The sequence below is a fragment of the Dipodomys merriami genome, unplaced genomic scaffold, assembly GCF_024711535.1.
Source record: "Dipodomys merriami isolate MVZ:Mamm:240054 unplaced genomic scaffold, mDipMer1.0.p SCAF_14, whole genome shotgun sequence".
Taxonomy (NCBI): Eukaryota; Metazoa; Chordata; class Mammalia; order Rodentia; family Heteromyidae; genus Dipodomys; species Dipodomys merriami.
In genome coordinates, this window is record NW_027202715.1 from 33,801,385 (window position 1) to 33,923,280 (window position 121,896).

At 40.9% G+C, this 121,896-nt stretch overlaps 5 protein-coding genes and 1 long non-coding RNA gene across 12 annotated transcripts in view; 3 read left to right on the top strand and 3 right to left on the bottom strand.

Annotated features, from left to right (window-relative positions):
- Window positions 1–1,262, top strand: part of Ifit3 (interferon induced protein with tetratricopeptide repeats 3) — a 12,675-nt gene extending 11,413 nt beyond the window's left edge. For both annotated transcript variants that reach the window (XM_070021154.1, XM_070021155.1), the window contains one exon: window positions 1–1,262. This exon is cut by the window's left edge and continues 642 nt beyond it. In XM_070021154.1, coding sequence (XP_069877255.1) covers window positions 1–793 — 793 coding nt within the window. In that variant the 3' untranslated portion in view covers window positions 794–1,262.
- A 6,398-nt stretch (window positions 1,263–7,660) lies between these two features.
- Window positions 7,661–20,802, bottom strand: LOC138826110 (interferon-induced protein with tetratricopeptide repeats 1B-like). Of its 2 annotated transcripts, none has more exons than XM_070021156.1 (2): window positions 20,446–20,802; window positions 7,661–10,221 (listed from the first exon to the last, which is right to left on the bottom strand). In XM_070021156.1, exons 1-2 carry the CDS (start codon window positions 20,448–20,450, stop codon window positions 8,817–8,819), a joined length of 1,410 nt encoding a protein of 469 aa, XP_069877257.1. In that variant the 5' UTR covers window positions 20,451–20,802; the 3' UTR covers window positions 7,661–8,816. The 2 variants fall into 2 exon arrangements, with proteins under 2 accessions (XP_069877257.1, XP_069877259.1); XM_070021158.1 differs by lacking the exon at window positions 20,446–20,802 and adding an exon at window positions 19,062–19,145.
- Window positions 20,803–28,139: 7,337 nt separating this feature from the next.
- Window positions 28,140–38,867, bottom strand: LOC138826113 (uncharacterized). Its single transcript, XR_011371564.1, has 2 exons — window positions 38,537–38,867; window positions 28,140–28,450 (listed from the first exon to the last, which is right to left on the bottom strand). It is a non-coding gene; the product is annotated as an uncharacterized lncRNA (long non-coding RNA).
- Window positions 28,441–34,388, top strand: LOC138826112 (interferon-induced protein with tetratricopeptide repeats 1-like). Its single transcript, XM_070021160.1, has 2 exons — window positions 28,441–28,545; window positions 32,139–34,388. The coding sequence occupies exons 1-2, from the start codon at window positions 28,541–28,543 to the stop codon at window positions 33,526–33,528; spliced, it is 1,395 nt and encodes a 464-aa protein (XP_069877261.1). The 5' UTR covers window positions 28,441–28,540; the 3' UTR covers window positions 33,529–34,388.
- Window positions 37,866–44,616, top strand: Ifit5 (interferon induced protein with tetratricopeptide repeats 5). Its single transcript, XM_070021159.1, has 2 exons — window positions 37,866–37,948; window positions 41,663–44,616. Exons 1-2 carry the CDS (start codon window positions 37,944–37,946, stop codon window positions 43,104–43,106), a joined length of 1,449 nt encoding a protein of 482 aa, XP_069877260.1. The 5' UTR covers window positions 37,866–37,943; the 3' UTR covers window positions 43,107–44,616.
- Window positions 44,617–46,275: 1,659 nt separating this feature from the next.
- Window positions 46,276–120,938, bottom strand: Slc16a12 (solute carrier family 16 member 12). 5 transcript variants are annotated; one of them, XM_070021164.1, is made up of 7 exons: window positions 120,698–120,938; window positions 67,035–67,280; window positions 59,108–59,211; window positions 56,526–56,669; window positions 54,132–54,711; window positions 51,718–51,977; window positions 46,276–49,825 (listed from the first exon to the last, which is right to left on the bottom strand). In XM_070021164.1, exons 2-7 carry the CDS (start codon window positions 67,142–67,144, stop codon window positions 49,563–49,565), a joined length of 1,461 nt encoding a protein of 486 aa, XP_069877265.1. In that variant the 5' UTR covers window positions 67,145–67,280; window positions 120,698–120,938; the 3' UTR covers window positions 46,276–49,562. The 5 variants fall into 5 exon arrangements, with proteins under 5 accessions (XP_069877265.1, XP_069877262.1, XP_069877267.1 ...); XM_070021161.1 differs by lacking the exon at window positions 120,698–120,938 and adding an exon at window positions 119,338–119,415; XM_070021166.1 differs by lacking the exon at window positions 120,698–120,938 and adding an exon at window positions 119,156–119,228.
- Between the last annotated feature and the right edge of the window lie 958 nt (window positions 120,939–121,896).

Sequence of the window (121,896 nt, forward strand, 5' to 3'; positions counted from 1 at the left end):
ACTACAAAAGAGAAATGCAGAGGCCGAAGGAGAACGATTAGTGGAAGAAGCCTTGGGGAAGGACCCTTGCCCAACAAATGTCCTTCTAAAAGCGGTCACATTTTACAGAAAAAAGGGGGACCTAGACAAAGTTATTAATCTGATTGTCAGGACAACAAAATGCCCACCAAATAACAGCCACCTCTATTACCATACTTTGCGCAGCTTCATGGACCTAGTCAAACAAATGCAGGCCCCAGGAGAAGCCAGTGGAAATCAAGAGAAGATGGAGCAACTGGAGGAACTGCTCAGAGACTACATGAAGGAAGCTCTTGAAAAGAGAGCAAGTCTTCTCAATGCACACTTGGGGCTCAATGAGTTCCTAGAAACAGAAGAATGCTGTCAGAATGGATTTAGTAAAGAGCTCCCCAAGGCTGAGACCCTACATTTCCATCTGAGGGATTGCAGCCTTCAAGAGAATCCTGGACAGGCAGGAGACACTGCTGTTCAAAATGGTTTTGAGGGTTTTTCTAGAAGGAAAGACAAACCTGAGAAGGAAGAAAAGAAAAGCCAAGAGCAAAACACAGATACAAACCTACTTCAGCAAGATGCAGGGAGTTCTTGGTATCTGCAAGGATTAGTTCATGAACTGAATGGAGATCTGTTGCAAGCCCTGGCATGTTATGAGAAAGAACTAGGTTATTTGCTTAGGGAGTCCCCCTCAGGCATAGGCAACTTCTTGACAGCATCACAGACTAAAGGTGGCAATGATGATAAGGACCAAGGCCTGGAAGCTTCTCAGGTCCTGGATTGATTCACAGAGGAAGAAGGGAAATGCTGAGAGTAGAAGTGTAGGGTTATGGAGAAGACTTAGAAACCTAGTGTCCCCCCAGTTTGGAATTGTTCATTGTTTTAAAGTACATTTTGCATCATTATTTCATGTTCTTTCTCCCCTGTCCACATAGTCCTATAGTTATCTGGTTAGCTTTAGTTATCAATAATCACTAGTGGAAAGTGCTTTAGGCTTACATGATACTAATTTGTTTTCAGTGTGCATTCACTCACGTAATCTGCATCCCTGCTCCTCTTACCAACAATACTTGGTGACTGTTTACCAACAGTATCTTCAAACTTACTTCCTTAACTCCATTTCCTTCCAGCCTTCTCGGCCAGGATGATTCATGTTTGACCAAACTTGGAATATTTCTTCCATCCTATTCTTGGTTTAACCACGTCATTTATGTGTTTTTTATACTGATTTAACAATAAATGTGTACATGACAGTTATGCTATAATGTAAAATTTTCAACACATAATATAGGTAATGTGTGGCTTGTGTGAATGACTTAAAGCAGTGATATTAATTCTTCATGTTTCCTGTGCTAGGGATGATGGGTAATTACCAAATTATACCATACTTTTGTTTGTTCATTGTTATAGAGCTTGAATTCAGGACCTGGGCACTGTCCCTGAGCTCTTCAGCTCAAAGCTAGTGTTATATTTAGGCCACAGCACCACTTCAGGTTTTCTAGTGGTTACTTAGGAGTACTTATGACTTCTGAAGAGGGAGATAATCCATCGAGGCATGACTAAAGATAACAAATTTATTTACATTATTTACACCAAAAAGGGGTCCTGTGACTACCTTGTCCTGGGCTAGATACTCAGAACCAAGGACAGCCTCAACCACCAAACCTCCAAGCCTCCAATAGGCAGACCTGACCTTTATTAGTTGGTCTGCAAACCACCTATTAGTCAGTCTGCAAACCTCCAAAGGGGAAGGCTTTTCCTTTTCTTCCCTTCCTCCTTCTCTGCAGGCCTCTCCACTCTCCACAGGCCTGCCCTGCTCTGTTCCTGCAGGCGCCTCTCCACAGGCCTCTCTAGAGGAAGGCCCCAAATGGCCTCTCAAGGAGGCTTGCCCTCCTCAGGCCTGCCCTTAGGACTCCCGCTCTCTCCCCTACTCTCTCCAGGACTTGGAACAAGAAAACTATATACCCAAATAGGCTGCGCCCCTCCCCCACTAATGGTTTTAAAACCCACTGGTTTTCCTGTCCAATCATTGACTTTTACATCCTTTTGGACCAAATCTTAACCTCTCCCTTCTCTCCCTGCATTGAACAGGCTTAAAATGCAAATTTAACAGATAACAAGGAGGAAACCATAGCAACACACTAGTTAACACTTGGTAAGTCTTATCCTTAAGGGATCATCTGAGTGTCTCTGAGCAGTCCATCTTACAGCCTTCTCTGGATATTGTTCCACTGCCTGTTTCACTTGAGAGGGATGGATCCAGTGCTGTTTTCCTTCAGCTTTAATAGTCGACAGTGTAGTTAGCACTACTGAGTAAGGTCCTTGCCACTTGGGTTCCAATTCAGGAGCGTGATGCCTTTTTACCCACACCAGCTGTCCAGTCAGGAAAGAATGGGTGCAGTTTTTCTCAGGAGGCCAGTGAGCCTCAGCTACCAAAGGATAGGCACACCAAAGAACATGTTGCAAAGCCTGCAGGGACTGTACAAGATTGTGGTTAGACATTCTGCTAATATAGCTTCCCCAATTTAGGAACCAAAGGGGCTGGTCTACCACAAATTATTTCAAAAGTGATGAATCCTCTAACATAAGGGGTACATCTTGCTCAAAGGAGAGCAAAGGGGAGGAAGCTTACCCAGTCATGGCCAGTCTCTGTAATTTATTTAGTTAAAGTTTCCTTTAAGATGCTGTCATTCTTTCCATCTGCCCTGAACTCTGTGGTCTATAAATACAATGTAACTTCCAATTTATTTCTAGGGCCTTAGCTAATAATTGAGTAACTTGGACCGCAAAGGCCAGGCCATTGTCAGACCCAACTACTAAGGGTAAGCCAAATCAAGGAATTATTTCATAGAATAATTTTTTAACTGTTACCAGAGCGGTTTCAGTTTTTGTCAGAAATGCCCAGCCCAGCCTGACAAAGCGTCCACTTGTATTAACAGACACAGGTACCCATACTTTCCAGGCTTTACCTTCGTGAAGTCCACTTCCCAAAATTCACCAGGTGGGGTTCCTCGCATATGCACCCTCTCCATGTGTTCCAGTTTTCTAGCATTTTGGCAACTTTCTATATTAGGCTTGTCAGGCTGAGGCCCCATTGGTTTTCAAGACAGTTTTAGGCAATGGCCCGGGGCAATTTACCAGGGTGACAAATAACCGGATATAATTGAGCCTGTAACCATTTTTCACAAGTGCAGTCTCTATATTTGCACACTTGTGACCGCTGTTTTTGCTTCTTCCTTTAATCTTAATGACTAGTAGCTCTAGAGGCCCCACTGGTTTTAGGGTGACCTCCCGAGCTACCTGATCACCTTGATTGTTTCCCTGAACCTCAGGTATCTCTAGTTAACTTTAACTCCTGTTTAGTACTCTTAACCTCAGTCTGGAGACTTCTTCCTTTGCATCCTCTTCCTTTTCTCTCAAGCTCGCTTTCATGATCTCCTGCTCAAAGTCCTCCTTAAACTGCAAGTATTCTACCGTCCAACTGCTGCTCCTTCTCACAGCACCTTTGCTTGTCTTCAGCTCCTCTTTTAAGTTCTCAATGGTGCTATTGTCTGCTCCACTAACTGCTTTTTTAGTTCTCTGATGCTTTGAATTTCCACTCACACTTTCCAAAGCTTGTAATTGGCATGTACTTCAGCCTCAAACATTCTTGTATCATGTCTAGATCCTTTTTCTGGGCCTTGATTTCTGCATGCAGCATTAGAATCTCCTCTTGGCTTTACTTGTAGTCAGCAAGGATGGTAGCATTGGCATCCTGTGCTTCCTTCAGCCTCTGACCTGTAGCCACCAGCTTTGCCTCATGCTCACCTAGGCTGATGCACTTGGATTTCATTTGATTCTGAGTGTTTTCCAGGTTCATTCTGAGGATTTTGTTCTCATCTTTGATTCTTACAAGTTCCTGATTTATGCCTTCAAATGTTTTCTTCACATCCTATAATTCTTAGTTTTCTCCAGTGTGCTGTTCAATGCACTTTTAACCTCTTTGTGAGTTTTTACTGTTTCCAGATGGCTAACGTGCTTACTTAACCTATCATTTTCCATCTTTCTCCTCCTTGGACATTCCTTTTTCCAATGTCCATTTTGCTTGCAATAAGCACACTGGTCAAATCTTAGAGGCTCCCTACTTGCATGTGCAAATGAATTGTACTGTCTTTGCCAAGGGTTTCTTGATCCCTGTCCTGGCTGCTACCAAAACTTGAAACTCCTTCTTTGACTGTTTTTCTTCCAGGGATTATCTGTTATCAAATACCTGCTGGGCAACCACAGATAACACTTTTCCCTCAAAACCTTCTAACTTTTGAAGCTTTCTTCTAATATCTGGGGCTGACTGGGTGACAATGATCATAGTTAGGGCTCCTCGATTCTCTAGGGCTTCAGGATCTATAGGCGTATAGGTCCTATAGGCCTCCAAGAGACATTCTAGAAAAACAGCAGAGGACTCACTGGGGAGCTGCTGTACAGTCTCACCTTAGATAAATTAGTTGGCTTCCTAGCTGCTGCCTGTATCCCTGCTAACAGAGTCTGGCAATAATTGGTAAATGCCTCCTTACCTCGATCGCTGTTGTAATCCCAGCTTGGGTGAGTCAGGGGAAAGACTCACTCTAAACAGACTGGGTCATCAGTGGGTAAACTATCTGGTCCACACCCATCTTTAAGGCACTATAACAGATTTGCTCCTTTCCTCCCAAGTGAAAAGCACCTGTAAAAGTTGCTGACAATCATCCCAGGTGAGCTGGTATGTAAAAAATACTGTCTCTAATAAGGAGGTGAGCCCTGGGGTTTTTCAGAAAAGGATGGATTTTGCTGTTTCCATTTATACAGTCACTAGTTGTAAAGGGAACATACACGAGAAAGGGGGCTTGCCTACCATCTCCCCCATGCACCTGTCTCAAGGGTAATAAGGGGACTGCACCACCTTCTGCCACCTCAGACTGGTACAAGGAACCACATCTGGTATAGGGGGGACTTAACATCAGAGGTGCTGATGGCACAAAATAAGAGGGAGAGTACACCAGTGGTTCTTCCTCTGTGGGATCCGCTGACACTGGGGGAGAAGATTTTTTCATTACAAGAGCTTTAGGACATTGTTCTACTATCCTAGAAAAAAGAAGTAAGCACAGGTGTGTACAAGACACAGAATTATCAACACATACACACAAATAGCCACAGACTCAACCCACAAGTCCCACATCTCTCAAAGATAACCCCTCAAGGAGGTCCCAGATGGCTCAAGGAAGCCCCAGATGACTTTGAAGCAGGTCGCAGATGTCCTCTCAAGGACAGCCCCAGAAACAGGCTGGCAAGCTTGCCCAGACTCACCACTAGAGATTCCCTAATGACTCTTGTCAACGTTGGTCCATCCAGAACCACCCGAAGGAGGCTCTCACCCCTGAGGGCTGAGATGCTTACCTACAAGGGAGGTTCCCAGGGGCCAAGGGCTGATGCTGTCCCGATGGATTATCTCACTGGGGCCTCCAAAACTTATGACCTCTAAAGAGCAAGACAATCCATCAAGGAACAGCTGAAGATAACAAATTTATTTACACTATTTACACCAGAAAGGGGTACTGTGACTAACTTGGCCTGGGCTAGATACCCAGAATCAGGATCAGCCTCAACCACTTTAGAGGTCTGGGGCAAGAGGTTTGCAGACTGACTAATTGGTGGTTTGCAGACCAACTAATAAAGATCTGGGTGTCAAGACTGCCTATGGGAGGCTTGGAGGTTTGTGGTTGAGGCTGCTCCTGGTTCTGGGTATCTAGCCCAGGACAAGATAGTTGCAGGACCCTTTTCTGGTGTGAATAGTGTAAATAAATGTTATCTTTAACTGTGCCTCAGTGGATTGTCTCACTCTTCAGAGGTCTTACATCCACCAAACCTCCAAGCCTCCAATGGGCAGCCTGACCTTCATTACTTGGTCTGCAAACCTCCAGAGCTCCAAACCTCCAAGGGGGAAGGCTTTTCCCTTTCTTTCTCCTCCTCTGCAGGCCTCTCCACTCTGCACAGGCCTGCCCTGCCCTGCTCCGGGAGGAGCATCTCCACAGGCCTCTCTAGAGGAAGGTCCCAAATGGCCTCCAGAGGAGGCCCTGAATGACCTCTGGAGGAGGTCCCAAATGGCCTCTTGAGGCTTGCCCTGTCCTCCACGGGCCTGCCCTGCTCTGCTCCAGCAGGTTTCCCCTCCTGCCATCTTTCCCTCCACTCCTAACTATTCTGTTGGTCGCTGACCCTCCTGCTCAGGACTAACGGTTTTCCAACTGCCATTCATGCTCCTCCCCCAAGCTGCCCCTGTCCAATCCCCATAGGCGGCCCAGCATGTGGGGCTCAACGCCCCACCCCCTCTAGTAGCACGCCCTACCCCTGCTGGCAGCATGCCCCGCCCCCCCAGGGGCACGCCCCGTGGGGCAGTGACGACCCCTTCCTGTGGCCCAGTTTGTGGAGCCCTGAGGCTTGCGTCTTGATGCCCTGTCCCCTCTAGTGGGCCGGGCCATGAGGCCACGCTGATGATCAGGGCCCCACTGATTACCGGGGCCCCACTGGTTACTACAGAATCTTGTGCACTATTGGGGCTGGCTTTGAACCTCAGTCCTCAGATCTCAGCCTCCTGAGAAGCTAAGATTACAGGGGTGAGCCACCAATACCCAGCCAACTCTATATGTGACCACTGTCCAATTTGTAGCTCTGTCCACAAAACCTACCCTATGTTTAAAATGCCCCAATACCCCGTAAGAGTTGGGTGAGTCTTGTGAGCAGAGCTACAAATTGGACAGTGGCTCTGGTCTTGTTGCCTTAGCAACCAGGAAAACCCTATGCTTGGTGCATACCTGTCTTCTCTATACCCTGAAGACAGCTGAAAATAGGTTGAAATGCTGTCTTCCCCTAGTGCACCTGTGCCATATAGTAAACTCCGTCCTTTGCCCTTGTCTCTTTATTTGACATGTAGGAGCAAGAGGCTGGACCTGAAATGTAGAACTTCTGGAGTTGATGCCTGGTGCCAAAAACTGCTTACACTTGGACCATTTCCAAATCCTATATCCTGGGCTTTACTAGGGATTTGCAGTGTGGGCCAAAGAAAATATTAAAAAGGTATACTAGAGGTTGTCTTGGCCAGTGTTTCTTAGCGTGTGGTTTTGGGACCAACAGTATTGGCATCAGGAACCTGGCAGCAATGAAAATTCTAAGAACCTTCTATTTTACCTCTGAATCAGAAACTCTGAGGATGGTGTCTAGGAATTATTGTCTTAACAAACCTTATAGGTGATGTATACATGAGGAGTTTCAAAACCAGAGCACTAACAGTTTTCAAAGTCCATTACACATTAAAATCATCTGAAAAGCCTTAGGAAAATATGAATGACTCCAACCGCACTTTGAAGATCGTGAGGAAATTGATCTGCAGTGAGGCCCAGCAACTTGTCTAACTAATGAAGAATCTAGGAGCTGAGAAGATAAAATAACTTTTCAAGGTCACATACCTAGTGAGTCAGACTGTCCTAGAAGTGTTTGTTCTAGCAGACTGTTTTGAACGTTTATTTTCAGGGACCCCTTTCATTTAGGCCTTCTGGTTCTGCCAGAGTTGTTTTGTCAGTTTTCTATTTCCACACACATATAGAACACACACCTTTTTAATGCCACCAACAAAATGCACTGAAAATTTTGCATTCTTAACAAATTTTACTGAATAGTATCAAGTCAAAATCAGGAGATTATAATCAAACACTTTCCAATTAAACACGTAGGCACTATTGGAAGTTGTCTGTGCCAATTTCAGCATGCACATCCCAAACTGGTTATGCCTTTACTTTGACTTTTCCGAATACATCAACAAGCATCTTAGCTGTGAACAAATGTCCAGTAATGTGGCTGTATCATGTAGATCTCTTGGGATAGACAACACCTGGATACACATAAATAAGAAGCAGAATTGAACCCAGCCATAGCCTGGGTTCACCAATCAGCAGGTGCTGGCGACAGTAGTGCCAGTAATGCTACAGCAAACTTCTGAATTCTTCACCCAAATTGTTTTATCTTATCATTGTTGATTTGGTTTGCTTTTAGATGGTTGAAGGCTGAAGGCCCCTTTCCAAATAAAAAACAAAAGTTTTGATGTTGTAGTCTTCTTTATTCCATGACAACAGTCTAAAGCTATTCATACCAAAAGAAAATTATAAGGAAAATGGTTGAAGCTGGTCCAGGTCCAGTTGGCTCAAGTTGATTCAAATTGTTTCCAGGGTGGGTTCTTGGGTCCAGAATCTTTAGGAATAAACCTGGAACCGGAACTGGAAATATATAGGAAAGGGTTTATGAGATCATCTACTTGAACTCAATTGGAGATATAGCTTCAACCAGGAGCAATTTACCATATATGTTCTGGCAGCCTTCCTCAAACAAAGGGAAAGAAGCAGTAAATAAAAGAAGAGTTCCCACCAAAAGTTCTCACTCAGATTCTTTATGCAAACAATGGATTCAAATGCTCAGAGAATGTTTGATCCTGACTGGTCTGTATCATATTCTTTATGTAAAAAAAGAAAAATAAAGTGGATCCTTAATTCCACAATTGCAGTGTCTGTCTTGATCAGTTATTGTTTGACCTCATTTGTATGCAGTTAACTTCAGCTTTTGCCTCCTAGATTGAGGAAGTTTTTTCCAGAGTCTGACCCTGGATTGTATCTATGTGAGGAAAATGTGTTTGTAGCTGCTGAATTTTTAACATTGAGACTAAATGTGAGTCCTGGTTCCCCTTTATGGCTTTGTTGTGAGGGATCGAAACAATACATAGGAGTTGTATTAAGTTAGAAATGAGCTGTTCTTTAGAAGCCAGAGTTCAGAAAAGTGGTGTGCCTCAGAGCCTCCTCATAAAACTCTAGGGCCTTGTTCATGTCCCCTTGCAATTTGTGAATGAGTCCAAGGAGGCTGAGGCTTTCCACAATCTGTATGTTCTGGTGAAGATGTTTTTCAGCCAGTTGTTTCAAAGCCTTGAGGAGCCTTCCCCTGGCATAGGAAATTTCCTTGATTTTTAGTCCTTTTAAATAATGAGTGATGGCTTTATCTTCAGAATTCTGGTGAAATCGTTGGAAGTGGCCATAGCGAAGATGAATCTCTTGCTGCATGCCTTCAGCACAGTTGTTCATGTTTAATGCTCTTTGAAAATTGTCCTCTGCCTCTCTGTATTGACCTATTTCTGCATGCATTTCAGCCAAGTCAACATAAGCCAACTCATATGTAGGCTTCAGTGCTAATGTCCTTTGAAACTTATGTATAGCCAGCTGAACTAAGCTATTTATATTTTCTGTATTTTGCCCTCTAGGCTGTCTGCTTGTTTGATTCTTTATTTGTAACACTTGTGCCTTGTAGCAGAGCCCAATCTGATGGTGTAGGAAGGCAGAGGAAGGAGTTTCCCGCAAGGCCCTTTGAAGGAGCTCAAGAGCCCTCTCCACACAGCCTTTCCTTCTATAAAATTTGGCTGCATATCGAAGGATGTACATCAGGGAGGTTGTGCTGCCAAGAGCTTCTTCAATATACATTTCCCCTTCATCTTCTTGTTTTACATCCTGGAGCTTCAGGGCAAGGAGGACCTTAATGTATGTATCTGCTGGATTGAGCCTAACTGCCTGCCTTAGGGGGTTTAGAGAAATAACATTGTTGTGATCAGAATCCAGGCGATAGAGAGTGATGGCATATCCAGTGCTGAACTCAGGGTTTTCAGGCTCCACTTGCAGAGCTTTTTCAAAGCAAGCCCTGGCCCGCACATAGTTCTGTCTTCCGCACTTGAGCAAGGCCCAGCCTTCTGCACAGTCCATCTCAGGACACTCCATGCTATAGCGAAACTGGCTTGCAAACTTCCGGCAAGTGTCCTCCACCTTGTCCAGGTAAGTCTGGGCTTCTTCTAGCCTGCCCATGTGGTAATACAGCCAGGCATAGTTGCCCCAGGTCACCAGGCTGCCTATGTCTGACAGGTCAGCATGCTCTCTGTGGATCAGGTCCTCAGCTTCATTCAAGCTCTGCAGGGCATCCTCATCCTGGCCTTGCAAATGTTTCACGTAGGCCAGGAGGTTGTGTATTCCTACGTTGTATTTGGTGTCTAGGAACTCAATCTCCTCCCAGATTCTGTTCTCTAAGTCAGGTACTGCAGAGTCTTCGACCACCAGCTCCCATGTGAAGTGACATCTCAGCTGATTGCAGTTTTCTTCTATCATAGTTCTGTGATGTTCCTGACTGCAAAAATTGACCTCAGTTATTTCTACTTTTTTACGTTATATGTACTAGAAATCAGTCCAGTACTTTAAACCACTAAATACACCCCCCCTGCAGTATCCTTGTCTCCCAATATTTGTTCTCTCTCTGCCTTTGATATTCTTATCATATGAAACAAAGCAGGTTGACATAAAAACCTAGAAGAAATGCTATGCTTCCAATGGTGTTGGTTGTCTTAAGTCTAAAATTTAGCTGAAAAAATTCCATTAATATCAATGTAATCTTAGCTCCATCTTTTTCACTGGAAAACTTTTTCTACTCCTGCTTCCTTCCAAGACCAGTATACCAATAATGCTTAAAGAAGAAGTAGAAAATCAAAATTAACCATTGAGCAAGTTCCTTACTCTTCTTTCTCATGCATCCAACATGTAAAAATGGTTTTCTTTCTCCACTCCCAAGAAGATTTCTTTGTTAACTATGGGGCCTGCATCTGCAAAGGATGACATCTTTAACTGAGACTGTTCTTGCTTTCAGGCAGCCTGCTTTGTAGGATGTTTGGGTGAGGAAAGAAGGAAACCAACTGTGACCTGGAAATATTACCCAATACAACCTAGTGTGTGTGTGTGTGTGTGTGTGTGTGTGTGTGTGTGTGTATGTGTGTGTATTGGGATGAGGAGGAGTGAGATCAGAAGTAAGTAAAATTATTGTACCTAAAAATTGCTAACCCAAAGAGTCACCAGTTCTACAAGATATGTCATTGGGAAGAGCTTTTGACTCAAATGCTTCTCTTCTGCTCACTGTAGTCCATAGTATGATGAGGAGAGTGCTATCCAAAGAAAATCACTTGCACAGACAGCCATTATTCTAGAGCTGCTAAAATATTGGGAGACATACCTGTCTAAACCTTATAGACATGTCTCTCCCAATCTTAGGAACCTCAGCTTCTGGCCCAGCTAGCACATTTGTGAGATGTAAAAAAAAAAAATCCTTCTTCCACATGTCTAATCAAGATCATTGCTAAGTGGAAAGTGTACCAGCTGTCTACCCTAATGGAGGCTAGACTATTAAGAGGTCAACTTCAACAACCTTCCCACTTGGTAGAAGAGAATTATTCTTTCCCATAGATAATTGTTTATCAACATTTATCTTCTTTTTGGTTTGTGTCCTAAGAAAAGTGTGGGATAGATTGCCATGCAGAAGTCCACAGTCTAAAATAGCAATATTGAAGACTGATAGTCCTCCTTCGGCTGTTAGTGGAAGGTAAATTATTAGAATTATGAGTATTACAATCCTGTATGCAAAAGGGTACTTGTTACAGGTCCTCAGATATTTCCTTAGATCCCCTCCCCTCAGTGGTTGTGCTCAGTAAGCATGCATGGAGGGAGGAGCTCATTCTCTCTCTCTCCCCACCTCTCTTTCTCTGTCTCTGTCTCTCTGTCTGTCTCTGTCTGTCTGTCTGTCTCTGTCTGTCTGTCTGTCTCTGTCTGTCTGTCTGTCTCTCTGTCTGTCTCTGTCTCTCTGTCTCTCTGTCTCTCTGTCTCTCTCTGTCTCTCTGTCTCTCTGTCTCTGTCTCTGTCTCTGTCTCTGTCTCTGTCTCTGTCTCTGTCTCTCTCTCTCTCTCTCTCTCTCTCTCTCTCTCTCTCTCTCTCTCTCTCTCTCTCTCTCTGTCTCTCTCTCTCTCTCTCCTGCACCAATAGGACCAAAACTATTTTGACATAGGCTTCCTTTAATCTGCTTTAGGTCAGGGGCTGGGGGGGGAGGGGGAGGTTATAGAAACCTGTACGATTTATTATGTCTTAGTATTTTTTCTCTTACCATCCAGTGTGTTAACTTGTAGATCCAGCTATACATCATATCTAAAATATAATTTAATATATATTTAAACTGCCCAAAAATAAACCATGAAAGAAATAATAACCCAATTAATAAATGGGCTAAAGACTTAGAGATACTTCTGAGATACTTCTCAGAAGAAGTAAGAATGGCCAATAGACACATGAAGAAATATTCACTATCTCTGGCCAGAAAAGAAATGCAAATCAAAACTACATTGAGATTCCACCTTACCCCAGCAAGAATGGCCATTATCAAGAAAACTAATAACAGATGTTGGTGGAGATGTGGCTAAAAGGGGACTCAACTACCCTGTTGGTGGGAATGTAGACTTGTTCAGCCACTCTAGAAAGCAATATGGGGGTTCCTCAAAAAACTAAACATAAAGCTTCCCTATGACCCAGAAATTCCACTCGTGGGCATTTATCCAAGAGACCACAAACAAGGTCACATTGAAGCTACCTACACAACCATGTCTATTGCAGCATTGTTTACCATGGCTAAGATATGGAATAAACCCAGATGCTCCTCAGTGGATGAATGGATCAAGAAATGTGGTATTTGTAAAAGGCAAAAGATTTATGCGATCTGAAGAGAAACCAGAGTATAGAAATGTGGTATTTGTACACAATGGAATTCTATGATTCCATCAGAAAGAATGGCATTGCCTCATTTTTAAGGAAATGGAAACACTTTGGAAAAAATCATATTAAATAAAGAAAGCCAGACTCAAAGAAATATACGCTCATGGAGTCCTTCATTTGTCATGGTGAATTCTTTTGCAGTCCCTGGCTTGCAATTCTTCTCAAAATAGTACAGACATTGGTTAATAAATGCATCTTTGTGGAAGAGTCTCTTTTACATTTTTTCTTTTCTATGAACTGCCACATCAGATTGGGGCAGAGAGCAAGCCAGATTTTTTTTTTTTTTTTGGTCAGTCGTGGGGCTTGAACTCTGAGCCTGGGTGCTACCCCTCAACTCTTTCAGTTCAAGGCGAGTGCTCTACCACTTGAGCCACAGCACCACTTCCGGTTTTCTAGTGGTTTATTGGAGATAAGAGTCTCCCGGTATTTCCTGCCCAAGCTGGCTTTGAATTCTGATCCTCAGATCTCAGCCTCCTGTGTAGCTAGGATTGCAGGTGTGAGCAACCGGAGCCCAACTCCAGAATGTTTCTGAACAGAAAATATTTTCTTCAGTTTAGTCATTGGAAACAAACCAGGCAAGAGATATTTATTTTGTAAAACAAGCATATTTCAAACTCAATGTTCAAATGACTAGCCTCATGCTCTTTCAGATGTTAGCATAAAGCTAACTTAGGAGGCCAGGTCTGGCCGGCGCCATATTGACCACATGGTGGATAGTAGGGTCTGGCATCTTGCCTTCATGCTGGGGGAAGGACCTCCCCCCCCCTCCCCCCGCATTATCTGTCTCCAGGTAATGGGCATGCCCAGACCCCTGGAGGCAGGGACAGGCACTTGGCTCATAGGTTACTGAATCTGTCGGTCCAGTGCCTGGGACTGGGAATTTCCTGAGGATCTGCCCCTTGCATGGACCTATTTAGGCCCAGACCAGCCTAGCCACCAGACACCATGCCACATGTGTCTCTGTGATCGTGTCCTGTGTCCTGTGTCCTGGCTCCTCTCCAGTCATCATGACATCGCAAATCAGCTCTCCATTGGAGCTGAACTGACTTGTTGGTATTATTATTTCTTTTCTCTTTAGCCTGTTTCCTAGCTGTGTTATGTGTATTTGTGTGCTGCAGGCCTTTGTGGGGTTTGAACTCTGGGCTTGGGTGCTGTCCCTGCGCTCTTCAGCTCAAGGCAAGTGCTCTACTGCTTGAGCCACAGTGCCACTTCCAGTTTTCTGGTGGTTAATCGGAGATAAGAGTCTCATGGACTTTCCTGCCTTGGCTGGCTTTGAACCTCGATCCTCAGATCTCAGCCTCCTGAGTAGCTAGGTTTACAGGCATGAGCCACCAGTGCCAGGCAGTGATTGTAATTCTTGCATTAAGAAAAACTGCTGGTTTCCTAACAGTGACTCAGACTAGGGGGAAAAAAAAGTATCCAGCTTAAAAAAAAAAAAAAAAAAAACTTTGGCTGAGAGGTAATGGGTGTGCCCAGTGTTCTAACAGGGCATTTAAATGCAAATTAAAGTCACTTTAAGTAAAAGGATTAAAAATGGGGTCCCCATTGTAAAAATTGGGAAGTCCTATGAGAGTGGCTGGCCTCCCTGACAAAGTTTAAAATTAAAATTGTCCTAAAAGTTTTTTAAAAAATCCAAAATGAGGGGCTGGAAAGGTGGCTCAGTGGTAGAGCGCTTGCCTTGCATGCATGAGGCCCTGGGTTCGATTCCTCAGCACCACATAAGCAAAAAGAAAAAAGCCGGAAGTGGCTCTGTGGCTCAAGTGGTAGAGCTCTAGCCTTGAGCTGAAGAGCTGAGGGACAGCGCCCAGGCCCAGAGTTCAGGCCCCACGACCGGACCCCCCCCCAAAAAAAATCCAAAATGGTAGGGGCTGGGAAGGTGGCTCAGTGGTAGAGTGCTTGCCTAGCATGCATGAGGCTCTGGGTTTGATTCCTCAGCACCACATAAATAGAAAAAGTTGGAAGTGACACTGTACCTCAAGTGGTAGAGTGCTAGCCTTGAGCTGAAGTGCTAAGGGACAGCATTCAGGCCCAGAGTTCAAACCTCATGACCAACAAAAAGGCTCCAGGTTAGCCCATGCTTATAGACCTACTTCCAAGGACCATCTTTGTGGCTGTATGGGTGACTCATTGATCTGGAAACTGGTTCGAAGCCAGCCCAGGCAGTGAAAGATCCCTGAGAGATTGTCATCACTAATCCACCAGCAAAGTGCTGGAAAAGCAGAGTTGCTTTGGAGCTCAAAGTGCCAGAGTGCTAGCTGAAAAACCTGAGCAACTCCATTTTACTTAAGACCCCATCTCAGTTCTGAGACTTAACTCGTGACCCACTTCAGCCCCAATGTCAGGAATTTATAACAGAAAGCCATGCACAATTCTTGGAGCCATAGATGGCCTTCGCTTAAGGCAGGGGTTAGCCTCCAAGTGACTTTGCCCCTGAGTGACCATGAGCTAAGAGTTTCAGTTAAAACCATATAATGTTCTGACCAACTGGTTCTTCAGAGCCCAGGGCGAGACATGCCATGCATACTGTTGGTCCAGGTGTGACTCATAACTGTTTGTGGTCAAGCTATGGACCAAGGATATTTTTCTGTAAAGGTCAACCAATCATATTTGCCCACCTTAGCTTTCTTTAAATGTTAACCAATCATGTAATTTCTTATGTAAAAGTTCCTTAAAGTTGTTTGTTCAATACTACAAAAACTGCTGATTATGCTTGGAGCCTCTTAGCGTCTCTGGTTGCCGAGTGCATGGAGGACCAGGCTTGAGCTTGCAATAAACAACTCTTTGCTGTTTGCATTGATCGTGGTTTCTGGTGGTCTGTGAGGGGGCATCCGAAAACAGGGTACTTAACTAGCCTTGAGCTGAAGAGCTGAGGGACAGCACTCAAACCCTGCATTCAAGTCCAGCAACTGACCAAGGAAAATGCCAAGGGTCATTTATTCCAGCATAGAGAAAGGCACTCCTGGGACCGTGGCAAATGATGGAGCATCCTGAGGCAGTAAGCCACTGCTTGGATTGCAGAAGTGGTGTCAAATCCTGGAGTCATTTGTGCACGGCCCTTCAAAAATTGGTCAGAGCCAGGAGGACATGGGAAGATAGTTTGTAAGCATGACTAATGTCCATGACTATCTACCTTGTAAAGGGACAGGAACTTGCTAGTCATCTGTGATAGTAGTAAAAAGCTAAGGGTATAAAATGTGGGGGATAGTTTAAAATCTCAACTCCCCCCGTATTTGCTCAAAGCTCTAATTGGCAGTAACTTTTGGGCTGGCAACAGCCACCTAAATTAATCTATTCAGGAAAGAAGTTTGTGGACCTGAGATTGTATCCCTATTGAGATCTGTCTAAAGGCCTACACAAGTAACTTAAGCATGGTTAGGGTCACTAGAGATCATGTTCCTAAGCCAGCCAGAAGATGCTTTTGCAAACTAGAGTGCTAAACAAGCTACACTGCTATAGCTGGAGAAAAGGTCTGTGCATTTGTTAAAAGTTAAATGTTGTATATAATTTTCAGTTTGGAGTAAAATAGTGCTCCTGATAACATCTCCTCCTGGCAACCCGTTGGTAAAATGGGCTAAGCTATAGGTACCTGACTAGGTTGTTTCAATGCCCCTGAGTCAGCTTGAAGAAGTTACAGAAGATGGGTCTTCACCCCTCAACCCCTTTAAGATCAAAGGAACAGAGTCACTTTAAAATGAGGAAGGATAAATTAAAGGAGGCATGGAAAAAATAGTGATAGCTGAAGTACCCAGTTTCAGATGCTCCCTCACAGACCACCAGAGACCACAATCAATGCAAACAGCAAAGAGTCGTTTATTGCAAGCTCGAGCTTGGTCCTCCACACTCGGTAACCTGTGACGCTATGAGGCCTCGAGCCCAAGTTACAGCACTTTCTATACATTTTTTAGGGAAGGCAGGGGCTATGCATACATTATAGTATCTTGCAACAAATCACTACACACCGAGGGAAAATCATAAAACAACTCTATAGTATAATTGGCGCATTACAAAATGGGAAAGGACCAGAAACAGGTTGTTGGTCAGATCAAGGGGGCCAATGTACTTTAAACTGGTTGGCTTGCCCCCCAGGGGAGGTCTCGAGGATTCGTGCTAAACTGCAGGGTTTCTGGTTTAGATAATGATCACCAGACCCTAGGAGGGGCTGTTCTGGAATTTCAGATATCTCGACATCCTGCCTTAAGCAAACACCACCTATGGCTCCAAGAATTGTTTGTGCATGGCTTTCTGTCATAAATTCCTGGCATTGGGGCTAAAGTGGGTCACGAGTTAAGCCACAGAGCTAAGATGGGGTCTTAAGGAAAATAGAGTTGCTTAGGTTCCTCAATAACAAATGGACAAGTGTAGAGACTACACTTAAAAATGGTTACAAGTCCAAGCCTCTGTGTCTGGCTAGAAAAACCTAGCTTTATTTAATAAAATCTCTGGTTATTAAAAAGGTGTCACCTTGGTAAATTACCCAGGAGATGCTACTGTCTACACTGCCTTAAAAACCAGTGGGGCTCCAGCCTGCAAGAGCCAGTGTACAACCAGGAAGGTAGTGGGAAATTTTACTAAAGTCAGACCTTAGGTTAAGCTTTTGTAACCAGTTTGTGCAGAAATGGCAGTACCTCAGCAGGAGGTGTGACAATCTACCCGAGCTGCTGGGAGACATTGCTGCTGCTGTCAAGCCCATCTCTTTGTAGTAGGAAGACCCCTACTCAGGCAGGCAAGCCCACCTAGTCGTCTGGAGTGACAAGAGCCCACCGCAACAAAGTTGTTAAAAAGGAAGCAACTATTGAGAAGATTCCTTCACTGACCAGGTAGGGCCGCAGCACAGGCTCGGGAGCTGATACTGTGACTCCCAGAGGCCCACGTACTTTGGTTTTTAAAGGCAAAATTCACGAGGTCAAGCCTGGTCATGTGCAGGTGACCAATGAGATTGTCACACACCCAAAAGATTGCACAGTCATACTAGACCACACGCAGGTGGCCAATGAGGTTATAGTTTCGCACAATGGCTGTTTAAACCAGCCTATCACTTTTGGTTTAAATGACTCACAAATTCAATGGTAAGGCGGAGCTTATGGTAGGCATATACAAGGAGGAGTTTAGTGGAGTTTACCATAAGCATGTGAAAAAGGCAGAGGTAAACTCTTGATGTTTCCAGTATGAGCCAGATTACTTACTACCTGTCCTTACCAGAACAATCAAGGTGGGTTAGGTTGTTAAGGGGAGGGGGACCTAGAGGCATTCTTTCCATTCTAAGAACTGGGCTGGTTGGAGACAAGGTCTAGTTAACCTTGTTTAGAGGGTTTTCCCCCTAAAATCCCTAAAACAAAGGCAAAGCCTGGAAAGAAGCTGGACCAGCTCTAGTTTCTCCTCAGGGCCTACTTCACCCTTCTAATCTGGAGATTCCTGTTTGAGTAAAGTCCAAAAATGGCCTGGCAGCATCTGGAGGAGACTACATCATCATCCTGACCACCTCCACTGTGGTCAACGTGGACTGGACTCCTTTTTGCCTGACTCCATCACCTGCAACTAACATCTGGTGAAAGACTGCTTTGGATCTGCCTAACGTAAGACTTTGGTTCCAGGACATTCTTTTGTGGGACATAGATTTGTAAATCAGAACCTGCCTGACATGGGAAAGCAGGGCAAATTCCCCTGACTGAAGGGGTACCAAGCATATGGAGCCAACTTTTAACTGCTGGAGACTCCATAAATTACAGGAGTAAATGGCCTAGGCAAAAATTCAGTCCTTTTACAGAGAAATCAATTATTTGATTTCATGTACATAAGAAAAAAAGGAGGGAATGAAGTAAGAAGGCCAGATCTGGCCAGCATCATATTGGTCACATGGTGAATGGTAGGGTCTGGCATCTTGTCTTCATGCTGGGGGAAGGACCCTCCCCCCATCATAATGGGCATGTCTAGACCCCTGAGGCAGGGGCAGGCACTTGGCTGATAAGTTACTGAATCTGTCAGTCCAGTGCCTGGGACTGGGAATTTCCTGGCGACCTGCCCCCTTGCATGGACCTATTTAGGCCCAGACCAGCCTAGCCGCCAAGACTCCATGTCTCAGTGATCGTGTCCTGTGTCCTGTCTCCTGGCTTGTCTCCAGTCATCATGGAGTCCCAATTCAGCTCTCCCTTGGAGCTGAATTGGTTTGTTTGTATTGTTTTGTTGTTTCTTTCCTCTTTAGCATGTTTCCTAGTTGTGTTGTGTGTATTTGCATGCTATGCAGGCCTTTGTAACAACTGGTAGCCTGCAGCCTGTTAACTGTATAATAAAATTTCCAATATTCTGTATTTTAAAATGTGGCATGAGTCTCAAAAGACTCATAATATGCAGATTGCTAGGCTCACTGCCCACCAGGTTCTGACTCACCAAATGGGGGAGAAGGGACTGGAATTTGCATACCAGTAGGTTCCCAGGTGAATCTTGATGCTGCCTCTTTGAGGATCACCTTAGAACAGTTGCTCTAGTGAAAAGCAATGTCATGGCAATCATAAGTTGAGTTTTACAGTAATCACAAAACTGTGACTTGGTATTGACAAGGTCAAAGGAATAAATATCTTTGAAAATAACTTCTTCCCTCCTGGATTCCATCAAATTATCAAACAAAATATCGCTTCCTCTCCTTTCCCACCTGGATGTCTCCACACCTGGATGTCTGAAAGTATCAATAATTGTTGCTCTGACCTCACCACATGTCAGTGTCCCTTCTTCTGTTCTTTGATCCCAAGGGACATTGTCACATTAGGGTTGTACTACCCAAATACCATCTCCTATGGGATAAAGAAGGTGTTCTTGTCCATTCCTGGAAAGGGCTGAGCTCATTAAACAAGTTCTGAAAAAGGGAAGTTAGGAATCTTGCCTTTGAGCTTGAGTGCAGCCTCTTTCTCTCACTCTTTATTTGTCTTGTGGGTAAGGCGGCTAAAGGTGCCATTCAAAAACTATTAACTCAGGAAAAGGTGAAGTTCCTAGTATTCATTGCTAAACTCTCACTGTGCTGGGCTTTGGGCAATCAGTAATTTAGTCTTTCACAAAAGGCCTCTCCAAGTCTGACTGCTCCTTCTTCTTACCTCTGTAGGCCTAGTGGTGTCATGTTGTCTTTGTTGTTAGTCCCCACTCCACCCCACTGTCTATCACCATCCCCTATTGATTTCCTTGAACTTTGCCCAAACTGTTAAATGGGAATTTGATCAGTAAGAGACAGAGAAGCCATACTTTAAGAGGTTGAATTGGGAGTCCTTATTAAAATGCTGGCATTTGCAAGTGGACTCCTGTCCCAAAGAACTTGCAGCCTCTAATGCAGCTAGTGTGCTAGCTATACAGACCAAAAACCACATGTAGTGTGAGGAATTAAACCTAACAAAGAGTGTTACATAAGTAAACCAAACCATCTAAGGGAACAATCAGGGGTGATCAAGGGTCAAATTATCTAGGGGAAGCAAGACTCTCCAGGAGCTTAACAACTCCTGACACAGCTGTAAAACAAAGAATGTCCTCTATCCTCTCCAGAGTTCTCAGAAAGCCCCCATCATCCACCAAGATGCCAAGATGGAGCCAGTTAGACCCAGTATCCATATTTCAATACCACCTTAAACAATCCTTTATTAAATGAGATTGATGGGTCCCTGTCAGCATTACAACCGTGAGTAAGAAGGCTCTTTTATAAGGAGATTTGTCTAGGAACTGTTTGGTAAGAAATGTTCTGGAATTGCCAAGTGCACAGAAGCAAAGTCAGTAAAACAAAGAAAGCTTTTACCTCATTGTCTGGGAGACAGCAGGTGCTTCTTAGTCTTTTGGGTTGCCAGAAGGAGACTGCCACTCACGTGAGGTAGAAGCACCAAACCACCGGGCTAGGGTAGGTGTAGCAGCTCGAACTCACGGTGGAGATTAGAAAGCAAGATCCAGAAGGAAGTGTGACTGCAGCAGATGGGGAAGTGATCACAGACCCTGGGACCTTTTACTGGCTCACAGTCAGGTGACTGACAGTTTCCTGTTTCAGGCAAGGGAATTCTGGCAAGCCTACCTCGCCCTTCCCATCCTTCCGAGAGAAGAAGGGTGCCGGCGGTGGTAAGGCTGTTCTCCTCAGTGGACCTCACATGAGGTACTTATATAGGGGAAGAATCTCAGGCAGTTTTTCACACCCTGAAGATCGAATGAAATTGGCATGTTTCTATCTTGGTTAAAATGAACATACACAGAAGGCTGTCTCTACTTTGATTACAGACTTGTTTACTTGCAGCAGCTAGAGAGGATGTTTGTGAGATGCTGTTTTCATACGCAAATTCCCTGTTAGTGTACATGTGGTCTTGGAGATAGCAGATAATTAGATCCTGTGACGACAGACATCAACCAGTGGTAAGTAGGACCAGACCAGCAGAGCACATGAATAGTTTCATGGAAAGAGTCAGACTGCTGTCATTGGTAACTATCACATTATACCCAGCCAGGCAATTCCAGGACATTCAGGGTCAGTGGTTTAGGGATAGAGGGAAGGCTATAGAAATCGATTTTCAGTGTGTGGCAGAATGAACTCTCAGATGTTTATAACTTTTGTAAGGCTGTTCCCTCTAAGTTTGAGATATTTGTCTCTACAAAAAGATCTATGTTATATTCATTTTTCAGCAAAACCTCTATTACTGCTCAGTCAGATGTTATCCTTAACCTGAAAACAACCTTGTTTGGTCTGGTTAGTAGAAGAGTATGAGCACATACTCAGAGAATGCAGTGGGTTACTATACATAGTACTCTATGAAGTGTGGATTTATAAAAGTATCTCAATCTTAAGTCCCCAAAACTCTTTTTGACGGCCCTCAGGTTTCATCTATTTCTACTATGATTTTTTTTTAAAGATCATCTGTTGCAAAAAGTAGCAACCACCACAGAGGTTATTTAACAATATCTACATGTTGGCTTAAAATTTTCTGAGACCAAGGCTAGTGTAATTGCCTATGGAATTAGCAGAGGGGAAAAAAAGAAAAAAATTGAAAAACTGCTACTGTGACATCTTGTGAATTATTATTGGGTCATCTGTAAGTTCCCACATCTTGGTTGTGCAATGGGCAGATAAGCAAATGAGTAAAGACCAAGAACCATTTCTCTGAGCTTTTCAAGATAGGGTTATTGACTTCATTATAATCTACACATCATTATGGTGTGAAACTAGACCAGCTACGCTCATTGTCTCATTGTCTTGGTTCTTTACAAGGGTTTCTAAGGTCTTGGAAGTCAGATTCTGAAAAGTCCTCACCTTGTGTCCCTCCCTGGTTACAAAAATCTAGTAAGTTTCTATTTCCCTGATACTGTACTGTTTCCCTGATATGATGTACAAATTCCTACCCCAGTTGCATCATGTTACACTCCTCAGAACTTGACTCACTCAATTCCTCAATTCCATGACCTCCCCCGAAACTTTGCTTACATTTCATTCACACCTGTCCACTGCTGCTGCCTCCATCCCCATTTGGAGTAACCCAGCAAGTCTGTCACTCAATAAGGCTTTAAGCTTGTGTAAGTCATTTTAACGGATACATCCCATCCATCCCAGGGGACCACGCAGAGGCAGGCAGGCACAGGAGAAAGATTATTACAAGGTTTATTAGAGGAGCCATATTTCCCTCAGAGAGAGAGCACACAGCAACCTTCACTATCTCAGTAGCAGCAGGGTCAGGGGGAGCAGGAAGTGAAGTAAATGGGAGCTCCTATGGGTCTGGGTGGAGAGAGGGAGGGGCCAGCTGTATGACCAGAACTCCAGGGCAGAGAGGAGCTCAGGTCTGGGTGGAGCTGAGGACCAAAGGTGGGCATAATGCTTACACATTTGCCTCTCATTTCTTACAGGGTTACATTTCCCAGGTTCCCTTGCAGCAAAATGTGGTCATGAACCTGACCTGACAATTTTCATGCATTAATGTTCTTTTTATAATTTAATTGTATTGTCAAGGTGGTGTACAGAGGGGTTACAGTTACATTCATAAGATAGTGAGTATATTTCTTGTCCCACTTGTTACCCCTCCTTCATTTTTCTCCCACTTTCCCTCCCTCCCAATCCCCCCACCAAGTTTTATAGTTCATTTCTAACGTTTTGTCTTGTGAGTATCACTGTTGCACTGGTTCACTCTGAGATGCTTTTTGATATATTCTGTGTGTGTGTGTGTGTGTGTGTATGCATAACACACATACCAGTATTGGGGTTTGACCTTTTTTGCACAAGACTAGCACTCTACCACTTGCACCATTACTCTGCTTCCAGGGTTTTTTTGTTTTTTTTTTCTGGTCGGTTGTGGCGCTTGAACTCTGGGCCTGGGCGCTGTCCCTCAGCTCAAGGCTAGCGCTCTACCACTTGAGCTATAGCGCCGCTTCCAGTTTTCTGGTGGTTTATTGGAGATAAGAGTTTCATGGACTTTCCTGCCCGGGCTGGCTTTGAACCGTGATCCTCAGATCTCAGCCTCCTGAGTAGCTAGGATTACAGTCATGAGCCACCAACACCCAGCTTGCTTCCAGTTTTTTGATGGTTAACTGGAGATAAGAGTCTCATGGCCTTTTCTGCTCTGGCTTGACCATGCACTAATTTTTATGCCATTTCCAGACCTAGCTTGTTAAATGTCCACATGTGTGTTTTTTATGAAGAACACTAGTAAACAATATTTAAAATGGTGGAGTTGAAATATGGGAGGAAAGTTAATCCCTGAAACACAGACTGGCATCTATCAATCAGGAACAGAGGCTGGGGATTTTGACAACATTGCCCAAGTCAAATTTCAGGGTTTTTTCTGGGATAATATCTTCCACTGACAAAATAAGCAGAGATAAACTAGGACAAATTCAATTTGTAATATTCTTTCCCAAGTTTTAATTATCATTGTTAGGTCTGCTCAAGAGAAAACCCTCTCCCCTCTTCCTCTTCATGAAATATAGCAAAAGCCTTACCAGAAATTACCTGCCCCAAACCAATAATCACCTGACTGCCAACCACTTGACTGTGAGTCAGCAAAGGACCCTAGACCCAAGTCACTTCCTCATCCACTGAGATTACTTCCTGAATGTCTCTGATCACTCTTCCTTCCAATAGTAAGAGGTTCCCCGGGCTCTGAGATCACTTCCATATCCACAGACATGCTGTCGTTCATGAAGAGGAAGGGGGTAGAGGGCTGTTCTCCCAGGCAAACCAAATAATCATGATCTATTCAAATTCAGTGTACTTATTTAATTAAGATAGAGAGCACCATAATGATCTAATTGGACAAAGAAAATTGCTAAGTACTAAGAGAAAAAGATTTGTAATTTAAACATTCCCTTTACTCTTCCAATGTTCTTTTTGGTGGTAGTATTTTATCCAATCTGTTTTGGAACTCTAGTGGGTCTTACTTCACTGCAATGGGTAGTGAAAGATGAAAGGACCACTCTAGTTGGAGATGAGCATCTTTACCGTAAATCCCCTTCTCCAAAGACCACCTGAGAGGCTGAGTCTGTTGATACATGCTGTAATCTCAGTAATAATGTGGAGCATAGGAGGAGGATCTGGGTCTGAGGCTGGCCCCAGGCAAAAATTCATCATTCTACATGAAAAAAAAAACAACTAATGTAAGAAAAGGTCTGGGAGTATGGCTCAATTGTTAGAGCTCCTGTCTAGCAAGCATTGTGGCACTGAGTTTAGTACCACAAGAATAGAGAAGGAGAATCACACTTATGGTTGCACAAGATCGGTAGCAATTACTAGTTGCTATTCAAGAAGACATATACCAAGGCGAACGGTGGAGTATCATCACAAGAGGATTTGTTAGATTTTGAACATGTGTTAGGGGATTGTAGAATGTTTTCAAGCAATCAGGAGTTTGCTTGAGAATGATTGCTATATGGAAGCAAGAACTGAAAGCATATCTAGAAAGGGAAAAGAAAAGATTAGACCAAAGCTAAAGGTATAATCTGACCAAAGTACTGTCATTCTTATTAGCTGGGTTGGGGCTGTTTGGTTGGTTTTGGACCCAGTAGAATAACATATCTATTTTGATCTATGCTCAGACATGTTTACACCAGTAGCCCTGAATTTTGTCTTCATCTACTATCATCACAATGTGGTTTTATCTGACACTAATGGTCTTTGGAATTGTTTATGTGCTGCAGGAGCCCAAGCCAGCTTGAGAAGGTTCTTGCCAGAGAAAGTCTTTGGGACTGTTCAGTAGACAGAGGGGTATATCTATGTCTAAAGATGAATACATATATGAAGGCTTAAGCAGAAAAGGAATGTTGTTTTTCGGTTCAAAGTTACAGACCATATGGGAAAAGGGTATGCCTGAAAAAGAGTATAGAAGAAAATCTCTGTACAAATTAAAAATCTCTTATGTCCTGTATGCAGTTATTTCTATTTTCTTTCTTTCTGTTTTAGTTTTCTGTACTCTTTGTCTTGTATATAAGCTTATCTGATCTGTGGATGGGAAAAGGAATCACAGAAGCAGCAGGACAAAGGATGAACTAATGCAACAATGATATTCACTAGACACTATGTTGGAAGTGAACTTGACAACTTGGGGAGCAGGAAGTAGGGGGTAAGTGGGAGGATATGAGGGAGGAGGTAACAGTGTTTAAAAAGAAATGTTCTCATTACCTTACTTACGTAACTGTAAACTCCCTGCTCATCACCTTTACAATAATTTTTTTAAAAAAGAAAAATAAGCATCTCTTTCCACACTTTATTCAAAGGAAGGTTTAGGTAACTTGAGATAGAGTACCTCTACCTGTAAGAAAGAAACAAGTTTCTAGAGCCTAGAGGATGTTCTGGCACTCCTGATACCTTAAAATTATTTAGATCCATGACCTCAACAATGATAATTCTGGTTCTACTTCCTATATATATTTGACTTACAGAAACAAAAGGTACAATTCTCCAATTGTAATAAAAGCAAGCCAGGAACTGGAAATGGAACCACCCAGGGGAACAAAGGAAAGGAAACAGCCTAGGCCATCCTGCCTGAAGTCGGCTTCCTTAAAGGGAAGATTGGAAGCCTGTTTGCTTCCAAGGGAGAATGACTTTTGGACAAACATCTGCAAAAAGAACAAACATGAGCCATTGGAAAGAACTCACAACAACCTTCCAGGTGTCAGATCACCAGCTGACAGGGCTTTCTCCCAGCCATCCCTCAGCTCACTTCTGTGTGCTCTGAGTACAAGATGATAAAGCCCCTTTAAACAACAACTTGCATCCAATGGAACATCTTTTCTTAAGAATCCCATCTCTCTTCCCTATTTAGGGCACAATGATAAATACTAAAGTTGTTGTTGTTGTTTGTTTGTTTTTATCTCCTCTTGCCTTTGTGTACACAAAGATGGCATTACCCAGTGGTGAAGGCCACTTGGAGTCAGCCCTTCTGGGGTCCTTACTTGATTTTGTTGCTTATTTGGTAAGTGTTCTTGACCCATCTGATTCACAAATTTTAAAGTTACATGTACTTATTTGTGAATCAGAAGAGCAATAGAACTTCCCTTGTGGGATTGTAATGAGATGAAATAGGTTATTACTCAAAAAGCAGGTCACATTTTAAAGCATTTGATTGCTAGTACTGGTAACTCATACCTAGAATCCTAGCTGTTCAGGAGGCTGAGATCTGAGGATCAAAGTTAGAAATTATTCTCAGGCAGAAAAGTCTGTGAAACTCATCTTCTATTAGCAATAATAGAGTGCAAGTAGGAGAGCCCCAGCTATGAGCAAAAAAGCTGAGCAAGAGTATAAGACCCTAAGTTCAAGCCTCAATACATATAAGCACAAAAGTAAAGACAGACACAAATAAGTAAATAAATGTGTTTAGTCATCATGAGATCTGCTCTCACAGTGAGGGAGAGGGTTCAAGGCCTTCTACCTGTGTAGTCTGTGCTAATTATCCCCTAGAGGCCTTTACACTGCAATTTTCCCAGTGGGCATGGGGTAGCTGCCTATATTATGTTTAGCTGTTGAGATACAGGTATTTGATCCTGAGTTTTAGGCCAAGACAATGTAGATGTTCTCACTGTAAGGCTCCGGAGAACTGGATACACTCAAGCACAGAGTCTGGTAGTGGCTCTCCAGTAGCTGGTATCTAGTTCCTTGCAGGGACAGAGCTGGATAGGGAGAGAATAGATTTGGGGAGGGAGACCATTTTCAACTCTCTTCCTCTGTATCAGGTGGTTTCCAACTGGCCATTTGAGAGTTTGGGTGTAAATACTTTCTGCCAAAGTACTACCCTTAATCCAATTTTGATTTTTTGTTTTTTTCTTTTTTGGGGTCCGGTCGTGGGGCCTGAACTCTGGGCCTGGGCACTGTCCCTCAGCTCTTCAGCTCAAGGCTAGCGCTCTACCACTTGAGCCACAGCGCCACTTCCAGCTTTTTTCTTTTTGCTTATGTGGTGCTGAGGAATGGAACCCAGGGCATCAGGCATGCAAGGCAAGCGCTCTACCACTGAGCCACCTTCCCAGCCCCTTAATCCAATTTTGAAAGGAAAGGAGAGAATCATAAGTAAATACTGAAATGCATATTGGAAGAGTGACTTACACTGAGAGTAGTATAACTCAAATTTTTTTGTGTATGAAATTATTGCTTAGTAACAGGATGACATGAAACACAGGAGTGTTTAATCACATGGCTACTGGATTTGGCAGCAGATCTAGTCCCAAGGGGCTCTGACTCAGCTAATTGGGTATTCACAATCTTGTCCAGTATTCCTTTCCCTAAATAAACCCATGAATTACACAGAATATAGCAATGTTAATGAGAGAAAGCAGCCAACAGTGTGTAACTCTGTATAATATTTATATTATTAAAAACAATAACTTTCCTATCTCCCCATTGATCTAATCTACCTCAAGAACACATTTCTGTGTTTTATAATAATAAACAGCATCCATCTTGATCACCTAGAATCATTGTCTAATAATCTGGGTTTGCTAGGCATCTCCATGTATATTTCCCAGACTCAAAACCAAACCCCATATTGAATCTTTGTTTCCATTTTTTTTTTGCCTGGGGAATAGAAAGTGTTTCTCTTTCTCTCTCTCTTTCACTGTGTGTGTCTCTGTCTCTCTGTATGCATCTCTTCTCTCATATCTCTGTCTCTCTAACTCTGTCTCTTTCTCCTCCCTTCTCTCCTGCTATACTAAAGTTAAACCTCAAAAAAAAGTCATTACTAAACTGTTCTTATTGTGAGACAACTAGAAATTGTTTACACATGTGAGTTTCAAGTTCTTATGAGGAAAGGGAACCCTTCTGCTGACAAAGATGTATGTTTTCTCTGTTCCAAGACCAGTTTTGTTATTGACCATTCTACAGAATATCATTAAAAATACAAAACAAGCAGTAATACACTGTCAGAGAATGGCCTCCACTTTGGGTTAATAAGCCCACATCCAGAGATTCACTGGGTTTTATGCCATAAACTGATGTCAGACAATCCAATACCAACATTGGAGGAGATACTTTGCAGAAGCTCATTTATCAGGGTACACAGGTCTGCCTGGAGCCAGACTCGGTGGAATGAGCACAAACTCTCATCACTAGTGTCTGGACCTGCAGACCAGGAGACAGTATTTTGCACAGCAACACATCTGCATCCGCGTTCCATCAGCCGTCCAATGACCGAGCCAGGAGGCCATCTCAGTTAAGTTTTCGTTTCTCTGAGCAAATTCTCAGCTTTACTTTCACTTTCCAGTTTCAGTTTCCACAGCCAGTTGTTTTTTGGGTTTTTTTTTTTTTTTTTGGTCGAGTTGTATAAATAGCACTGTCTTGGGTTAGCAAGTTTGTTCTGTGAAAAAAAGAACAGAAAGGATCAGGTTCTACAAGGAGCCCACGCAGCTGAGAACACTGCAGACGTCTGCCTCATCCACAAGCAACCATGGGGTAAGGCTTCTCTGCCTCTTTAGTGTCATATCTAAAGCTTTTGAAAGCATGTTGATCTTAGGATCTCAATAGTTTTGTTCTCAGTGAGATCAGGTTTTCCAGCCCTTCAGTTTGAGTATCTGCTCATAGACTAGAATGTGTATATATGTATGTAACTATGCAGGTGCATTCTCATTCATGCACAGACACAAGCTGCTTTATTAATTCAGGTTTAAAAACAAGTTCTGTTTTTTTAATCAACATCAGCCTATGAATGCTTGTACCTCATTAAAACAAAGGAAAGGAAGGAAATTGGAAAAGAGCTTTGTAGGAAGGAATTATAGAATTCCAATTTTGGAGATTGTTTTTCTACCAAATTCCCATTGCCTCATCTAGGGAAGAAAGAGATCACTTGTTTGGGTAGAGACATTGCTTTCTGCTCTCTCCTCGTTGTGGAGGAAAAGCAGGCCCACCATAGTGATGAGAGTCAGATGGTCAGATATCTTGGTGTGGAATATGGGAATGTGGTAGGAGAAGCTCATGGCCTTCCTTGACAGGCTTCTGTTCTCACTTTTGGGCAGCTGCCTACAAGAGAGTCTGCTGGATTGGAAGATGAGCAGTTCCCTCTTCCAGAGGAAGCCAGGGCACCTAAAAAATCCTTGATATCCTCATTTTCTTAGGTTTTGTCTTGCGTTCTTTACTTAGGAACATCTACAACTTCCTTACCTAAGAGGCATAATGTTTGGTCCCAACTGAATCTTGAGTCAAATGTCTCCTAATGTCAGAAGACTGAAAAATACATTTGACTTTCAGATATCTCATTCGGTTCTGATAGGCAGAATTAGGAGATGCAAAACTCACAGAAGGTACAGAAAGGCATTGCTATGATCACACGAATAATGACAAAAAATAAGAACAGAAATAATGACAGAAATAGTGTTACAAAAGTAGCTATCACATTCTCTATGTTTATTAACTGCTAGCCTGGATTCTAAAAGTATTATGTAAATTCTCATTTAATTGCTAACAGAAGCCCATGAAACCTGCTACTTACATTCATGTAATTTTTCTAATAAGTAATAGCAAGATTTCTGAGATAACAATTCATAAAAGTCAGATCTGAGTAACACAGTTTATTAAACTGTTCATGTAATTATTCCTAATGGGTGCTACTGGCGTTATTAGGTCATTTTAAATACTGATGAGGGGCTGGGAAGGTGGCTCAGTGGTAGAGGGCTTGCCTTGCATGAATGAGGCCCTGGGTTCAATTCCTCAGCACCTCATAAGCAAAAAGAAAAAAGCCGGAAGTGGTGCTGTGGCTCAAGTGGTAGAGCACTAGCCTTGAGCTGAAGAACTGAGGGACAGCGCCCAGGCCCAGAGTTCAGGCCCCACAACTGGACCCAAATAAATAAATAAATAAATAAATAAATAAATACTGATGAATGTGTTTTAGATTTTTACTATTTTGCTTGTTTCTACATGGACTAAGAATCCATGTATATACAATCCATAAAACTTTTCATATCAGATAAAAGTCACTATTTTAAATTTTAATGTACATATTTAGTGGCATTTAGTACATTCACTATGTTCTTCAATCATCATTTATTCAAAAACATACTAAAAGGACAAACTCCAGACTTATTTCATTGCTTACCCTGCCCTCCAATCCCAATGACTGCTCTTTTGTGTTGACTTCTTTCATTCTATGGAATGATTGAAAGCTTTATCCCTGTCATAGCTTGTGCTTATTATTTTTTTCATTACTGAAGAATATCCATTTTGGTTATGCATTCCTCAGCTGTAAACCATTTGTGGTGTTTTTATTTTTGGCCTGTTATGAATAGTGCTGCAGTGAACATTTATGTCATTTATGTGCAAGGTTTTTTTTTTGAATTCCTCATGTCAATTATTTTGAGCATATATTAAGTTGCTGAATATACCCTGGAATATATTCTCATGAGAGTCATTCTGTGTATTTCTCAATAAGGGGTCACCAAACAGCTTCCTCAGCATTCTGCATTCTACCATTTTGTATTCTCACCATCAATAATGATTCCAGTTCATCCACAGTATGACCCAACTAACTGATGTATTTGTCACTTTTGCCTAATGACCAATGTTATCAAGCATATTTTCATATGTGGCTAGTTGTGACTCCTCTTTAGAGAATGTCTGCTTGGCTTTTCTTCATCTATTGTTATAAAAGGGATCTTTTCATTCTGTTAATGGCATTGATTGATTTCTGAATTCAATTATCCTTTTGAACAACATTCTCTAAGTTACATTCATTAAATGGTAACTTCAGTGATGATGCACAAATGTGTAGGTACAAGGGCCATGGTTTCCTGGGGCTTTTAGGGATAGAGAGAAAGGTTTCCATACTGTGGAGGTGATGGTGATGGAGTTCTGAAACTTGTGATAAGTATTGGTTACAGAAGTTTGTTTTTTTTTTTTTTTTTTTTTTTTTGTCGGTCGTGGGGCTTGAACTCTGGGCCTGAGCGCTGTCCCTCAGCTCTTCAGCTCAAGGCGAGCGCTCTACCACTTGAGCTACAGCGCCACTTCCGGTTTTCTGGTGGTTTATTGGAGATAGGAGTCTCACGGTCTCTCCTGCCCGGGCTGGCTTTGAACCGCGATCCTCAGATCTCAGCCTCCTGAGTAGCTAGGATTACAGGCGTGAGCCACCAGCGCCCGGCTGGTTACAGAAGTTTTTGCATGTGAAAAAATATGAGCTATGTACAGTTTTTTGTTTTACATATGTAAAGCCCCAATACTTTGATGTTGTTCTAGATATTTGTGTAAGTTACAGTAATTTTGAGAAACTGGTTAATGGATACCTGGATCTCTGATCTCTTCAATACTCCAAGTAAAAATATCAAAAAAATATTGATAGCCAGGCACTGGTGGCTCATGCTTATAATTCTAGCTACTCAGGGTGCTGAGATCTGAGGATTGCAGTTTGAAGCCAAGCCATGCAAGAAAGTCCATGAAACTCTTATCTCCACCAGAAAAACAGAAGTTGATCTGTGGCTTAATGTGGCAGAGCACTATCCTTGAGTGAAAAAGCTCAGGGACAGTGCCCAGGCGCTGAATTGAAGGCCCATGACTGACAAAAGGAAAAAGAATATTGATATACTTGTGGAATATTTTCTCAGCAGAGTGATCTTCATTTCTAATATTCCATGAACACAATTTTCCTGACTTTAATAAAGATTGCTTAAGTTCTACATTCATGAGTGGTCTCTGTCAATCTTACTCAGAGTAAAAAAGACACTTTTGTATAGCAGATTACACAATGAAAGTGCTCATCAACTTCGCCAAAGCCCACTGAGGCTAGTTTTAATAATATTCCCATTTCACAAAGGATACTATCAAATATAGAGTGGTTACATGCTTAAAAAATACAGGAGCTTCCATAAGGGGAGCAAAGAAAATGCATTTACTCTTCTTGCATACATTAAAACCCAGAGATAAAAGGAATGAGAGTAACAAACTTTTTACTTATTTTTTTTAACTGAAACTTTTTAGAATAAACCCTAAACTCATACAAGGAGTCTCCGTTCCTATTTGTCTGCTCCTTGGATAACAAATAAAATCCTTCTTTTGTTTTGTAGAGAAAATATTGATGCACACCAGCTCAAGGAGAACCTGGTTCAGCTGAGATGTCACTTCACATGGGGGCTGGTGGTCGAAGACTCCGAAGTACCTGACTTAGAGAACAGAATCTGGGAGGAGATTGAGTTCCTAGACACCAAATACAACGTAGGAATACACAACCTCCTGGCCTACGTGAAACACTTGCAAGGCCAGGATGAGGACGCCCTGCAGAGCTTGAATGAAGCCGAGGACCTGATCCACAGAGAGCATGCTGACCTGTCAGACATAGGCAGCCTGGTGACCTGGGGCAACTATGCCTGGCTGTATTACCACATGGGCAGGCTAGAAGAAGCCCAGACTTACCTGGACAAGGTGGAGGACACTTGCCGGAAGTTTGCAAGCCAGTTTCGCTATAGCATGGAGTGTCCTGAGATGGACTGTGCAGAAGGCTGGGCCTTGCTCAAGTGCGGAAGACAGAACTATGTGCAGGCCAGGGCTTGCTTTGAAAAAGCTCTGCAAGTGGAGCCTGAAAGCCCTGAGTTCAGCACTGGATATGCCATCACTCTCTATCGCCTGGATTCTGATCACAACAATGTTATTTCTCTAAACCCCCTAAGGCAGGCAGTTAGGCTCAATCCAGCAGATACATACATTAAGGTCCTCCTTGCCCTGAAGCTCCAGGATGTAAAACAAGAAGATGAAGGGGAAATGTATATTGAAGAAGCTCTTGGCAGCACAACCTCCCTGATGTACATCCTTCGATATGCAGCCAAATTTTACAGAAGGAAAGGCTGTGTGGAGAGAGCTCTTGAGCTCCTTCAAAGGGCCTTGCGGGAAACTCCTTCCTCTGCCTTCCTACACCATCAGATCGGGCTCTGCTACAGGGCACAAGTGTTCCAAATTAATGAAGCTTCACATATGCAGCCTATAGGGGAGGACAAAGAAAAGTTGGACAATATGGTCAGATTAGCCATATTTCATTTCGAGTCTGCTCTTGAACAAAGGCCCACATTTGATGTTGCTTTATTACACCTGGCACATATGTATGTTACAGCAAAAAATTACAGAAAAGCTGAAGACACTTTTCAAAAAGTTTTATTAGTAAAACCACAGGAGCAAAAAATACTACAAGAGGGGCATTTTTACTACGGTAGATTTTTGGAATTTCAGAAGAAATCTGAAGTGGATGCAATCAGGCACTACTTAAAAGCAATAGAAGTAAAATTCGCATCGCCTGCGAGAGAGAAAAGTATTCGTTCTTTGGAGAAATTGGCTTTAAGGAAACTTCAGAGAGATGAGAGTGATCTGGAAGGTTTGAGTCTTCTTGGGTTAGTTTACAAATTGAAAGGAGAAATCCATAAAGCACTAGAGTACTATGAGCGAGCACTGAGCCTGACAAGGCTGTGAAACATGGCCCTCAAGTGATATAGCATTAGCCATTTCTATATTTCAGTTGCATTTATTTTAACATGTACTAACTCCTCTGTTCTGCTTTTGGATAGTTTCAGACGCATGTAATTCACTTAATATAAATCGCTACACAACTCAACTCTGATTTTAAATAACACTGAATACACTCATAAAGTACAGAGAGAGAGTGAGTTCAAAGAAAGAAAGAAAGAAAGGTAGGAAGAAAGGAAGGAAGGAAGAAAAGCTGAGGGAGGGAGACAGTATAATTGCATAAAGATTACATAGTAGAAAAAAGTTTGTTGAGTAGATTTGTTGCACATAAAACCAACAGTATCTTATATAGAGAAAATTTTAAGTTAACACATTTTTTTATCAAAAAAGTTTGCAGTATTGGATATTCAAAACATCAAGCTGACATCTTTCATAAAACTCTCATAGCTTAGAATCTAATGAGAGAAACAGTTAAGTGGGCAAAGAATCAAAGATCAGCTTCTTGATTTTCTAAGTGCGTTATCCCCCAGCCTGTTCCAAGGAGTTTCTTTTGTTTTATATTATTTTTATATCATTGTTCCAGTCACTTGCTGATATTGATCTAATTAAAAGGTATGAAAAAAATGTGAAATAATCTGAAAGCAAAATCCAATAGTACAAAATACTAGGTTGTGTGAGGTATGACTTACAAACTTCAGGGAGCACACTTATATGTAGGATGTCTTATTAACGTAACAGCACCTCTCTGTCCCATACTTGCTAACCTTGAAAGATATTTCTGTACTTCTCAGTAATAGATGTGTGGCTCAATGATTAGCATGTGGTATAGTTTGGATGTTTGCAGACAAAAATAAAAATATTGCAAATCCTGGAGGATAAATGCGTTTTTCACTGACAAGATTGTTGACAACCTTTGATCACATGACCGTTTCAAAGTATTACCAAGAAGTGTCTTTAAACCGGCAGCTGGGTTTCAAGAATGTGTTCCTTCCATGTAAATGACAAAAAGCTGAGTTGGTGTCCTTATTTAGATTGACTCCTAAATCAAGCCAAACTATAGCTCCCCTCATGCACTACTACCATTAATTGCTATCTGTATATCAGTATGGGCTCTACCCCCTTGTGGCCCACTCTAACTACCACTGTCTCCACCCTCATTATGCTGCTAGAGCTGCAGCTGTGTTGTGATCGGTGGTTGCACTGATCACTGTAGCCAGCTCTAAATTAGACAACTTAATCCATCTTTTGTCACCATGGCAAACTAGGTTAACTTATAAAGGAAAGGACTTTATTTAGCTCTTTTGAAGTTAGTTCCAAATAGCATGGCACAAGCTCTGACAAGGGCCCCCTGAGTACATCATATAATGGTGGGGTAGGTAGGGGGTTGGAGGGAGACACCATGTGACAAAAGAGAAAGCCAGAAAGCAAGGAAGGACCAGTTTTCTAATCTCCCACTAGGTTTCTTCTCTTAAATGTTTTACCACCTAAGGACCACTTGTCCACATAGGAACAGTTGAGGGACATACTTAAATCATAACCACATCACAGCACCCACTATTCGCCTCTGCCAACATCTGTGTGTCTTATCCCCAATCAGATCAAATGTGATTACCAACCATTTCCACTCTGAAAATCCATGCTGAAGGGATTAAGCCTTCTCTGGCTTTTTCTTGTTCTCTACCCTTTTACACAATTCCTCTACTTCCTGAATTGCAATACACGTTCAACTTGCGTTCTGCCTTCGTTTTCTCTTCTCCTATGTGAAGTTGAACTAGGAACGTAAAATGAAGGTATTATTTGCAGCAGTGATTCTCAGCAGACATGGGGGGGACTGTCAGAGGAGGGGGGAGGTATTGTGCCACTCAATGGCCCTTTGGCAGCATCAGCAGCCATTTCTCATTACAATTGTGGGATACTACTGACATCTGGTGGAAATGCTCACCGGTGCCTCTTCAATATCCTAAAATGTCCATATTCTCTCACTCTATTGCTCTTCCACCTCCTTTGTCCTTTTCTCTTCTTCCACCCCCTCCCCCCACATAGTTCTTTTACTTTCTTGACTTTGGGGTATTGTTTTGTTTTTTTTCCCAGCTTCCAGAAAAGAAAGACAACGAGCTACATTGTGGGACTTGTGCCAGGCTCTTGATTTGTGTTTTCCTGAACTCAAATTGATAATATTGAAAGGAGTTCGCCAAAATGTTTTCCCTTTGGTTTTTATCACTGATTGATTGCTTCATTACTATCCACTTCCGTATTCATTGTAAACAAAGTCTATTTTTGGGGGAGAGGGGGGGAGTCTGGTCGTGGGGCCTGAACTCTGGGCCTAGGCCCTGTCCCTCAGCTCTTCAGCTCAAGGCTAGAGCTCTACCACTTGAGCCACAGCACCACTTCCAGCTTTTTTCTTTTTGCTTATGTGGTGCTGAGGAATCAAAACCAAGGCCTCATGCATGCAAGGCAAGCTCTCTACCACTGAGCCAACTTCCCAGCCCCCAAAGTCTATTTCTTGACCCAGACACTGCTAAAAGAATGGGAGACAACAAAGTAGGAATACAGAAAAGGACAATCTATCAACATGCTGGAAAACTTCTCAAATATTAGCGCTCTATTAAACTTTTCTATGTTGTTGGTAAGAGGGAAACTTGTGGTTAATGTATTTAATGCAACGTAAATCTTCCAATGCCTTTCCTAAAATCTGGTTCCTACTTGAGGTAAGTATTACACTGTCCGTGGAGCCCACCCACATCCTCCTTTCCTTTCTGATCTCATTTTTTTTGTATTTTTTTTCCTTCATTCGCTCCACTGTCATCATATCATCCATACATGCCAGGTACAATGCCTCCCTGCCCTTGGAATCTACCTTTTTTTTTTTTTTTGTCGGTCGTGGGGCTTGAACTCTGGGCCTGGGCGCTGTCCCTCAGCTCTTCAGCTCAAGGCCAGCGCTCTACCACTTGAGCTATAGCGCCACTTCCGGTTTTCTGGTGGTTTATTGGAGATAGGAGTCTCACGGTCTCTCCTGCCCGGGCTGGCTTTGAACCGCGATCCTCAGATCTCAGCCTCCTGAGTAGCTAGGATTACAGGCGTGAGCCACCAGCGCCCGGCTTGGAATCTACCTTTATCCCCCCCCCCCACCATCTTCCCACTGTGCAGTGCACAGCCCATATCCACAGCACAGGCCCCTTCTCTCCTTTCAGATATTTGCTTAATTGTCACTTTCCCCATGAAACCTTTCCTCCCTGTCGTCCTTACAATAGTAAAACATCCTGCACTCCAACTCTCTCTATAGTGTTATCTCATATTTCATGTGTTTGTTGATACTTTTAATCCAATAAAAATTAATTCCATGAGAATAAGGGTCTTGTCTGTTTTGTTCATGGGTACGTGGACAATATACAAAAATCTGGCTCTTGGTCGTTGTTCGATAAAAATTAGTGGAATGAATAAGTGGCTGAATTTAGAAAGCAGAACATTCTGAATGGAGGAGACTTTCTGATCTTTGGTTTAGGTTCACAATCGCTCTCCAGCCCTGTCTTCATAGAGACTGTATGAGACAAAGGACTAGCTAGCCAGGGCTGGCAGGAAAACCGTGTGGTACAATGTGGCTGGGAATGGGGCCACCGCTTGGCAAAGCTATTCAACTGTGTCTGTCAGCCAAACCTAAAATGCATGTCCATTTTGGGAGCAAAATTTCTCTACTTCAAATAGATCTAACAAAATGATGACCAGGAGGCCGAAATATGTTTATTTGTGGGGAAGCGGTAGGCAAAGGGGGAAAGAAGGAGAGAGGAAAAGGGCTGGCAAACCCAGTCATCATTTTCCATGCACCTGCGTGTCAAGGGAACCAGGGAACTTGAAGGTGTGGACCGGATTGGGAAAGATGAGGGAGAGTGATGGCTGGGAGTGACATGGCTCAAGATGCACTGTACTCATCAAGTGACTTGTTCAATGGAAACCCCTTTGCACAACTACATCAAGTAACATGAAAATAAACACCAACACAGAAATAATAGCATCGAATGCCTGGGATGGAAGCCGGCATTTCCGTTTCCCTTGAGGACGTGGAAAGCTGGGAAGACTTGGACATCCTTACAAGCGTTGTGTTTTTCAATTTTGCTTTTAGAAATAACAAGTTGATCCCGCGGTCCCACCCAAGGCTCAAGAGCCAAGGGCACAAAGGGCGGAGGCCCGGCTGCGCTTAGATTCGGTTTCTAGTTTTCGTTTCCCGCTGGGGTCGGGACTGAAACAAAGGCGAGCGGCCGGCGGCCAGGCTGAGGCGCGCGCCTGCGCACGCGCGGCCGCCACCCCTCCCCCCCGCCCCCACCTCTCCCCCCCCAGGCGCTATTCCCCGCCCACCTCGCGCCTGCCAGGGTCTCAGGTCCCCCGGACACCGCGCGGGAGAGGGGAAGCCCTGGGGCTCAGCCACCATGAGGTAAGGCTTTCCTCCGCCCCGGGTCCCCAGCCCCGTGCCACCTTTGTTTCACACTCGCTGGTTCTAACGTTCATTCCCGCCTCCCCGCCCCCCACCTCGGAAACCGCGCCCCTTGCCCCGGGGAGCGGGGTCGGGGGTGGGGGTGGGGGTGGAGTGCGCTTCCCGCGGGATCTCAGGACCCGTGGGTCCCGGAGGAGGGCTGCGCCCTGTCCCCTCGGGAACCCGCCTCTTCCCGGGCGTCTGGGTGCGTGGCCGGGCGACACCCCAACCCCCACGGCAAGCCCGTCCCCTCCCGACGGCTCGCCAGCCGCCGCCCGGGCAGGGTGCCGGACTCGAGGCACCCGCAGAGAGCCCCTCGCCGGCCCGGGACCCCCCACCCCGCCGAGACCCCCGTCTCAGGGCCATTCCGGACACCTGTCGCCCGCCTCTCCCCCCCCCCCCCCTTCCAACGGCTCCCCGGGCGGCGCACGCAGCTCCGCCGCCGCCGGGCGCCGCAGGGGGCGCCTGGCCTTGGGGAGCTCTTCCTGGCGGCCGCCTCCGGGGAGACCCCCCGGGTAACTCGCACCGCTCGTTTGCGCCGCACCTCACCGTTGCGGGGTGGGGGATCTAGGCGTCCGTGTCCGGGGAAGCCGGCCAGCACGCCTCCCCGCTAGCCGGCGGGGAACCGTCCATCCTCACTGCGCGCAGCGGGGACAGGCTGTCGGGAAGGTGAACGGCATCCATCTCCTGGTACTACGGGAAGGACTGATCGTATATATGATACCGTAGGATATCGGGCGGTATTCCCGGCTCCTGCATCCCGACTTACTGCCTAGACAGGCAGGGCTCCTCCCGTCATCTCAACCGAAATGATCCAGTGTTCTCTGGGGGGACGAGGCGATGGTTTAGACTGTGCTGGTGAGCGCCTCCTTGCCACACTGAGACCTTACTTCGATCGCCCCTTTCTACAAAGGCTACAGAGCCCTGGATCACCGATTTGGATTTCTGATTCGTTGTTGTTTGTCCGTTGTTGTGTGTGTGTGTGTGTGTGTGTGTGTGTGTGTGTGTGTGTGTGTGTGTGTGTGTGTGTGTGTGTGTGTGTGTGTGTGTGTGTGTGTGTGTGTGTGTGTGTGTGTGTGTGTGTATCTGTCTGTCTGTCTGTCTGTCTGTCTTATTTTAATTCTTAGCATTTCTTCCTGTCTGGGATTATATTTTCTACTTTTTGCATGTTTATTTATATTTTTAAATCGTTCCCCTTAGAAAGGAATCTTCCTAGAATGATTCCTCCTAGAATGAAGGAAGTTCTTTCTAGGAAAGACCTTTCTTCCATCTTGTTTGCTGCTATATTAACTGTAATAGAATAGTGCTTGGTGTTCACGACATGGAGTCAGATAAGTGCTTATTAATAAACACAATTACCCTAATTGTGCATATGTAATGATCCATACTGTGAATACATATGTTGTACATACAAGGGGAATGGAGGGGGATTTCTTTAAGGATTACAAAGGGAAACAGACACATCAGCAAGTATAAGAAGGCTTTCCATCCTACAATTAGATAGAGCACTTGTCTATATAGAGAGAGGCCTTAAACAAGATTTTTTTTTTTGGTCTGTACCTTTCTTATGACCCTTCATTAGGGCCAGTGCCAATTTTAGAAAGTCTTTCCCAGCTAACTCACCACTACCATTGGCAAGACAGACAAACAAAACTAAGTATAGCCATCATTACTTGGTCAGTTGCAGACAGTAGAAACTCAACTCAAACTTGCCTAAGCAGAGTAATAGGGGGGGGGGATAAATTTTATTATTCTGCTTCTCTGCCTATCAAGGTTCTGCTTTCTTTTATGTTAGATTCTTCCCAAGGGTTTGGAAACATGGCAATCAGAAACCACAAAGTTTTTATGATTCTACCATCTCAAAGTTTTTGGAGGGAAGAGAGAGAGAGGAGAGAGAGAGGGAGAGAGAGAGAAAGAGGTTTCATTAAGTGCCATTTCACCAAAATTAACTATTAATTGGGCCATCCGAACAAATTGTTAGGTCTGAGGAATGGCCAGGATATCTGTGCCTTTCCACTTCTTAGACTTGGGGCTGGCTAGCCCCTCTCACCTCAGATGAACACAGACAACTAAGGAGTTCTTTTGAAACCTCTTAAGAGGGATCCTGTCTGCAGCTGATGAGTAGAAGCCACAGGTGTTCATAGCACTGAACTATGTAGCTTTCCTTAAGTCACTTCCATGGGACTTCATTGGAAGGAACTGTTGCATCTGGCTGTTTGATTGAGAGCTTCATGTAACTGTCCTTATGAGCTAGCCCTACATTAAAAAGGCTGTGTCTTTCACAATTGCATTCCCACTGTTATTCAGAAAATCTTGTGCATAATAGGCTGTCCCTAATCAGTGAATGTTTCCCATCTCTGCCTTCCCTCCCATCTTCCTAGTTTCAGAAACAGGCTCTCCACTGGAATTTGCACAAGTAACACTGTGCCTGGAACCAGGATGTTTCAATAAAAATAGAACAATAGGCATTAGTCTTTATTATTGGCTTGCAACCCAGGCGTTGGAACAGGGTGGCACTCACATCAAAACCACTTTAGCTTCCTTTCCCATCTGTCTCTAAATACTTGTTACTTTACTTTTGTCTGACTCAAACTTATGCTTCTCTTTTTCTCAGTATACCTATTCCTGACTAGTTTCTCTCTGCAGTGCTTGCTTTCTTCTGTTCTCCCTCCCTCTGTAAAAAACATTTTATTGGTTTCACTTCTCTGTTCCCTTCGATGTTTTTTTTTCTTATTCCTTCTCCATCTCCCCCCTTTTTAACTCAGCAGTATAATAGTTTGACCTTAGGTGTTTGTTCTTGCTTTCTAAGCACTCTATATTGAGCCATACCATGTCAGTCCTATTTACTTTAGTTTATTTTTCAAGCAGGGGCTCCCTAACTTTTTGACTAAATTGTGATCCTCCCATCTCCACCTTACAGCATGTAGTACCACACCCAACCCCCAAAGCTTTGCTGCTGTTGTTGTTGTTTTAATCTTTTTTTTTTATCATTAACCCAAGGATTGAACCCAAGGCTTTGTGCTTGCTAGGCAAGTTCTCTCCCATTTGAGCTATATCCCTGCTCTCTTATCCTCTCTCTTTTCGACTCAAAATGTAGAAATGGAATTTGTTTTATAAAATGAAATTCACACATAACACAGGCACTCATTCCTAACTTTCATGGGTTAGTGACCACTAGAAGAAAATAGGCATCCTATACAACAGGAAGCTCTGCCATCTGGTAAGAGCTGGTTTAACAATAAATAGACTATTAAAGAAATATAACTGACATAAAGGAAATGTAAATTACATATAATTGTCATACTGTAAAAGCTATTGAAACCCAGGGCTTTAATTTTGGATTAAATAGGACCTAAAATTGGTTTTTATGCAATGAGCAAATCCATTTAAAGTTTAGAAGATCATCTATTTCCTACATTTCTTCAAAAATTAAAAAGAGGGGCTAGGAAGGTGGCTCAGTGGTAGAACACTTGCCTTGCATGCATGCGGCCCTGGGTTCGATTCCTCAGCACCACATAAGCAAAAAGAAAAAAGCCGGAAGTGGCGCTGTGGCTCAAGTGGTAGAGCGCTAGCCTTGAGCTGAAGAGCTGAGGGACAGTGCCCAGGCCCAGAGTTCAGGCCCCACGACTGGACCCAAAAAAAAAAAAAAATTAAAAAGAACTTTGTGTTTTCTAGTGAATCTTCTGAAGACTCCTTGAAGCCCATTCTGCTAGAGCTGGAATGCCACTTTACCTGGAACTTACTTAAAGAAGACATTGACCTGTTTGATGTGGAAGATACCATTGGGCAACAGCTTGAATTTCTTACCACAAAATCGAGACTTGCTCTTTATAATTTGCTAGCCTATGTGAAACATCTAAAGGGTCAAAATCAAGATGCACTAGCGTGCTTGGAACAAGCAGAAGAAATCATCCAGAGAGAACACTCAGAGGAAGAAGATGTGCGCAGTGTGGTCACGTGGGGCAATTATGCCTGGGTGTCTTACCACATGGAACGGTTTGAAGAAGTGCAGAAGTACATAGACAAGGTTGGGGGCGTCTGCAAGAAGCTCTCCAGCTCTTCTTCACACAAGGTGGACCGTCCTGAGATTGACTGTGAGAAAGGATGGGCCCTCTTGAAATTTGGAGGAAAGTATTATCAAAAGGCTAAAGCAGCTTTTGAGAAAGCTTTGGAGGTAGAACCTGACAATCCAGAATTCAACATTGGCTATGCCATCACGGTGTATCGACTGGATGATTCTGATCGAGAAGGATTTGTCAAGAGCTTTTCATTGGGACCTCTCAGAAAGGCTGTAACCCTTAACCCAGATAACAGCTATATTAAGGTTTTTCTGGCCCTGAAACTTCAAGATGTACATGCAGAAGCAGAAGGAGAGAGGTATATTGAAGAGATTCTAGACCAAATATCGTCCCAGCCTTATGTCCTTCGTTATGCAGCTAAATTCTACAGGAGGAAAAATGCCTGGGACAAAGCCCTTGAACTTTTAAAAAAGGCCTTAGAGGTGACACCAACCTCTTCTTTCCTGCATCACCAGATGGGACTTTGCTACCGGGCACAAATGATCCAGATCAAGAAAGCAACTCGCAATAGACCTAAAGGAAAGGATAAACTAAAGGTGGATGAGCTGATTGCATCTGCTATCTTCCATTTCAAAGCAGCTGTGGACCGAGATTCGATGTTTGCATTTGCCTACACGGACCTGGCCAACATGTACTCAGAGGGAGGCCAGTACAGCAATGCTGAAGATGTTTTCCGGAAAGCCCTCGCTCTGGAGAACATAACCGATGACCACAAACATCAGATCCACTACCACTATGGCCGCTTTCAGGAATTCCACCGTAAATCAGAAAGTACTGCCATCCATCATTATTTAGAAGCCTTAAAGGTCAAAGAGAGGTCTTCCTTGCGCACAAAACTGACAGGTGCTCTGAAGAAACTGGCTATGAAGAGACTTTGTTGCAATGCTTTGGATGTGCAGAGCTTAGGTGCCTTGGGTTTTGTTTACAGGCTTGAGGGGGAGAAGAGGCAAGCTGCTGAGTACTATGAGAGGGCACAAAAGATAGATCCAGAAAATACAGAATTTCTCACTGCTCTCTGTGAACTTCAACTTTCCATTTAAGTACATACTGTAGGAAATTACTTCCATTTGTGATTCCCATATGTTCATTGTTTTAACTCACTGTTCCATATAGAACCCAGCATCTTTCTTTTTCTTTCTTTCTTTCTTTCTTTCTTTCTTTCTTTCTTTCTTTCTTTCTTTCTTTCTTTCTTTTTCTTTCTTTTCTTTCTTTCCTTCTTTCCTTCATTCTTGTGTGTGTGTGTGTGTGTGTGTGTGTGTGTGTGTGTGTGTGTGTGTGTGTGTGGAGGAGGGAGGGTCCTGGGGCTTGAATTCTGGGCCTGGGAATTCCTATCCCTGAGCTTTTTTTGCTCAAGGCTAACACTCTTCCACTTGAACCACAGCTCCACTTCTAGCTTTTGGGTGGTTCATTGGAGATATGAATCTCATGGACTTTTCTGGTTAGCTTCCATCTGTGACCCTCAGATCTATCTCAGCCTCCTGTGTAGCTAGCATTACAGGTGTGAGCCACTTGCTAAATTACTATTGTCTATTAAGAAATAGTAACAATTCACCTGTAATCATTTTTGAAAATGGTATAATTTTACACTTTGTTACTTATGTTTTCATTACATTTTGTGTAACACCCCATATTGCCTACCAATTGGCCACACTTGTGCAGAAGTGCTTGCTAACTAGATCAAAACACTCAGGACTGCAAAAGTACGTTAGCTAAACTTATAACCACATAGCTTACAAACTATAGAACTTTTCAATTACAGTTGTTTTGACTTTTAACTATCAACCTGATAGTCACCTAAAAGAATCCTCTTTTTGGGGGAAAAAATCATAGTAAAAGTTTATCATCTCTGGTGACCTCAATAAAAGAAAAATTAGAACAGGAGAAAATAGATTTTGTCAGATTTTAAATACTATAGTAGTATATTCATGGGAAGCCAGAATTATTGTTTTCCAAAATGTTCATTACAGGTAGGTCTAAAATTTGTGACAAATAAATATTGGAACATCATGAATCTCCAGTTTTTCTGGCATTTTTGAACTTAGAACAACATTATCTACACTGAATCTATAATAGTACTTTATTCCTTACAATTAGTATTGCTATATTTTTAAGTTAAAATCATTGAGATAAAGAGGTTAATTGAGAAATTAAGAGCAATGATAAGCATATGGAGAAAGAAGGAGTCACTAACCTCTACTTCCAGACTATCAAGATTTCACCATATTACTTTTGGGTTAAGTTTGCATATCTACAATTATACCCTTTGGTTAACTATATTTGTATTCCATATTGACTTCTATGAAGCTTTTTCTTTTGTCTTAAGATTTTCAGATGGTTATTTTTTCTTCTGTAGAGCCTCCAGGAATACTTTAAGATTTGTATATTGTAATCTGCCTGTTCTAATTGTTTCTTTGATAATGGACTTTACTATTATTCACCACTGTATTAGTAGAAAAAAGAATGATATGTTATTTAATTATCCACATTTCCAGTGTTGCTCTTTAAATTATTATGTGTATATTACCCTTCTTGGTATTTCTATTTAAATAGTTCCTATTGTGGCTTTGGTTTTTTAAATAAAAGAATGTTCATTGAAAAAATTTTAATGCTGAAATATATTCATTTACCATGAGCACACTTCTCACCCTACCCCAATCCTACACTCAGGGTTAACAATTTGAGAAATTTTTCCAGGTTCTCTTTCCATATATATTCAAGCATATATAAAGACGAAAAATTGAAATGATAAGGCATTAAAAGTGTTTTTTGCCCAAAAATATATTATGCATCTCATGAATTACATTTTTCTTAATATTTTGTTTTGCTTAAATCATTGCTTGTTTTTTTTTCTGTTCAAGAAGGAAGAGCACCAGGAAGCAAGAATTTCAAAATTCAGGTCTGAATTCTGATTCTGCAGAAACATATATTTCAAATATTCTATTGCCTATGAAAGTAGGATGACATTTCTCTTACTAGGAATGACATAGTTCATGTTATGTTCCGAAGTAGTGATGTCATATAGAATAAAATACAGTCAAAATATCAAAATACAGATGCTACTATAAGCTTCTAATTTTTTTTTTTTAAAAAAGGGCCAGGAGCATGAGAGTACACTTCTATAATTCCAGCTCTCAGGAAGATTCCAAATTCTGGCCTAGTCTGGAGTACATAGCAAGATTCTGTTTGTAAATAAATAAGAAAAAAATACCAAAAAATTAACAGCTTAAGGTCTATTCAGCAACTAAATTCACTAACATTGAAGTAGACAAGATATACTAAGTGTGGAATCAGTACACAAAGCTACTACTTTAAACATTGAGCAAAAAATGTCTATTGGTTTTAAATTTGTCAGTGATTCTGCTTATCTATCCAAAGTCTACAGCTATTTAGAGATGACTTCCAGAACACTTGGGATTGAAAATGATTTTATTAATGATACAGAATTTGGAGCTAGAACTATCTGTCTAAATAGATAGTTCTGTTTTTTAGACATGGTATATTCTTAGAATTTGTTCCTTCTATTTAACTGAAGACTTTTGGTTTATTATGTACCCGTGTTGGTCCTTCTGTCTTTAGAGACTTCAAGAGTCTAACTGGCAGTCTGTATCCGCCAAAAGTCATTTCTTCAAATGGCAAAAAAAAATGGCATAAGCAAAAAATGAGAATTTAATGCTGATACAGTTTAGTAGTCTAAGGACAATATTAATTTCAGATTAATTTGAACAAATAGGTAGGTTGGATTGCCAGTCACTATTAAATGAGCAGTTAAATGAGCAGTCAAATCCTAGTATCTGCTGCTATAACTTGACATATTAGAAGACAGAAGTGTCCTCTGCTCCTTGAGGCTCTTCAGGTTAAAGCAGCCTCATAAGAAAGTCATTTCTTCTCCCCATCACAGGCAGTATGAGGTTTATCCAAATTACCTTTATCCTTTATTAATGGTACATGTTCAGAGTTTAAATAGACAAATAGAGGTTTCTGTGAACTACTGTTAATGTAGCCAGAGTCAAAATACCCACTTGTTAGTTATTCTTCGGTGTAGCTTTTTCCACGGGTGCCATTTGAAGGCTCATCTTTCTTATCCTGTACCATAATGCTTTGTTCTCTGATGACATTCCAACTTCTCAATTCAAATGCTCTATACATCATTAAAAAAACTGTAGGAAATGTTTGTTTATAAGCTATTTATTGAAAAAAAGTGAAGAAAAAAAGATAACAAACCCCAACTTAAAAGGCCAGCCTTGCTGAGTTGAACCATTTGGAGGCTCCAACAGTTTCCAAAGAGTGTTGTCACTTGTTCCAGCAGATGGCAGTGCTGCATAACGTCTCACTTTTAAAATACTCTTCCATGCCTCTGAAGAACTGGATTCCCTACACGTATTTGTAAGTGATTCCCCTTTACAATTGAGAAGTGAGTATTGAAGTATAACCCTATGCTGTAAAAGTTTCTCCTTTCAACTCAGGCCTATTGTAGCATTCCAAATCCCAGAGTCCTGTCAGACAACAGAAGGAACTCAGGCTGCAGTATGTGCGCTTCTTAGTTTCACAAGATTTCATAGTCCAGGCACTAGAGTGGAGTAGCTATTGAACTATAGGACCTGACGCCTTGTGTTTCACACCTAAAAATACTGATAACATGTTACCAGTAAGAGTTGAATGAGGTAATGAATAGAAAGGATCTAGCACAGCAGCTACCATTCTCAAAACTTAACAAAGGCTTTGGAATGTTGTAAAAATCTTAGCTACATCCAAACTGGCTCATTCACTATTCGATCTACAACCTTTGTCTAAGGGAAAAAAATTGCTCCAACCATGATTATAGACTTCTTTTATTTTGCTTTAGAAACAGGAAAATTTTAGCATACATATCTGACCCAGTAAAATTATAATCTGAACAAAAAGTCCAATGATACTCTGTATCTATAAAAGATAATTTATTCTGTTTTCTATTCGGTCAATTCCAAAGTAGAAATTAAAGTGTTATAAACAGATCTACAGATATGTAGAATCATTTCATTAAAATTTTATTCTTGATTCTATAAAATACACCATTCTCATAAATTCTCTTAGTTTTGAAACAAATAAACACTTAGAAGATCATTGAAAGTAAAATTCTGTGCATATACTAAAATTGTAGACTCTTAAGAGCTACATTTTTTCTTACTAGTTTCTAAAAGTGCTTCAAGAGATGAAGTAAGATAAAGATTACAGATTCATGCATGTAATTTCTACATATATAAACAAAAACTGTAACATGTTTTTATACAAATTTTAAAATCTGATCATTATACTTATTTTCATAAATACTTTTAACAGTTTAGATAAATTACATGGTGGAATCACATAAGCAAAACTTTACTGTGTTCATAGTATAAAAAGTATAGATAAGAATATTTAGAATCCAAAACATCTCTATGTATTGATTTAAAAACAGACATTTAAGATAAAGTGCTACTCCAAATATGTTTAATTTCATTTTAACTTTACTTTTTATAAATATTTTCCAATTGTTTTTAAATAACAACAAATGGATTTGAAACACAATTCTCAAGAGGTAACAATATTTGAAGTTCTCTTGCAAGAACAACTATGTAATGTTGCCATTTTCTTCCATAAAATTGAACCAGTATCTCATTCTGAAAGCAATCTATTAACATGTGATTTTTGTGAAATAACCTAGCTGTAAGCAAAGACTTACTAGGCAACCTAAGATTCTTCTCATCTCTTCATTTTCTTCTCTGCCTGGCACTTGTGAAGCTTCTTTGGGGACAATGGATTAATGGCCTTTGAGCCCAAAAATTTTCCCTGGATTTTAAACTCGTAAATAAATTTAAATCCCTTGTTTTAATTACATAACCTGCCCTTATTTTTAGGTGTGGTATGGTTTGGGATTTAAGGTGATAATTTGGTGGATTGAAACCTTTGGAAACAAGCTGGACCAACCTGACTTAGCTCTTTTCTCTGAAAACACAGAATGATTCCAGGTCACAGAAAAGTGAAGGATTGAGAATGAATAAATTAATATAATGTTAGGTTTCTAACTGTTATCCATAAAGAGATAAAGGAAACAAAAGATATAACACAGATATGGAAACAAAAAGAAGTAACACAAGGAGAAATGGGAACACGGGGAAATATGGAACCAGATATCCTGAGGGGATGGGTTGGGTTGGGACAAATAGGGAAGAAATAAAGAAGGGGTAACACTGATCAGGATGCATGGTACTCATACACTGATGTGTTGAATTCAAGCATCCTTGTCTTCAAAGAAGACATTGCCAGAGACCTGATGATCTAAAAATTCAATTCCTTCCCAGTTGGAATACTTCCAGCATTTTTCTGCTCCTAGCAGGAATATATCTACATTCAAATTAGACCTTTTAATTTTTTTCCGCCAAAGAAGCAGAAATAGGAAGATTTTGTGTTATTAACATTTTCAGGAAAAATAGTGAGATGCCCTGTGACTTGGGTTCTGCTCATTTAGAGTAAGTATGCTCTAGTGACAGAGTGAGTACCTGGGCACCATCCTAGGAAAAAAGCTTGCCGTGTCAAGGGGGAAATTTCACATAGAAGATTTTATGACTGGGCTGGGAAGGTGGCTCAGTGGTAGAGTGCTTGCCTTGCATGCATGAGGCCCTGGGTTCGATTCCTCAGCACCACATAAACAGAAAAAACAAAAACCAGAAGTGGTGCTATGGCTCAAGCGGTAGAGTGCTAGCCTTGAGCTGAAGAGCTGAGGGACAGCGCCCGGGCCCAGAGTTCAGGCCCCATGACCAGACCCCCTCTCCCCCCCAAAAAAAAAGATCTTATGAGTCACTCCTTTCCAACCATGCCATTTCAGGGTTTTGGTTTTTGTTGTTTGCTTGTTTGTTTTATTCTCAAAGTGATATCTACTTCTTGGCAAAGGCAAAGTCTGGCTGGAAGATTAAGAGAGAAATAAAAGTCTCTATGTCTGTATTACTCATAGTCTTTAGAAGAATTTCAAGTATTCTTTGGCCACTCAATTTAAACCTTTAATGAGAAACTCTGCCATGAAAAGGCTTGGCATCTCTACTGCCACACCTGAGTGAACTCTGTCCCCACCTTCTCAAACAGTACAATGTCAGCGTTTCTGTTTGCCTTCGGAGGAGGGAAGACAGAGAGGCAGAGACTTTCAGCTGAAATGCTTCTGCCCAGTGTTCTCTGCTTTGGTTACGTCTAAGAGTCTTTCCTAATCACAGCTAATAATATCTGCTGTGTTCTTATATGGAGCAATGCTCCATTGCCTAAAGATCCCATTTAGATTTTGAATCCAACTCCCAAATGAGGAAACTCTAGGCAAGTTCAGTTGTTGTTGTTGTTGTTGTTATATTATTTGCTACTTTTCCTTATAAATATGTTAACAAAAGCAGGATAATAATGTTTCTCAGAAGACAATACTTTGTTGAAATAAAATGCTTCAGAAAAGTGAACGGTCTTGTGGCCCCAACTCCATTGGGCGCCAGGCCATTTGTTGGTCATGTGAGGTCATAGCCAGGCACTGCAGTAGCCAGGGCTTCCTCATCTTTCTTATCTAATTCTCTTGCTACAGAATAAGCCACTGATCCATTGGTCCATAGCTGAAGCTTGGGTTCTGATTCTTTGGCAAGAAACTGCAGCTGGGTTCTTTTCATCTTCTTTACAAGCCTTGCAAGGCCAAGCAATACAGAACTAAAGACCATGGAAAATCCACAGAGAAGGAATGACGCAGTGTAGCTGCCAGTTTTATCCATCAGCCACCCTATAACAAACAAACAACAACAAAATTACATTGTGGAGCTGAAGATTCAATTACTGTGCTTACCCACTCTCTCACAATCTCATTATTTGTAAGGATAATAACAGTTGATTGTCAGACCATCATTAAAATTTTGAGACAGAAAACAGCTTGCTTAAAAATATTATACTGAGAAATACTATTTTAGGGCAACTGCTAAGATAAATTTATAGTTGTTACTAATTCTTAAAGCACTCATCACAGTGCTATGTACTTAATAATCATACAATAGATATTAACTATTATTAATCTCATGGAATCTAGTAAATACAAAAATTCAAAATTTTGTTGTGTGTCCTCTGTCAATATCATTTGAGTGATTGAAGTTTGGGATAATTCATGCAGGGTGTTAAGAGAATGTGATCATGAAAAATGCATCCATGCTCTCTCTAAAGTAATATAACAAGCTTCAAAAGATTTTGATTTAGACTGGTAAAAATCTGGACCTTCAGACTCCAGTGTGCTTATGGATCACAAGGAAGATGGTTGAGACTTTCAGCCACTTCCCTGGGACCTGCCCCTAACAAATCAGGTCCTAAATGGGAGAGTCAAGGAGTCTGTATTTTAACAAGGCCACTATGAAAATCAAGGGTCCCAACATCTCATTTCCAGAGACATTGGTCTAGACAACACACTCCAGTAAGGAGAAACAGGTTCTGACCTATCTGCTGTTGGGTCACTAAGTGCCCCAGGCACTGGATTATGAAAGTAATAAGACAGTCATTGGTGGCTTACACCTGTAATACTAGCTATTCAGAAGGCTGAGATCTGAGGATTGTGATTCAAAGCCAGCCTGGGCAAGAAAGTCTGTAAGACTCTTACCTCCAATAAACTACCAAAAAAAAAAACCCAAACAGAAGTGAATCTGGGGTTCAAGTGGTGGAGCGCTAGCTTTGAGCAAAAATAATACACAGGGAGCATTGCCCAGGCCCTGAGTTCAAGCCCTAGGACTGGCAAACACACACAAAACAGTGATAAACATTTGCTTAAATACTTAATGTATGCAATAAATATTGGTTAAGTTAATTGCATAATCCTGCTCTAAGTTTTTATAACATTTCACAGTTTATAAAACATTCTGGGTATTTTCCATGAAGGCTCCCAAGTTTGTATATTCAAATATGCTCTTTCTCTGAAGATTTCCTTACAAAGCTCCATTGAGAATTATTACCTTCTTACTTCAGATATATCAACATATCTAAATTTAAAGTCCTTCAACTCACATACAAGACCACTGTCTCTTATTTCTGTGTTTGTTTCAGCAGCCATCTTTCACTTCTTTTTCTCCTTCCTCTCCATATGATGAACTTGATATGTTTTTCAAAATTTCCTCCTTATCTGTAGCACTACTCTATATTATTATCAGTTTGATCCTAATCTATTAAAATAAAACCTTAATTTACCTTTGACCCTAATCACTAAATTAATTTTCATATCATATTCCCTAAAATTGCACTTTCCACCATTTCCCTTTTGCACAAAAGCATTAACAGTGCCCACATTTGGTGTAAATGGGAAATGAAGAATCAAGAGTCCAGTTCCTATGCCTGGCACTCAAGACATTCTATATGCTCCCATCATTAGCATGGAATGGATCCAAGATTGCAGCTGGGGATTTTTTCTTTTGAGGTATTAAGCCCCCCCCCCCATTCCCCGCTTAGTGTAAGAAAATTATAGACCAAAGTGATAGGGAGATCATGTTTAGGGATGGCTCTGGTAAACCTGCTCTCTTTCATTCTGAATTCTCTTGCCAATTATGTGTGTGTGTGTGTGATATGTGTGTGTACACATGTGTATATTCATCCTTTTTATAGCAATATGATAAAAGTGGTTGGGACATCTCTCCCAAAACCTACCTGCAATGGGTGGGCTCACCAAGTATGGCACGGCATGAAGGAAGTATATCACACCGAGTGCTGAGGACAAAGAGGTGGTTCCCACTATTTCCGCAGTTACTACTGGGATCAAGGTCACATAGGCTCCATCAAAGTAGCCAAAGATACAAGAGAAAGGCACAAGGAGGGCAAGGCTTTGAAGCATTGGGAGGCAGAGATAGCATAGCCCGTCTAGTCCCAGAGCAAAGAGGTAGCAAATATACCGGTAATTCTTCAGAAACCTGTGGATTTGAAGAACAAGCATCGGTTCTATAAAAGGACTTCATAACCATGCCATGCAGCAGTAAGCATCACAAGTATTTATACAGCTTGCTTCCTCTCAGATGTTATCTGTGCTACCTATCTTTTGGTATACATAAATGCAAGGTTTTATCTCCCTAGGACACATGTCTGGTAGAGCGAAAATGAGGTCTAAAATTAGAAATGTAGATGGTTTCAATCCTGCTACCTACCTCTGACCTCAAATTATTTCACTATTAGATGAGAATGTTAAATATTTCATAAGATGACTCTAGAGATGGTTATGAAATAATATGTAACATGTCAGAAGGCTGATATTTTCTGGTAATCTACTATATTGAATGCTTTCAGAGACATTATGCAGTACATCATAGATGATCAACAACCCAAGTGCTTAAACAAAGGGGAAACTGAAAGATATTAAAATGAACTTCCAGAGGTGGTGATGGCCTTGTACTAGGACTAAGTCTTATTTCAAGACTTTTCAAGTGACACTACTATTAGTTTCCTTCTGTAATTCCAAATTCATCCATAAGTTCAGTTATTTCAAAGATTCTGAATAATGACAGCTATAATGGTTTATTCTTTATAAATGTTTGTCTACACAAAATATCATGTGAGCCTCAAAAAAATGGTGAGGTTGACAGGCAAATATTGCACTGAACCATCTGACAGATGAAGATGCTTGATGATCTGAGAATGAGGTGATTCTTCCCTGTGTCACAGGGCAGAGCTGGCTCCCAAACCTAGGTCTTACGGATCTTAAACCAGTTGTTATAGGCCCTCAGGTCTACAACAGGCCACTTCTTGTTAAATTAGTTGATTGAATTTGATTTCCCTTGCTCCTCTCCTTTTTTTTTGTCAGTCATGGGGTCTGAACTTGGCCTGGGTGCTGTCCTCAGCTCTTCAGCTCAAGGCTAGCACTGTACCACTTGAACCAAGCATCACTTCTGCTTTTTCTGTTTATGTGGTGCTGAGGAATCAAACCCAGGGCCTCATGCATGCAAGGCAAGCACTCTACCACTGAGCCACCTTCCCAGCCCTCTTTTTTCTTTTTTCTTTTTTTTCTTTTGTTTTTTTTTCCTGTTTTTCTTAATTAACAGTATGAAGGGGCTAGAAATGTAGTTTAGTTATATAGTCCTTACATAGCCTGCACAAGATCCTCAGTTCTGTCTCTATCACCACACCAAAAACAATGTGGAATTAAACCTCAGTGTTACAATATTGGATCATGATTCATTACCAAAGACACAATTTATGAGAAGCTATATGATTGAGGCTTTCCCAAGTCATAATTCAAGAAGAGAGAGCCTTTCATTTAGGAGACGATGAATAGCTTATACTCTTCATTCAAACAGATGGGCATTGGTAGATTTCCTATTATTTTGGTTTCTAAGCTTACAACCTAATGAATGTAAATACTATCTCACTATCAAAATAAACATGTGGCTACAGATAATGTGTACCTGGTTCTCCTTCCTGGACTGGATTCTTCTCCAATTTCCATTCCTAGCCAGTCTCTGTAGCAATTCACAAACAACTAAAACCACAAAACCTAGCCAGAAGCTGTTTTTTATCAGAGACTGAATTGACTTGAGATGATATTAAATGTACAATCAGAACTTGTAGTTATCCTTGGCTTTGGCAGTTTAAGCAGATTTGCTATCTTAAAACATCTAGAACAAAGGTGGACAATTTATGACCAAATCTAGCCCACTATCTGCCTTTGTGACTTACCTGTCAATAAAGAATGAGTTTGCATTTTAAAACATTCAGAGAAATTGTTTTTAAATAATATTTTGTGACATAAAAGTTTGCAGGAGAAATTCTAATTTCAACACATATGAAGTCTCATTAGAACACAACTACTTTCATTTGTTAGCATCTAGTTTAGGACTGACAACACAGGGTATTTATGACAAAGATTGAAGACAAAGCCAAAACACATTTTCTCTATGTCCATTGACAAAAATCATTTGCCAGACTCTAAGCAGAGAAGTTGCCTTCAGATACTGAATACTCGAGAACCTTTGAAAGATGTAGGTACTTGATATGGTAAAAGGTGAGGGATGTTCAAAGTTTAAACTCCCGGAGGTGGCCAAAGAGGTGACCAATTGAGTTTTCACAAATCTTACCTTCTGTCAGTTAGCCATCCAAATGTGATGTTGCCAACAATATCAATCACTCCAAGTATGGACATAAGAAAAGCAGCTTGCTGGTAACTTACTCCAACACTCAAAGCATAAGGCACCAAATAAACAAAGAGTGGGCTGCAGCCATAAGCCATAAACAGAACAGAGATGGCCAACACCACAAAGTCTGTCATCAGTAAAAAGCTGTATTCCTGCTGTAAAGAGCCACAAAGGCAAGTCTGCACCCATTCTTTGGTGAAAGGTGAATAGGGAGATGTCCGCTTGGAGTCTTCTTTCTCATTTAGACAGGTATGGTTCTGCTCAGGACTGGAATGGTCCTCTTTAACAGCGAGTGGCCGCATCAAGGCACCACAAACACAGAGATTCAAAACAAATCCCCCAAGAATGAGTAATGCTCCCTGCCAGGAAAACCGTTCAATGAGGAGCTGAACCACAGGAGCCAGGATGAAGGTGCCAATGCCACTCCCCGACATGGCAAGCCCATAAGCAAGGGCTTTCCGTCTGCTGAAATACTTGCCCACCATGGCAATAGCTGGAGAGTAACAGAGTGCAAATCCAAGACCTGGGAGAGAGAAACCTCTGTGAGTACTGGTATATCATGAGCAGCCGGTGGGAGAAGCAATCTCAGACTGAGATGGTTTTGATGGAAGAGAATCTGACCTATGTGGAACTCCTTAAAGCACAGAAAGATGGCGGGAACACCCCACTCCAGCTATCCACAATTCGAAAAACATAGAAGGTGTGTGACTTTCTTAATAGGAAGAACATACTTGAAAACATGGCTTCTTAAAATCAGAGGAAATACTTAAAAAATCATTATTCAGTGTAAGCTAAAATTTATTAGAAAATCTAGATAATACTAATCAAAGGAAACTGATCTTTCCCTTCCTTCTCATAAGTTATCTGGCGAGTCATCTCAACTCCTCACTGCCTGTGAACACACAACACTAGTAATCTGTACCCCTCTGGAATCTGAGCTGGATAGCGAAAATGACTCCATGGAAGTATCAGAGGCAGGTGGAGCTGGTGTCTCACACCTGTAATCCTAGCTACCCAGGAAGTGGAGATCTGAGGATCATGGTTTGAAGCCAGCCCAGGTAGAAAAGTCCATGAGACTCTTATCTCCAGTTAATCATGGAAAAAGCCACAAGTGGAGCTGTGGCTCAAGGGGTAGAGTGCTAGTCTTGAGCAAAAGGAGCTCAAGGACAGTTCCCAGGCCCAGAGTCAAGCCCTAAGACCAGGGAAAAAAAAGTATCCGAATCATTTCAAACAGTTGGGAAATACCAAACAACCTGAAACTATCACTAAGGTCCCTGGAGAAAAAAATGTTGATAGTGAAGAATGTTTTCTAAAAAGTTTTTAGCTTCTTTTGCCTCTAGTGTTTAGAAAAATCCCATGGGCTTTAAGCCTGAATTTCACAGCATCTAGAATATCAGAGATGGGAAAGGAAAATCACCTTCTGTTCCTGCTTCTATCTACAGTGCAGGTGCTTAGCAATCTACAGTTGCCAGGACTGAGGGTTTTCTGGATGCAGCACTGGAAACTATGGATGTTTTTAGTATACAAAATCAGAAATAGTACATGGGGACTGCTCATAACCTTAGCAGTCAGGTTTTTCAGTTACAGGGGTGGATATGTCTTCTTAAGCTGCAAGAGCCATATTACATCTTCGCTATGAGGTTATATCCTTTTCTGGGCTGATTCATTCAACTTCTGTGGCCCAGTGCACAGACATTTTTAAAATTGAGAATCCTAACTTATTGGGTAATAATATTTATTATAAAGCAAGGATAATTCAAGTTGAAAACAGATATTTTGTGTCTTTGTAATTAGGGTATGGTAGCACATGTCTGTCACCCCAAATTCTTGGAAAACAGAGGCTTGGGGATTATAAATTCAATGCTAGCCAGGACTAAATTAGCAACACCCTATCTCAAAAATAATTTTTTAAGAAGGGAGATGAAGATAAAGCTTAAATGATAAAGCACTTATCTAGTAAGCACAAGACCCAGGGTTTAATACATAGTCCATAAGTAACAACAATAGTAATAGTCTTAGTAATGATACTTGGGGGTAATAATCACTACTGACAATTCGTACTGAGCTGAGTAATGCTTTATTTCTTCAGTACAAAATCACACCCATACACTAAAGCCAAAGGGAAGAGCAGCAGTTGCTTTTTATCACATGGCTAAATTCATTGAGGGCATACAATCTCATTATCATCTCCATTTAACTGCAAGGTAGGCAAACATAAGCTATGTCAACTAAAGTATGCATTTAACAAAATAAATATTTTATGAATCACTGATCTGTTGATGTACTTGGCAACACCTGAAGAGAGTGGGTGAGATCGGTAGTACAAAGTGCCCTTACCTGTAAGAACTCCCAGAGTGAGGTAGAGATGCTTCAGGCTGGTGGCAAATGAGCTCAAGATGAAACCAGTAGATGCAAGCAAGCCACCCAGTATAATTCCCACTTGGCAGGATAAATGGTTACTGACAACACTCCCAAGTGGAGCTTCAAAAACAATAATAAATAAGGTCAACAAAAGCCTTTGAGAGGCCTGACAAAAGGCTAAATGGGTACACTGGAAGAACAGAGAACAACTGAGCTTTAAAGCATCAAGCGCACCCCAGTAATTTTATAACCTTGGAAAAGGGGGCCCAGAGAGAAGTGATTCATCCAAACTCACACAGAATAAAGACCAGAGCTAGAATAAAACTCAAGTGGCCTGGTTTGCACTAAAATGTACTTATTCTTATCTTCACCCTATTACTCAGACTTTTGGGTGTTTTTCAAACAGGAAATCAACTCTGCTTAACTGCATGTTTGATGGGGTATTGATCATACATCATTGGCAATCATGATAACAGATACTTGACGGAGAAAGGAAATGTGATGAGTGGAGAAAACAACATGTGCTAACACCACTCCTCCTTGGAACAAGGTCAAAAGATCTGATTCACTGGTTTCTGCATAATATGACCATTGTTTGCATTGGTCGCCTTGAAATTGTGGACTTGCTCAAATGTATGTGGCAGACTCGGTTATCAGCATTTCCTCTCAATTTTCACTGACCTCCTACCTAGGTAAAATGGTGACTGGTAAGAATAAACAAATCTCCTGGAAGTATTGAATCTTCATGGATTCACCTCATATGAGCACTGGAAAGTGGCAGAATTCACATTCAAATCTGCAATGAACTCAACAAGTTTCATTTCTCTGTTTATGATAAGAAAAATTTTCTCACTGCATGTCCAATATCCAACTCTGTAGTATTTCACTCTAAATTTTATACTCTACATCTTCCTGGTTCAATACGTTACATGGGGATACTGTATGTGTATGGGAAGTGGGGTAAAAGGTCTCACTGTCTTGCATAGACTTTAAATACACTGCTACTGGCATGGAATGCTCAGAGTCTACCTAATCATCCATATTAGTCATTTAAAACCATTTGCTTCTCTATAGGGATTATAAATATTCTCCAAGATATAACAGCGAGGAAAATACTACACCCACATTCTCTGAGAAAGACAAATACTGTGACTCAAAGCATGACCCTGAAAATCCAGTCTGATGAAGGAACAAGAAAAGGTAGGGCTACAAAAAAAAATGTAGGGTCTTTCAATTCCTGGCAACCTTCATATTAGTTAAGAGTATAAGAAACCCTGCTTTCATAACACTTACTTTAATTTTAGAATTGCTCTCAAGTTCCTTGTAATCAAAAATACATTTTAGAATAATCCAGCGATTCCTGCCTATGTTTGATTTTTTTGTTTTTTAAAATATTTTTATTATCTCTAGTTGTGCAAAGAAGTTGCCATTCCACAAAGCAGTTTATGAATACAAAGTGTCTTGATCAATGTCACCCCTTTCAACATTCTCACCCAACCCTCCCAACACACACCTTCCTTCACTTTTCTTACTTTGTAGGATATGCACTGGATTCATGATTTCATTGTACTCACTTCTCTTCATTTATCTACATGTATGCTTTTTTTTCTTTAAAAAAAAAAGAGTCAGTACCTAGAATGGCCTCAGATGAAGAAAGTATTATGCCTGGAAACATGACCCAAAGGCACAAAAGTTTTCTAAAATACTTGAGAGTCATCTAAATAAAAGAATTAGTTGAATTAAGGCTGTAAACAAATTACCACAATTTTTAACGCAGTCTTAGAAACTCAATAAAAAGCCAATTTCAGAAATCTGGCTTGAAATATATATTAAAAAATCTTTCAATGTTTGTTATCTTCTACTAGGTAGATGCAATGTTGGGTTCCATGAACTTCTAGGACTTTCTACATGTGCAAAAGAGCACCTTTAACTGTTCTTGAATGAAACTTACACATGGTAGAACTGTTTAACTCCTGATTATTCAAGCCTGTATTTTCCCACTTCATGCATGAAGATTTATGCATGAAAAGATGTTATACATGAATCCAATTTGGAAACCTCTAGGAATGCAGCAGGATACAAACCAAGACAGGAGATGTGGTGCAACATTGTTGACACTTGTTTAAGAAAATGATACAGAAATGGCTCATGAGCCTATCCACTGATTGCTTATGTGCCTGGAGAATGGGAAGGACATAGCATTTGAAGTAATTATTCATGCATACACTACATGAAAGCCACTGCTGAAATTAGTACAAATTCTAAAATGCTCACCCTATCTCCAAATAGAATAACCATATAGTACAGGTAATTTTTAGCATATTACCAACATCTTCCAGCATTAATCAAGACCATTAATTACAAGAGCACATTTGGGTAGGTTCAGTTGATGGTAGGATTGATAAGATTCATATTTTCTTTTTATACTAACTTGGTCAATTTTTAACTACTTAGAAACATTGGCAATCCAATTTAGTGTTATTGGACATGTTAAAGCTCACTGTCATGCGCAGTTCAAGGGTAGCCTATGGTTATCTATGCTAGTAAGTGACACTTACCACAGAGCATTGTCATACAATCTACAATGGAATGGATCCATGCTGTTTGTGAATAATCCTGAGAAAAGTATGTCTGGAACTCCACAAAAAATATTGAGATACATCTGAAAAATACAATGCAGACATGAAAGGTAAATGAATGTGGAATTGAGCCAGAACTTAAAGGTTTCAGATCCAGTCTCCAACAGCTTCAATCACTGGACCAAAAACAAGTGGGAAATCAAAAGCTGGTCATTTTAGCCACTTCGAAGAACCAAAACCAAAAACGCCAGAGGAGTTGCTATAGACATGTAGCTGCAAAGACCACTGCTCCAAGGAAAATTATTTTTTGATAAGACAACAGGTCAAGAACCTGGTTTTTAGTCACCTTGATATTTTGTTAACATCTGTTAACTTCTAAACATGGCTATAGGATATAGCTTTCTCCTTCTTTTCCATGAATGAAGTCAGAATCTCCTAAAATGTAGCCCAAGCACCTATAACCCAAGCAATTGGAGAAGCTGCAGAACCAGTGAGAGTTTAAGGAGCCATTTTGAGCAATGGAGAAAACATGTATACTGCATGGTAACAAACGACCCAAACACCGAGTTTCCCAGGGCTTTGTGTTTGTCACTTGTGTCACTGTGAAGGAGACAGATGCATCCATGAATACAGAGCCACACAGTGGGGTTGAAAGAATTGTTCAACCAAACACAGCTGTCCCAAGAGAAGATTGCAATGTCCAGGTGCCCACTTAACTGAAAAGAGAGTTCTGGTGAAGCAATGCTTAGCCTAATGCTTAGTCTAGCCAAAGAGGCCCAAGTGATTCTGGAAACTTCAGTGGCAGTCTTTGGATTGGGTTTTGACAATTTTGGTCTTGAAGGAAACTTCAGTGATGGCTTTGGTGGTAGCTGTGGCAGTGGTACATATGGTAGTAATGGGGATGGCAACAGACTTGGTAACGATGGAAATAGTTTTAGAGGTGGTGGGAGCTACAATGATTTGGGCAATTATAACATCCAGCCTTCAAATTTTGGACTCAGAAAGGGAAGAAAATGGGGGGCTGGGAAGGTGGCTCAATGGTAGAACACTTGCCTTGCATGCATGAGGCTCTGGGTTCGATTCCTCAGCACCATATAAGCAAAAAGAAAAAAAAGCCAGAAGTGGCGCTGTGGCTCAAGTGGTAGAGCACCAGCCTTGAGCTGAAGAGCTGAGGGACAGTGCCCAGGCCCAGAGTTCAGGCCCCATGACTGGACCCCCCCCCCAAAAAAAAAGAAAAAGAAAGAAAAGAAAGGGAAGAAAATGGTTGTAAGCTCTGGCCGCTGTGGTAGTGTGGGACAATACTTTTCCACATCATCAACCAAAGTGGTTCCAGAAGCAGTAGGAGCTTTGGCAGTGGCAGAGGTTTGAATTACTCCCAAAAAGCAAAGCTTAGCAGGAGAGGTGAGCCAGAGAAATGTTAAGAAAGCTATAGGTTACCTCAGATTTATGAATGTGGCCAAGTGCTACAGATGTGGCAGGGTCTAATTGTTATAGAGAAAGCATTTGAGGCAGTATTCATCTGTATGAGGAAAAAACCAAGCCCCAGAAGACTGTATTGATGACTAATTATATTCCCATTTGGAGAACTATTTATGTAGCCAAATATTATAACTTAAGTCTTCATCAATAAATAAAACAAAGTATGGTTTATTAATAAAAATTAAATGCTATATTACTAAATATTAAAATGCTGATGTTGTTCTGCATCTAAAGATTTGGAAATAAATTCATCATATGTTACAAATTGTTATGAAATACTTCCTATAAAAAGTCACATTTTTTGAGTTTAGGTAAATTGAAAAAGTCTGAAAACAAATACATCATAATCTACTAAATGAGACATGAGCGTTGAAACACAAATGATTGTTTTTGTCTGATTCTGCATTTTGAATTACTTGAGAATCGAGATTGTTTCTTTACATAGTCAGAGGTAGGTGTGTGTAAGTGTGTGTGTGTGTGTGTGTGTGTGTGTCTATGTCTGTGCATGCATGTGTATGTGCTCACAGGCAGAAATGTTTGCATCAAAAAATGTTAATTACCTAGTGAATGAAAGACACAAATAAGGCAGAAGATACAGTGTGCATGACCACACCCATTATGAGGAGCCTCCTATGGTGTCCTGATTCAGGGCCAGATGCTTTCAGATGTAGGTGATAACAGGAAGAACCCAGGCCTTGCAGCCTTGGGCTAGGTCTGAATTCCAGCTCATGGTGCTTCAGTAACCCACAGTCACTACTTGTTTGTGCTCTCTTTCTCCCTTCCTGTTGCTGTGAAGATGGGGGCATTGAGTTTGGAGGTGGCATCAGGACAGCTGCATTAGGTAGGGCCAGCCTCAGGGCAGAACATCCTACATAATCCAACCAAGTCTGGCACTCAAGAGCATGACACTTGAGTCTGTTAAAATAGCTAAAAATGAGCAATTTTATCTTTGAATGTGGGTTTTCTAAAGGAAGTCCAATGGGACTTCAGCGGCTGCATGAGAGTGGAGGAGATGTTTGCATGTGTCCACTCTTCTTCGCTTCCCCAATTGCATATAGTTTTGGAAATGTCCTATGAGTTGCTGAGTGCCAGCGGCTCATGCCTGTAATCCCATCTACTCAAGAGGCCGAGATCTGAGTATCCCAGGTCAAAGCCAGCCTGGGCAAAAATGTTAAGTGAGACTCTTACCTCTACCAGCAAAAAGCTGGCAATGGAGGCGAGGCTCAAGTGGTAAATTGCCAGCCTTAAGTAAAAAAGCTGAGAGAGAACAAGGCCCCAAGTTCAAGCCTCAGTCTCAACCATACACGTACACACGCACACACACACACACACACACACACACACACACACACACACACACACACACAGAGAGAGAGAGTCCTATGAGTACAGAATTCCAGTACACCCACAATCCAAGGAAATTCATTCAAATGCAAAGACAGACTGGATTATAAATCACAAAAGACCAAGAATTCCTGTTACTACCTGTACTACAGGTAACCACTTAGATTGAGTGTGGTGACTTGGAAGAAAGAAGGTAGATGCAGGTGTCAGAAAAGCAAATGAAAAACCGATGAAGTTGCTTTATGCAGGATTTCCACTGTCCTGAAAAAATGAAATACAAACACATGTACAAAATGTGAGCTGTATTTTTTTATTGTGAAAATACCATACAGAGGGGTTACAATTACATGGGCAAGATAGTGAGTATATTTCTTATCAAGCATTGTTGCCTCCTCCTTTGTTTCCCCTTCCCATCCCTTCCCATCTCCACTCCCACCCCCACACACCCCCTAGTGAGTTGTATTCTTTCAGTTATTCAACATACATGTTCTATACTCATGTTTGCAGTTAAAATTGCCATTATGATTGGGCATGGTTGCTCACATCTACTTGGGAGTCAGAGAAAACCACACAGCCCAGGTAAAATGTTAGTAAGATCTTAACAAAACAAGCAGGTCAGGCTGTTGCTTGCCTATAATCCCAGCTACACAGGAGACAGAAGGAGGAGGATTTCAGTTTGAGATCAGCTTTAGATAAAGAAAGAAGACTCCACCTGAAAAATAACCTACTGTTAAAGGTTCTGACAGAGTGGTAGAGTGCCTGCCTAGCAATCAGGAAATCCCGAGTTCCAACCTCAGTAAAACAAAAAAAGTAAAAACTAAAGCTGGGTTGTATAACATAAAGATAAATAGCAAATCTGTGCACGCATAGTTTAAGAAACTCACTATTCTTGGCTTACAACATTAAACATCAAGTAAAACAAAAAAACACCAGGAGAAGTTGAGAAAGCAGAACAAGAAAATGTTCTGGAAGCATAGTTTGGAAGGACCACAGTTCAAGGACAGACCACAAAAAATAAGCAAGATCCCATCTCAACAATCAACCAGAGAATAGTGATAGCAGCCACAAGCTCAGTAACATGAGAGACACAAGTAGGAGGATCATGGTTCAAGGCTGGCTCTGAGCAAAGCCATGAGAGCATGTGAAATAGTAACAACTGGAACAATAAGGGCTGGAGCCATGGTTCAAGGTCCTGAGTTCAACCCCCAGTATGATATAAGTATACTTGTAGAGAAAGGAAGGAAGGAAGGAAGGAGAAGGGAGGGAGGAAGGGAGGGAGGGAGGAAGGAAGGAAGGAAGGAAGGAAGGAAGGAAGGAAGGAAGGAAGGAAGGAAGGAAGAGAGGGAGGGAGGGAGGAAGGAAGGAAGGAAGGAAGGAAGGAAGGAAGGAAGGAACGAAGGAAGGAACGAAGGAAGGAACGAAGGAAGGAACGAAGGAAGGAGGGAGGGAGGGAGTCTTGGTATTAGTTAAGAGAAAGGAGATTTGTATGGGAAGCTAATTTCTAAATCTTAGCAAGCACTGGCATAGAATCCAGTCTGGAGGTTATAGACTGTAGATTTCTTCCTGATAGAAGGAATAAGAAAAAGGCAGGATTAGGCAGAGAGAAAGGTAAACGTGTGAGATAGGTCTGATAAACGTTCAGATGGGTTCCAAGCAAGTAGCGCAGCCTGTTAGACGTGGTGCCCCCTGCAGGACCCATGAGGAGAGGCAGCTTCCTGCCTCTGAGGAGCTACTGAGAACTGGCAGCTACAAGGCCAGGTGCCAGGCATGTGCTGACTGGGAGGGTTCCCTGCAGCTGAGGCCATCTGTGGGGAACATCTCAGATCCACTGAAGTCCCTCTTCACTGTCTCCACACCGAACGTTCACACAAATCCCATTGTCAAAGAACACAAAAGAAGCCGTCCTCCACCAAGTGATTGGACAGACCAGTAGGTCTGAGGCCAGCTTAGCAATTACGTCAGAGCCTGGAGTATGGACTGCATCCCAAAGGGCTTCTCACTGATCTTTCCAGTGCCACACATGGCTGCCTTCAGTACATTCTACACACAATGGTCACAGTGACCTTTCTAGAATACGCATTGGGTCCACATGCTTCAAGCCTTCTCCCCTTTTTTTATGAGATGGCATGAGTTAGCCCTGTTTTTGTCTCTCCTTTCAGCACACCTGTTGGGCTCTTCACTGCAGTCAGGCTCAACTCCTCCCTGCTTCTTACCACACATGGCCAAGGTTTTGCATACTTCTAAAGCTTCATGTCTTTTTTTTCTTTGCTAGGATGTTCTCCTTGCCTCTCTCATTGTATTAGATGCAGAGTAACCATACACTCCTCCAAGAAGTCTTCCCTGTCTACACCCTTAATGCCTAAGACTTGGATCACTGCCTCTCGTGAAATTCTGCCACAGGACGGACAATTTCCTTTGCATCTGTTTGTATTCTCTATTCAACTGTGCTCCTTGACAGCAAAAGCCTGTCTGTCATATCCCACACTGAGTCCCTAACATCTAGTTTACTACCTGTTATGGACTGGGTTCTCATCAGTGTTTTCCAAGGGAAGAAAAGAAAGAAGAAGGGAACAAACAAATGAATGAAGACATATTCAGGAAGAAGGAAAGAAGAAAGGATTCCACTTGGTAGAGGAAATGACTATAATATAAGAAAATGAAAATCAACAACAACTTCAAGAATTATGAGTGAAAAGGGGAAGAGAAAACTGGCTGATGTCTAGGGTATAGGAACCCAGAGCTAGGTGAAGGGAGAGGAGGAGTGTGAGGAATCTGAGTGTGACAGAGGTTGAACCAATCAGCCGACTCCTTCTCCCCTTGGCTAAGTCTCTGAGAGTCTACCGCGCCTTCCCAGGGCGGGCCTTTCAGAACTTTGCTTTATTTTCTTTTCTGCTTGTCAGTTTTCTTCAGTAACCTATCCAGTCATAGGAGGGAAGCTAGATATGTAAGAAAGGAAGGTATATGAGATGCTTGTTTAACCTTTTCAGACCTTTAGCTAGAGGTAAAATTTAAGAAGGCACAAACATGCTTCTGAATAGCATATGATTTGTTATGAACTATAGAAAGACTATTACATCACTTCCTATCTGTTCTCAAAGGAAAACAGATCATCAGACTTTCCCAATGATGAAGCTTCATGGTTTCCACCTTTGAAATGCAGGCATGATCCTAATCTCCCTGTATTGCGAACACATGTACATCTGATGCTGCATATCTAGTAAATTGTTGTTGGTTTGGTTATTGTTGCCTTCTTTGGAGTATTTGTTCAAATATGGATATCATGAAGATAGGATTTTTAGTCCCAGATTTCCATAATGGATAGCAGAGTTTTTGATACAGCTTTCCATCTCTCAGGGTCTCAGCTTTCTCATGTATAAAACAAACTGTTTTGGTGACTTTATCATTCAAAATGTGCCAGGTCATGTTGCAGGAACAAACATCTCCTCACATCTTTAATAGGTTCTGTTCATAACAAAATGTTAAGCCTATCAGCATTTATGAAGTTTCTTTTTCTCTCAAAGACACTTGTTCTTAAGGGGTCCGGAGATCCATTCATCTTAACACTGCTATAACATCTCACTGCTTTGAAGTCATTTACTAAGTCAGCTCAGGAGTTGATTAACTGTGCAGCTTAACTTTCATTTCATATCCATGGGGCCTTGGCTTTTCAGGAGTAGAGACTGCTAATTGTGACCACCCAGAGAGACAGATTCAGCTCATGGCATGAACTCGGCTACAGGCATATTTCTCTTTCATTTCTCCCAGGACAAATACTTTCCATTCTTTAAGATCTCACTCCAGGTAGAAGTCTAGAAAGGCTGCCATGACTTTCCAGGACACAGTTTGTCTCTTTCTCAGTCTATATTTATCAATTATGTTTAGCACACTTTGATTTTCAGTAATTTATGCTTGCGCAAAACTAATTTGAATTCTAGGTTCAAAGTTTCCAATGGCTTAGCACCTGGTGAACTACGAGATTTTCAAGGATTATTTTAAAAATCGTATTTTCTTCTTCTAAGATAAATATAGCACATATGTCCATAAAAATGAATTTCATGTGATATGTTCACAAATCTCTAAATTTGTAATCATACTTTTGTCACTTAATGTAATTTTCTTCATCTTTAGGCTTAAAAACATATGTTACAAATTATGATCTATTATCTCAGTTTTTTTAATTTGTGAGTTTTGAATCATATAGTCCATTAGCTCTGTTTCCACTGTAAAATCTTTTTTTTTTTTTTTTTTTTTTTTGTGGGTCATGGGGCTTGAGCGCTGTCCCTGCACTCTTCAGCTCAAGGCTAGCGCTCTACCACTTAAGCTACAACACCACTTCTGGTTTTCTCATGGTTTATTGGAGATAAGAGTTTCACGGACTTTCCTGCCCAGGCTGGCTTTGATCCTCAGATCTTAGCCTCCTGAGTAGCTAGGATTAGAGGCGTGAGCCACCAGCACCCAGATCTTCCACTGTAAAATCTTAATGGTTAAGATTTACCCTAATTAATAATTAACATCTGGAAAATGAATTTGCAGAAATTAACATCCCTGGAGTCACATCAACTTATGCCAACTTACTGTCATTTAGTAAATCTTTAAAACCTTGACAATGGATTAATTATGAAAATATGGTGTAACAAACTCTTCTTCTAATGAGCAAATCAGGACAACTGCTATATTGTTTATATTCTCTCATATTTAAAATTAATAATAATAAGTGAAAGATGAAGATTCAAAAAGGTATATTTATTTATCATACATTTTCACATCTTCTAGAGCTATTTATGGGGAGAAATGACTGGAACAGCCATTAGATTTGGTCCAAAAATACCTAACACTCCCCAAAAAAGTACTATCACACACCAGATTCTATAGAAGAGACACTATCTAGGACTCCTGAGAATCAGAACTTCCAGAGAAAAAGATACCTGAGCAGTCGATGGGAACACACACACACACAGACACAGACACACACACACACATACCCAGAGATTTTCATAGTAATGACTTCAGATAGAGAATAAAGTATATTTAGAAGGAAAGACAATCCAGGTCATTGTAAAATATTAACAAGAAAATCACCTACCGGGTGACTGCCCTGGTACAGATGGTAACTAGGAAACAGCCAGCCACAATCATCCAGCCCCAGCCTCCATCGGGAGGGGTGGCAGACCCAGATCGATTCATCTTTGCCATAGTGCTCTTTTCTTCTTCTTTTTTGACTTATTCCAACAGCAAGATATGATCTTAGAATAAATGTTCTGTCCAGTGACTTCCTGTTGGTATTTAAGGTTGGCATAAAATGCTAGCTGGCATGAAAGTTGCTGGCCATCTAAAACCAAAAACAGGAACATATTTTTATTTTATTGCATGTCCAAAGGTACATTTTTTTTAAACTGGAAAAATGATTATAGTTTTCCTATTGATATAACTATTTATAACTATGAACACTGTATTGGAACAAAGACTATTTGTTATTTTTTGCCACCTACATTCCTTATTTATTTTTTAATTTCCCAATTATAAAGCCTCTCAAATTTTAGCCAAGCTCTATTCATGGTATCCAAATTTGATACCATTTTTCTTAGCTTTTCTTGAGGGTAGGGATAGCAACCACTTAAGTGGTAGTAGTATGTGCCATTTTATAGGCAAAAGTACTTTTTCCCAGGTCTTCTGGAACCTTCTTTGCAACAGACTGAAACATATACATAGAGATGAGACAGCTCCAAGTATGTGATCCCAGACATCACTTGGGGATGACAGAAATATAAAACAGAAGAAACCAGGATTCTCAATAACTCTTAAGAGTTGCCCTTCTTGCACTGGACATTCACAGGTCTACCCTGACACACAAGATATAAAGATGTTTTGGTTATATTTGAGCCTCTGTATTTTAGAGTCTCTGTCCCAATACCTTTGATTATACCTAAAATACCACTACAGCTTCAGAGTAGCTTAGGGTGAATCTGTTAAGCATTTTTAAGTAACCTTAAGTAAACCAAAGAACTAAGAAAGAATTTAACCATAATATTGTGAGTTTAGCCACTTAACTCACTCGTTACCACTTATATAAAGTAATTTCCTTGTACAGAAGAGACTGACAAATTTACAGCTCTTAAGTAGAATGTGGTCTGTCTCTTTGGGTAAAAAACAATTTACTACTTTTTTTTCTCAACTCTTTCTTTCTCTTCTCTTTCCCAGCTCTCTTCTCTTTCCTAGCTTGCTCTTTCCCACCTCTTTCCCAAATGCTCTCTTTTCTAGCTCTTTTCTAGCTCTTTTCTCTCTCTTTCCCAGCTCTCTCTCTTTCCCAGGCCTTTCCCCACCGCATGGAGGACCAAGATGGCCTGGTGCCAGCCAGAACGATGAATAAACCTACTCCTTACCTGAATAAAAAAAAAAAAACAATTTACTAGAACATGACCAGGCCTATTATTTCTGTTTGTTTTTGGTGATTTGAACAGTTAGAATAGAAAAGCTGTGTCTTACAAACTCTAACATATTTACTATTCGACACTTCACAGAGAAAGGCTGGGTAGACTTCTGTCCTAAGGTGTTAAATTGTTTTGAAATGATTCAGAGGTTTAAAATGATTGCATAGTTTGTTCCATGACACTTTTGTTTGGGAGTTTACATCTTTATTTTTGATGTTTTATCTCTGAGTACCACATTCTTTCAGATCCCATGTGTGATAGATAACACACAGTATATTCTCCCTCCCCGTGGGGATGTTACAGAAACCTTATCAGACCCCAGTATATGAGTCACTGAGCTGTATTAGCCATTATTCCAGATACTTGAGACAGTCAGCTTATAAACAGAAAAGGCTTATTTTTGGCTCAGAGATTGAGAGTTTGAGTCCATGGAAGGTGAATATTCTGCTTCTTAGGCCTCTGGTTGTTGAGGAGCAACCCATCATGGCAGGAGTGCCTGGAAAAGCAAAACTGTTCTGTGAAAGAAAGAGACCAGAGTTTCATTGTCCTGCTCAAGGACATGCCTCCAATCACGTGAAGATCTCCTACTAAGCCCTGTCTCCTAAGAGGGCCACTGGCTAGGGATCAAGCATTTAGCACATGGAACTTGTTGGGGAGGCACTCAATATCTAAACCACATATAAACGCAAGGATTCAAGACCAGGCTGTTAGCTGATTCTCCAAAGTCTATGAGCTCAGGATGTGACAGGGTGATATCCTTTTGGCCTTGGAACTTTGAAGACTTGCCTACCACTACCAGAACTGTTCTGCATGTGCCATTACAGATCTGTGCTGCAGCAGTCAAGCCAGCTTCTCTAAAGAAACCCATGTGTAAAGGTGTATTTCAGACTTCAATTACATGTAACTTTCTACAAAGGTTTGTTTTCATCCTGGGTAAGTGGACTTGTATAATTTTGAATGTAACTCACTTGCTTTGTTGTTAGGATATGTCACCTCTCAGGTGTACTCCCTGTGAAGTTTAGTCCTATTATCTCCCTCCTTAAACACTGTGACCCTAAGCAAAGTTTCTTTCCTATGACACCAAGTCATGTGACTCATAAAAATCATACTTTAATCACTTGTGTGCAACCTAGGAAGCAGTGCTGCTTAAAGTACTATAGTTATTATATTTTAGTTAAGTTATAAGCAGGGAAGAAAATGAACAATGGCTCTGTATTCATTGGGACAGGCTGCCAAATTATTGAACAATGATTTCTGAGCCTCAGTGTCCTTGTTTATACAAAAAAAACGTTCTCACTGCCTAACTCACAGGGTTGTAAGTACAGTCAAGTGGAAGTAGTCACAAACTGGCAGCAGAGAGAAAATCAAGCTTTGGGACATTTCATTCTGACTGCAACAGTATTTACTAATTAGTAAATAAGTTTATATTAATAACTGCCACATTTATTCAGATTATCTATATCACATTTAGATTTAATTAAATCATAAAAATCTAAATTTCCAAATTCTTTTACACAATAGAGAGTTCAAAGGATTCTGGGATATGTTCCCAGCGACAACCATCAGCCAAGGCCTAGAATCCCCACTTAGGTAACACCTGTACTTCCACTTCACCCTGTCCCTGACGGCCTGGACATTTACAACTTCTGCCTCCATCATGTTGCCAGAAAACTAAGCTTTGTGAACATCTATATGTAAGTCACATTTATATTGTGCTTTATATCTACAATGCTCTCTTTCTCACTTCCGATAGACCTAACATTCAAAATTCTACCTAGACCCAATAGAAACACACACAAAACAATAGCTCATCAGCTGAACATAATGAGCTATCTAATGTCATGAAATAAGAGAATTGACTGTTCAAGTGAAAAATGTCAAGGTCTGGAAACCTCAGCTATGGCATAGCCCTAGTCTCTTTTTAAAAAAATATTTTCATTGTAAAGATACTGTACAGAGTGGTTACAGTTACATGAGCAAGGTAATGAATCCATTTGCTATAGATCATTGTTAGCCTCTCCTTTGTCTTTCCCCTACCATCCCTTTCCTCCCTACCTCCCTACCTCCTCCCTCCCCCAGCAAAGTTGTAAAGTTCATTTTCAACATAGTGTCTTGTACATCCCATTGTTACAATGGGTTATCCTATATCCTTATTTCAGCATTTTGTTATTTCCCTTCCCCTCCCCAATTAAAAAAATGTATATACAAGATGCAGGATACTGGAATCAAAAATCAAAAATCAAAAAATCTTTCTCTTTGTTCCTTTTAGTGTACTTATAATGTACTGCGTGATTTTTTTTGTTTCTTTGTATGTTCTTCCCCCATGGTACAACCCCTCTTGTCACTGTATTTGATAGCCCTAGTCTCTTATTAAGTTTTTCCATTTAACAATCCTCAAAGATAAGCTCTTTCCAAGTGTAAGACTATGAATCAACCTACCCACACACACCCAATACAAGGAGCATCCTCAGGTAGTGTTAGTGGTGGTTGTGAAAGAACACTGAAACAGGAAGTGCTGTATAACAGTCCTTTTAGAAAGCAATATAATATAATGGTTCAAGATTGAGGAAGTTATGCACACTTGTTGAGTAGCAAGCCCATATCTGGAAAATCAAGAAAACAACTCGAGAAGCCCAACACCAGGAGCAAAATGAAATAGCTGCATTACACGCAATATATAATGCAGAAACAATTTAAAGGATCAAAAATGGGAAGTTTGGGTCCTGAAGGTCCCACAAAGGCCCATGTGATGAAATCTTGGTCCTCGTCTCAGTACTAGAAGAAAGTGATGGAGAAGGGGCCTGAAAGAAGGAAGTTAGATCTTTGATCACATGTCCTCAAAGGACATTTCTGGCCTCTAGCCCTTCTTTTTTTTTTTTTTGTCTCCTCGTGCTTCTCACTTACCCAGAGGTAAACCAGTTTCCTCCAGTACAACTCCTGTCATGACATATTGTACCACCACATGCCCAAACAACAGATCCAAGCGGCTATGGACTGGAACCTCTGAAACTATGAACCAAAATAAACCTAGCCTCCTTAGAAGCTGTCTTCTTCTGGTATTTTGTTACAGTGAGAGAAATATAACACAGACATGTTTCAGAAATCATGATGCATGTAATTGGATAGTATATACTTCTTTATAACTATGCCAGGCATTGATGGCTCATGCCTATGATCTTAGCTACTCAGGAAGCTGAGATCTGAGGATCTAGGTTGGAAGCTAGCTCAGGCTGGCTAAAAGACTCTTTCCCCCCGCCCCCCAGGAAAAAGCCAGAAATGGAAGCATGTGTGAAATTGTAGAACACTACCCTTGAGCAAAAAAGTTAAATCAGAGAGCAAGGCCCTGAGTTCAAGCCCCAATACTGGGACACACACACACACACACACACACACACACACACACACACACACACAATTATAAATAGAAAGATAACATTAAGTATGGAAACATTTATGGTAATTTATGGTACAATGTTAAAGTAAGAAGATTTTTATGCATCTTGAGAGGGAAGCTAAAGAAACCCCATGTAAAAGTTGTATGCTTGTAATTACCACAAAGAATATGGAGAGTATGCCAAAAGCAATACAGTTGGACTGGTGTGATTGCTATTACTCACCTCCCAAATTGTATTAAATATATATAATTTTCCTGAGTAGGTATTTTAGTTCTACCCCTGTAGGAAAAATGTAAATGCAAAAATAAACCTCTTTTATATTGTTTCTCAGGACTAAAAGTAGCCCTATCATTTATTGATACTGCATATTAAAAATGAAGTGATTATCCAGGACAGGACACACTGTAAGCAACAAATCCCTGGCAAAATAAAATGCTCCATTGTTGTACAAAAATATTGAACATTGCTCATTTTTATTTTGCCTCTGCTAAAACCAGGTAATTACCTTTTAAATTGTGTTAGTTGAGTATGCACTCTCCGGCATTTCCACATTTTATAAATAAAAACCAATTTGTGAGGACATATTAAAAAATTCAGTTGAATAAATCCAAATAAAAAATTAAGTAATAATCTCGGCATTGCTGTAGTGACAGCATGATGGACCGAGGTCTGTTGTAAGTCAGAAACATGCTGGGTAACATCACAGAACAAGGACTATCCCCAGGGTAGGAAAAGTGACTGATCCAAAAGCATTTGTATGCAATGCTATTATTCACAATTCCTCATGTCTTGCTTTGACCCTCAGAGATAAACATTATTTCCAAACTGACAGAGCGTGTGGGGAGGGAGAGAGGGAAAGAGGGAAGGAGGGAGAGAGGGAGAGCAGAGTTGGGTTTGGTGAGATGTGACTGTAGTTCCAGTTCACGGTGAAGCCTGGAGCAGGGAGGAGTTTGAGGAGAGCCTATCCTACATAGCTAGACCATGTCTCAAAAAAATAAACAAACAACAAACAAAAGAAATAAATACCATTTTCTTTACCTTTTTTCCGCAGTGGTGAAGTCAAAGGTGAGAGAAGCGAAGACTCTGGTGGCAAAGCTGTCATTATGCAAATAGTGACACCACTTTGGCTGACATGGGGCAGTCTCAATGTTCATCTGCCCTGGAGATTTCAAGTTTGCGATTGGCATTCTTGGCAGCATTGTGCCCATGCAATACTAATGCTTAAGTGAATACAACAAATGGCAGGGGAGGGAAGTTGCAAAAGCATACAGTGCTGCTCACTACATGAGCAAAAACAATGCATGCAAACTTATCTCAAACCATTTAATAGATGATTCATATGTATGCAGAAAAAAATGCACAGGTAATATAAGGTGAATCTACTTTCCTAGAGACTTTAAAATAGCCTGTAGTTCTCCTACAACATTAACCTGAGCCTTCTTGTCAATTATTAACTCACCTGATATTAAACAAATATATGGAAAAATCTTTCATTGAGTCAGTGGTATACCTAAAATTATAAACAATAGAAGTGCCAAAATCAAGCAATTCTTCACTTCAGTAATAAGATTCTTATTCACTGTGATCAACTGCTAAAATGCCATTCTGAATCTTATTTTGGCTACAGAAAGAGTTTTATGGAACAAAAGAAACTATAATAAGGAGTTATATTAATATTATTATTTACAACACAAATTGGGATATAGTCTCAATTCACTTTACTGTCCTAGTTTAAAAAAAAAAAAGCTAATCATGAAAGGCACTGGTGGTTCACGTCTCAAATTCGAGCTACTCAGGAGTCTGAGATCTGAGAATCACAACTGAAAGCCAGACAAGGCAGGAAAGTCCATGGAACTCTTATCTCTAATTAACCAGAAAAAAGTTGCAAGTGGAGATGTGGCTCAAGTGACAGAGCACCAGTCTTGAGTGGGAAAAAGCTAAGGGACCATGTTTAGTCCCTGAATTCAAGTCTAGTACTGATACAAAAAAGTGCTCATCATTTGCAAACAATTCCTTCTAACACTTAATAACCTTCTTATAAAGTATTCTATTAGTGGAGCAACTCTTTCTGTTGCCTTTAGCGATGTTTTCTGGAGTGAATTATTTCATCAGTAGAATACCTGCCAATTTCTTATATGAGAAAGTATTCAGCTAGCTAACAGGAAACAGGAGTTCAGTAACCACTTGCTTTGGAAGGTTCCCAACTTTGGCTTTCCATGGTTATTTCCTTCCTCAATCCCTTCTTCCTCTTTCCAGGGCCGTAACCTGTAGCAGTACTCTGACTTTATAAATTGGCTCATAGCTGCAGAAGAGGTAAACAGATGCCATCGAAAGTAACTCAGAGTGAACTGAATGACAATGTCCAAGTTTACTACTTAATGTCATGAGCCTGTGTGAATCACTTCCTCTCTGTGGTGTTTCCTCCTCCACAAAGCCAGAGTGCTGAATTACTGTTGCTTATTCTCCAAATGAAGTAACTTATTGTGTTGTTGACTTTTGACAGCTGAGAAAAACAACTTACTATCAGCCCCAATATATCCATCATGAACAATCCCATCTACCTCTGATCTTATACATTTTTGTAAGTCACTAGTAAGTCAGGCTTTATATCTTTTTCATGATACTGTTTTTCTTTTCAAATTCCAGCTGGGTGCCAGTGGCTCATGCCTGTAATCCTAACTACTCAGGAAGCTGAAATCTAGAAGATCACAATTTGAAGCTGTGTCAGGTAAAGAAGTACTTGAAATTCCATCTCCAAAATAACTAGAAACAAACAAACAAAACAACAAAACAAACAAAATAACAGTGCTAGAGGTATGACTCAAGTGGTAGAGCACAATCTGGGCATCAGAAAACTGCAAGTCCAAGACCCTGAGTTCAGGCCCCTATATGGAAAAAATAAAGCTTATTTTTCTACTTTTTCATATGACTTATCTATCACTTTTGCTTTAAACTGACTCCAAGTGGGCATTCTTCTCAAGAGATTTTTCTAATAATTTCTGTGTACATCTCTCCTGATATTTGCCAGGTACATGGTTGTTATCTACTTGCCAGTTTCTCTGCTACCAAGCTGTTAATTCCAAAATACAGAAACTATCTGTGGACATTATTTCCCTGAGTTATCCTCAGCATTCCCAAATTACAACACACACACCGCCTGGTGAAAAGTAAAAGTCTAATCAATGCCTAATAAATGAATGAAGTAAGTTCTGCTTTCTCCAAGGAGAGCTTTGTCAAGTTATAAGAAATATGATACACTATACAGGATTCTAGATACCCACACTCAGTGAGACCAAAAGAGGATACTCTTAGGAGAGAAACATAAAGGCACAATGCCGACATGCCTCTTTATATTTATATAAAATTACACACACACACACACACACACACACACACACATATTAAAACAAACTCCAAGATATAGAAATAAGAGATCTCTCTTTTAAAACGTTATTTTTTTTAGTAATTTGGTTTTTTGTTTTTGTTTTTTTTTGTTCCAGTTGTGGGGCTTGAACTCTGGGCCCGGGCGCTGTCCCTCAGCTCTTCAGCTCAAGGCTAGCGCTCTACCACTTGAGCCACAGTGCCACTTCTGGCTTTTTTTCTTTTTGCTTTATGTGGTGTTGAGGAATCGAACCCAGGGCCTCAGGCATGCAAGGCAAGTGCTCTACCACTGAGCCACCTTCCCAGCCCTTAAAACGTTATTTTTGATGATTCTGTTTTCTTTTCTTTATGTATGGTATATTTACATGTATATCTTGAGTAAGGTGGGGGGAGGGCACAGAATTTGAGGGGAAAGGCATGAGAAAATGTAGCAGTGGAGTTCACTGGGTACTGACGAAAGTGAACCATACAACTCATGGGTGGAGATGGGAGGGAGAGACTGGGAGTGAAGGAATGGAAGACACTGTACGAAAGGAAATGTACTCATTACCTGACTCATGTTAACTATGATTCCTCAGTACAACACTGTTATAATAACAATAATGTAAATTAATATTCAAAAAGGAAATAAATCAAAAGCTTTAGTAAGAGTCACTAACTTTAGAATGGCAATTAAGTTGAAAGAAACAATTATCATCAAAGAAGTCTACTGTTTAGACACAGGGCAAGAAAATCAACCAATGTAACTACAAGTTCTTAGTGACACACATATTCTCATCACATAGATACCAGGCAGCTCTTAAACTTTCAGTCAGAGACTGAAAGAAAGAGAGAAAAACCACAAAATATTAATAGCACTGGCATTTACTACTTAGGGGTGTGTTTTAGCTTATGTCTCAATGACAAAATAGCTGAGGAAAACAATTAAAAGGGAGGAAGTGTTTATTTTGGCTCACGATTTTACAAGTATTAATCCATGATTACTGGGTCACATTTTTCTGAGCCTGTGATAAGATGGAACATCATGGTGGAGACCATGAGTGGAACAAACCTGTTCACCTCCCAATGACCAGAAACAGAAAGAAAGAACAAGCAAGAGAAGACTCAGAGACAAAATATACACTGTGAGGATATGGCCCTCAGTCACTTACTAAGTAAGCCCCACCTCCTACCATTTCCACCATTTCCTAAACTGTTCACTCAGCTACAAACTGACCAATGAATTCATCCACTGATGATGCAGGGCCCTCATGATCCAGTTGCCTCCTCAGGCCCACAGCTGCATTAGGAGTCAACCTTCACCCCATGGGCTTTAGGAGACATTACAGATGCAAACAATAAGAAGGTACTGAATCCACCTGTCTCCAAGTTCACAGCTGCACAGGTAACCCCATCTTATCTTCATTCCAGCTCCAGCAGGACAATCTTCGCATTATAGACCAAGTAAGCAATGTTCTTACTACCTAAGATTAAGTTTCATGTCTGACTTCAAGGTTTGTGGGTTGTTGTTTTTTTTTTGTCGGTCGTGGGGCTTGAACTCTGGGCCTGGGTGCTGTCCTTTGGCTGTTCAGCTCAAGACTACCGCTCTACCACTTGAGCCAAGCACTACTTCTGGCTTTTTTTGCTTATGTGGTGCCAAGGAATCGAACCCAGGGCCTCATGCATGCAAGGCAAGCCACTGAGACACCTTCCCAGCCCCAACATTTGTGTTCTTAACCTCTCTACTGGCCTCTGGTGGAAGTCATGACTGTTATGCTTTTAATACCTTCAGCATGTAGAATAGTGCCTGGCTATATTTGCTAAAAGTGGCTAATTGTAAGCTTCTTCTTATATAATATAATTAGATATATCGATATATAATATAACCCACCTCTCAATCACTTGATATTTTGTACTCTCTCTTATGAAGAATGAAATGTCTGATTCTAGCCAACCTGCAATTCCAGGCCCCATTTACAGAGGGACCAGGTATATTAACGGATATTAAAAGGCAATTTTCCAAATATGCCTTGAGAGACTTTTGACTTTTTTCTTTCTTCTTCTTCTTCTTCTTCTTCTTCTTTACAAAGCCTTTACAGCACAGGAGTAAAGTGTTCCAGCTGGTAAATTTACAGACTTCTATTGTGGGGGCAAACTCAAGTTCTGAAAAGGGCTAAATTTAGTGCAAGGAAGTTATTAAAAACAAAACTAAAACCTCTCTCTGCTCAGGGATCTTCCTTAGATCTCTGGGTCTTCGGAATGTTTTTGGCATATACATAGATTTATTTATGTTGTTCAATGACATTTCAGATGAGTCATGAAAAAATATGCTATTTTTAAGTGAAGAAAAATGAATGATCTGCATTTTTCATTTCTCCTGTTCTCTGCAGATCTTGGTGGTAACAAGGGAATTAATAATTACTGACTTCAACTAGAAAGTTTTGGATGTCTGTCAGAGGACCTTTGGGCACTAATCTGAAACAGTGGCCTTTGCTGAAGAAGCTGCCAACGTTTCTACATCGTGTATAATACTTTCAGGGTAGAAATACTTTACATAAGACCTAGAGTAAACATCAGAGTGATTTATATGGTACTTAGTCTACAGAAAACAAAGGGAAAGGTGCAACTCGTGATTCACATAGAGGAACAGAGTAGAAAGCAAAATTCTTTCCCACCCATTCAGCTCCTAATTCACAGAGCCACTGATTCTAGGCAACATTAGAAAAAATGCTTACTTCTGAGTTCTTGGCAGTGCAGCTCCTAACCAAGAACTTGTCCCCGGTTACCATTTCTGCAGCAATGGAGTTCTTTTCTCACTTAATTGGAATTTCATGTAAAATACATAGCAATCCTAAACTGCAGCCCTTTGTGCTGTGTGTGATGTGTGTGTGTGTGTGTGTGTGTGTGTGTGTGTGTATGAGAGAGAGAGAGAGAGAGAGAGAGAGAGAGAGAGAGAGAGAGAGAGAGAGAGAGAGAGAGAGAGAGAGAGAGAGAGAAAATATCCCAGCATAGGTGTCTGACATAAAGTTAGTGCTTGTTATTTACATGGATCAATGAATACACTTACTCAAATTTTGTGCTCTTAGAGAGTATGGGATTCTTAAGTCAGATTGTGTTATGCCCAGGGCTTTCGGCTGCAGAGGAGAATCTGGAGTTTGAGATGCATTTCACGGTCTTTCTGGTAATCAACACCAAGCCTATTATTGAAGAGAGGTGCAGCCTGTCTACACCACAGATTTTCCTCATTCTGTAATCACTGTGCTCCACTATACCGTGTTGTTGACATGGAAGGGACAATAAGTCAAGTATGTCAGGTGGCTGGAAGTTAACCCATCACACTGTGAAGTATTGTGGGGCACTAGTGTTTCAAAGAGAGTGCAGGCAGAAAAGCCCAGGGCTGTACTTGAGAGTCAGGACTCTCAAAGAGTAGGGAATCCCTGTTCACTGTTATCTCTCCAGTGCTCAGGACAGTGCCTGGAAAAAAGTAGACAGAACTATTTTGAGTACAAACATTCCCAATTGTCTAATTCTGAATTTTCCTCCCAAATCACTGAGGCAGGTAGTACAGGGAGTTTGAAGAATTGGGACAAGAAACTACCCATCCTTTCTCTGTTCTCCCTTGTAAACCAGCCTTGCCATCATTTGCATCATAGAACCCTGTGTGATTACATCTCACTGGAACACAGGAGTCAGCCTGGGCCCTGACTCCACACCAGGCCCAAGCTGGAAGCAGAACTTAACCACCTGATTTTCCTCCATCTCCTTGCTTTAGCAGAGTGGCTAAAAGCCAGTGTGTGTTGCAGGCATGCTCACCTACTGAGCCTGGCACATGTCCCACTGTCTACCCCGTATTACACAGGCCATCAAATTCCACAGGCCCTCAGAGATGTTTATTTTTGCTTTCTGTCCTCTCTGCTCGCTGCTTGAGCCACAGCAGGTCACTCAAAGGACAAGGTGTTGCCAAGCTAGAGAATGTGGGGTGCTTGTGTGTTGTTTTTTTTTTTTTAAATTAAGACTGAGTACTTCAATTTCTTTCTTGAAATGATTTTATAAAAGATCTTTTAAGTTGTGGATGATCTGGCCTTGTTTCTTTTCTGATTTAGCCAAATCAATCTAACTGTTTCTGGATTGCAATTAAAAAAAAAAAAAGATTTGTGATCTTTTAATAGTGGAGATCTTGGAACTAGTTCCCAACTTTTTTTTTTTTAAGATGAATACTATGTATACATTCAAAAAAAACATACCTGACAATAGTCATGTTGTTTAAATAAGTTATCTGTTGGGAATATACATAAAGACAACAGATAAAATGAGTTTCAGATCTTTCAAATAAGTCATGGTTTATATACTCATCAAGGCGCTTGAATACATTTGAAAAATTGTGAAAATTGTGAAGTATATCAGTTAACCTGCTGATAATAATGAATGAACTATGACTTGAAGGTTGAAGGTTCCTGTACAGATTCCATTGTTTCCCAGGTCTGAGGCCCACAGGGTAGATGCCCCCATTTGTTTATTAAGTTAGATCAAAAGCCTTGGAAAACATGAGTTTCAGAATGCATTAGTCAAGTTCAGAAGTAACCAAGAAATGGAAGAGACTTGAACAAAAGCATTAGGAAGATATATAAGGGTGGTGTTAATAAAATCCAACCAATAAAGGCATTTCCCCTGGTAATAGTCACTTTCTTACCCCTACAAAGCTGGAAAGCAAAAAGAGAGAGAGAGCAGTTACTGGGGGATCGAAGTGATGCAGTAGAAGGTAGTCCTGGGTAAAGGCCTATGCCATTCATACGCATTGATAGTAAGCCAAGGAAATGAATGCAATAATGTCATACTCCTCCTGCCTTAAAATCCTACAGGCTGGGGTGTTCAATGAACTCCATAGAAACTCAGTTTATACTATCCATAATGCCAGCCTTCCAGGACAGAAAACAGGGTGGAAATGGAGTAAACAGCGAACCTGGAGGGACAAATGGAAATGGCTATACACTTGTGTCACCTGGAGACTTGTTCTACAGTACACTGGGGTCTTTACCAGGTATTGAACTAATGTCAGGGCTTGACTTTAATTGAGGTCAAATCTCACAGTTTTTGACTCATAGCTTTGGGAATTTCATATACAACATGTATCTGTGAAATTGAGTTTCTCTTTCTCTGTCAGCCAGCTATCACCTTCAAATGGATCACTCTACAATATCTCCATCTTTGCTTTGGATCTTTCTCCCACATTGCAAATTCAAAATTCCAGTACCTTCTAAAATGTACATTGAACTCACATGTCCAAAAAAGAGCTGGTTATTCATTCCTGGAAAAGATTATTAAATGCTTTCATTATATTTTTTGTGGGGGCTTGAACTCAGGGTATAGGCACTGTTCCTGAGCTTTTTGCTCAAGGCTAGCACTCTGCCATTTGAGCCACAGCTCCAATTCAGCTTTTTTGGATAGTTAATTGGAGATAAGATTCTTGTATGCTTTTCTGCCTGGGCTGACTTCAAATTGCAATCATCAACTCTCAGCCTCCTGAGTAGCTAGGATTACAGATGTGAGCCAATGGTGCCTGGTCTTTCATTATTTTTTTTAATTTTATGATGGACAGAGGGGTTACAGTCACATAAGTAAAGAGTGATTACATTCCTTTTCTAACATGTTACACTTTCCCCAATTTTCTCCTTTCCTTCCTCCCTCCCCTTCAATCCCACCCCAAGACATACAGATCATTTCCAACATACTGTCTTGTGAGTATCACTATTACATAGGTTCCCCCTTTGTCCTTTGTCTCACCATTTTGTTGTTCCCCTTCCCTTCCCTAGTTCACATAAACTATATACAATACCCAGGGTACCAGAATCAAATACAGTGACAACAGGGGATAAACCGTAGGGGAAAAACATAAAGGAAAAAAGAAATCACATTGAAAACAACACCAACAAAGAAAAACCTCTTGTGTCCATGTCTTAGAGTTCATTTTGCTTAACATCATCTTATATAGTTATATGTACCTAACTATTGAGCTATTCTGCTCACCTGCTAAGATTATACTAGATGTATACTAATTATTACAAATAAGGGAGACCATGGAACCTATGTTTCTTTGGGTCTGGCTTACTTCATTATTTTTTTTTAAACTCAGATTGCTGGAAAACTGAGTCATGTTGACTATTCTCCAACTCTTATAAGCAGCGAGTCCAACTCACACTACTTGTTTGTTTAACCTCACTCTAATCTCTCCTCCTCTTTTCCATTTCCCATTGCCTTATACCAATACTAGGCCTGAACCTGTCCTGACCTGCCTTATTCAATCCTAAGTCTACATCTCACTTACCCGATGACCTTATTTGACTTCTCTTCCACTTACTCACTCATCGCTTAGAGTCTGTGAGCCTGTTTCCTTTTCTGTTGTACAGCTCATGAACAGTACCTTTTGTAAGAGAGATCCATACACAGTGTTGACCATAGGATAGCTAGATCTATGAATAGTACCTACTGATGGAAACAAAGACCTCTTTGCTCTTGTAACAAGGACTACAGTGAGGTGAACACTCCAGGATCTTCACCATCTTCTCCCTTTCTCCACTAAGAGGTGTCACGTATCTGACTCACTTAGAGAAAGAGTTGTGCATGATCATCACCGCAGCCCTTCCCTTTCTTTTCTACATGGGATCTGCCTTTTCAATTTTTGGGGGGGGGCCAGGAGACCTGTGGTGGTTTAAGGACTGTTAGAGATTGAACATGGACAAGTCTATGTCTTTCACAAAGAAGGTATTGCAACTGTATTTGGCAGGTAGCTATAAGTTTCATTGTTCAATTAGCCAAAATTTTAGCCTTCTAGATATCATTTTTTTATCCTCGTCTGTTTGATGCCTGTTGCTACCTCCAAATAGTTTGGAACATAGGTAAAAGACAAATGTTTTATTATTGAGCTTTCTGAATCCTAATTCCTACCTCACAGAGTTTTAAAAATTGACTGGAGATAACACAAATTATACCAGGAAATGCCCATAGCAAGTATTCAGACAAATATTAGCTTTTAATACTATTATTATTGCTGTTATTATAGACTGTTGGCCTGAAATTGACATAAAGGAATTATAATCTCAGTAGCTTATGATTATCACAATTGCTTTATATCAGGATAAAAGTTGGAGAATAATAGTTATATGAAGTAGAACTTCATAAATTACAAAAGAATCACATTCCCAATACAAAGACTTCATGTGAAGTCATTGACATGTGTTCTCAAGCTGGATATAAAAGATACACTGAGAAGGGCTGAGAAGAGGCTCTTGGACCACAATGCAGCTGTAAATAGTCACATTGCGTGGTTCCTGGCTCAGAAAGATTTTTTGGAAAGAAAAATAAACCCACATTTTTCTTACAGAATATCCCCCTCTAATTCTAAGATTTCTACTTAGAATTAGCGTAATAAAAACTGCTCTTTAAGGCCTTTACAATTGTGCTACAAATATAAATATTCCATTACATTTTAATGCACATTTTCCTCAGCATGAGGTCAGACATGTCTGCCTTTGGAACCTAAGTCAATTATTAACTATGTGGCCATGACATGCAATTGAGCTTTAATTACCATTCAATGTTAAAATACAAGAAAAGCATCTGAAAACTATTAAAATATTCACATATGAACAAATATTAATTTCCTTCCCTATAACACCAACAGAGATGTTTTTCGTCTTCATTTATTCCCTTTAGTTACTTTCTAAATTAAAAAGTAAGACATTGCACATTCTGGTAGTCATATAATAGGTACTCAAAAAAAAATCCTGAGTAGAGGCTGGGGATGTAGCTCAGAGGCAGAGCTTAGCACAGTATTTAACCCTATAAAAATTAAGAACTTAATCAAGTTAAACATGTACCTGTCACTACGTTAAACAGTGACATGGTTAGAAAATTACTAGTAAATAAGTTTAGTACTAATTTGGTAATATTTATTAGAAAATAAAAATAAATAAAAGTGCACATACTTTTTTAATACTTTTCTAATATGTTCAAATATTTTTCTTAGACTATTAAAAGGAAACATGGTCAACAAGAGATGCAGACACTTCATCTTCCACTGGGAAATATAGTAACAAGATAAAAACAGCCAAATATTGAGTGAAAACAAAGATAGCATAAGAAGAAAACTGTAAGTCTCAGAAATACCATTTAAACTAAGTTTCACTTCACAGTTATAGCTAAGTATTTACTTGCTTCTCCATTTTGAACTGCACACTGAGATTCTTTACAAGCAACTTTTGTCAGATACATGTTTCTCTAGTCTCTTCCCTTTTCAATGACTTCCTTTGACTTTCACACAGATTCGTCCAATCTGTCAACTACAAGAAAGCCTTGTGAATGGTAGTTATGAAGACTAGAACAGCAAAGAAAAGTGCATATGATGGGCATTTAACTCACATCAGAGCAGAAAATGTTCTATGACCATAATCATATACGTGTATTTACACGTATATACACAAGGGCAAAGAGATGAATGAACAAAAATAGAAAGTGAGACATGAATGAGCTGTTTCTATGTTTTCTGAATTTCTTAGAACACTTGCTCTCTTTCCAGAAAAGGTAATATAATTCTTTTTTTTTTTTTTTTTTTTGCCAGTCATGGGGCTTGAACTCTGAGCCTGGGTGCTATCCCTGAGCTTTTGTGATCAAGGCTAGCACTCCACCTCTTGAGCCACCACTCCATTTCCAGCATTTCTGTAGTTTATTTGAGATCAGCGTCTCCTGCCTGGGCTGGCTTCAAACCATGATCAGTAGATCTCAGCCTCCTGAGCTGCTAGTATTACAGGAGGGATCCATTGGCACCTGACTTTAAAATTATTTTTTAATAGCTGTGACTAAGTGCATACATTATTCATTCTTCTCCTGTAATTCACATGTTTTCTATATACTTGGCGTGATTGATATTTGTCACTTTATATAGTTATGGTGTTTGTGTGTGCCTTCTTATTCACACTTAACCTCCCATTAGTACTTGAGAGGATTTCACTTTGTGTCTATGTTTTTATAGGTAAAATAAAGGTGTTTCCCTCACTTCATGTCTTCCTAACAAGTTGAAAACAAGAATCTTTATGGACTAGGGTTTTCTGTCATATTTTTTATCTTATTTCAAGGTTTACTACAATCTAATTGATAAAGAACATTTTTCAAGTGTTTGAATGTGCGTGGATGTGTAAAACAAAAACCTTATTCCAGCATGGCGTTTCACTGTAATGTTCAAAATTGTTTTCCTCTTTCAAAGTGATGCAATATTTGATGAGTAAATACCATGAAAGAACAGTCTACTTCAGGACAACTGCACTGGACTAGGAATACAATGTTCTTTCCTGTGGCATTTTGGGTTCACATGAGGAAATCATTTTCCTTTCTTTGATAAAGGTCCTGAGTAAAATGCTGACAAAGACAAAATGTCCACACTGGGGGCTGAGAGATAGTTTGATAATTTCAAGATAAAAATAGGTAAAGACTGGAGTTGTACTGAATAGTTTTAGAATCTTCAAGATAATCTGAAGAAAATAAAACAAGCATTATAATTTCTGCTTGATAAGTAATGAACTATAAGATTGAAGAGTTCAGGCTGGTCTTTCATGTCTGAAATCCATACTTCTCAGTTAGTACAAATTCAGTATGTTGATATCTTGTTTCTTAAGAATACATCCATGAGTTGGGTACCTGTGGCTCAATCCTGTAATCCTAGCTACTCAGGAGGCTGAGATCTGAGGGTGATGGTTCAAAGCCAGCCCGGGCAAGAAAGTCTGTGAGACTCTTATCTCTAATAAACCACCAGAAAACCAGAAGTGGCACTGTGGCTCAAGTAGTAGAATTCTAGCCTTGAGTTGAAGAGCTGAGGGACAGTGCCCAGGCTGAGTTCAAGCCCCAAGGAAAAAAAAAGGAAGGAAGGAAGGAGGGAAGGAAGGAAGGAAAGATGGAAGGAAGGAAGGAAGGAAGGAAGGAAGGAAGGAAGGAAGGAAGGAAGGAAGGAAGAAAAAAGGGAGGGAGAGAGGGAGGGGACTTCAAGCCCCACGACTGACAAAAAAAAATACACTAATGAACATAGCAAAAATAAAAAAGTTGCTCAATGGCTATAAAGTCTTTGCTATATAATTCATATAACACAATCAAATCTGTAAAGATGAAAAGTCATAATTAAGAATAAAACCATAATAAAGTAGATCAGAAAAAAAAGACAGAAAAGACGTAGCAAATTCTATGGCATGAAATTATTTTTGTAGAAGTTTCATTAATGTGTTTTCTCATTTAACCTTGATCACTTCCTTAAAGGCTTCATCTCCAGTACAGGCACATTTGGGGGTCAGACTTTGCTGGAGGATTTCAAAACTTGTTCAATAACACATTAAAAAAATAAATATCTTCTCCCATCTAGGTTGTGCAGCTCATGCCTGTAATCCAAGCTGCCCAGTAGAGGTGAGGCTGGAGGCCAGAAGAAAAGTTTGTTATACTCCATCTCAAAATAACCAGCAAAAAGCAGGGCTAAAGGCATGACTCGTGTCATTCCCTGAGTTCATACCCTGATAGAGAAAAGACAAGAAGCCTTCTCTAAAACATTCTGAAAGCTTAAAGTTACAGGTGTGAGAATTAATTAAGCAAATTAATTAAACTGACACACTTAAAAGAATGCTTTGGGACATCTGATAAGTGATGCCCAAGGGTTGACCACTATTGGTATTATAATTGTTATCATCACATTCATTTTGAAAATGAAGCAACTGAGTCAAAGAGAGATCAAATGATCTGTCCAAGCCTTGTCTGGCACACAGTACAGCCAACAGCAACGCGTGCAGCCAGGCTCTAAGGCCTGTGTTCTCACGCCGCTCTGGGCCTCCTCCACAGGTTAGGCACAGAATCACATAAGAAGACAACGATTCTATATGAATGTTTAGATTTCCCCCCATATATACTGGAACTAGTAGGCACTTAATAGAGACAGGCTGAGTTGAAGGCAACTTCAGCTTTACAGGATAATTCGTGTCATAGCATAGGGGAGCCATCCCCAAGTGTATGACCAGATCTACATCTCTCTGGTCTTCCTGCCTGGACCAGGAATCCATATTCCCATCCCCCTCCATAAAACAAAAAAGTCAAAGATGAAATCAAATCCTGAGATGCTGTATACCTTTGGAGCTGAGGAGTGGGAGGGAAATGGAGCAACTGAGTCAAGCTGGAGCTATGAGGGAATGAGGAGCCAACATCTGCCCTGCCTATGGAGAATCCAAGGGCAAGAGAACAAAGAAGTAATCTCATCTGCATCCATAGTTCCTAGCCCTTGGGCAGTTTGACTCCCCCGGGGATACTTGATGAAGTGTCTGAACATGGTTGTTGCAATTGGAGTATTAGATATTAGACAGGGTACAGAATGAGTCCAGGTAAAGAAGCCCTGATAGGTACAGTCTGTTTAATGTGCAGAAACGCAGCAGCCTAACCAGATTAGCAAGTGCTGATTGAAACAGAAGGTTCTGCATTGCAAACATCAGATATAGCCTGGATCTATTGGGCAAAGAACATGGGTGCTACATCCCACAATTCACCAGGACATTAGAAACAACAGCAACAACTATCTGGCCCAAAGAATCAATAGTAATAAGATAAAGGAGCTCTAGTATAGTCCCTGAAACTAAGAGGGTAAGATGGAGAAAGTATTTGCATTGATTCCAACTATGTTCCAGCTCCAGATTCCAGCTACTCTTGAAGTCTACTGGGTCTTCCTGCCCCAGATTCCCTGAGGCACTTTTAGGCCTGCGTTCTTCCCATCCAGGAAACATTCCATAAAAATTCACTAATTGCTAGTACCAGTTCAGTGAGTTTAGGTTACTTGCAAACAAAGACACTAGCCATAGGCTCGTGGAGGGACCAGCTAGGATATCAGGAGAAGCACTTCAATACATGAATAGAGGTTGAGGAAGAATGTAGATATGCAGTTGAAAAGACAAAGAAAACCATACTGATGAGGACAAAAAGTCTAGATAAAGAAGCACCCATATTTATGTGCAGAATAAAGAGCAGCCTAACTAGACCAGCAGGTGTACACTAGAAAAGTCAAAAAATTAAAGAAAAACAGTTTCAAAAGGTACACTGTCATATGCAGTTATAAAGCAAACTTGTATTTTTGTGATTATATTAAGCCCAATTCATCATTTGAAAGGACAGAAGAATAAGAAAAAGAACCTTTAGGAATAGAACTTCTTTGGCAACCCATTTCATACAATGGAAACTCCCCTATCAATGAAAACCCAAACAGCACTTGCCCAGGTTGTTAAATAACTCAACACAGAGGCAGACATCTCCATCATCACAACAATGAACAAAAGGAGTTCTTAAACAATAAAGCACCTCCCCTGGCCCTGGTTTCTCATTCTTTGCTCTGCAGAAGATGATGTGAGTCTTATAGGGTTGGCAGTGAACTCAGTGCTTGGCACTGAGGAGGAAATAGATTGTATGTTAAAGTCTCCTGTGCTTTGCTTTTGAGAAAGTGAGAGACAGAGAAAGACAGAGACAGAGACTGGAGAAAGGAGAAGGAGGGAAGGAAAGAGAGAGGGAAGGAGGAAGGGAGGTAATGGAGAAGAAAGAAGAAAGGAAGGAAGGAAGGAAGAAAGGAAGGAAGGAAGGAAGGAAGGAGGAAAGAAATGAGACAAGAAGAAAGGAAAGGAGGAAAGAAGAAAGAGGACTGAGAAATGAACTCCCTCATCACCTCATGGATTCAGATTTAGGATTCATAAAATCATCATTAAACTTGAAGTCAGGACAAAGTACAGTCACCACTAAGGGGCCTATTGTAGGTCTTGGCCTAGGCAACCATGCCAAGCTGTGATTCAAGACTATGGGATCATGATCATGGATGTGAGCTTGCTCATTCCCAGAGTCACCACTGCATGTGTCCACCAGTGATACACTAATGAAGAGAAAAGCTTGCCCACTATCCATGTTTGATGAGAAGGGCACGTCTTCAGCGTTAACCTGTTATTGGTTAAAGGATTAGAGAACGTTGGTTAAAGAAGCATGTTCCTACTGGGAACCCGTTTGCTTGTACCTGTAGTCCTAGCTACTCAAGAGACAGAACTAACTGGAGATTCATAGTTTAAAACTAGTTCTGACAACAATGCCAATGATTTGGAGAGTCCAGCTACAAAATATCCAGAAAAAGCTAGGCTGGAGATGTGGTACAAGTAGTAGAACACCTGAGAAGCAAAGCAAGACTGAGCAAGCATGAGGCTCTCCGTTCAAACTCAGGAGAAGCAGGAAAAAATAAAAGTAAGTTATATGACTTACTGTTTATATGACTTATGTGTATGTGATAAAAAATATATCTAAATACAAAGACAAGGAAATGAATAGGAGACAGGCTTTCTGAATACCTTATTAGTATGTTTCTCTTCTTTGTTTTCTCATAAAGAGTATCCTGACTCTGAGGAAGAGCTATATAGCATTTGTAGTTAGCAGGTCAAAAATGAGAAAACAGAAGATACTGTATTGTAGAAGGCAGGGTATGGCTCACAGGTACTGAATGTGTCTGGAGGACAAAAGACACTCAAGAGTGAAAGCTAAGATCATGGAATGATTCATGTACACTTTCACTGCCAAATGGGCCATGCTTCAAAGGGCTAGAGGTTGACTCAGGAGAATTCCTCTTGTAAGTGACTGGGAAGGAAGCCCTAGACTCTGTACAATCTGGATAAAGGGTCAGATTCCTCCAAATGAGCATGGCCATCCTGGAGCTAAGGTACAAATCTCTCAGGAGAAATAACCTCTTACTACTTGCTGTTTAAAGGAAATGCCTGGAATAACAGGGGAAAAAGGACAACTCATCCTAAAAGTCAACCTCAACTTAGCTCTGAGCTAGGGCTAAGAGAGTCACAAGCACTACACTCAGAGGGGATCTGAGGGCCAGTACCTTCCTCTCTGGGGAAATCAACTGTAGAGTTGTATAATCCTTTCTTCTCTGAACTAACTCTGGGCCTCAACAAGTACTAATAATGACTTAGGAACAAAACTCCCTTGCTTAGCCCTCTTCTAGGTTTTTAATCAATTCCCTGTAACATGTTGGGTTATTCTGTTAGGAATTATGGGATGTCAGCTGCAACAAACCACTAAGGGGACAGTTTCCTACCAAATGAGAATGTCTTAGAAATTTACAGTTGCTGCTGCTGTTGCTGCTGCTCCTCCTCCTCCTTCTTCTTCTTTGAGTAGTTTTAGGGACTCCAAAAGGTCCACTTCCTCCTTGGGAAAGAGATTGGGAAGACAAAGGTGGGCTAAGATGCAAAAAGCTCATACATACTGAATGGAGATATAAACTACACACAGAGGCACTGAGATGTGGTTGAGATTATCCTAAACAGTCATCAAGATGAGTTGAAGGTTTGGTGTGACAATATTGAAAGGAGGACTGGAGTATCTGGAAAGGGACAGGAATGGCTTGCCAGTGCTGGCTGTTGTGTAGCCCAGTGAAGGGTTCTTTCATGAGGAAAGAAAGAAAAATTGGCAACAGGCACCAGTGGCTCATGCCTGTAATCCTAGCTACTCAGGAGGCTGAGATCTTGAGGATTGTATATCAAAGCAAACCGAGCATAAAAGTCGCCATGAGACTCTTATCTCCAATTAACCACTCAAAAATCAGAAGCAGAGCTGTGGCTTAAAGTGGTAGAATGTTTGAGCAAAAGAACTCGGGGTCACCAGTTAGAATGGCTATAATCAAGAACTCTAACAACAACAGATGCTGGAGGGGATGTGGACAGAAGGGACCCCTACTGCATTGTTGGTGGGAATGTAAACTTGTTCAACCACTTTGGAAAGCAGTAGGAGGTTCCTCCAAAGACTCCCACATAGAGCTCCCCCATGACCCAGCAATCCCACTTTTGGGCATTTACCCAAATGTTTACAAACAAGACCACACTAAAGCTACCAGCACAACTATGTTTGTTGCAGCATTATTTACCATAGCTAAGATATGGAACCAACCCAGATGCCCCTCAGTAGATGAATGGATCAAGAAAATGTGGTATACATACACAATGGAATTCTATGCCTCCATCAGAAAGAATGACATTGCCCCATTTGTTAGGAAATGGAAAGACTTGGAAAAAATTATATCAAGTGAAGTAAGCCAAGCCCAAAGAAACATAGGTCCCATGTTTTCCCTTATTTGCAATATCTAGTATATGTATGAGTCAAGCAGAAAAGGTCAGATAATGTGATGTTAGGAAAATGAACCCTTAGATATGTATTTAATTTTTTTTTCTTTCATGCATTTGTTTCTAACTCATTTATAAGATTATTTCTTTGTTGCTTTGTATGTCCCACCCCCACAGTATAACCCCTGCTTACACTATATTTGATGTCGGTATAATTTGTGGAGGAGATGGGGAAAAACAAGTCGTTTAAGGATACAGGTGGACCTTTTGCAACAATGAGAAGTACAAGTTGTCATGTCAAAAACGAACTTTACAACTTTGGTGCGTGGCAGGGGGGCGGCGGGGGGGAGGCTGGGAAGGGATGTGAAGGGTAAACAAAGGAGGAGGCTGCAATGCTTGATAAGAAATGTACTCATTATCTTGCCCATGTAATTGTAACCCCTCTATACAGTATGTTCACAAAAAATAAAAATAAAAATATATATATATATACATTTGAAGAAAAAAAAAAAAAAGAACTCGGGGTCAGCACCCAACCTCTAAGCTCAAGTTCCATGACAGACAAAAAAAAAAAAAAAAAAAAAGAACAATCATACTTTCATTACTTGTGCTTACATTAAGTAGTCATTTCCAGAAATGGTATTACCATTGTGAAAAGCTTTTGAGATTACTGCTGGTATTACTTAAAAAGCCAAGATAATTAAATAAGAAAACTAAGTGATATTGATAAAGATGTACAGTACTTGTAATCTGGCTTATTGAATGATACCTCCTTTGTACAATTACATAAAATAATAACAATATAATTTAGAAAAGAAAACTAAGTCTACCTTTTTATAAACATACTATTTCATTCCATTGACATCAAATTTGACTCCAAGTAATTTTTTTCTTATTCCTCCAAATAATATTAGATTTAGAGCCTAATCACTGCTGCCACTATTCAAGAGAAAATCCAAAATGCTTACATTTATTTAAAATGACTTAAAAACATTATGCAAAATGATTCCTTGACCTGAACATTTTCTAAGGTAACTACTTTTAATATGTTATCAATTGCAGGTTAATTAACTTATTAATAAATTAATTAATGAGATAGTTTCACTGTGTTGCTCAGGCTAGGCCTGATCTCCTAGACGAAAGTGATCAGTCAGCCTCAGGCCTACAAATAACCGGAACTATAGTCATGTACCACCATTCCTGGCTCTCATGCCACATATTTGAGTCTGTATTTTATTATGTGCACTTTTACCCATAAACCTATAATAAGTAGGTTATTTCAGATATGATTTAAAAGGCTATAAAATTATTTATTCTCTAGTTCCTGATGATACCAGTCTATTATCTTATGATCAAAAAAGATAATAAAGATAAGTACCAGTGGCTCATGTCTATAATAGCAGCTACTTGGGAGACTGAGATTTTGAAAACTATACCTCAGAGACAGGCTGGATAGAAAAGTTCTTGAGACTCCATCTCCAATTAATCATCAAAATGCTGGACGGGAAGCATGGCTAAAGTAGTAGAGAGCCAGCTGAACAAACAAGCTCAGCAAACTTGATGATCTCAGTACAGATACTGGTGCAAGGGGGGAAAATTAATACAATTACCTCAAACTCAAATAGCCTCAAATTAAAAAGTGTACTTTTCCAAACCATTAACATCATTAATGCTACATACAATTCTGTACATTTCTTTCAAAATCTGTCACTTGAAAATCAACAATATCAGAGGGGTCAGATTATCAGTGACCATTGGCAACAGAGTACAACGCCCTCTTATATCAGGATGTTCCTTTCCTATCTGAAATATTTCTGTGCTGTAAAAGTGCTGATAAGGACTTAGCAAATAAACTCCCTATTGCTGCAAAAGATGGTCGTTCTTAACACTTAGGAAATCCCGAGGATTTCACATTCACATTCCTCGTTCCATGAGGTACAGGGCTCATCATGGAGCACTTTTCCTCATCACTCAAAGAATGCACCAGCTCCAAACCTTGCTGTGGAAAGAGCAGTAGGAGTCATTAGAGCCCTGCCCCAGAGGGCCATCTGTTGGAGAATGGCTCTTTAACAGGGAAGCTAATAGAAAACAGAGAGACAGTAGCTGATGGAAATGCAATCAGCCACAAGAGATAAATGTGCTGTTACAGGCCTGACTGTATGTTGTACCTAGAGAACACAAGCAGAATGCCTCAACAAGTATGATAAATAAAAAATAAAAACTACAAAATCACCCATCAGAAAAAAGAGGAAGATTCAAGAAAAATGACATACCAAGCAAGGTGCATACAATTTTCCTGACCTGCACTCCTATTGAACCAGATCTAAGAAAGCTTTAAAGAACAAAAAACCTATAATGAGCAGGAAAAGAAGTTCGGATTACACTTCTCTTTCCTATTACAGAGAGCTAATTTCCTCCCGGTCCTGCCTAGGGGAAGAGGTAAGATTTGACATTAAAGTTCTAAGATTTTTTTTCTTTTTAAAATTATTTTCATGGGTTAATCTGTTCTCTTGCAATAGCAGAAATAACTAGTTCAATTTTTGAGAAAAGGTTTGATAATATCTATCATAAATTTTTAATCTGCTTAACCCAATGTTTCTACAGTAGGACCTCATTCTATGTTACCATAGAATTGTGTGAGCACAGCAGCAGGGTTTGAAACGACAAACCACGGAAGCAAGTTTCCATTTGTGGGGAATTAGTTCGATAAGTTGTGATCCTATCTGCTTCTAATTTAATATAGCAGATGGAACAGACATGTTTATCTGAGCTCCTTCCTTCTCCCCCAACCAATAGTAAGGGAATAAAAGGGAAATAAGCCACAAGAACAAAGAGAGCAGGACTGGAGATGACAATAGACAGGAGATGTCAACCAAATTGCAAACTGGGAAATGAATGAACAGATGGTATGTGACTTAGCAAAACAGAGAACACTGAAACCCAGCCCAACAGGGAAGGAAGATAGAAGGAAGCGAGTCCATTTGCAGCACTTCCCAGGAACAGAGACACGGAGAATTTCTAAAGAAATCGAGTATCCAGTGTGCCTAAAAATGAAATGTATGGAATTTTTTTAAACACTGTCTGCCCTCTCCCACAGACAACTAGTCTTGCCTTCTGGAAGAAAATTAGCACTGAATTTGCTCTAGAGCACGCTGCATGCTGGTTTTAGGACAGCTGAGACAGTTTGGGTTGGTGGAGAAGGTGATATACTATGCTATCACAGGTAGATTGTCATAGTGTAGGGTGAAATACTGATCCCCAGATCCTGACCACATTTGACTCCAAAAATACTAGCCCCACACTTCTACACTCTAGGAAAAAGGCAGAAACATAGAGATATAGAGTATTAAAAGGAATAAGAAAACATTCAGGAAGTACATTAAGGAAGTACCAAAACCAAAAAGACCACAAGGGGAAATATGTAATGAAAGAGATACTATAAAAACATGTTCCATATATCAGTGTGCAATAAATTAATACAAAAATCACACAGTTCCCAAACTCCCACCATTCACAGAAGTCAATTTGAAGCTTGTATCATATAACTAAACACAGAGAGGAAAATAATTAAGCTTGAAGATGATACAATAGTCCTACTTATCCATGGTATTGTTTTTGGCCAGTCTCAGTGAGCCACATCAACCATGCTCCAAAATATTCATGCAAAATTTCAGAAATAAGCAATTTTGAATCAATACATTATTAATAGCTAAAATCCAAAGTTTACTTTAGAGAGCACACTTCTTATGCTTTAAACTTACAGTTTTCTGAGTGCAAAGGACTTGAGCATCTTCTCAAGCACTTGCCATTTTCCTGCCTGGAATACTGTTCTCCTACCTTCATTCTCTGGCTCTTTGGTGCCATCATCTCTTTGCAAGATACTCTTTGCCCCACATCATAATTTTATTGCACTTCAGTCCCCCCTACCTTAGTAATGTACTGGGCATACACTCAGGGTCAAAGCACTGACTTTTAGCTTTTTCACTCAGGGCTGGCGCTTTACCACTTGATCCACAGCTCCACAGCCATCTCTTTGGTGCTTAATTGGAGCTAAGAGTCGCAAGAATTTCCCAGGCTGACTTGGAACCATGGTCCTCAGACCTGGGCCTCCTGAAACTAGGCTTTTGATAGACTCAACAGTATACTTGTCACGACTTAAGTTGTCTCAGTTACTAATTTGTCTGTTTCTTGTCCATCTTTATTATGAAGGTGGAAATCCAATTGGAGATTCCTTCTTATCTTATCAGCTGTGGAATTCCCAACTGAAAATGAACTAAGAACAATCTTTATTGTGATGTTTTCAAGTGATCTAGTCTGGCCACTCACATAGACCAGGTTCACAGCAGCCTAAAACCCTGTCTCAGGGAAGTTTACCATAGTAGAGACCCAATGTCCATTTGAGGCTGAAATTTGGGCAAAAGGGAAGCCCACGGAACTATTCCTGGAAGAACTGGAAATTCAATTGTACATCATTCAGCAGCTGATGGGCAATGTTCCTGAGCAGAGCTCAGCAGCTTGCTCAAGACTTGCTGCATTTCAGAGCCTCAGGCTGGAGAGTTTCCAAATATGTGTCAAATGCCTCCATCCCTTAGGATTACATAGCACATAAACAATAATCATCTTGACTGCACATGTGGCAGGCATTGCTAAAGTCTGTAACGTACTTCCCATAAAGAGTGTGTTCAAGTGTCCAACTGCCAAGTCATATTGGTAGCCACAGATGGAGACCACTAGATTCTTAACAAATATAAGGCAAAAGATCAGGAATTTCCTGACTTCATACCAAGTAGGTCTCCATCTGTCCAAAGAAGCCAGAAGCCTGCTGTTTTTTATTCTTGAACCCTCATTAAAGATTGAAAAGCCAAGAAGCCACAAGTATCATCAAAACTTGTAAAGATAAAACAAAACAAATGTTCTATCCACTATCAAAAGCTATGATCTGATGGTTCCAGTCTGGTTAAAAAAATACCTACGAGGTGGTGGTGTGGCTCAAGTGGTATAGCACTAGCCTTGAACTAAACTGCTGAGGGACAGCGTCCAGGCCCAGAGTTCAAGCTCCATGGCTGACAGAAAGAAAAACAAAAACAAAAACAAACAAACAAACAAACTAGTCCCAACAGTCAAATACTTAGTTCGTATCTCTCCAGTAAATGTTCTCAAAAGCAGACCAACATCTTGGAAAAAAAAACAATTAATGAGGCTAATTCCTTTCCATATAACAATAATTCCTTTCCATATAACAAACTTCCATATTACAAAGTAAAGACTTCTCATGTAGCTGACTTCTATTTTTTTCCGATTTGAATTATTTTCCTTTCACAACAAGTATGACTTACTAAAGTGGTAGGTCCTTAACTAGCATGATTATGAAAACATAGCTTTGCTTTACTTGAATAAAGGGGGAAGAAAAAAATTCACAATTAATACAGTGCCATTTAATCCACAGTTGCTGTTCTAATCCCACTCAGAATTATAAAAAAAAAACTCCCTGCATGATCCTATTAACCTGCCTAAGACCTCTCTCTGAATGGCATCTTGCCTTTGCTATTTGGTCACACAGCATGATGAAATGAAGGAAACATGAAGTGATTTCACTCTGTAGGATGGAGAGCAAAGGGAAGTCCAGCAAGGGTGTGAATCACATAGATTTCTTGATGTACCCAAGAAGAGACATGGACTGCTGAGTAACAGGCAGTGATCTGAAAATGACCGTGGGGTTGGATGAGTCAAGGGAGGTGGCTTGCTTCAGAATATGTCCTTAGACTTGCAAGAAGGCTACATATATTTAGATAAACTTATGAAAAGTTAAAAATAGCCTAACTCTCAGATCTGGAAACATAGTAATGAAGAAAGAAAGAGAGGAAGAAAGACAGGAAGAAGGAAAAGAAAGAAAGGAAGGAAGAAAGGAAGGGAGGGAGGAAAGGAGGGAGGAGAGGAAGGGAAGGAGGGAAGGAAAAGAGGAAAGAAAGAAAGAAAGAAAGAAAGAAAGAAAGAAAGAAAGAAAGAAAGAAAGAAAGAAAGAAAGAAAGAAAGAAAGAAAGAAAGAAAGAGAAGGAAGAAAGAAAGAGAAGGAAGGAAGGAAGAGAAGGAAGGAAGGAAGAGAAGGAAGGAAGGAAGAGAAGGAAAGAAAGAGAAGGAAAGAAAGAGAAGGAAAGAAGAAAGGAAGAAGACAGCCTTGGAAGCAAAATGTTTTCAATGGTGTTTGCAAGTTTCCCTATCAATTGGCAAATGTCCTAATACAGTCATTGCTGTCCAGGGCTATTGGGATAGAATGGGGGTGGTTGTTGAGAAAGGGTCTTGGAGAAAGAGAAGCCTTTGTGGCTTTAGGTTGGAAGAGAGGAAGGAAGTGACAGAAAGCCAATACCCATGGTCATCAACAGTTTCTCCTATGAGAAATCTAAACATAAAGAAGAAATTGAGAGCAAAGAATCAGAGACACCTTATTGAGATATGAAAGGAAATGGAATTACTCTTGATGCCTGACTGCAGTTAATCCTCAGATTCCCTCCATGCTAAAGGCCCCAAATGACATGTCCAATCTCACCATTCTTTCCCATATCTACACAAAGCCAGTATAGGTTGTAACAGTTCTGGGAGGATAGCTCTAACACTCTTTTCCTCTGCTTCAACTTCTTGGCCCTCAGACTAATCATAGTCATCTTGTCCAACCAAACCAAAACAAAACAAAAAAGGCCCCTACAGAAGTGTATAAAAGCTGCTTAACCACTTAAAAAAGAAGTCTACCTGTGCCTCTCCATAGCTCCTCTCTTCTGGTGTGTTTGTGTGTGTGTGTGTGTGTGTGTGTGTGTGTGTGTGTGTGTGTGTGTGTGTGTGTGTGTTGTGTGTAAGAGAGAGAGAGTGTGTGCTTTGTAATCCATCTTCTCAGCCTGAACATGATCAAATATAATATATGAAAAACAAATTACATTATTAGAAAGTGTGTAGTGTGTAGTTTCACAACATCAGTAACTGGCTGCATAAAAAGATTTCATCCAATTGGCACACATGAAAGTTTTACCAATTTTTAAACAACAGGGAAACACTCATGAGCTCTAAAATTCATTGGAAAATTACAAATGCAAAACTGTAAGAAAAGTAAGAGAAACAAACCTTTCCCTTCTAGGTATAATTAAGTGACTGGCCACAAATTTCAGTGAGTGAACAAATGCAAAAGGGAGATTCTTTTGTGGTAGCAACAGAAGTGGGGGAGGAAAGTGAGCAAGGCAACAGAAAGAGGTGGGTTGGAATGTAACATTTCCACTGTCTAATCTGCCACAGAGCCCTGCTTCTTCTTCAGTGGGCTGGGAGATATGTTGTAGGTGGGCCTTAACCATGGAGCATTTATGGATAGCCTCAGCACAAAGAGGGGAGCCAGGCAGCATAAGCCCCAAATCAAGAAGTACATATGACAGGCTGTACTGCCAGCAAATTGGAATTGCTGTCTTCTCAGGAAATAGGTAGCTTGATTCTGAGTTGCAGATGGCTTTCATTGCATGTTACGTATGCCTGATGCAGAAAAAGAAGAGAGAATGTGAAGATCACAAATATCAACCACATCTTCCCACCAAAATAGGCACTATTTTTATTTAAAGAAAATACACTGGAGAACTTTTTCTAGAAGTGTAAAGAATGACACTGCCCCATTTGTTAGGAAATGGAAAGACTTAGAAAAAAATCGTAAGTGAAGTAAGCCAGACCCAAAGAAACATAGGTCCAATGGTTTCCCTTATTTGCAATAAATAGTTACATCAAGGGTAATCTTAGCAGTTGAGCAGAATAACTCAATAGCTATGTATATATGACTATATATGACTATAAACCCCAAGACATGCACAAAAGGCTTTTCTTTGTTATTGTTTTCAATGTACTATGTGATTTTTTTGTTTCTTTTGTGTGTTTTTCCCTTAAGGTATATCCCCTCTTGTCACTTTATTTAATTTTGGTACCGTGGTATTGTATATACGTCTATTTGAATTATGGAATAGAAGGGAACGACAGAATGGTGAGACAAAGAACCAATGCAACAGTGATATACACAAGACAATATGTTGGAGAAGATCTGTACAACTTGGGGGTGGGGAGGGTGGGGGAAGGGAAAGTACAAGAAAAATGAGGGAAGGGGTAATAAGTTTGACAAGAAATGTACTTATTACCTTACTTATGTAACTGTAACCCCTCTGTACATCACTTTGACAATTAAAAAAATATAAAACATAGAAGCATGACTTCACCAGCATTGTAATAGCCATTGTAATAAATATTACAAAAAACAAAGTAAACAAGTATTGACAATGATGTAGAGAAATTGGGAGCTTTGTGCATTTCTAGTGGGATTAGGAAATAGTGATGCTTCCATAGAAAACAATATGGTGGCTCCTCAAGGTATTTTTTAAAAAGAATATTACTATATGGTCCAGTAACTTTGCTTCCAAGGGCATATCCCCAAAACAATGAAAATCAGGGACTCTGAAAGATACCTATACATCACTGTTCATGACAGCAGTATTCATAATAACCAAAAAGTACCGGCAACCTAAATGTCAATTGACATATGAATGCAGGATCAAGAAAATGTGGTACATAAATACAATGGAATTCTATGCCTCCATCAGAAAGAATGGCATCACACTATTTGTTAGGAAATGGAAAGACTTGGAAAAATTTATACTAAATGAAGTAAGCCAGGCCCAAAGAAACATAGGCCCCATGGTTTCCCTTATTTGCAATAACTAGTATATGTCTAGGACAAGTAGAAAAGGTCAAAAGCTATGTACATATGACCAGATAAGCTGAAGTTAGGCAAAATGAACCCCAATATAGGGACACAAGTGTTGTTTTCTTTTTTGCTATTGTTTCTAATATATTTATAATGTACCATGTGATTTTTTTGCTTTATATGTTCCTCCCCCATGGTATAACCCCTGTTTTCACTATATTTGATGTTGGTATAATTCGGGGAGGAGAAGGGAAAAAACAAAATGTTTAAATAGTGACACAGGTTGACCCATTGTAACAATGAGATGTGCAAGACACTATATTGAAAAACGAACTTTACAATTTAGGTGGAGGGGTGGGGGGTGGGGGAGCGGGAGTGTAGTTGTGGAGGTGGGAGGGAAGGGATGGTAGGGGAAAAACAAAGGAGGAGGCAACGATGCTTGATAAGAAATGTATTCATTATCTTGCCCATGTAATTGTAACCCCTCTGTACAGTATTTTCACAATAAAAAGTATTTAAAAAGTGTAATATACAAACAATAAAATACTATTTAGTCTTTCAAAGGAAATTCTGATATATGCTTCAAAATAAATGAAATGTGATATGATAAAAGTATGTCAGAAGACAAATTGCAGTTTGTGGTGTAACTAGATCTAGCATATTCAAGTTCACAGAAAGTAAATGGCAGTTGCTAGGGAGGAGGACAAAAATAAGGAGTTAATGTTGCTTAGATAAAAATATTTAGTTTAGATAAAAATATTCCAGAGATTGATGCTGGTAATGGATGTCCAGTATTTGTGACATAATAAGAAAAACAAACTGAGCCTCTGCCCTGGTTTCCTGACATGCAGCTCCTAAACTCCTTGAAATGTTCAGTACACCTAAAAATCTTGGAGACCACAGGTATCTTTTTGCATGGAAATGAAGTAATTGAGGCTCTATTGTGTCTCTGGATGGGACTGGCTTGGATCCTGTGATTAGAGGGTTGGAACCTATGGTGCCACCTCAGCCCTAACCTCAGGGGAAGGGAGAGGACCTGAAGATTGACTTAATCACCAGTGGCAAATGATTTAATCAATCATCATGCCCAAGTAATTATGCCTCCCTAAAAATTCAAAAGTTCAGAGAGCTTCCAAACTAGTGAACAAGAATGTGTCCACATGCCTGGAAAATGGTGCCTCTCTAAAACTTCAGGAGACAGAAGATCCTATACTTGGTACCCATCAGGCCATACCCTGTCATTGCCATAACTGGCTATGTATGTGTATCCTTTGTAGTAAACTCAAAACATCTGTATGTAAACTTTTTCTGCGTGCTGTGAGCTATTCTAGCACATGAAACAAACTTGAGAAGAGTTGGAAGTTCTCAGTTACCGCTAGTTGGGTCAAAATGTGGGTGGCAGCCTAGATTTATCACTGGCATTTGAACTCTTAACCTGGGCATGGATAGAGGGAGAACTGAGTTCAATAGGACATCCGGGAGGTTTATGCAGAGAATTGGGGAAATGTTTGCTGGGGAAAACCTCACACATCTGATACCATCTTTGAAATATTGGGAGTAGAAAACTATGATCATCCTGTGTGCAATTTGCTCTTTTGTACATCTTGTAAGATGACAAATGTATGTATTTCCATGCTCAAAATGTATTTTGGGGGGGTTGTTTTGCTTTTTTGGTTTTCTTTTTTTGCCGTTTCTGGGGCTTGAATTCTGGGCCTGGGCGCTGTCCCTCAGCTCCTTTTACTCAAGGCTAGCGCTCTACCACTTGAGCCACAATACCACTTCTTGTCATTTTAAAAGTTGCAAAGTAATAGCTTGTTTGAGTGATTTCACCAATAATCCTGTGAATCAAGTAAGACCTTAAGAAAAGAAAAACAACCCACATGCCAGTGGCTCACACCTGTAATCCTAGCTACTCAAGAGGCTGACATCTGAGGATCGTGGTTCAAAGCCAGCCCAGGCAAGAAAGCCTGTGAGAGACACTTTTCTCCACTAAATTATATATATATATATAAGCTGGAAGTGGAATTATGGCTCAAGTGGTAGAGCATTAGTCTTGAACAAAAAATGTTCAGGGACAGTGCCCAGGCTCTGAGTTCAAGCACCAAGACTGGCACAAAAGCAAAGAAAAGGAGGGGAGATGAGAGGAGAGAAGAGGAAAGGGAAGGGAAGGGAAAGGGAAAGGGAAAAGGAAAGGGAGGCAAAGGAAAGGTCAAAGGATGGGAAGGAAAGGGAAGGAAAGGAAAGGGAGAGAAGGGAAGGGAAGGGAAGGGAAGGGAAGGAAAGGAATGGAAAGGAAAGGAAAGGAAAGAAAGGAAAGGAAAGGAAAGGAAAGGAAAGGAAAGGAAAGGAAAGGAAAGGAAAGGAAAGGAAAGGAAAGGAAAGGAAAGGAAAGGGAAGGGATGGGAAGGGAAAGGAAACTGTGCCTCTCATAAAACAAGCTACTAGAACAAAATACTCCATGCTGACTGGCTTAAATAGCAGAGACATTGGCTTTCTCACTGTTCTGGAGACTGGAAGGCTGAGGCCAAGGTGTCAGAACAAGAGGAAGGCTCTGGTGAGGGTTCTCTTCCTAATCTGCAGATGGCTGCCATGCTTGCCATGCTTGCATGGCTGTACCTCTTCCTTTTCTTATAAGAACACTAATTTTATCTTGGGAGCTCCAATCTATGACCTTGTCTAACCCGAATCACTTCCCCAATTCCCTATCTCCAAATACAATCACATTAAGGGGTGCAAACAAAACCTGGAGGAGGTCATTGCCTGGGTCTGAGCTGCACTAGGCTCATCAGACCAGGTCAAATGGAGTTGTGCTACAATTTCACATAGCCAAGCTGAAACCAAGTTGCTTATCTGAGTTTCTGTGGGGTAAATCATGAGATAATAGCCAAATCTCCAAATAAACCAGTTATAGCTAACATGATAAGGAAACACCCTCTATTTCACCCTTAACTACAAATGTAATTTAGAAATGGCCAATCTGCTTTCTGTTCTCTGTATCTGCTTTCCTCAGATCATTACTGTCTATAAAACTTACTTCTGCCTGGCTCATAGAGTACACATCTTATTATGTCAAATAAAGGATCGCATAGTTCTAGAATCATAAGACCAAGGAAGATCCTTCAAATTTGCTATGGGTTTGGCTTTGGACAGGGATTAGGACTTGATCATACTTCTTTGGAGACAAAATATTCAGTCCATAAGTGCCCACTGGGTTCAGTAGAGAAGTGAAAGCCCTCCTTAGGGGTTTGGCAGGCACTGCAGTGGATGATGTGACTTATTGAGAACAGAAGGGTTCTAGGATTACTGTAATGTTAGCTATCAGGACTCTCTGGGTTCCTCCAATGGAAAATTCCCCAAATCGGAGATGTTGAGAGCCTGGATTGATACAACTAATGAAGGAGCTTCAAGTACAAATTGGTAGAAAAAAAACAGGAATCCTTGCCACAAACATTCCCATTCTTAACACCCACTGATGTAGTAGAAACCAGCCAAGCCAACAGGGGCATGGAAGACTAAATGCTCAGTGCCAGAGAGCTCAAATCCCTGCCAGCTGCCGGCTTTTTGTCTCTCAGCCACTGCTGAGAGCAGACCCAATGCAAGTTCATTTGTTGAAATAGAAGATAAGGGCAGTCGCCCATGCTTATGCTCATTTTCCCACAAGAAACTCAAAGGAAAAGCATAGGGTGTCTACATCCACACTCTCAGGCTTGTTATTGTAGTGATCTCATCAGTCACATTGCAGAAAGCCCTACTTGAGCACTCATTAGAAAACCAGGCCGGAAGAGAACTCCCCAGTGACTCTTTGAGAGCTGGAGGCTGGGCTATAGCTCTTCAGCCTGAGCCACAAAATCCACTGATTGCAGCCATCTAAAACATCACCAAGTCATCCCGAATTAAGTGCAGTCATTCATCACAATCAGTACCATGATATTTTTTTTAACAATGAAGTATTGTTTTCAATTGAACAACAAAACTAAAGTTAAATAAGGCTAGTACCTATTGCGAATTGGCAAATCAAGGTGACAGACTAAGTAGAATGATGAGAGGAAGCTAGTCCTACTTATAATTCTAGTAATCTTGTTTATCTAATAATACCTGACCCCCAAAATATTGGTCAGATGATACTAACAAATCAAAGTCTCTGAATTTATCCACAGGAGCATACCTGTGTGTCTGACTCATTCACTCTTACTTTGGAAATCATTCTGATATAATTATTCAAATAGACTAGGGCTTATTCTGGCTGAGTTGTTTACTAAGGCATCAGTGGAGTTGAATGTAAACTCCAGGAAGGTAGAGATTTAGGTTGATTTCATTCACTGATGTGCCCTTAGCCCAAGAACAGAGCTGAAGTATTTTCTGGAGGGTAAATGAACCTTGTCCATGCCTTCCCCCTTATGGCTACAGCCATGATGTCACTACTCAGCTATTTCACACTTAAGCCCCTTTAAGGATGTTCGGCTTTGCAGCTCCTGCCTTAAATGTGGTGATAAATGACATGTAAATAAATAGACAGTCTCTATAACTGACAAGAGTTCTTGTGGGAGTTTATATATCCTTGATATATATGATTTATGATCTTGATTGCACAGAATATTTGGTTAGCACTATTTTTACCAGGGCTCCTAGGAGTGTAAATATCCTCAGACTTATTATTAGAGCAAAATGATTGTATTATCTGAAAAGTGAAATTTTAATTCAATGTCTAGGATTCACTCTTTTTGTTCTCTTTACACTAACCTCTACTAGGACAGAAAGAATGTCTAAACAATTGTTTTTATTTTTATTTAGTTATTTTTGTGTCCATACGAGGGCTTGAACTCAAGCCCTACGCACTGTCTCTTACCTGTTTTGCTCAAGGCTGGTGCTTTATCACTTGAGTCATAGCTCCATCACTTCTGGATATGTGCTAATGAATTGGACTTCTCTGCCTAACCTGCGTTTGAACTGTGATCCATAGATTTCCACTTTCTGAGTAACTAGGGTTACAGATGTAAGCCACAGTGCCCAGCTCTAAGTTATTGTTTTGTTTTGTTTTTGTCCATTGTGGGGGCTGAACTCTAGGCCTAGGCACTGTCCTTCAACTCTTCAGCTCAAGGTTAGCACACTACCACTTGAGCCACCGCACCACTTCTGGCTTTTTTCTGCTTATGTGGTGCTGAGGAATTGAACCCAGGGCCTTGTGCATGCAAGGCAAACACTCGACCATTGACCCAACCTCCCAGCCCCTAAGTTATTTTTATGCGTTCATTTTACCTGGCATATTTTAGTCATTCAATGATATCATCTTTTTTTCCTGTTTGGATCATAGCACTGCCTTTTTGGATTACCAAACTGTTTAAGTTGAAAAAAGTTTTGTGGCCATCCTGGTTTTTCCAGCAATAGCTAGGAATCCATTAAATCTGCATGGAGAATATGATTCTTATCGAGGTCTAATTCAAGACAAAATCAAGTGTTCAACAGCCATGTTTCCTCATTTAATTCAAAATGAACAGTGCTTATTAAGTGCTATAGGATGGAGACAGAACAGGAACTTGCATCCTGAAAACTCAGAATACCAAACTGGTTGAATAGTAGACTGTCACCAGTTTAAAATCAAGAAATTATTAAACTTGGAGAAAGCTAAGACTAGTCTTCTCAGCTTCAAGCCCAAAGTCACTCAAATGATAATATTTACCTGCAGAATCAAAGCATCTTCACTCCTTTCATGAGAAGTGGCTGTCTAACAAGGGTAGGTGTTAGAGAAACAGCAATCTTGGTGAGGCAGCCCCTGGGCCTGGCACCAACTGGTAAGGGCCCCTGTTCCCTGCTTAGAAGACAGAGCAATGATGGCAGGGGTCTGGAGGGCACAGACAGCTCTCCTTTCTGGAAAGGGTGGGCTGTCAATGGACACTGGCTTCTCTCTGCTGCTAAACTGGGGACTGTCCTGGTCCCCAAAGACAGCGTGACACATGCCTCATCCAGGTACATCCAGAAGAGGATAAGGCACTCTTCCCTTCCAGCAGCTGTTCTACTGGCCGGTGGCGGGCACAGCTGGCTTCCCTAGGGGGATTTGAACATGTGGGGAAGTTTGAAAGTACACCACCAAACTGTTCACCAGGTAAGGTAGAGGAATGGAAGAAGATGGGGGATATATGATATTTTTTATGCCTTTTCTAAAGTGTGAATACTCTTAAGGGTAATTTAAAAATATTTCATCTGAACAAAAGCAAGAAAAGCAAATAAAAGCATACAATTGATATTTTAAAAGATGAGAGTTAAAATTCTATCTGTTGGACGGTGGGGTCGAGGAAGGTGGTAGACAATGAAGAGAGGAAGGCAGTAGAGTTCAGTCATAAAATTCAATGTATAGGCGAGAAAATTAAGGAAGTTGAGGGAAAACTGGGAGAATATGGAGAGGGTGACACTGTTCAAAAAGAAACCTACTTATTTACCTGACTTATGTAACTGTAACCCCTCTGTACATCATGTTTACAGCGAAATAAAATAAAATAAAATAGAAGAAGTTGAGGGAAGGGGTTGGGTTGTGAGCGATGGGGGAGAATAGTTAAAGGGGTGGCATTGACCAAGAAGCAGTGTATTCCAAATCTACTTTGTTGAGTGGCAATTCCTTTATACATCTAAAGACATTTAAGTTACATTTGAAAAAGAAAATATAAGTTCTAAAACTCTACTCTATGTCTGATTGACTTTTCTGATTCCACACAAGTGACTTCTTGGGTCTCCATTTTCTATGGAGTCATTCTGGTCCCAAACAATCCAATTCCTCCCTTAGTCCTTCTGCTCCCCAATGACATGGCCATGTGTGTGGTCCTTGTCACTAGTGAAGAGGGTCCAGTGACAAGCATCACAAAGCAGGTAGTTCATTCCTCTCCTTCTCCTGTAGCTCAATTAGGCATTTATCTAAAAAGAAAAATTCAAACCCTTCAAACTAGCTATTCTCCTTCAAGGAAACTATTATAAGAACATAACTCAAAATAGAAAAAAGTTATATCCTCAGCATTGTTCATAGTAAGAAAATTTGAAACATTAAGAAAAATAAAACATCCCCTAACTAACTTCATACTTCATGGATGGATCCTACAGCCACTCTTCTAATACAGTAAATATTCAGGCTTGACCTCTTTATGAGGTTCAAATGAGACAAGAAATATATAGTTGGGTAGATAAGTCTTTGTAAACCTCTCTTCCATTTCCAAAGCATAAAAATGGACATTTTTTATATTTGGAAAAATAAAGGAATAGTGAAAAGTATCCAGTATTTTATACATACACACACACACACATACACACCTCCCTGTGTTTTGTACCTCCTTAATACAAGAAGTCCTGAACTAATGAACGAAAGACAATTAAAAAGAGAATAAATGATTCAGGCTCCACAGCCAGTTGCCACCTATTCTATAGCAATTCGTTCTCCCCTTCATGTAACCTAACTTCTCATAGACTTCGTATTCTAATACACTGCTCTGTCACATAAACAAACAAAAAAAAAAGGAACCCCCCCCCCGGGTGAACTGAACGTACACCTGTTCTTTGCCCTGATTGTTGGGCCCTAATGTCCTCAACCTGAGATGGGAAATAAAGCATGGTTGTGGCCAGTATATGCTTAAATGAACATAATGAGAAGTCACTCAGATCTGTAGGAAGTGCCTAGAACATCTAAATAAATGCTCAGTAAGTGGAAGGGTTGTTCTTACTCTCATTAAATGAGCATATTTCATTTGTATACCTACTTGGGAGTGTTTTTAAAGTGCTTGCTTTCAATTCTCACAACAGTCCAAAAAGAAAAAAAATACCAACAACTGGGGCTCACAGAGCTGGCAAATTGTCCAAATTCATAACAGCTTACATATACTGAGGCTGGGGACTTGACTGCCATCCATGACTCTGACACTTCAACCAAGCTCTCTGAATTTCAAATGACATTCTCTAGCCTTCTCAAGAGAGAAGATAAGAATGATAAGAAGCCGGGCGCTGGTGGCTCACGCCTGTAATCCTAGCTACTCAGGAGGCTGAGATCTGAGGATCTCGGTTCAAAGCCAGCCCGGGCAGGAAAGACCGTGAGACTCCTATCTCCAATAAACCACCAGAAAACCAGAAGTGGCGCTGTAGCTCAAGTGGTAGAGCGCTCGCCTTGAGCTGAAAAGCTGAGGGACAGTGCCCAGGCCCAGAGTTCAAGCCCCACGACCGACAAAAAAAAAAAAAAAAAAAAAAAAAAGAATGATAAGAATCATGGACTTTGTAGCTAATGGTCAACATCCATTTTACTGAAAACAGCTAATCAAGAATTTTAGTAGCTGTGTGTAGTACATTCTTATCACCCCCGCCCTTGGGAAGCTGAGAGAGGAAGATTGTAAGCTCAAAGCTGACCTGGGATACATAAAAAGATTCTGGTATCAAAAAATAATACTAATCTCATTCCTCCTGCATACAATGGGTATTTACAGGAAAATGTTGTGATTCAATTCTTACCAAAGACTTGAGGAGAAGTCTTCTGGAAGCTTCTAGGAGAGGCTTCCTCATTGCTGAGTCAACTGCTCAGCAAGTTGAGACTGAGCCAACTGCTCTCTTAATGGTGCCTCAATCCCAAGCTACCAACCCTCAGCTCTTCTCCATGAACCTGAACATCCCAACCTTTCGATTCCTGTAACTGGTGAGGCAAGTTCTGTGAGAGGAAAACTCCCAATTGTGCAGATGAAAAATTCCAGCAGAAACAAAATGCAGGGTGTCATGACTCAGTGACAGTAGGCTATACCTTCTATTTCTCATATGTTGAAATCCAAAATCCTCATTACTTGATGTAGCTTCTGTAGTTAGCATGACGATTACCAGCTCTGTATGCTGAGTGTGCCACTGAGGAGCTGTATAACTTCAGGCAAGTCCCTTAACCTCTCTGTATTGCAGTTGCTTTTGACTTTAAGTTAGGTTTAATAATAACAGAGTGAAGAGAATCACAGACACCAGAGTCCAGACATTCTGCTCCTGTATTTCCTATTATATGTGGGAAATTACTTTCCTTCCTGTAGAAGCCAGTCCAAGTCAGGGCTTCTGCTCCTTAGATCACCAAACATCCTATCTGATATATTTTCTGCTCATACCACTGATGTATCAGATTAGTGCATAGATTGTATTCCTATGGTAACCCTATGTCTTTATAGGTGGGCTTTCATAAGTTTGCATCAGATTTAATTCCTTTGTTTTCCCCCTAGATCCTTATACTGGCAGAGGAGAAAAGGGGATGTATGTACAGCTGGATGAGAGGGAAACATATCACTGGTTTCCTGTCATGTGGCTAACTATAGAAGTGGAGGACACCACACTGAGTTCCACTGAAGCCTCTGGCCCCTCTCCCATGACCTTTCCCCAACAAGTCAAAACAGAGCTCCACATCTGGAAAGCTGGATGGTTTTGAGCTGTCTGCTTCTGCCTAGAGATTGCTATACAGCACATTATCAGGAGGAAAGGGAAGGGATGGGAAGGAGAAAGAGATTACATTAGTGCAAGGATGATGATTTGGCCAAAGGAACCCAAGTAGCTTATGAAATGTGTTGTTTGGTCAATTCATACTTTCAGAAACTACCATGCAAAATATAAAGTTTTCAACTTTTCCTTGAAAATTATTTCTCCAGAGCTTTGATTGTTTTTTAACCTATGCCATATGCCAGCTAATCTTGTCTACATTTCCCAATAACTGATTTTCAGCTCTTGGAAAGCCGGACCAGACCTTGGTACTACCAGGCATCATCCTCCAATGACAGACCCTCGTTTACTATCTCTGTAACAGAGATAAAAGACAGTTTTGCTTTTGCCTTCTATTCCCTTCTTTCCCTCTACATATTCTTTTTTTTTTTTTTTTTTTTTGTCAGTCGTGGGGCTTGAACTCTGGGCCTGGGCGCTGTCCCTCAGCTCTTCAGCTCAAGGCGAGCACTCTACCACTTGAGCTACAGCGCCACTTCCAGTTTTCTGGTGGTTTATTGGAGATAGGAGTTTCACGGTCTCTCCTGCCCGGGCTGGCTTTGAACCGCAATCCTCAGATCTCAGCCTCCTGAGTAGCTAGGATTACAGGCGTGAGCCACCAGCGCCCAGCCCTCTACATATTCTTTATTCTGCCTTTAAGAAGAGAGGATAGAAGACCAATTTTCTATCTCTGTAATCCCAGCCACAGCCTTAACAACTTCATATTCCAGAAGATTGATCTGCAGCCCCCTCTTGGCTACATACTCCCAAAGCGACACATCAGCCTGCTATCAGGTGTGCCACGCTTCACGTCTGTTGTAAGGATTAAATACTCTCCTATCCCAACTTACTGTACTCTGTAACTCTCAAACTCCTAAACACCAGCTGTTCCTGGTTTTTCAACCTTGGCCCCCAGCTCCCTGCTACTCCTATCTCCAATCTACTAGCCAGTCCTGCTTCCTTCTTCTCCTTAAAGACTGGAGCTCATGATCTAACACTTCAGTTGCTCTCTTGCTGGTGCCTTCACCCAGGTTACCAATCTCCAGTTCTGAATCAATCCAAATACTCCCATGCTTGGTATTCCTATGACATGTAAGGCAAGTTTATATATAGATATATGGGTTTTTTGGTAAAAATACTGTACAGAGGGGTTACAGTTACATGAATAATGTAATGAGTACATTTCCTAATGAACATTGTTGCCTTCTCCTTAGTTTTTCCCCTACCATCTCTTCCCTCCCTATCTTCTCAACTCTACTTATACCCAACCCCCTGCTGAAGTTGTAAAGTTCATTTTCAACATAGTGTCTTGTACATTTCATTATTACAATGGGTCAACTTGTATCCTTATTTAAGCATTTTGTTATTTCCCTTCCCCTCCCCAAATTAGAAAAATGTATATACAAGATGCAGGGCACCAGAATCAAATACAGTGAAAACAGGAGTTATACCATGGGGGAAGGACATACCAAAGAAACAAAAAAAAATCACATATACATTATAAATATGTTAAAAAACAATAGTAAGAAAGAAAAAACCACTTGTGTCCCTATATGGGGTTCATTTCGCTTAACATCGTCTTATATGGTCATATGTACATAGCTTTTTGTTGGTCGTCGGGCTTGAAGTCAGCCTGGGCACTGTCCCTCAGCTCTTCGGCTCAAGGCTAGCACTCTACCGCTTGAACCACAGTGCCAGTTCCGGTTTTCTAGTGGTTTTTTGGAGATAAGAGTCTCACAGACTTTCTTGCCCCGGCTGGCTTTGAACTATGATCCTCAGATCTCAGCCTCCTGAGTAGCTAGGATTACAGGCATGAGCCACCGGCGCCCTGCTTGTACATAGCTTTTGACCTTTTCTGCTTGTCCTAGACATATACTAGTTATTGCAAATAAGGGAAACCATGATAGGGCAAGTTTTGTAAGGGGAAAACTCCCAGTCATGCAGATTAAGAATTGTAGCAGAAACTAAGTTCTGGGCATCATGACTCAGAGACAGTATTGTACCTGTTTCTTACATGTTGGAATTTGAAATCATTACTCTGTATATTCATCATTTTCCTTAGGTAGCACAATGGTTGCCAATTCTGCATCCTGATTATGCCATTGAGAAGCTGTATAGCCCCAGGCAAGTTGCTTAACCTTCCTAGCTGCTTTGATTTTAAATGACACCTTTTCAAGGTTACATAGGAATTTAGTGAGTTACTTATGTAATTTTAAGCGTGCTTGGAATTTAGTTTCCAAAATATTAAGGAACTATTTTATAGAGACAATTTTTTTGCCTTTAGGATTGCCCTTTGTATCCTAGCCGTCTAGTTATCATCCTTTTTTCTCTTTGATATAATTTGAACACAGATCTCTTTCTATGTCCTCCTTAATCTGTAATTTTACTCTCTCTCTTTCTCTCTCTGTCTCTGTCTCTCTGTCTCTGTCTCTGTCTCTCTCTCTCTTCCTCTCTCTCTCCCCCTCTTTAAACGTAGAAGGAAAAATATGGGGGGGAGAGGGAGGAAGGAGAACAAAAAGCAGAGAAGAAGCTCCTGTCAGAATCCCCTACTCTAACATTGATTATTTTCTTTTCACAAAACCAGCCTCTGAAGCTGTCTGTACTATCATTCCACCGTAGTGGAATGGAATTTGCCCCTTGTCTCCCTAGCAAGACACTCAAGCTGTTCTTGTCCTTGTCACCTATTGTTTACTGTTACCCAATTTAACTGGCCTCTCTCTAGCACTATTATCAAAACTGGTTCTCCCCTAAAGCTCCACGACAAGAATCTCTCCTGTTTGTCCTTCTTTTCTATAGATCTCTGCTTTTTACTTTTTTATGAGCACTCATGATAGATGTGGCATTTATTCATTCATTCAACAAATGCATACTGAATGCTTACCATAGGTTGGAGTCCTGTCTTAGTCTGTTTTCTGTTGCTAGTAACACAATACCACTGCCTGGGTAAGTTATAAAGAAAAAAAGAAGGCTGTTCCAGCTCGTAATTCTGGCTCAAGGTCAAAGGGCTGTATCTGATGATGCCCTTCTTACCAGGAGTGTACAGAGACAGCAAGCACAGAGCAGCATATGATTTTAAAAAATAGAAATAATGGAAGAGACCTAGTCAAACTGGCTCTTGTGGCAGACCCACGCTGGAGACAACTCCATGCATCCATTAATCCACTAATTACAGGAATGAATTAATCTACTCAGGAGAGCAGAACCTTAATTATCTCTTTAAGATCTCATTTGGTCCTACCTGTTTATAGCTCATAATAGGGATGAAATTTCTACAAGGGTTTCAGAGAAGATAAACCATATTTAGACCATAGTAGATACTGGATGGGCTGCTGAGGATAGTCAAGCAGGAATGGCAGAAGCTCCATGCAAGAAGCCACTCATGTCAGTGTAGACACAACACAGACCTATGAGGTCAGAGGTTGTGCCGGGGCAAAGACATTGTGAATAAGACTTGCAGTCCTGCCCTTATAGTTGGCCCAATGAAAAAGGCCAACACATAACTAGACAGAGTATAAAAACAAAGGTGCAAATGCCCAAGCTATGCCTTGGGTACAAAGTAAGGTCAGCCTGGTTATCCTTCCTTATTCTTCACCCAGCTTCATAGCCCTTCCCTCCAGTTTCCCCAGAATATTATAGCCAGACATCGATTTTTAAGTGATCCTCAAAGATGATGTTCAAATTTTGCATTTATTGTTCCAAATAGCAAACTGCCTGCTAGACCTCTCACCATATGTCCTGTCCGGCACCAAGCACCAAAAAATATCAATATAAATAAAAGGCTCACTGTGAAGCATTAGCCTTACTTCTCATCTGTATCACCTCAGCAAGACTCATAGCTCAGCTTCCTAGTAGGCTTTCCTTCAAACTTCATTTTTGGCACTATCTATGTAAAATATAAACTAACCAACGCCAACTGATACTCCAATCTTAGGCTTAGAAGCTGCCAAAGCAGACTCGTAAGCTCATAGTTCAACACACAAGACATTAAATGCTCTTGCTTGTGCCTGTCCTCTGGTCTGTCCTAGCACCCTATCTATATGCACCAGCACCAAGGGGCCATCATGGAGAACTAGCAGTGCTTTTTAATCACGGTGTACTTTTCCACCTCAGTGCCATTGTTCATGCTATCTCTGCTGCCCAGAATGTTCACCTTGTACATTTCTGTATCTCTTTAATGGCTTGAGCAACGTAGGCTGCCTTAAGTGCATCCAGCTCTAAATTGCCACAACAGACAGCATTAATCACAACATTGTGGTTCTTTGTACACACACCTGTCTTCCCTGGGAGATGGAGGGTCTGTGGGCCTTCAGTATCCAGAACATGCTGGGTACACAGTTAATATTTGCCCAGTGAAGAGATAAAACCATTGATTTCATTTAACATGTTTGAATCAAAATATTTTTATTGGAGACTTTACAGGTAATTAATTCTCATTGATCCAGTTTACATGTCTCCTCCTAGCTTCTGTTTACGACTATTAAAAGTTAAACCAAGCTGGGCGTTGGTGGTTCATACTTGCAATCCTAGCTACTTAGGAAGCTGAGATTTGAGGATCACAGTTCGAAGCCAGTCCTGGCAGAAAAGTTCATAAGACTCTTATTTCCAATAAACCACTTAGAAAAAGCCAGAAATGGCACTGGGGCTCAAGGAGTAGAGCGCTAGCCTTGAGCACAAACAGGCTCAGGGACAATGCCTAGGCCCTGAATTCAAGCCCCAGGACCAGCCAAAAAGTTAAACCAAAACTTCACCTTACTACAGTCTTTTCTGTAGCCAATTAAGTCTACCAAAATGTAAGAATTTACAAGGAAAGCAAGAAGACCCCATGAAGATTCTGAGATGCAAATCTGATTGTAGCAGCTACTTAATTTCATTTGAAGTTTTAGCAAGATCTTCATCTCTTAATAAAATTGGAATGTATAGTTGTCTAAAGTTTATGGGGTTTTTTAACATAGAAGGTTAAGAAGTCAAAGAAATATTTTAAAAATCAAGGAAATCAACTTCATACAACATAGAGAGTTAATCCTTGAAACCATGGCCAGCCATTTGTCCCTGTCAGATGAAACATCCTATGGAGTACCTTACATTTATGAGTACTTATTTGTTCTTTACATGGGTGCTTTGACTTTTTTGAGAGTGTCTCTAAATTTTAAAATTAAGTTAATTAATTGTTTCTTGACAGGATTTGTGCTTAAATTTGCCAAACAGCCACTCAGCACTGAGGTCAGGATCTGTATCAGCGAAACACAGTGAGTCACAGAGCCCTGTGCAGCAGGGACGTAAACTTAGTGAATAATTGCACAGGGGTGAAAAACAGTGACAATTTACTCAACGACAGGGGAAGACTGCTGTATATTGAACAGAGAAACTGTAGACAGGAAGCAACAAAAATATGAAAAATAAATCACACTCAGTTGTTTTAATCAGGCATGCTTATAAAATGCCATAATAACCATTTATTACAACAATAAATTGAAGAGGAATATGATCGTTAAATATGATATCACTAGGTGGTTTTCAACCCTGGTTAGACATGAGCTTCACTAGAGAACTTTAAAACTACCTATTTTGACCCAGTCTCAAAATTACTGAATGGGAATTTTTAGGGTAGAACATTGACAGTAGTATGGTTCTTTTCCCCAGGTGATTCTAATGTATAACCAGCTGAACCATTGGTATAGAGTCTTGAATCAATAGATTTATGCATGTGGAGCTGTCAAGTATCTACCAGAACAAACTATATACCTTTGATATGAGTTATGCCTGTTGGAACTACATGTTCGTTATGATTTAATAGTGCCAGTAAACGGACTTTCCCATCTCTGAGTGAAGAAGCAACCCTGTATTATTTCTTACAACAGATTTGATTCTGTTGTGTGCATGAAATTATTTTGTGTATGGTTCTCCCATCAGCTATGCTGTGGCTGTTTTGAAGTTACAGATTCAGAGAGCTAAAGTTGCTATTTCAAGAAATACAGCTGGTTTCAATAGATAAATATGAGCTCATTTCCATGGAAAGTATTTCATCAAGCAAAGCAGAGTTGCAAAAACAATACCAGTTGTCCCCCAAATAAGTAATTGCACCATTAGTTTGTAATAAGTCAATGAGCAACAAAATGATAAAGTGTGCCCAGGAACATGTTGAAAAATTATAGTTTATACATGTTCTGAGAAATAAATTTAAAGTGTTTGTGTAAATATGAATCCAGGCATCATAACAGAGTTTGGGGTAGGAAAACTGATTCTTATGCAACTTGAAAACTAGGTTCAAATCTCATCTATTATCTCAAGTAACTATTTTTGTATTCATAAGAGACTCATAAATGGGAATTTCTACCCAGATAGTGATGAACTATTTTCGACATACTCTTGAGATTCAGAAATTGAAGGTTTACTCTCTTTCAAGTGAAGCAGTCAAACAGAAGTCATTGGTATAGAATCAAAAAGTTGCTATGACATATTTTAAATTGAATGAGCAAAAGTAAATTCATTAACTAATCTTTGTCTATTATGTCATGACTAGAGTTCTTTGTTGCTTTTCTTGGTTAAATCACACCCAGATTTCTTGCTTCCATTTCTAAAATTGGAGAAGAAGCTTGTAAAAACAGTTGAATAGAAATAGAAGTCTTCCTGTTTTTCTTGTACTTTCCCAATATTTTATACTGGCTGTTCTATGCATAAGTAGTAGTTTGTTAATATTGCTTTGTTAAGTTTTAAAAGCTTTTAAGATTTTCCTTTTTCATGGATACCAAATTCATAACATAAACACTATTTTTTCAGACTAGAATCTTTAACTTTCTTTTTTGTGGTGCTAGTGATCAAATCCAGGGTCTGTACATGCTAAGAAAATGTTCTACTACTAATTAACCATTTTAAAGTGAACCTGTCAGTGTTGTTCTTTTTTTTTTTTTAGCAAATCCATAATATTTTGCAAGCTAACTCTTAATCCTAGAACATATGCAGCACCACACAAAAGAAGTTCTGTGCCATTATCACTCACTCCCAGTTCCCTCTACCTCCATCTCCTGAATTCTGTGGATCCTCTGGTCTCTATGGAGTGTCTCTTCTGGACATCTCATATAAGTGGAATAATACAATAGAAATTCTCTTGTATTTGATTTTACTTACATTTTTAAAGTTCATATGTTTACATAGATGTAAATATAAATACATAGATATGTGTATATATGTATGTGCATACCCACATGCACACACACACACACACACACACACACACACACACACACTCTGAAATCAGGTCCTTATACCCACTAGGCAGGTACTCCAGGACATGAGCCTTCTGCCCAACATATTGTTAATATGGCTTACTTTCATTGACTATTATAGTTTAGATGTCAGATGTCCTTTAAATATGCATTTATTAACAGAGTAGTACTGAGAGGTGGTGGAACCTTTGAGATATAAAGTTTTATAAAATTTCCTTAGGTAAATAATTGAGGATATGCCTTTGAAGAGGATTGTGTTGCCCCACCCATTCTCTCTCTCTCTCTCTCTCTCTCTCTCTCTCTCTCTCTCTCTCTCTCTCTCTCTCTCTCTCTCTTCTCTCTCTTCTCTCTCTTCTCTCTCCCTCCCTCTCTCCCTCCCTCCCTATGTTCCCCCTTTAATCTTTCCCCTTCCTAGACAGAAGGCTAGGAGTTTTCTTTGCCATGCCCTCCCAAAGCACCAAGAATAAATTTGTCAAATTAATTAATGAGCATATTGACTAATTAACTAATTACATCAACTTACTACCTGACTACAGCAACTGCTCTACTGCCCTCCCCCCAAATCAATGTATGCTAAATAAAGGAGGGATGAGTTTGATGGGGCCAAGTAATATGTGAATGCAGGCAAAAAATCCACTTCTCTGGGTGCCTAGTAGACCTAAAAAATTCTGACTCTCTCCTAGTGTTTGACAGGGTCCACCTTTAAATAGAACATTAATAGGATATAATGGCACTTCCTGATGTCCTTTAATGTAGATAAAATTAAAAACAGAGACAGGAAATCTTTGTGCTCAAAAATCTCCCCAACATCTTTAACTGTTGGATTTGGCTTTTCTCAATTATATTATATATTATAATGAGTTAGTTCATAGAAATATGAAAAAACTACTCATGAGAAAATGCCTTCAAATTTAGACTTCAAAAAAGCAGAAGTAAAGCATTTGGTTAGGAGAGAAATGCAAAAAGAACCCTAAACATTAAAACACTTTCTTTTTGGCTTTATAAGACCAAAAAACTGCCAAGTTCATTTTGATAAGCTTTTGTTAAGAACAACAAACATGCCTGAACTTGCAAATCATGCTGTTTTGAAGAAAATGCAGTGCAGAGAGTTAGAAAATGCTTAAAACAGGAATGTCCGATTAAAAAGGAAAACTAATATATTGTCTGTTTTCCCAATGAGTTATGACTGTGCAGCCTATTCACATGGAGGAGAATGGGGGAATCAAGACACAAAGTGATACAGAGTAAAACAGAGCACCATCTACATGGATACAGCCAGGTATATCTTACAGACTAATACAGTCAGTCTTCTATACTAACATGGTAGCACCAACACTCATTAACTTTAAAGTCACCCCAGTGAAGTTCCCGAAGTCAATGAACCCCAAGTGAACATATGTTCAATAACTAAACGTAAGAACTCCAACTCATCTATTTTAGAAAGTCAGTTCATAAAAGCCAAAGCAATTTCCTCTGGGTTTGTTTTGTTTCCCATGATTACAAAACAAATCAACAGAATCATGGGATTGGAAGGAAGATAGATTTAGAACATTTATCTTCTTCAGGCAAAAATTGAAATTCTCTTCCAGCTGCCTAAGAAAATCCTAGACAGTTCCTAATAAATGAATTGGAACTTTAGCCCCGCAGGATCAAAGTTCTTTGTTTTGTTCACTGGCAAAACCTACATGCCCAGAACAGCACTAAGACACTCAGTAAACATTTGTTGAGCTGACCTGCATGGCATGAGCTTGTAACCCCAACACTTAAGAAGTAGAAGGACCATGACAAGTGGAAGCCAGCCTGGGACTACATAGCAAAGGGAAGGCCAGGCTGAGTAACATGTCTAGAACCTGTCTTAATTAATTAAAAATCAAAATTGATTTCAATTGAAATACTAAAAGTGTTGCACAATGCTAAACTGCTAACTACATCATTTTAAGATTCCTTTAAATTGTAAGCCGTGACTTCTATTATAAGTCATTAGTATTAATCACAATAAATGATGCTCCTTTACAGCCAGCCACTTTGCTCAAGCCAGATCCACCATTGTAAATCATGCCTTTAGCTTTTGGCAGTAATTACTGCAGACAACATGGAATCGGAAGAAACTCCCCAAGGACAATCGCAGTAGGCTTACTCTTGCCTAATTCTCTGTTAGGTGTTCGCCTGAGACATACCTGCACCTTCATCTTGACATAAAAAGACTTAAAATATTGCTTAAAATTAAGAACGTATATAGATAAAAGTAAGGATTCACATATGTGATATATAATATGCAAACACATTTAAAGTTGTGCTACCAAGTCAGTTTGAACAAATTAACCCTTGTCTTCTATTTCAGAATCTTAGAAGCCAGTTTAAAAATAGAAAAATAAAGAAAATATAAGGACAGGGGACTGATATTAGATGACTGACTCTAGTCATATCATTTTTGTTCAAAATGCCTAGAGATGAAGTGCCTAGAAAATTGGCCTAGCAAACAGCAAAAATGCTTGATTTGGGGTCTCATTCCATCTTCCTATAACTAGCCAGTCTTGCTCACCTGGAGCTGAGCTTCCAGCGGTGTGAGCCGATGTGTTTGAATCTAGTAAGTGATTAATTTTTTGGTTACTAGGATCCTGTGATTACAAGTGATCAAAGTCAGTCACTCAATAACTCCTTTCCTTCCTGTCCTTCAATGCTTCGGCAGACACTGAGGGACCCCGTGGGAGAACTCAAGTTTATCATGATTTAGGAAGGAAGACAATTGGGGCAGTCAATTTCAAAAGCTGGTGCGCTCAGACACCTGTAGAAACATGGCGGGGGAGGGGGGGGTTAGAATTTGGCAGGACTGGCTTTCCTTCTAGGTGAAGCCGGCTGAGCCTCTGGAGTGCCCAGCAAAGAATCAAATAGGAGGAATTAATTACAGGCCCAATCAGTGGAAGTATTTTGCTTAGAATGCAGAATCGTGAGTTCATTTTAACGGGCATCTGTGATTTTCCTAATGGACTAGGGGAGAGGGCGGCCCGGGGTGGGGAGGGAAAGGGAGAATGAAGTTTAATTCATTAAAAACTTTGAAGTCTAGTCTGATCACCCAAGGGGAAATAAGTATTTTAGTGGGATACAGAGGTGGGTTGTAAAAATGCAATGAATGCAGAAAATTTAGACGTGGGGAGGAGGGAGCGGGAGGGGTGGCGAGGGAAAGACGTGGTCTCCGGCCAGCGGGAAAGTCTGCATTTGGAAACCGCAGGAGATGGAGATCAAAGCCGTCCAGCTCCCCAACCTCGGGCTCGGCGGGGAGCGCGGTGCCACGCGGTGAGCGCGGGAAGCACTTTCCATCCCTACCCGCGACGCGCGGGGCTGCCACCCACAGCCGTGGCTCTCGGGGCACCGGGGCAGCGACAGCGGGGTGGGCGGGGGAGAGAGAGGGGAGGGGGAACCCGAGTTCTCCGACAGCTCCCGCGCCCCTCCGCCGCGCCGTCCTACCTCGGACGAAGCCCGGCCGCGTCACCTGAGCCTGGGCGCCCGGCGCGCCGGGGCTGCGCTGAGCCGAAGGCGCGTCCCCGCACGGCTGGCTCCGCACGCCGCGGGAGATCCACAGACCTGCTCTCCCCACGTCGGGCCCCCTGGCTACAGCCCCCCGCACCCGGGTCCCGCCGCGTCCTCACCTCGCGGGGACCGCTGCAGCCCTGGCGGTGGCGCACCGACATGTCCCCCCCACCGTGGCCCCTTCCCGGGCCCCAGGCGCTGCGGCGACCCGCGCTGGCGAGGGAGGGGCGGGGAGAGGACCCGGAGGAGGCACCGTGGATGCCGGGGCGGGGAGGAGGAGGAGGGCAGCGCCGCGCGGGGGGGGGAGGGGAGGGAGGGAGGGAGGGGGGATCGCGGTAAGCGGGTCCCCCAAAGGCACTGGCTGGTTCCGCCTGGGCAGCCCAGGGGACGCGCCGCCGGACGGACGAAGGGGATTTATCGCCGGGATCCGCGCAGCGCGCCGGGCTCGGCCGGGGGTGAGGGGCGCCAGGGAGGAGGGACGCCTCGCGGTTATGTAATGCACGCGCCCGCGGTGTCCGGGACTGTCCGGGCCCCGGGAAGAAGACGTGCGTGCCCCTGCCCTGCCCGGACAAGCCGAGGGCCTGGTCCGTCCTCTCGTTCTCTCGTTCACTCCTCTCTCGTTCTCTGTCTCTGTCTGTCTCTGTCTCTGTCTGTCTCTGTCTGTCTCTGTCTCTCTGTCTCTCTGTCTCTCTGTCTCTCTGTCTCTCTGTCTCTCTGTCTCTGTCTCTCTCTCTCTCTCTCTCTCTCTCTCTCTCTCTCTCTCTCTCTCTCTCTCTCTCTCACACACACACACACACACACACACACACACACACACACACACACACACACACACACACACAATTCTTTCCCTGCAGGGTCAAAGAGCAAGCAAGCTCTCAGGAAGGAATCATACAAGGGGAGACTACTTTAGATCTACCGGGCTGAGATCTGAACCCTGCCAACTCATCCCAAGAAGCAGCCATGGAAACCGGAGCATCGCAGGTTTAGTTAAAGCATCAACTGGACCTGGGTTCCATTCTGCTGAAAATCGCATTGCTTTGGGCCGTTTAACAATTCTCTGAGCCTCAGTCTCAACTAGAAATCAATGATGGTAGTGGCCATCATTGCTGAGAACCGAATAAATGAGTTTGACTCAGGAGCCCAGCATGTAAAGCAGGGACCAGGAAAAGTAGACTTTGTAAAGGAGCTGCCCAGATCCGCCAGGAGGTACTTTAAGTACTTTTACTATAAGGGTCTCAATTTGTCTGATTATAGAGCAAGGCCCCTACAAAGACTAACAAAGTCTGATTTCAATTTCTTCGAGTCTACATCCTTTTTACTCAGGGTTGTCTGATGACCAAGGGTACCAGGGGAGAACCATGTAAAACTTTTTAACAAAACTCCCTAATGGTTCAGGTAAACATAAAAGTTTCGAAATAGACTTTTGGAAAACCTGAGGAGACCACTGATCAATAGTAGGAAATATTTGCTACTTACTTTCTCACACAAGGAGTTGAACTCAGAGCCTGGGGCTTGCTGGCTTTGTTCTTGGTGGCCCGATATCACTTGAGTCTCCCGAATTGAAGTCTCTTGGATTTTTCTGGCAGCACTGGCTTCCAGTCTCAATCCTCCGGATCCCAGCCTTCTGAGTAGCTAGAATACAGATGTGAGCCACCAGCACCCAGCCAACTTGTGGTGTTTTATAGAAGAGTCTAAGAAAGTCATTTCTCATTTTACCTTCTGGCTATTTTGTTTCTTCTCCTCCCCTCCCCTCCTGTCCACCATAAATCAAATTTAAGTGCTATTTTCACTTGCAAAACTACTCTAAGTTAGATCTCAGTGATGATTAGTGAATATTTGTTTCAAACACGCCTAAGAGGGAACAAATGCAGTGTGTAAAAGAACTCATTAGCAATGGAAATAAGCCAATAAATGCAGGAGCAACGTAAGCCCAGAACTCTGAGCTGTGAAGGTCTTTAGGTTAAAGACTTCAACACCTTTTGTGTTTTAAGAAAAACACTTCCCTCAGTTAAACATTCTTTGGGGTGGCATATAAAGTTCCATTTCTATTTAAATAATGTAAGGCAAGGAGTTTTCTTTAAAGAAGAGGTTTTAGAGACAAATAGCACAACCTCACTGATTTTCTTCTAAATCACAAATCCTATGCCTTTCACAAAGCCCAAAGCAAATATTTTGTTGACTCCATGAAGTGCTGTGTCATTGTTTTAACCCTAGAGTGTTGAGATTTGGATTGATTATATCTTGGGCAGAGTTCAGTAATAGTAGGCTTGCTGTTGTTGATGATGATGATAACTAAGTATAGGGAATAAGCAGAGCCTGATTGGGAAAGGTGACTGACTTCCTGTAGGGCTCTTCTCCTAAGGCTGTGGAAAGTATTGCTGTCCTACAGGTGAGCATGTAGAGGGGGGTGGAAGGAAGAAAGGAAGCTCTTTCTTCTTAAGTTGGAGGGTTGAAGTTTCTGGAGGGAGAAGAAAGAACCCTTCTGTTTATACTCAGTGAGAAAAAAAAAAAGATTATTTGTCTGGTCAAACTTTAGTTCTCAACTTTCTGTGGATCATTCGAGTATTTTTTTTAAAACAAAATCTAGTTCTAGCAAAAAAAAAAAAAAAGTAGTTAACAAAACCCTTCCTCCCCCATATCTGATCAAATCTGCCCAGTTGGACTTCATGTCCAAT

What these genes read in the sequence shown, in the direction of transcription:
- Slc16a12 (XM_070021164.1), bottom strand. Translation starts at nt 67,144, where the DNA reads ATGGCAAAGATGAATCGATCTGGGTCTGCCACCCCTCCCGATGGAGGC. An exon ending in TTGTATGACAATGCTCTGTG is followed by an intron (nt 56,670 to 59,107) that starts GTAAGTGTCACT and finishes TTGTTTTTGAAG; the next exon opens with CTCCACTTGGGAGTGTTGTC. An exon ending in CACTCTGGGAGTTCTTACAG is followed by an intron (nt 54,712 to 56,525) that starts GTAAGGGCACTT and finishes TCTCTCTCCCAG; the next exon opens with GTCTTGGATTTGCACTCTGT.